At 41.2% G+C, this 109,993-nt stretch overlaps 1 protein-coding gene across 1 annotated transcript; it reads left to right on the top strand.

Moving 5' to 3' along the window:
* Positions 1-35,067: 35,067 nt before the first annotated feature.
* LOC141116703 (Fc receptor-like protein 5) lies at positions 35,068-107,703 on the top strand. Its single transcript, XM_073609094.1, has 13 exons — positions 35,068-35,141; positions 35,271-35,299; positions 42,682-42,948; positions 43,032-43,205; positions 49,842-50,132; positions 67,392-67,412; positions 76,998-77,264; positions 77,348-77,617; positions 94,604-94,743; positions 101,824-101,843; positions 103,675-103,748; positions 105,208-105,224; positions 107,656-107,703. The coding sequence occupies exons 1-13, from the start codon at positions 35,068-35,070 to the stop codon at positions 107,701-107,703; spliced, it is 1,692 nt and encodes a 563-aa protein (XP_073465195.1).
* Positions 107,704-109,993: the final 2,290 nt, after the last annotated feature.

The following is a 109,993-nucleotide window of genomic DNA, read 5'->3' as shown; positions in this document are numbered from 1 at the left end:
GCCCAAATTTCTGCTGAGTATATAGGGCAGGCCCCTACTTTCAAACATCCAACTTACAAATGACTCCTACTTGCAAACGGAAGGAGACAACAGGAAGTGAGATGAAATCTACCCTTAGGAAGGGAAATTCTCTCCTGGAAGAGTTAATATGGGAAAAACGTTTCTCCTTTCCACTGATGCTTTATCACCAATCCTTGTTTCACAAAAAAACCCAAATTTTCAAAAAACATTTGTCATTGGGACAAAAAATGAGGTGAAATCTTCTGAAGAGGAGCACAGACAGCAAAATAAATGTAACAGGGGTGATAACCCTTCCCTATGTTTTCCAAAAAGCTTAAAATAGATTTTTTGGCTGGAGCTAAACACGTTAAAAATGTACCAGTTCAAAATTACAAACAGATTCTACTTAACAACAAACCTACAGTCCCTGTCTTGTTTACATCGCCTGTATACTGCTGTTCAGAGTATATAGGGCCTGGTGGCCCCACGCCTTTCCTTTTTTTAATTTAGGTGCGGGGTTCCCCTTAATATCCATACAAGACCCAAAGGGCCTGGTAATGGACTGGGGGGTACCCATGCTGTTTGTCTCACTGATTTTCATCCATATTGCCAGGACCGGACATTACATTAAAGTCGCAAGCAGTTTAAATTACTTTTTTTCCTTTAAAATGACATTTTGTGCAGGGACTGTTCTAAGCACGGGAAACATGCGCCACTTTACAGGCATACTATAGACACCCCTCAGGTACGATATTTAAAGGAATATTTAACTTTTTTTTTTAAACTTTAAGCATCATTAAAATCACTGCTCCCGAAAAAACGGCCGTTTTTAAAAGTTTTTTTTTGCATTGATACATGTCCCCTGGGGCAGGACCTGGGTCCCCAAACCCTTTTTAGGACAATACCATGCAAATTAACCTTTAAAATGAGCACTTTTGATTTTGAACGTTCGAGTCCCATAGACGTCAATGGGGTTCTAACATTCGTGCAAATTTTTGGTCCGCTCGCAGGTTCTGGTGCGAACCGAACCGGGGGGTGTTCAGCTCATCCCTATTGATAAGTAAGGTTGATAGAAGTAACCACTTCGGACAGATTAGGGGTGAAGTCTTTCTTACAGTATCTGGTTATTTTACTTCTGGATGCTAACAATATATGGGCGACTATTAAGCGAAAATGCAGTGGAAAATTTTCCATTTCTAAATTTAGAATGACCAAAGGCGGGTTAGGTGGAGTTAGGATACATGTAACAGAGGAGATTAGACCAAACATTTGGTATCAGAGGCTTGTTAGACTCTTTCAAGACCAGAGAATATGATAGTGGTTGCCTACATGACCACAGTTGCGCCAACATAGAGGCGTTTGGGAGGGGTAAAATTGGGCTACTCAGTAGGGTTTAAGGTAACAGCGAGAAATTATATTTTTGGTAGAGTTCCTAGTGCTTAGTACAGTGGGAAATACCATGTGTAAATTTAAAAGCCTGGAGCCATTGTGCTGGTGTATAAGTATTCTGTAGATCTTCCTCCCATTTTAGGAGAGGACTAGATTTGCAGAGTTTTGCACTAAAGGGTTCTGTAAAAGAAAGAGTTGCCTTTTAGACAAATGTGGGAGATCCATAGTAAGTTTGTATCAAGGGAGGGAGCTTTATCATTGGGATGGGATAGTTGCCCATAAATATAGTTATCTGAATATATGAATAAAGTTCAGTGGGGGGAATATCATTTTGACCAATTATCTCTGGGAAAGGCTTGAGTAAGCTGTTATTAACAATGTTCTCTACCCACTGAATGCCCCGATCTCACCACTTCTTAATTGATAAATATGGGATAAGAATATCCAACACCGTAAACGGCATCTGTAGTTGCTAAGCCTTGGAGGGGTCTCATCTTATTTTTACTTTTATACCTCACTGTATTTATTGCAAAATGTTTCCATTTCAAAATCAAATTCATTTTTATTTCAACTTAACAAATACAATGAAACAAAATTTTTTTTAACTTAACAAACAAATCTGAAATGAAACAAAATACATTTTTCCGTCCTGCACATTTCTAAAGTGTAGCATGTGTTGAAGATCTGGTGGAAGAAAATCAATTCATAATGCTATTTCCCTCAAAAAATCTTTGTAGTTAGTGCAGGGACCAGTGTCACTGGCTGGAGGAAAGACGTTATCCCTCCGGTGTGGGGCCTGGTGTAGTACTTAGACCTCCGACCACTTGGGGCGCTGTCTCACTCATTGATTGCATGTAATTCCCCACCTCCACCAACAATCATATGCAATTACCTCATCATTGGTTATGTCAATTCACAACTTTATACATTTATACTCTTTTTACGTTTTCATCCATTCATTGACATCTTACCGACCAATCATTGTCATAATCTCCTTTTCCAGAGCTCTTCTCTCCTCCAGAAATAAAAGTGACCCCGTCCAGGGTAATAGGAGGAGATAACATGACGATGAGATGTGACACCAGACTGGATCCGCTCAGAGGCGGCACAGAGCTGCACTTTGCCTTCTACAGAGATGGACGGACTGTGCGGGGATACAATGCATCTGATACATACAGAGTGTGGTCATCTCAGCAGGAGGATTCTGGGAATTATACCTGTGAAGGGAGGACGGCATCTCAGACTGTGAGGAAGATGAGTGATGGACTCTATATCCAGATAATGCAGATACACGGTGAGCTTGAAGAACTGAATTAGCCTCTGATCTGTAAATGTTCTGCCTCAAATATCACTTTATCGAAAATAAATACCTCCTGAGACCCAGTCTGTATAGATAGTTTGACAACTTGCTGATTTAGAAGATCCACAGGCACTGTTAGCCCACCAGGACAATGCTGAAGAGAGTCCATTGTAGTTTATTCCAGACTGGCAAATACAATGGATGTTTTGGGGGGGTTTGCATGTGGAAATACATTTTGATCTAAAAGCCTCCAGCTTCCTTAAAAGTTCCTTCATTTAACAGTAAAAAAGAAACAAATACAGTACACAGGGAAGAAGGGAGTTCCTAGCTGAAAAAAGGCTGTGCTTACTATAAGGTCCCTTTCACACTGGAGCAGGGGCAGCATCGGTGGTAAAGCGTAACCGTCGGTATTTGGCCGCTGGCGGGGCAGTTTTACCCCCGCTAGCGGCCGAGAAATCTGCAGAGGTGCTTTGCCAGCTGTATAGCCGCACTGTCCCATTGATTTCAATTGGCAGAAGTGGTGAAGGAGCGGTGTATACACCGCTCCTTCACTGTTCCGAAGATGCTGCTAGCAGGACTTTTTTTCCAGTCCTGCTAGCGCACCGCCCCAGTGTGAAAGCCCTCGGGGCTTTCACATTGGAGAGACAGCAGCGGCTGTTTCGGGTCGGTTTGCAGGCGCTATTTTTAGCGCAATAGCGCCTGCAAACTGCCCCAGTGTGAAAGGGGCCCTAGTTTTTTTTATTCCTTTCCCTTATTTACTTTCCCTTAGTCTTCCTTCCCTTATTCAATTTACATTAGTATTCCCTTAGGCTTTTTCCCTTTCCAATATTCTCTTTCCCTTAGTCGTTATTCCCTTATTCTCTTTCCCTTTGTCATTCTTCCCTCCCTTATTCTCTTTCCCTAAATCTTTATTAACTTCTCTTATTTTCTTTCCCTTACTCTTTATTCCCTTCCATTATTCTCTTTCCCTTAGTCATTATTCCCTTTCGTTATTCTCTTTCCTGTAGTCATTCTTCCCTTATTCTCTTTCTCTTTGTCGTTTTTCCATTCCATTATTCTCTTTCCCTTAGTCATTCTATCCTTCCCTTATTCTCTTTCCCTTAGTTTCTCTTCCCTTCCTTTATTCTCTTCCCTTAATCTTTATTCTTTTGCCTTATTCTCTTTCTCTTTGTCCTTATTCCCTTCCCTTATTCTCTTTCCCTTAGTCTTTCTTTCCTTCCCGTATTCTCCTTTCCTCTCCATCTTCTAGCTTTCTCTAGAGATCTGTGTCTACCTTCAGTCATAGAACTGTTGGAGAGAGGGGGTGTGGGGAAGTTTAGAGAAATCAAAAGGAATCTTCACAAGTCTGGGAACACAAAGAATCTCTCTTCTCTTTTAATTGGTGGAATCTAAAGCTGAAAATCAATTGAGAATATAAAGCAGACACCATGCTGCCTTCATTAGTACATTCTAGCATTGGCTCTAGGAATGAGGCCCAAGTTCACTATTGCCATGGGTCTGTGGCAAAGCTATGGGATTTGCAAAGTTTGTGAATCACAAGCCAAAAAGTTTGCAGGTTCACCCCCAAATATAAAGAACAATAAGAACCAATTATTTAAAATAATATATTACATAGTCCTCTGTCTATGGGCTCACAACAGCAGCCATATTGTCTATTTATATTGGAGTTGTTAGAGAGAGATGATAATTCTGTGTGGGCAGAGATACTTTTTTCAAATTAAATATTATTATTTATTTTTGCCATTGGTACATGACCCCATGGTAGTGCCCAGCTTCCTATAACTTCTGTTTAAGAATAGCTTGCTAAAAAGCCCTACAAATGGCCAGAATAATAAGATTTCCCTCCCATCTATAGACTTTAATAGTGTTTGCTTTCAAGTTTGTGAACTTCGAGCAAGATTCATGAATTGTTTGAGAACTGAACCCAAGCTGATTTGCTCATCACTAATTAGTTCATACTGAAATAATCACAATTCAAGGGGTAGGGTTTGGTAAAGGGATGTCATGACAATAAAGGCCTTCTTCTCCGCCATCATTCAAATGGATTTACAACAGCATTGTGTCCAAATAGGGCCCTGATGTTGGGGATTTGTATCTTCTCTCTTCGTTAACAAACAGTTATATTTAACCACTGAGCCCAGCCCAGTAATAGTTTAGGCTCTAATAATTGTTAGGAAAAAACACAAGGGGGAAGGCACCTCTGGGTGTAGTATAAAACCAATTTATTAAAAGACAATGTGCAAACAACTCACATTTAGAAGATTAAAAAATAGCATGTAGTGGATTGAGGAGATGATCCATCATGAGAACAGTCCGTCAGGTCGGTCACAAAAAACTCCTGCTATCTTGCCGAGCGTGTGGCTTGCTGTACACCGCTGAAGCCGTCCGCGGTGGTGGTAAAATTCAAAGTGGGGCCAGGAGCGCAGATGGAAGGCAGGCACGGGGTTCTGACATCGCTGGAAAGCAACGCGTTTCCTGAGCGTACGGGCTACGATGTCACGGTAGCCGCGCTCCTTTATCAAGCTACAGATGGATTGTAATGCTGGCTTTAAAGCACTGGGAGAGAGGAGGTGGCCAAAGTAAAAACTGCCATAGCTTGTCAAATTCAGTATATATACATCTGGAATATTATATGTTTGGGAAATGGTAAAAGCTATAGACACACGGGTATAAACAAGTGGAAGATATATATATATATATATATATATATATATATATATATATATATATATGTGTGTGTGTGTGTGTGTGTGTGTATCTCTCTAAAGTATATTTACACATGCATATATTTCAATAGATCATAATCAATAAATAATTAATAAAATTTAGTGATTAAAACAGCAATAATAAAAAAACTCAGCAGTGAGATCAGGGTCAATAATATGGGAAGAACACATGCACATATACATACATAATGAGTTGTCTCCATGTACAACCTATGCAAATACACAGGAGATGTGGAGGCGCTCATTATTAGATATCCAGTATGTATCACATATAGATTGTAATCAAACTCATATGGGCAATATGGTAGAGGGGAAAGATTTTTTAACACAAGGACAATTAAGACTGTAGGGGGGAGTATATAATCTATACTTACACCAATCAAAGAGAGGATCAACGTGTAATATAGATTAGATAGTAAAAAGATTTTTTGGGGGGCAGGGCTAAAGGACAAGATTCAAGATGAACAGCACTAGGTGATATATTTATAAAATAGTAGCAATCTCAATGCTCTCGTTTATACCCCCTGGAGAGAGTACATCCAAAGTGTAGATCCAGTAGGTCTCACGCGCGCAGAGCTTCTTGAATCTCTCGGCGGCCGGGAGAGACCTAGGGATCTGTTCAATGACCCAAACTCTCAGGCCCACCGTAGAGCTCTGGTGGGCCATGGCAAAATGTTTTGGGACACTGTGGGGGTCCGTACCTCCCTCAACAATTCTTCTGTGTTCGCCAAACCTCTGTCTCAGTGCCCTAATTGTCCGGCCCACATAGATTAGGCCACAGGGACAACTTAGGCCGTAGACAACGAAGTCGAACGAACAATTAAAGAATTCTTTCAGTGTATAAGTCTTACCCTTGGTGGTAAAGGATTTTTGTCCATGTTGAACAAATTTACAGGTTTTGCATAAAGCCTTTCAGCATTGATACATGCCCACCAGGGAGATCAGTGTGGGTACAGGCGGTATAGTTGAAGCAGATTTAAATTTACTGGGTGCAATCTTGTTTTTCAAATTGGGAGCCCTACGGTAAGTGACTTTTGGACGGGCGGGAAGTAATGTTTTTAGATGTGGATCTTGGTGTAAGATACCCCAGTGTCTTTCTAAAATCTTCTCCATATTTTTATGCTTGTTATGGAAAGTGGTTATAAACCTACTGGAACAATCGTGTGGAGGTTGGTTTGTTTTTGGAGGTTTTCCATGCAGATAATGTTTATAAGCTACTTCAACTAAGGTTTCTGGATACTTTTTGTCGAAAATGTCTTTTTAGGGTTTGCTCAGTTCTACATAGTCAGAATCCTTGATACAGTTCTGCCGAAGATGGCAAAACTATCCTTTAGGGATATTCGTGAACCACTTGGGAAGATGACAACTCTCAAAGTGTAAGTAGGAATTGCCTGCTGTAGGCTTAGTATAGTTTTTTGAGGTGATAGTATGGCCATCATGTCCCAACTCTAAGTCCAGAAAGGCGATGGTGGCTGGGTCAGTAACTGACGTGAGTGCTAGCCCATAGGGGTTGTTATTACAGTGTTGGACGAAGGTGGTTATCAGATCAGTATCGCCATCCCAAATGATGATCAAATCATCAATATATCTCCCAAAGAATATTTTATATTGGCCGCAAAGGGATTATGTTGATAGATGAAGTTGTTTTCCCATAGGTCCATGGCCAGGTTAGCATACGAGGGTGCGAAGTTGGCCCCCATTGCTGTACCTTGTGTTTGCTGGTAGTATTCACCGTTGAAGGAGAAATAATTGTGTGTCAGGCAAAATCTTGTGGCCTCCACAATAAACCTTGCCTGGCGCATGTTGATCAAAGGGTCTGAGGACAAAAATTGTTCTAAAGCCATGAGTCCAAAATCGTGTGGGATGGAGGTATATAATGAACACACGTCAAGTGAGAGCCAAACATAAGTGGGCTCCCACTTGTACGGTGACAATAGTTCCAAGAGGTGGATGCCGTCGCAAATATAGGATTGTAGTTGGGAAACTATGGGTTGCAAGAACTGATCTTTATATAAACTAAAGCCAGTGGTAACGCTATCCATGGCTGCCACAATAGGTCTGCCCGGAGGATCCTGTAGACTTTTGTGGATCTTCGGCAGGTGGTAAAAATAAGGAATTTGATAGAAAGTCTTTTGCAAAAAAGAACTCTCTATTTTATTGATGATACCTTCTTGTAGGGCAGTGGAAATCAGAAGGTCAGCCTCAATGGCGTAATCAGCAGTAGGGTCCCTAGTGAGTTTGACATATGTCGTATTATCAGAAAGTAGTCGATATGATTCTCTCAAATAATCAGATTTATTTTGTAATACTATGCCACCTCCTTTGTCTGCTGATTTGATTACCAAATCTTCTGTATGTATAAGTTGATCGAGTGCTTTGATCTCAGGAGGTGACAAGTTATTGAGTTTAGTGGCAGAAGTAGATTCACATAATTTCTTAAGGTCCGCAAAAACAACTCTATAAAAGGCTTCTATATATGGGCCTTTTGACTGTGTGGGGAAAAAAGATTGATTTGGGTTTTAGTGTGGTATGGACAATGGGAGGGGATGATGCAAGATGCTGCATAAGTATACGGAGCAGCATGTCATCATTGTTCGATATGTCAAGGTCATCAATATCTAGAGAAGAATCATAACTAGATACAGGTGAAGCTGTAGTGGGATGGGTAGGGGGAGTGATGTTGAAATCTCTGGAAATGTTTTTTTCTTTCTCTGATTGAATGTGAAAATGCCTTTTTAGGGTAAGATTCCGTATATAGCTGTTAAGATCTTTGAAGAGGACAAAAGGATTGGGTTTGTTTGTGGGTGCAAAATTGAGTCCATGGATGAGAAGGGATAGATCTGCATGAGATAGGGTACGAGAAGATAGATTAAATAATTTTATAGTTTGGGGTATTTCAGCATGTTTTTGTGTTTTTTTTGCTTCGTCCTCCTCTGCAGCCTCTTCTGTAAGCTTTCTTTTTCGGGAGGCTAGAGCCAGAGGAGGACTGAGCACTAAAAAAGGAGAGTCTGTAGAACAACCTGCAATAGATGGTATATTACTGAGGGAGGACGTGGGTGAAGGAACACAGAGGGACAATTTGTTCTGAACAGGAGGTATCCTGGTTTGCAGAAGTGTAGGCTCACTGGGAGTGGGTTGATCAACTGGGTTAGAATTATTACAAGGGACAGTGGCAGGGTTAGGGACATCAGTGGAGGTAGCAGTAGCTGAGGAACCTTTAGCTGAAAGGATAGGTCACACAGTAGATGATGAACTGGAGGGCCTATTGTAGAACTGATGAAGAGCACGAATGAGTTCATCCTTTTTGTTGTTGTTATTAACGTAAGTATTGTTGTTGGGAAATGGTCTAGAGGCAGTATGGTTTCTCTGAGGATGTGTTACATGAGAATAGAAATTACTTCGCTGGTGACTGGTATGGACTTTATTATTATGTAGTTTGATACTCATGAGAGGTACGGGAGGGTGACTGGGTGGTATGGAATCATATCTGTTATGACTGGGAGGGTAAGGACTGAGAGATGAGGGGGCTGTGTAGGGAGCAAACTTTTTGTTCCATAAAAAGACTCTATTTAGGTTGTAGTCATCCAAGTCACGCCTGAATTTACCCATTTTTTTATTAATGAGGTTATCCTCATCTTTTTTTGTATTTTCTTTCAATATGTCTAAGGATGGGATGTGGACTGAAAATCTAGAAATCTCTTCTATAATGGCATTAACTTGCTGACTGACTGTATTAAATCTGTCTGTTCGATGGGAAATAAGTGTTCCCATCCACTTAGTGGTGCAAAATTCTGCAATACTAGCCTATTCTTTCTTCATCCATGAAGAGGGGACAGTCTTTCATCACTCTCAGGCCTCTGGGTGAGACTTTTAGGTCAATATACTGCTGTAAAAAGAATTTATCCCACCATTGGGAATTGGTGGTACGGATCAGTCTCTCTAATTGTTTGAATTTACCACAGAGATTCTGGCGTATTTTGTCCTGAAGTTTAGCTGTATCAGAAAAATGGATGGTAGGGGATAGTGTGGCAAAGAATGAGTCAAGGGTCATGTATTTGTGGCCAGCTATGCTAGAGATAATATCCATGATGAATGCAGAGTATAATTATAAATCTAAAGGAAAACTGGGGGGGAGAAAAGGAGTCACAGATGGTCTGTGAACAGAAAATGCGGATGGTATATTAACAAAGAACCAGTATGCAGCACAAGAGGTTTCAAAATATCACAATACACGTAAACCGCTATAGCGTTTTTTACTTTGGCCACCTCCTCTCCCCCAGTCTTTTTAAGCCAGCATTACGATCCATCTGTAGCTTGATGAAGGAGCGCGGCTACCGTGACATCGTAGCCCATACGCTCAGGAAACGCATCTCTTTCCAGTGACGTCACAACCCCGCGCCTGCCTTTCATCTGCGTTCCTGGCCTCGCTTTGAATTTCATCACCACCGCGGCCGGCTTCAGTGGTATACAGCAAGCCACACGCTCGGCAAGATAGCAGGAGTTTTTTGTGACCGACCTGACAAACTGTTCTCACGATCGATCATTGCCTCAATCCACTACATGCTATTTTTTAATCTTCTAAATGTGAATTGTTTGCACATTGTCTTTTAATAAATTGGTTTTATACTACACCCAGAGGCGCCTTTCCCCTTGTGTTTTTTCCTTCAGATTCTGGAGCCCGGTTTCAGTTCTTCTGGAAGGCAGCCCTGGTTGTGGATCCCATACTATTATCCCATTCCCCCATGCTTTTTACATGGGCTGTCATGGACTAACATATCATTCCCCTCCCCTTCAATATAGTATCATATATACCGATTGTATTTATGTTTAAATAGCTGCCCATGGTGATGTTTTTTGTAACTTCCCAGTTTTTGCGCCCTTACTTGTGTATTCTAATAATTGTTACCTCCATAAGGTGAAGACACTGAGCAGGGAAATTATTGCAAAAGCTCTACATAGTAAAAACGCTGCCATAAAGAAGTCAGTACTGGCCAAGTGTCAATGGCCAGAGTCCCTAATGAATGCTAATTGGAACTCTAATTGGGGCACTAATTCCACATGGAATAACCCGCATGGAGTAGAATTAGCACTCCCACAAGAACTCCATCTACATGGACTAACCCTAATTGGGGCACTAATTCCACATGGAACCCGAATTGAAGCTCTCCCAATTCAATTTCCCTTTATGTCATGGCGGAGTCAATAATGAGTCATAAAGGAGAGGCCCATAATGTGAAGATACTGGGCAGAGAAATTATTGCAAAAGCTTTTCATAGTAAAAAATTCAGTTAAATATAAAGTTGAAATGTATCTTTTTAATGGTTTGCCAACAAATGGATTTGTAAGATTGGTCAGCAAGTCTTGTAATTTATGCTCCTCTTGAGCAAGTGACACACTTATCTCCCAGTTCAGCTTCATTGCTTCCTGTGTCACCTGTCCTCCTATTATTGGAATAAGTTGGAACATATTACTGGGAAATTAAACAGCATCATTGCTTCTGTCCAATCAGAAAGAAGCTAATCCAGATCCTTCATGCACATTCAGAATTTTTAATAGTTAAAAATTGCACAAATAAGGTTTTTTTCTTATTTAAAAATCACATGACTTCCATCACTGGTTCCCTCTTCAGATTACATGATGCAGAATATTATACGCCTGGTGATCTCTGGATTTGTATTATCTGCTGCCGTATGTGTTACCTACTTTCACAACAAGTGGTAGAGAAGAAGAACATCTAGGAATCTGAGGACCGCAATGAAACATCTAAGTGAACATGGAAAAGGTCTTGGCTGAATTCCAAGGAACTTCATCTTTTTAAAATAAACTTATATTGACAAAAAACTTGATCTGATTAATCTGAAAAAACTATGAGTAATTAAACTAATGTGCTTATAAACTGAATACAGTGAGCCTTGGAAGTAGAAGTGGTCACTGAGTTCACACATTGAGGAGAGAATAACAGGAAGGAAATAAAGTGTTTTTCTTAAAATAAAAACTGAGAAAAGACTAAAAAACATATGTCATACTTTACTGATCACGTTGTTTATTCTAAGTTCTGAAAACTAAAGAAGATGTGAAGTGGGTTTTGTATGTATTAGTGCAGATTTTCTAAAACTTGGGAGTACAAAATCTGGTGCAGTTGTGCATAGTAGCCAATCAGCTTCTAACTTCAGCTTGTTCAATTAAACTTTGTAAAAATAAAAGGGAAGATGCTCCAGATTCTGAACTTTCTACTTTTAGTAAATCAGCCCTATTGCCTTGTTTTATTAATGGTCAGGTAATGTAGAATTATTATATGTTAACATTTTATATTCTTATTTTTAGCCAGCAGAAAACATTGTAGGCTAATTTTCATGTTTCTTACCTCGTTTTGTAAAAAGCTTGTAGACATGTACCTACATTATACTGTATTATGTTATGCCTGTTACTGTATTTTGCTTTTTTAAGTTTCTGGTTGGCGCATGCAAGGGTTAATGTATGACATGTCTTCCCCTCTATGTGTGTGGCACCTCCCTTCTTCAGGGTCTATATATAAAAGGGTAACTGGCCTGGTGGTGCAGTTTGGTGTGGAAGACCAGAATCATACAGTAAGGATCTGTGCATTATGTAAACCATTCTACCGGCAGCATCACACTTTAATGTGACCTGTTTTTGGGCACCCATGTTAATGGATTTTATATATCAGAAGTTTCCTAATTTTAAGGTATAGGAAGCACCACTATAGAAACAGCACAGCCAAATCAATGTGCGGTTGAATGTAGTGTAAATGGAAATCATTTATGTAAAGGAACTATTCTGTAATAATGTGCAACCTTAACTGTATTCTGTAAATCAATCCAGTAAACTGAGTTCTTGTTCAAAGAAGAATTTGCCTCCTGTTGTTTACTTGAGGTGGGGAGAAGGACATTAAAGTGATGTATAGTCATGCAGGACTGTCTTTAAGGCGAGCAAAAGGGGCAGCTGCCCTGGGCCCAGTCACTGTTGTGGGGCCTGAATCAGCTGCCCAATACTTTCCAATTCCCCTGGTTAACATTCCCTTGTCCTGTGAAGTCTTAATCCCCTGCTGTGGATTTCTCAGTGTGAAGTGCTGTCACTTATGCTGCCCAGCTCTGCCCTATTGCAGTGTACAGAGGACTCATGTGCAGACAATATCAGCATTCACATTTAAATAACAGGCGTTAATATGTAAATCGAGAAGGCATTGATATGGAAATAGTGGTGGTATTCATATGTATATGACACCCCCCTGAGGTCCCATCCACCATCACCTCTGCTGAATGCTGCCCAGTGCCCACTGCCCACAACTGTGGTCATCACTGAGTCATCAGCTTGTTCTGTAAAGGTAAGCAAAGTGGAGGGGGGTTGGTGTAGGGTGTGCAGAGGTAGGCAGAAAAGGAATTACAGTTTGGGGTGCACAGGTGAGCAAGGAGGGGATGTACAGAGGTAAGGACGGTGGGTGCAAAGAAGAGCTAGGGAAGCTTGTAGAGCTAAGGTGGGGGGGGGGGTGAAGTAGAGAGGATGGGGGAGATTTGGGGTCTAGGAGTTATCAGGGGGATTTAGGATGCAAAGTTGTACTGATGGGGTGGATAAAAATGGGCGTTGCGTGTAGGACAGACTATTTTTTCAAGGGGTTGCTCTATGCTCTTCGGATGCAGAAAACATTGGTTGTCAGTTTAAATTCTTCATTACTGTGGTGGTCAGTGTAAATTCTTCATTACATTGGTGGTCAGTGCAAATTCCCCATTACATTGGTGGTCAATGTAAATCTTTCCATTACATTGAGGCTTGGTATAGAATCCTTTCATTCACGCTAGTGTTCAGTGTGAATGCCCCCCTTACATTAGTGGCCAGTGTAATACCCTACTTGCATTGGGATAAAATCTTAGGAACAGAGAACATCAAGGAGAGATGGGTTCACTTTAAGAGTATATTAAATAAGGGCATTAGCCAGTACATCCCATTGGGTAATAAAATTAAAAGAGCAAACAAAAGTCCTGGATGGCTTAACGGCAATGTAAAAATGCATATAAAAGCAAAAGAGAAGGCCTTCAGAAAATCAAGGTTGAGGGGTCATCATCAGCATTCAAACTTTATAAAGAATGCAACAAGAAATTTAACGTTGCAATTAGGGCAGCTAAGATAGAACACGAAAGACACATAGCGGAGGAGAGCAAACAAAATCCCAAGAAATTCTTTAAGTATGTAAACAGTAAAAAAGGGAGGACAGACCATATTGGCCCCATAAAGAATGAGGAAGGACATCTGGTTACAAAGGATGGGGAGATGACAAAGGTATTGAATTCATTCTTCTCCTCAGTCTTCACGAGGGAATCTGGGCGCTTCAGTAACCAAAACTGCAGTGTTTATCCTCATGACACATCACAGGAAGCACCCTCATGGCTAACAGAGGACAGAATTAGAATTAGACTTTGGAAACTTAACATTATTAAATCACCAGGACCGGATGGCTTGCACTCAAGGGTACTTAGGGAACTCAGTCAAGTAATTGCCAGACAATTGCTCCTAATTTTTACTGACAGTCAACTGACTGGAATGGTACCAGTGGATTGGAGAAACGCCAATGTAGCACCAATATTTAAAAAGGGCCCAAAATACATCCCTGGGAATTATAGACCAGTTAGCCTAACATCAATAGTATGCAAGCTCTTGGAGGGGATGACAAGGGACTATATACAAGTTTTTAGTCATGAAAACTGTATCATTGGCAGTAATCAGCATGAAAGCATCAAATCAGCTTGCCAAACCAATCTATTAACCTTCTATGAGGGGGTGAGTTGCCATCCAGATAAAGGAAGGCCCGTAGACGTGGTGTATCTGGATTTTGAAAAAGCAGTTGACACAGTTCCCCATAAACGTTTACTGTACAAAACAAGGTTCATTGGCATGGTGAGTACATGGATTGAAAACTAGCTACAAGGGTGAGTTCAAGGGGTGGTGATAAATAGGGAATACTCTGAATGGTCAGGGGTGGGTAGTGGGGTCCCACAGGGTTCTGTGCTGGGACCAATCCTCTTTAATTTGTTCATCAATGACCTGGAGGATGGGGTAAACAGTTCAATCTCTGTATTTGCAAATGATATTAAGCTAAGCAGGGCAATAACTTCTCTGCAGGATGTGGATACCTTGCAAGAAGATTTGAACAAATGAATGGAGTGGGCAACTACATGGCAAAAGGTTTAATGTAGAAAAATTTAAAATAATGCACTTGGGTGGCAAAAATATGAATGCAATATATACACTAGGGGGAGAACCTCTGGGGGAATCTAGGATGGAAAAGGACCTGGGGGTCCTAGTAAATGAAAGGCTCAGCAATGGCATGCAATGCCAAGCTGCTGCTAACAAAGCAAACAGAATATTGGCATGCATTAAAAAAGGGATTGACTCCAGAGATTAAACGATAATTCTCCCACTCTACAAGACTTTGGTCCAACCGCACTTGGAGTATGCTGTCCAGTTCCGGGCACCAGTCCTCAGGAAGGATGTACTGGAAATAGAGTGAGTACAAAGAAGGGCAACAAAGCTAATAAGGGGTCTGGAGGACATTCGTTATAAAGAAAGGTTGCCAGCACTGAACTTATTCTTTCTGGAGAAGAGAGGCTTGAGAGGGGATATTATTTCAATTTACAAATACCATACTGGTGACCCCACAATAGGGATAAAACTTTTTCCTGGAACGGAGTTTAACAAGCCACGTGGTCACTCATTAAAATGAGAAGAAAAGAGGTTTAACCTTAAACTACATAGAGGGATCTTTACTGTAAGAGAAGTAAGGATGTGGAATTCCCTTCCACAGGCAGTGGTCTCAGCGGGGGGGGGGGGGGGGGGGGCATCGATAGTTTCAAAAAACATACAGGGATATACAATGTAATACTGACATATAATTAAACACACATAGGTTGGACTTGATGTACTTGTGTCTCTTTTGAACCTCACCTACTATGTAACTATGTAACATTGGTGGTCACTATCAATGCCTCTATTACATTAGTGGTAAGTGTAAATCCCCTCTACATTGGTGGCCAGTGTAAAAAACTCCTTTTTATATTAGTAGTTGGTAAAAAATCCTAACTTGCATTTGTGGTCAATGTCAAATCCTCCTTTACTTTGGTGGGCCATGTAGAAGCCCCCCTTGAATTAGTGTAAATTTCCAATTACATGTGGTGAGTGTAAATCCCCTTTACATTGGTGGTCAGTGTATTGGTCAGTAATATCTTTATTACATTAGTGGTCAGTCAAATTCCCCATTACATTGGTGGTCAGTGCAAGTTTCCCATTACATTGGTGGTCTGTGCAAATGTCCCATTACATTGGTGGGCAGTGTTAATTTCCCTTTGCAGTTTTCTGTCTATTGGTGGGTCCCCTCACCTTTGCAGTCCATGGTTTGCAGGCAGAGAGGAGATGATGTTCTGTGACCTTCAGCAACCAACCAGTGTGCCGTAAGGATTTGCTGTAACTTCTAGCAACCAATCAGTGAGCTGTAATGATTTGCTGTAACCACTAGCAAACAACAAGTATGTGATAATGATGCACAGTAACCTATAGCATCCAATCAGTGAGCAGTAATGATGTGCAATAACCTCTAGCAACCAATCAGTAAATAGTAGTGATCTGCTGTATTCTCTAACAACCAATCTGTGAGCAATAATGATGTGCAGTAACTGCTAGCAACCAATCAGTGAGTAGTAATGGTGTGCAGTAATCTCTTGTAACCAATCAGGAAGCAGAAATAATGTGCTGTTACCTTTAGCAACTAATCAGTGAGCCGTAATGTGTGCTGTAACCTCTAGCAACCAGTCAGTGAGCAGTAATACTACACTGTAACCTTTGACAACCAATCACAATCACTGCCTGATCTGATGCAGTAAACTGATTTGGAGTCTTGCTGCCTCAGAGCAGGTAGAGAGCGAAATTTCATGGGGAGTGGGGGACCCAAGAAAATGTTTACCCAGGGTCCAATCAATATTAAAGTATAACTAAAGGCAAAACTTTTTTTTTCATTTTGGATGAAGTAGAGATAGATTAGGACAACTGTTAGTTTTTATTGCTGTCTGTGTCCCCATTAGGAAAATTGTGCTGTTTACCATTGTCATTGAAAGTGAAAGTAAAAGAAAATCCCCACATTTTGGGTTGTCCCCAGAAAAGTAATAGAGGGGAAATCTTCCACTGAGGACACTAGTTTTGGTGGCCTGGGGGTCCCCAAGAAGGAAAAGCAACCTGCTGGCAGAGGGAGTGGTGACAGTGGCTGGTGATGATGGTTCTGGCAGTGAGAGGTAGCTTAGTACTTTATATATGTCACTTATTGGCAGTGGAAGTGATAGAGAAGAGTGCCAACTTCAATAAAACTTTGTGAATCTAAAAAACATAATGGTTGAACTAAGGGATTAAAAGCTAGAAGCCAATATTAATCTTAGCCAGACAAAAAAAAAGAAAAAAAAGCAATACATAAAAATGTAACCATGTAAATCTGTCACGGGGACCCTTCTTCCCCTGATTGTCCTACTGTTCCCCAGCAGCAGCCCTACAAGTGTTTGCGCCAAATGTCACTGTGACAGGAGACACTTTGGGTGTGGTTGTATTCCATTGTTCTGTTGTGTCTGTCGACCTTGGGAGAAAAGTATATTATGGGATGTATGTCTAGGTGGAGGGGGGGAATTACTTCAGCAGCCCCTCCCTGCTGATAAGACGTTTTACTGATGAGAAGTTTGAATACACCTGACCTATGTGTCTATTATTATTGGACAGTTTACCCCACCCTAAATCCAAGGGAGGGAGGGAGTGTCCCTGAGTTGTATATCTGTTGTTACATACTGTTATGGCTAGTGACTGGGTGGTCTAAAGGGTCTTGGATCGTGTGGTAAAGGACAGAGGAAGCATTTATTTGTACTTGCAATATATTTGCCTTATATAAATTATGTTTTATTCACTTGCTTGGTGCCTTTGAATTTGCTAAAAAATGTGACTACACCAGAAGAGCCAATAGCCTAGCTCAGCCCCCTCCCTCATTGCACAACCTAGCCCTCTCTCTTCTGGGAGTGTCAGTTACTGTCCATGCTGGCCCAGCTCCTCCAACCTTCACCTCTCTAGAAAACCTTTTAAGTAGCAGCTGGGAGATGTGTGAAGGGAAATAGTATTAAGTATTTATTTATTCTCATCAGTATATCTCCCCCAAAAGGGTGCTTGTTCCTATTCCTATCGGTGCATCTACCCCATAGGAGTTCCTGTGGGTTGTAACCTAAGTTTACAATTCTTACAGGTATATCTACCCCAAGGATTGCACCTATTTCTATTCTTATCGGTACATCTACCCCAGTAATCTAAGTTTACAATTCTTATCAGTACATCTACCCCAAAGGATTGCCTATAGGTTGTATCCTAAATGTATAATTTTTATTGGTAAATCTCCCCCAAAACAGCACCTGTTTCTATTCTTATTGTTACATCATCACTAATAGATTGCCCCTTGGGTGCGACCTGAGTTTACATATCTTATTGGTACATTTACCCCAGAGAAGTGCCTAATGGTGTCACCTGAGTCTACTATTCAGTAAGATAGGAATGGAATCCATACCTTGCCATAATGACAACACTGTACTCCAAACAAGTGTCCTTACCATCATGTAATCCAGCTAGACCATTAAACCTGTTTACAAGGCCAGCAGTACCCACCCTAAAATGTCATATGAGTTTTGTTTAGCAGATCATATCAGATAAGGCAGAACTGAGATCTTATTGGCTATCACAGATTATTTGTCTTTCTACATTCTCACAACATTGGTGTTAAGTCTGGTGAAATGTCCATAAATAACACCCATGAAGTGAGAAGACACTTATAACTTTTGCTTCTCAGGAAGACCGTCACAATTTTCAAGTCTCAACTACCATGTCTGTCTTTCTCGCCATTGTGTTTCTATGTAAGTAGAATGTTTTTTTTCTTTTTTTTTAATACTTAGTATTCTATTATTTTATTGTTAGTATCAAAGTATTGGTGTCTTTACTTTGAGATTGTGTGCAACATAAAATAACTCATTACTATGTACCTGTTAGAGGCTTGATGTAAAGCACATTTATTATAGTTTCATCTGTTGTGGACAAAGTATGATGACCCCTCTTCTTCTTCTTCTTCTTCTGCATCTTCCATCGTGTTCACCATCCAATGAGAAATACTTTACATCATGTTACAGTTGTTAATTAGTATCCATTCTCAGTAATGGTGGATTTCACATTATAGAAAGGAGCTACAGAAGGCATCTAAGCAGAGCATTTCTTGACTTGTGCTGTTATTATCATTGATTGTAAGCTGTGTTCCTGGTCTTGTCATGCAGGCTGGAAGGTTCACATTTAATCTAGATAAATCAGAACCAGGAATGTGATTTTCAGAAGAGCTTTGTTTTAGTTGTAAGAGTCAATGATGAAGATAGCTGGATGTCATCTCTTAGGAGAAAAGGGTAATGCTAGGGTTGGGTACCGGGGTACATGTCCTGGTTCTACTGCTGAGTGCCCCTTGTCTCATGTGATTCAAATATTGTCTTAAGTTATATCCTCTATCCAATTAGATCCCAGATTTGTATCTACCCGGGGTGGGTAGAGGGTCTGATCACTCCACTAGGGAGATAAATCAAGGTATTTAGTTTAGTAAAGAGGGATCTGGTGGATACATATTTCAGTTATGATGGCTGGTTGACTAAACCTGCAGAAGCAGGAATGGGAACGGTCTGGTTACTGATTGAAATTAGTTAATAAAAATGGTGGTGTTGGGGGTGCCTTGAGGCGACATAAGGCATAAAAGAAATGTTTTGATAAGGTGGTTATAATGGATGCATAAAAGAATCTGATTAGTAAATTAACTTGGGAAAATCTGGTGAGTCCAGAACTGACATTGAATAATATACCATAAACACATGAATACTACAAAAAAAAATATATATTTTTTTTACCTTTTTTTTACAATTTTGGTCTTTTTTCTGAGAATGCCAAGGGGAATATTAAAAAACGGAGAAAATGTCTTACATCAGCTACGAATAAGGAATATGATATCAAGCAACTAATCACGTGTAACACTGTAGGGGTTGTCTATATGCTGGAGTGTGGCTGTGGGCTCCAGTATATCGGTAGAACATCCAGACCCCTACTGTACATGTTAGACTTGCTGAGCATGTAAATAATATTAAAAAAGTCCTTAAATCCCACAATGTATCCAGACATTTCAAACTATTCCATCAACAGAATCTGAAAAGTTTGAGATTCTGGGGTATCGAAAAGGTTACTAAGCACTGGAGGGGAGGAAATTTTATCAGACAACTTAGTAAAAGGGAATCGTACTGGATATTTGAAACCAGAGTTCTTTGCCCTGAAGGGTTAAACGTGGATTTCGATACCAATTGTTTTATTTCTGATCGTTGAAATATGTATACTTGGGAGAACACTATGGCTGCGGATGACTTGCATTTGATATTTATATGGATTTTAGATTTAATTTCTTTGCTGAATAAAGTTTCGTATTTGCACATATCCTATGTGGAATGATGCACCTGATAGAGGAGATATTTGTTGTTATGTTTATTTTATAAATGTTAATGGTGCACATTGACCAGTTTCCATTTTGTCTACTTTGCATGGCAAGGGGACACCTCCGGAATTCACTTCCTGGTTCCTGTGATGCCGGCCATGGTGTGTTTATCATCTCCATGGTTACTTACCTAGGATAAAGCGTGGGTGCCCACGTCGTTTCCTCATCTGCTGATGAAGTCCCCGCCCATTGGGACGCAACGCGTCCAGAACGAGGATACGTCGTGACGTATCATCGCGCATCCTCTATGCATCGTTTTTACCGTTCGAGTTTGTAATCTTGCACTGGTTGAGTGCCATTTATGTGAGTGTTGATTTTATCCTCTTTTACAATAAATGGTTATCCATACGGAGAGCACTATTTTTTGCCATTTCTATTTTTATATGCACTGCACTGTCCGAGTATCCTGACCCAGTGTTCAGATGGTAGACTTTGTATGCTGAAACAAAGTCTCTGCATGCTGTATCACATCTATATGATCCTAAGGGAATGCCTATATTTGACCCTCTGTAATTAAAGGGTCCATTTCATCAGGTGAGAGGCCAGTCTGAATATTGGTGGTGGGCTCGTCTTTTCGGCACCCTTTCTCAGCGTGCTGGTTGATCATACACGTTTATTGGATTATCTATGGACTTTTATATGCTTTTATGAACTTTGAGATATCCGATCAATATTGAGCTTTGTATATACTGATCATTAGCGCTGCACCACCTGTTTGTATTGTCGTTTTAGGGATTTGATTTTTGACCCTGGTGTCCAGCTGCTGAATAATATTTATCATCATCGCGCTGATTTTACTTTATCTAAAGAAGGGGTTTGTATCATTAATTATAATTCTGTTAATAGATTTGCATTGCAATGGTAGAAGACTATTCAAAAACAGTGCGGGTTAGCTACAATTGCACACAACCGAGATTAAATTGCCATTACATTTACTTAAATGTTTCACACAAATGCTTGCTGGAAAGACCCGTAGTGCTTGGTTTTTAATTCGGGTCAAACTTAAATTGATCTGAAACCTCCAAAGTTCAAATTTGAGTACATTTTTAGGAATATATTTTTTTAAGTGCATTGAATGGAATGTGAGATGGTTTTTGATGGTTGCACTTGGAGAACTTCTAAATGAACTACTGTCACCCAAATGGAGGGAATACAGGAACAGTTGGGGGAGATCTTTGCAAGTTACATAACCTGATTAGATTGGCAGAAGAACTACTCTTAAATAATTTCTTTTTTTTTGATGGACAAGATTTTTTTTCTTTTACAAAGATATCTCCCTGTTGCTCATGTCTTTGTAATGGGGTCTGTTAGTTTTGTCAGAAAACTGTGGTGCCACTAGTTAATGTCAAGGTCCATACCTGAGGGCTTTTGCTCTAATGTTTAGATGACTTCCTGTGGCTTGTGTGTTCACATATAGGTCTGTTGGTGTTTAATGCCAATGCATCTATCTCCTGTCAAAGACAAGAAAAGAGAAGCCCCTTTCTATCAATAAACACATTTAAGTATTTTGGGGCTACATCTTCTTCAGTTCAAACAGATTGATGAAAACTTCATAATTGCCAAATCTATAAAAAAATTGTTTTGACTGAAGTTAAAGTAGATTTTTCCAGTGCTGATGTTGTCTGTAAGCAAAAAAAAAGTGCAGCCAAAAATGCACTGCCAGAAGTAAATTGTCACCAAGACCCTTCCAGGAAACTGTGGTGGCTCTGTAATACCACGTACAGCTTTAAAGCAGAAACTAAACACACCAATTTACAGTTTCCCCCGGCTTGAATAACTCTAATGCCCTGTACACACGGTCGGATTTTCCGACGGAAAATGTGTGATAGGACCTTGTTGTCGGAAATTCCGACCGTGTGTAGGCTCCATCACACATTTTCCATCGGATTTTCCGACACACAAAGTTTGAGAGCAGGCTATAACATTTTCAGAAAACAAAGTCCGTTGTCGGAAATTCTGATCATGTGTACACAAATCCGACGAACAAAAGTGCCACGCATGCTCAGAATAAATTAAGAGACGAAAGCTATTGGCTACTGCCCCGTTCATAGTCCCGACGTATGTGTTTTACGTCACCGCGTTCAGAATGATCAGATTTTCCGACAACTTTGTGTGACCGTGTGTATGCAAGACAAGTTTGAGCCAACATCCGTCGGAAAAAATCCTAGGATTTTGTCGTCGGAATTTCCGATCAATGTCCGACCGTGTGTACGGGGCATTACAGTTACTAGTCTGCACTGAATTGAACTGTCAAGCCATTAAATGACCAGGATCATAGCTGCATAGCTGGTAACCACAGATCGAGCAGAGACCAAGCTTGGCAGCATTGTAGTGGGTGGGAATTGACAATAATGTGCAAGGGGCTGCTTTATTGATGCAATGTCTATAATCTCCCTTGTTGCTTAAAGGAGTTGTATAGGTTTGGTTTTGTTTAAAAAAAAATAACAAACATGTCATACTTACCTCCACTGTGCAGTTCGTTTTGCACAGAGTGGCCCCGATCCTTGTCTTCTGGGGTCCCTCGGCGGCTGTCTGGGCTCCTCCCTGCAAGAGCTAATCCCCCTCGGGGAAGCGCTCCCAGGGGGGTTAGCTTGCGGGTGCTCCCATGTGATATCCCTTGGCCCCACCCTCCGGCGCGCCGCGTCATTGATTTGATTGACAGCCAATGAAGAGCCCACAGGAGCTGGGGGAAAGCAACGTGGGATCACGCCCACGGAGATTCGAGGCTCGGGTAAGTAAAGTGGGGGCACTGGGGGCCGGAGAGTGCAAGGTGTTTTTTCACCTTAATGCATAGGAAACTCCTTTAATTGCCACAGCTGTTATCTACACCTGGTTGTCTTTAGGTTTGGATAACTTGGTAGTCTGACTTGGGTTGATACTCATTTGCACACAAGTTACTGCATCCTGGCACTGAGGCATGCCAAAAATATACACTGAGCTGAGCATGTGCGTCTCATCATATCAGATGAAAATCTCTATCAGAACCTTATATGGAAGAAAGACACACGGGTGGTGGGTGTTACGAAAACTGGAGCATTCAGAATCTGGTGCAGCTGTGCATGGTAGTCAATCAGCTTTTAACTTCAGCTTGTTCAATTAACCATTTGCCGACAACGCTTTAGCCGAATGATGGCTACAGGGTGGCCGCCCAGTTCTGAGAAAGCGCATGTGATGTCCTCCTATGATCGTGCCCACCGAGCGGCTGCTGCGGCACATGGGTGGCACGCTCTGTGTTTGCAGTGTCCTCTGAACACTGCTGATCACAGATTAAGGTAAAGATCCAATCAGCGGCTCTTTACCATCCAATCAGCTGTGTCTAATCACAGAAACTGGTTATCGGAATTCCTTTCCTCATGCTGGCAGCATGAGGAGAAGAGAGCAGATCACCAGCTTGTGTAAAAAGGGGCGATACACTGATAATCAGGGAACTGATTATCAGTGTCCTGATTATCAGTGCAGTGCCAACAGTACCCACCAGTGCTGCCAATCTCTGCCCACCAGTGCTGCCAATCATTGTCAATCAGTGCCTCCTCATCAGTGTCACCTATCTATGCCACCGACCAGTGACCATCAGTGCCACCTATCAGTACCCACCAGTGCCACTCATTAGTGCCACCCATCAGTGTCGCCTATAAGTGCCCATCAGTGCAGTATCATCATTGCCCATGTTTGGCAATCATCAATGCCACCCATCATTGTCACCTATCAGTGCCACCCATCAGTGCCACCCATCAGTGTCACCTATCAGTGCCCATCAGTGCCTCCTCATCAATGCCCACCAGTGCCACCTCATCAGTGCCTATCAGTGCCCATCAATGCCAATCAGTGCCCATCAGTGCAGCCTATTAGTGGCCATCAGTGCAGCCTCATTAGCGTACATCAATGAAGAAGAAAAATTACCTGTCTGCAAAATTTTATAACAGACTATGAAAACTTTTTTTGTGCAAATTTTTGGTCTTCTTTTTGTTTATTTAGCAAAAAATAAAAACCTCAGTGGTGATTAAATACCACCAAAAGAAAGCTCTATTTGTGTGAAAAAATGATGAAAATTTCATGAGTAAAGTGTTGTATGACCGTTCAATTCTCATTCAAAGTGTGACAGAGCTGAAAGCTGAAAATTGGCCTGGACAGGGGGTAAAAGTGCTCGGTAGACAAGTCAATTAAGCTTTGACAATAAAACTTGTAAGCTTATTGGTTTCTATGCAGAGTTGTGCCAGATTTTGCACTGTCCAGTTTTAGCAAATTACCATCTAAGTCTATTTTACTATAAAAAAGCTTTTATGTTAGAAGATGGGGAAACAACACTTAGTTCTATTTTAAAAGAAAGAAACTTGTCAACTTTCAGCTATGTGTAAGCAAGACCAAAAATAAAAGTCCAAAAAAGACAAAAATATTATTGATACATCCAGTTTCTTTAATATGAAAAGTCTAGTTTTTAATGTGGAATTTTATAAAGAAAACAACACATTAAGTAAATCGGAAGTAACTTTTTTGTTTTGTATAGGGTAGGGAACCCTTCTTTGCCATCTGTGTCTCTTGGTGCTTTTGCCTCTGCTAAAAAAAAACGTGACTACTCCAGGAGAGCCAATAGACTAGCTCAACACTCTCCTTCATTGCACAACCTAGCCCTCTCTCTCCTGGATGTGTCGGTTACTGTCCATGCTGGCTCAGCTCCTTCAACCTTCATCTCTCTAGAAAACCTTTTATGTAGCAGCTGGTAGAGGAATGAAGGGAAATACTAATAAGTTTTTACTATGCTTATCAGTATATCTCCCCCGGAAGTATTCTTGTTTCCATACCTATCAGTACATCTACCCCATAGGAGTTCCTGTAGGTTGTAAACTAAGTTTACAATTCTTAGGGGTATAGCTACCCCAAATGTGCACCTGTTTATATTCTTATCGGTACATCTACCCCAAAGAATTGCCTATAGGTTGTATCCTAAATTTACAAATCCTATTGGCACATTTACCCCAAAACAGCACCTGTTTCTATTCTCATTGGTACGTTATCGCCAAAAGATTGCCCGTTGGGTGCAGCCTGAGTTTATTTTAGGTACTTATATAGCGCCGTCAATTTACGCAGCGCTTTACATATACATTGTATATTCACATCAGTCCCTACCCTCAAAGAGCTTACAATCTAAGGTCCCTATCTCACATTCATACATACTAGGGACAATTTAGACAGGATCCAATTAACCTTCCAGCATGTCTTTGGAGTGTGGGAGAAAACCCACGCAGGCACAGGGAGAACATACAAACTCCAGGCAGGTAGTGCCGTGGTTGGGATTTGAACCAACAACTCTTCTTACTGCTAGGCGAAAGGTCTACCCACTACACCCCTGTGCCGCTCGTAGTTTACAATTCTTATTGGTACATTTACCCCAGAGAAGTGCCTAATGGTGTCACCTGAGTCTACTATTCAGTGAGATAGGAATGGAATCCATAACTTGCCATAATGACAACACTGGACTCCGAGCAAGGTCCTTACTACCATGTAATCCAGCTACACCAGTAAATCTGGGTACAAGACCAGCAGTATCCATCCTAAAATATCATATGAGTTTTGTCTAGCATATCATATCAGATAAGGCAGAACTGAGATCTGGCTATCACAGATTATTTCTCTTTCTACATTCTCATGAGATTGGCTCTGACCCTGGTGAAATGTCTATAAATATCACTCTGGAAGTGAGAAGACGCTCATAACTTCTGCTTCTCAGAAAGACCGTCACAACTTCCAGGTGCCGCCTACTATGACTGTGATTCTTGCCATCGTGTTTCTATGTAAGTAGAATGGGTTTAACTCTTTTTTCATTCTTAGTTTTCTATTCTTTTATTCTGAGTATCAAAGTATCGCTGCCTTTCCTTTGATATCGTGTATAACATAAAACAACTCATTATTAATATGAACCTGTTAGAGGCTCGATGTAAAGCACACTCATTATATTTGCATCTGTTGTGGACAAAGTATGATGACCCCTTCTCTTCTTCTTCTTCCATCATATTTGCCATCCAATGGGCACTGTATGAGCTGTCTAGTTCCATGAGAAATCCTGTACATCATGTTACAGTTGTTAATGAGTATCCATTCTCAGTGATGGTGGATTGCACATTATAGAATGGAGCTACAGAAGGCATCTAAGCAGAGCATTTCTTGACTGGCGATGTTATTGTCATTGATTGTAAGCTGTGTTCATGGTCTTGTCACACAGGCTGGAAGGGTCACATTAATCTAGATAAGTCAAAACCAGGAATTTGATGTTCAGAAGAGCTTTGTTTTAATTGCAAGATTCAATGATGGATGTCATCTCTAAGGAGAAAAATTTAGTCAAAGGCTGGGGAAATGCTAGGGTTGGGTACCGGGGTATATATCCTGATTCTACTGCTGAGTGCTCCTTGTCTCATGTGATTAGGATATTTTCTTAAGTTATATCCTCTATCCAATTAGATCCCAGAACTGTATTTCCACCCGACTTATACAGCTCAGGGTGGGTAGAGTCTGATCACTTCATGAGGGAGTTAAATAAAGGTGTATAGTTTAGTAAAGGGGGATCTGGTGGATACATAATTCAGTTCTGATGGCTGGTTGGAATGGGAACGTTCTGGTTACTGATTAAAATAACATAAAAGTGGGGATGGGGGTGGCTACATAAGGCTTAATAGAAGTGTCTTGGTAAGGTGGTTATGATGGATGCATAGAAGGATCTGATGGATAAATGAACTTGTCCATTCATTGTGTAAGGGGGCTTATGGGGTGAATATAAGGACAATTGATGGCTACACATTGGAGGAGTGGTAACGTTAAGTCTGGTTGCCTAACCCGACCTCTCCAAACCATAGCTTGTCACATAAGTGAGAGAGTCAGTTCCAATCATCTTCTGGTGATCTGAAAATGTATAATTTCTACCTCAAAATGAAAGGAAGAAAAATGATTGGAATGCATTAGATATGCATTAATGACATGTATTGTACATAACATTTTCTAAAAAGTTAATTGTCTATTTTCAGCTTCGAACGTGGGCAAATTTGGTGAGTACAGAGCTGACATTGAATAATATACCATAAACACATGAACACTACAAAAAAAATGTTCTAGCTTTTTCTTTTTTTACAATTTTGGGGATTGGATCTTTGATTATAATTCTGTTAATAGCTTTGCATTAATGCAATGGTAGAAGACTATTCAAAAACAGTGCAGGCTAGCTACATTTAAACACAACCAAGATTAAATAATCATTACATTTATTCAAATTCGAATATTTCAAATTAAAATTTGAACTCGGGTCAAACTTAAATTGTTCGGAAACATCCAAAGTTCAAATTTGAGTACATTTTTAAGAATTTTTTTTTAATGCATTGAAGTGAATGTGAGATGGTTTCTGATGGTTGCACTTGGCCCTTTGGAGAACTTCTAAATGAACTACTGTCACCCAAATGGAGGGAATACGGGAACAGTTGGGGGAGATCTTTGCAAAGTACATGACCTGATTAGTCCGACAGAACTAGCCTTAAATAATTCCTTTTTTTTTTTTTTTGATGGACAAGAATTTTTTTTTTCCTTTTACAATGATATCTCCCTGTGGCTCGTGTCTTTGTATTTGGGCCTGTTAGTGTTGTTATAAAACTGTGGTGCCACTGTTGTAATGTTTAGAAGCCTTCTTGTGGCTTGTGTGGTCACATTTAGATCTGTTGATGTTTAATGGCAGTGCATCAATCTCATGTCAAAGACAAGAAAAAAGCCCCTTTCTATCAATAAACACATTAAAGTATTTTGGGGCTACAACTTCTTCAGGTCAAAGCAGATTGATGAAAACACATCATTGCCAAATCTATAAAAAATTAGTTTTGACTGAAATTAACCTCCCTAGCGGTATTCCTGAATGTGGTTCGGGGTTCATTTTCACTACCAAAAGCGGTAACCCCCCGAGCCACACTCGGGATTACAGCTCATGATCCATGTACAGGTACTTACCTTGTCCCAAGGATCCTGCAATGTCCTTCAGCTATATCCTCCGGCTGTGTACTCCGCCCAATGTATTACTGTTCCGGCTCCGTTCCCTGCAAGCGTTGCAAAGCTTTGAGGTCGGAGCCCAGCAGCAAATTAAAAAAAGTACAAAATACATAACACACAGAATACACTGTATTTTGTAGATTCAATTACTGTATCAAATCATTTCATCTCCCTTTTTTCCCTAATGCTTTGTCCAATGCCCTGCCTGCACTTTTATATCATATATACTATTCTTTCTGCGTGGAAACTTGAAAATGTCCGCAGCAACCAAAAAGCATTACTTTACGTCAAAAGTGGTTTTAGACCAGCTAGAAAACAGTGATAGTAAATAAGAATCACTTGCAGAATTGAGCGATAGTGATCCGTGGGGAAATTTGTCATGAGACACTGAAAGTGTCTTTCAGTGTTTTTGATTTGATTAAATTATTGAATACAATTTATTATTATTATATTATTATTTTTATAATTATTTATAGTTATTTATTTTATTATAATTTATGATGTTGTGTTTCAAACTTTATCATACCTGGGATGTCTACTAGACTTTTGTTTAGACAGAATTAAGTGAGTTATTCCTAAGAATTACAGGTCTACAATATTAAACGCCAAATTTCCATGCAAAACAATGTACCGCTTGTACATTAAAAAAATCAGACATAATCAGACTGCCAGGGAGATTAAAGTAGATTTTTCTAGTGCTGATGCAGTCAAACATACACTGCGAGAAGTACATTGTCACCAAGACAGTTCCAGGAAATTGGTGGCTCTGTGACATCATGTACAGCTTTAAAGCAGAACTAACCCCACCAATTTACAGTTTCCGATGGCTTGAATAATAACTCTTATGCCCTGTACACACGATCGGACATTGATTGGACATTCCGACAACAAAATCCTCTGGATTTATTTCCCACGGATGTTGGCTCAAACTTGTCTTGCATACACACGGTCACACAAAGTTGGTCGGAAATTCCGAACGTCAGGAACGCGGTGACAAACAGCACGTACGGCAAGCCGAGAAAAATGAACTTCAATAGCCAGTGTGGCTCTTCTGCTTGATTCTGAGCATGCTTGGCACTTTGTGCGTCGGAATTTTCTACACACGATCGGAGTTTACGCTATCGTAGCTTGTTGTCGGAAAATTTTAGATCCAGCTCCCAAACTTTGTGTGTTAGAAATTCCGATGGAAAAAGTCCGATGGAGCCTACACACGGTCAGGATTTCCGACAACTAGCTCCGATCGCACATTTTCGGTCGGAAAGTCAGATCGTGTGTACAGGGCATTACAGTTACTAGTCTGATTATGTTTGCTCTCAGCAGAACTGTCAAGCCATCAAATGATCAGAATCATAGCTGCATAGCTGGTAACTGCAGATCAAGCAGAGATCAAAATAGCAGCTGTAAAGAATAGGAGAGTTTAGTTCCTCTTTATAGCTTCCCCCAAACCTGTAACTGATTTACAATTCTTCAGTGAACTGACATTTAACCCATTATGTAAAGACATGGCTGGTGTCAATGTAAAGTGGACCCACATTGTGGTGGTTGGGAATTGATCATAATGTGCAAGGGGCTGCTTTATCTATGCAATGTCCATAATCTCCCTTGTCACTCCATTGCCACAGCTGTCATCTACACCTGGTTGTCATCAGGTTTGGCTAACTTGGTAGGCTGACTTGGGTTGATACTCACGTGCACACGAGTTACTGCACCCTGGCACTGAGGCATGCCAAGAATATACACCGAGCTGAGCATGTGCGTCTCATCTTCCAATCAGAAGACAATTTCTATCAGAACCTTATATGGAAGAAAAGACACAAGGTGGAGGGGACGTGATTTCCAAAAACTGGAGCACTTAGAATCTGGTGCAGCTGTGCATTGTAGCCAATCAGCTTCTAACTTCAGCTTGTTCATTTAACCATTTGCCGACCATGCTATAGCTGAACGATGGCTACAGCGTGGCCGGACAGTTCTGGGAGGGCATCATATGATGTCCTCCCATGATCACGCTTGCTATGCACCCACACTGCTTTTCACAGATTGAGGTAAAGGGCCAATCAGTGGCTCTTTACCACGTGATCAGCTGTGTCCAATCACAGCTGATCACAACGTAAACAGAAGCCGGATATTGGCACTCCTTTCCCTCATGGTGACAGCATGAGGAGAGGAGAGCCGATAACCAGGTTGTGTAAAAGGGATATCTACACTGATTATCAGTGTCCTGATTATCAGTGCAGTCCCAACAGTGCCCATCAGTGCTGCCTGCCAATGCCCATCAGTGCTGCCTGCCAGTGCCCATCAGTGTCGTCTACCAGTGTCCATCAGTGCTATCTATCAGTGCCGCCTATCAGTGGTCATGAGTGCTGCCTATCATTGCCTATCAGTGCCTTTCAGTGCTGCCTATCAGTGCCCATCAGTGCCACATATCAGTGCCCATCAGTACCACCCATCAGTGCCCATAAATGCCACCTCACAGTGAAGCCTCATCAATGCCTCCTCATCAGTGTCCAACAGTACAACCTATCAGTGTCCATCAATGCCGATCAGTGCCGCCTCATCAGTGCAGGAGAAAATTACAAACTATAAAACTTTTTTTTTTCAAAATGTTCAGTCTTTTTTCTTTTATTTAGCAAAAAATAAAAAACCCAGTGGTGATTAAATACCACTAAAAGGAAACTCTATTTGTGTGGAAAAAATAACAATTTCATATGGGTACAGTGTTACATGACATCGCAATTGTCATTCAAAGTGCGACAGCTGAAAATTGGCCTAGGCAGGAAGGGTGTAAAAGTGCCCAGTAGGCAAGTGGTTAAGCTTTGACAATAAAAGCGGAAAGCTGATTGATTTCTATGCAGAGCTGCACCAGATTTCACACACTCCAGTTTTAGTAAATTAGCACTAAGTTGATTTTGCTATAAAAAGCCTTTCTGTAAGACAATTGGTATACAACATTTTATTTTTTAATACTTTAAAAGAAAGAAACTTGTCAAATTTCAGCTATGTGTAAGCAAGACAAAAATAAACATCCAAAAAAGACAAAAACATTAATGAAACATCCAGTTTTTATAATGAAACGTCTAGTTTTTCATGTGGAATTTTATAAAGAAAACAACACAATAAAGAAAATCGGAAGTAACTTTTATGTTTTGTATAGGGCTGGGAACCCCCAATATTTTTTTTATAAGTTAGGGAACCCCTTTCTTTTTTTTTTTTATTCGGTAGGGAACCCCTATCTTTTTTGTTTTGTATAGGCCAGGGAACTCCTATCTTTTTTGTTTTGTATAGGACAGGGAACTTCTATCTTTTTTGTTTTGTATAGGGCAGGGAGCCCCTATCTTTTTTGTTTTGTATAGGACAGGGAACTCCTATCTTTTTTGTTTTCTATAGGGCAGGGAACCTCAATCTTTTTTGTTTTTGCCATCTGTGTCTCTTTGGAAAGATTTCACTTTCCTTCCTGTAGACATATCTGGCAGTTCGCTTATCTTCCCTTCCTAGTAAGAACCTGGAAGAAATGTGTAAAATGTCACTTCCAGTTTTTTTTTTTTCACATTCAAGTTACTGATATGATGATCTGCACTGCATTAGCTGTAATGGAGGGCAATTTAGACATCAGGAGGTCTAATAAACTCCTAATGTCCCAAGAAAGAGAGCCTGTTGCCCCACAATAATATCACATAGGGGCCTTTTGTCCTCTATGTGATAAAAAATAAAGTTTAGTGTAAATAAATAGATACACCCAAGCACTTAACACCCCCAAAATTGTAACCACCACATACACACAATTATATGTAAATCTGTTGGTTGCGCCAATGCACATAAATGTTGATTGCACTACACATGTTACATATCAAAAGTGCATGCTGGAGTGAGACTCTAAACCAGGCTTGTCCAACCTTCGGCCTACGGGCCACATGTGGCCCAAGACGGCTATGAGTGCAGCCCAACACAAAATTGTAAACTTAGTTAAAAATGTTGATTTTTTTGGTATTGTTTGTAAAAATGCATTTACACCGAGGGAACACATACAGGAAAAGAAAAAATTGAATGTCTCTTTACTGGACTTTTATAAGTTTTATCTTCCCAAAGAAAAATCTCACACTTTTCACAATCTCGCCTTATTCTTATCATCAAGTTTTTGCAGCAATGATTTTTGTGAGCGACTATTTTCAAAGATGAAGCACATGAAGGGAAAAATTAGAACCAAAATATCTGATGAGTACTTTGAGATTTCACTGAGAATTTCTACTCCATCCATCCAACCAGATATTGATGCGTTAGTTTATCAAAAACAGTGTCAAATATTGCACTCGTGTTATGTTGCCCTCTTACTTTTATAATAAAAAAAAAAAATACTTGCTGCATGGCAACCCTTGATAAAGACCACCTTAGTATATTTGAGAATTTATGGAGACCATGGATTGATTGTCTGCCGCCAGGCTTTGAAGAACGGGTACTTCTGCCATGGTAGAAGGAACAAAAACCAGTGCCCTATTCAGAACCCCAATGGGGGGGGTAGCTCTACATCCGGGGACTCCTCTCTCTTTCCCTATATTTCTAGCGATGTTACCAGGCCTTAATTCAGTAGATGGATAACTAGGATACCCTACTCATGAGGGACTGTTGAATGTTTATTTTTGTTCAGATTGACTATATGTACCTAAACTGTTCTTCTCTCTAAGATGGGGAAAAAATCATAGTCATATTGCTTTGAATTTTGTAACACAGATTCTCAACAGATGGGCCATGAACAGTATTTTCTCCCTACACCTGATATATACAGTACTCACAAAAGTGAGTACACCCCTCACATTTTTGTAAATATTTTACTATATAATTTCATGTGACAACACTGAAGAAATGACACTTTGCTACAATGTAAAGTAGTGAGTGTACAGCTTGTATAACAGTGTAAATTTGCTGTCCCCTCAAAATAACTCAACACACGGCCATTAATGTCTAAACCGCTGGCAACAAAAGTGAGTACACCCCTAAGGGAAAATGTCCAAATTGGGCCCAACTAGCCATTTTCCTTCCCCAGTGTCATGTGACTCATTAGTGTCACAATGTCTCAGGTGTGAATGGGGAGCAGGTGTGTTAAATTTGGTGTTATCGCTCTCACTCTCTCATATTGGTCACTGGAGGTTCAACATGGCACCTCATGGCAAATAACTATCTGAGGATCTGAAAAAAGAATTGTTGCTCTACATAAAGATAGCCTAGGCTATAAGAAGATTGCCAAGACCCTGAAACTGAGCTGCAGCACGGTGGCCAAGACCATATAGTGGTTCAACAGGACAGGTTCCACTCAGAAAAGGCCTCGCTATGGTCGACCCAAGAAGTTGAGTGCACGTGATCAGCGTCATATCCAGAGGTTGTCTTTGGGAAATAGACGTATGAGTGCTGCCAGCATTGCTGCAGAGGTTGAAGGGGTGGGGGGGGGGTCAGCCTGTCAGTGCTCAGACCATAAGCCGCACACTGCATCAAATTGGTCTGCATGACTGTCATCCCAGAAGGAAGCCTCTTCTAAAGATGATGCACAAGAAAACCCGCAAAAAGTTTGCTGAAGACAAGCAGACTAAGAACATGGATTACTGGAACCATGTCCTGTGGTCTGATGAGACCAAGATAAACTTATTTGGCTCAGATGGTGTCAAGCATGTGTGGCGGCAACCAGGTGAGGAGTTCAAAGACAAGTGTGTCTTGCCTACAGTTAAGCATGGTGGTGGGAGTGTCATGGTCTGGGGCTGCATGAGTGCTGTTGGCATTGGGGAGCTACAGATCATTGAGGGAACCATGAATGCCAACATGTACTGTGACAAACTGAAGCAGAGAATGATCCCCTCCCTTCGGAGACTGGGCCGCAGGGCAGTATTCCAACATGATAACGACCCCAAACACACTTTCAAGACGACCGCTGCCTTGCTAAAGAAGCTGAGGGTAAAGGTGATGGACTGGCCAAGCATGTCTCCAGACCCAAACCCTATTGAGCATCTGTGGGGCATCCTCAAATGGAAGGTGGAGGAGAGCAAAGGTCTTCAACATCTGCCAGCTCTGTGATGTCGTCATGGAGGAGTGGAAAAGGACTCCAGTGGCAACCTGTGAAGCTCTAGTGAACTCCATGCCCAAGAGGGTTAAGGCAGTGTTGGAAAATAATGGTGGCCACCCAAAATATTGACACTTTGGGCCCAATTTGGACATTTTCACTTAGGGGTGTACTCACTTTTGTTACCAGCGGTTTAGACATTAATGGCTGTGTGTTGAGTTATTTTGAGGGGACAGAAAATTTACACTGTTATACAAGCTGTACACTCACTACTTTACATTGTAGCAAAGTGTCATTTCTTCAGTGTTGTCACATGAAAAGATATAATAAAATATTTACAAAAATGTGAGGGGTGTGCTCACTTTTGTAAGATACTGTACCTATCTTAACACAATGGTCTTCCTTTATATAATGTATGTTATGCTATTTGTTATGTGTTACTCTCACGCTATCACTCTATGTGTGGGGTAAAAAATGTATAGCAAGCCTGCCGCCTTCACTTAAATAGGTTATCCTTGACTATTCATAAATACCGTAAATTGTTAGAGACTGAGTAGTGAGGCGCTGACAGTTAACTCAATCTAACCAATATGTGACATGAACTCTTGTGGTAGGTAAAACCTAGTTAATCACTCCTAATAGATAACCATCAAAATAAATATAAATATAAAGTGACTTCAGTGCATAAACCAATTGAACATTACTGGGTGTGACCTCAAGGCTAAAAGCAATCACTCTGTGATGCCCCTGATCATCCAGCGATCGCCACACTCTTCACACTGTGTTAAATTAGCAGCAATAGAAAATAGGTGTATAAACATGCAATATAAATAATGATCCAAAACATGTAATAAAGGTGATCCTGGTGCATAAATAATAACTTGTGTCTCAAGGCTGGACACCTAACACACAAATCGAAACAACAAATTAATGGTGCATGTCTATTGATACAAGTCCTTATATAAAAAATCCTTTTTGTGAGGTAGTGCACAATATCCCTACACCCTTAATGGTGATTATTAATAATATAGGTGACAGTCTTGCTCCCACATCACCTCCGTGCTCTCTAGCCTCTTACCTCAGGTAAGTATTAAATCAGCATAGCCTTTGGTTCCTTGAACAGTGTACTGGTGTGTAGTCACCTCTTGGGGTACTCTATAGTTGTTTCCAATGATCTGCTCTCACATATGTTGTGTCTCTGTTTTCTCCCAGGGGGTTCCCTCTAATGTCCTCTCAAAGAGGTACATGCAGTGGGGACGGAAAATATTCAGACCCCCTTAAATTTTTCACTCTTTGTTATATTGTAACCATTTGCTAAAAACATTTAAGTTAATTATTTTCCTCATTAATGTACACACAGCACCCCATATTGACAGAAAAACACAGAATTGTTGACTTTTTGCAGATTTATTAAAAAAGAAAAACTGAAATATCACATGGTCCTAAGTATTCGAACCCTTTGCTGTGACACTCAAATATTTAACTCAGGTGCTGTCCATTTCTTCTGGTCCTCCTTGAGATAGTTCTACACCTTCATTTGAGTCCAACTGTGTTTGATTATACTGATTGGACTTGATTAGGAAAGCCACACACCTGTCTATATAAGACATTACAGCTCACAGTGCATGTCAGAGCAAATGAGAATCATGAGGTCAAAGGAACTGCCTGAAGAGCTCAGAGACAGAATTGTGGCAAGGCACAGATCTGGCCAAGGTTACAAAAAAATTCTGCTGCACTTAAGGTTCCTAAGAGCACAGTGGCCTCCATAATCCTTAAATGTAAGACATTTGGGACAACCAGAACCCTTCCTAGAACTGGCCGTCCGGCCAAACTGAGCTATCGGGGGAGAAGAGCCTTGGTGAAAGAGGTAAAGAAGAACCCAAAGATCACAGTGGCTAAGCCCCAGAGATGCAGTCGGGAGATGGGAGAAAGTTGTAGAAAGTCAACCATCACTGCAGCCCTCCACCAGTCGGGGCCTTATGGCAGAGTGGCCCGATGGAATCCTCTCCTCAGTGCAAGACACATGAAAACCTGTATGGAGTTTGCTAAAAAACACCCGAAGGACTCCAAGATGGTGAGAAATAAGATTCTCTAGTCTCATGAGACCAAGATAGAACTTTTTGGCCTTAATTCTAAGCGGTATGTGTGGAGAAAATAAGGCGCTGCTCATCACCTGTCCAATACAGTCCCAACAGTGAAGCATGGTGGTGGCAGCATCATGCTGTGGGGGTGTTTTTCAGCTGCAGGGACAGGACGACTGCTTGCAATTGAGGGAAAGATAAATGCGGCCAAGAACAGGGATATCCTGGACGAAAACCTTCTCCAGAGTGCTCAGGACCTTAGACTGGGCCAAAGGTTTACCTTCCAACAAAACAATGACCCTAAGCACACAGCTAAAATAACGAAGGAGTGGCTTCACAACAACTCCGTGACTGTTCTTGAATGGCCCAGCCAGAGCCCTGACTTAAACCAATTGAGCATCTCTGGAGAGACCTAAAAATTGCTGTTCACCAACGTTTACCATCCAACCTGACAAAACTGGAGAGGATCTGCAAGGAGGAATGGCAGAGGATCCCCAAATCCAGATGTGAAAAACTTGTTGCATCTTTCCCAAAAAGACTCATGGCTGTATTAGATCAAAAGGAGCTTCTACTAAATACTAAGCAAAGGGTCTGAATACTTAGGACCATGTGAGATTTCAATTTTTCTTTTTTAATAAATCTGCAAAAATGTAAACAATTCTGTGTTTTTCTGTCAATATGGGGTGCTGTGTGTACATTAATGAGGAAAAAAATGAACTTAAATGATTTTAGCAAATGGCTGCAATATAACAAAGAGTGAAAATTTTAAGGGGGTCTGAATACTTTCCGTCCCCACTGTTTAAAGGAAGAAGAGCACTCTCGTAGTGTAGTAACTTAGAATGAATTTATTAAAATCTTAACATAATACAGTGCACTCACATTAAAAAGCTGACTAACAGCGTATATACACGATCTCTGAGCTTGTTCCACAATCGCGTCACTTCCGGTATGCCTCCAATCATGCCCTACATGTTACATCACGGTCACGTGGCTTCATAATGACTTGAACCCCTGATGAGAGATTTTTCTCCTTGTCTCATAGACATACCAGGAAGTGAGAGGAAATCTCCCCAAGTAGGGGAATAATTGTTTAGATGGTTGTCACCAGAAAGTAGCCTTATTAAAAAAAAATCCTCTCTTTCCTCTCAAATTTTAGGTATCCCCTCACTTGCTATCTCAGTGACAATCTTTTCAAAATTACACCGGGCACCTACAATCCCTCCAAAAAAAACCTACCACCACAAACACACACACATGCAAACATAAAGGTATATATTGGGGGACACCTACACATGGAAATGTAAATTGCACTACAATCATTACATATCGCCATGCACACTGGGGTGAGATCAATATTTTTCGGCACATTATTCATGGGTAGAGTGAATCGGTAAAGTAAGGAACTAATCCCTTTAAGGCCAAAAAAATCATAACATTTTCAATATTTGTGCTAAACATCTACTTTAGTTGGATCAACCAAATGTAAAATAATATAAATTTTCTCCAACAACATGAAATGTTAAACACACAGAATTACTAGAAATGCCCAAAACACTTCAATCCCTGTGTCCATGTTGTAACAATTTTCATGCTGAAAAAAAAAATCCTTTTTTTTTTAATAATAAAAATGAAAATAAGTGAAGTAAAAAAAAACACATAAAGTTCTTCTGTGCAATCCTTGTGTTACTCCAATGAGTCACTTAATCCCATCCACCGCAGAGTGTGTATCCACTCTCAAACAAACGGTGCTCCACCACGTGTAGTAATAGAGATCACTAGATCCCTATGGCCATAAAGACCAATACAGCCAATCATGCCCACGGGAACAAATAGGACAAATACTCCATCTAGTACAATCTCCACACGCACTTTCACACATCCAATATGTATTGCCAAATACCACAAAAAACAAATTATAAAATGATTGTGCAGTACATTTATTAAAAATGTTTCCATTAAAAACATATCCAGTTTAACCACCTACGGACCTCCCGCCACAGTTCTACGTCGGTACTTTGAAGAGGAATATCGTTGTTATGGCAGCAGCTAGCTACCATAACCCCGGTATCCTCTTCTTCAGCGGGCAGTCCACTTTCAGATAAAAGTGGCCTCTGTGGCAGTGGCGAGAGAGGGCCCCCCCGCCACGCTCCGGTGCCCTCCCTTGGTAGTGGTAGAAGCGATCGCATCCTTCTCCTGGCTTGGTATGGAGATGAGTGAGGGGAAGATGGCCCCCACCCATCTCCATATCATTGCAGGGCGGAGGCGACGTCAAAATGTCACTTCCACCTACAGCTCTTAAAGGACCATTTTTTATTTTCATTGCATTTTAGTGTAAATATGAGATCTGAGGTCTTTTTGATCCCAGATCTCATATTTAAGAGGTCCTGTCATGTTTTTTTTCTATTACAACAGATATTTACATTACTTGTAATAGGAATAAAAGTGACACAATTTTTTTTAAAGAACAGTGGAAAAATAAGAAATAAAAGGTAAAATAAATAATAAAAAAAATAATTTAAACAAGCCCAGTCCCACCGAGCTCGCGTGCAGAAGCGAACGCATACGGGAGTAGCGCCTGCATATGAAAACGGTGTTCAAACCACACATGTGAGGTATCGCCGCGATCATTAGAGTGAGAGCAATAATTCTATCCCTAGATCTCCTCTGTAACGCAAAACATGCAACCTGCAGAATCTTTTAAACATCACCTATGGAGATTTTTAAGGGTAAAAGTTTGTTGCCATTCCACGAGCGGGCACAATTTTGAAGCGTGACATGTTGGGTATCAATTTACTTGGCGTAACATTATCTTTTACAATTTAAAAAAAATTGGGCTACCTTTACTGTTATAGAAGATATGTGTACTTTGTGCCAAACTAAATTTATATAATAAATGTGAGACTACTGAAAATAATATAAAATGGCTGCTCCCCTAATTGAGTAGATATGCTACTCTAAAACCTGGTGAGATTGGGAGTAGGGGGCGCCCAAAAACAAAATACAATTAAACTGTGCAAAATTAGGTGCTCAAATACCTAAAAAAACACATTGAAAACAAGATAAAGTGCAAAGCGCCACACATAAAGATGCATACACAGTGATTGAAGTAAAACAAACAATGGAACGATATATAAAAATTGCAATGTTGATAATCAATCAAAGTCCCAAACACAAATATCTCTTCTGTGTTGAAATCTTCTACAATGGAAATAGTGGATAATCCTTTTACCAGCTGAGAGAAAAGCACCCAAAGTGCTCCATGTGTGGTACACCCAATGTGCTCCATTTACTTCATCAGGAAGTGCTTCCGGATGACGTAAATACTACAAAACATATGCCAAGGCGAGTCTTGGTCACATTACTTCTGGTCCCTTTGGTTGTTCCGTGCTGGTCGGTAGAACACACGCCAGCTACGAGGGTGAGCCGCGAGGCACCATTCGATTACCCGAAACGTTAACAGCTCCAGTGCCGGGCTAAGGCACCATCCATGTAAGCAGCCATTCGGCATTGTATGTTATTACCTTTTAAATAAACAGGATTACACTATTGGTTCCTTCTATATATTTTTTTTACATATCCCATCTAAGATCTTCGAGGAGGAGGGTTTTTTTTGCATCTACAGTCTCCACCATTGCAGCAAGCAGTATCTTGCTAAAGCGCATTTGACCTGCTTTTTAATTAAAGGGGTCACCACCATCTGGTAAGCACAATCCACATATGGAGCACTTTGGATGTATTTCTCTCAGTTGGTGAAGGATGTGTTTGTGTTGTTTTAGGTATTTGAGCACCTCATTTTGCACAGTTTAATTGTATTTTGTTATTGGAGTGCCCCCTACACCCAATTTTGCCGCGTACACATGACTGGACTTTACGGCATACTTGGTCCGGCGGACCGGAGTCCGTCGGACAATTCAATCATGTGTGGGCTCCAGCGGACTTTTTTTCCCCAAAAGTTCGACGGACCTAGAAATGACACATGTTTCAAATCTTTCCGACGGACTAGAGTCGGGTCGAAAAGTCCGCTCGTCTGTATGCTAGTCCGACGGACAAAAACTGATGCTAGGGCAGCTATTGGCTACTGGCTATGAACTTCCTTGTTTTGTCCGGTCGTACGTCATCACGTACGAATCTGTCGGACTTTGGTTGATCGTGTGTAGGCAAGTGCGTTCATTCGGAAAGTCCGTCGTAAAGTCCGTCGTAAAGTCCGCTCATGTGTACGCAGCATTTCACTAACTTTACTGTTGTCCTTTTTTTAATTCAAAAAAGTGTATTTATTCCAATGAACGCTGCGCAAATACGGTGTGACAAAACGTTTTGCAATGACCGCCATTTTATTCTCTAGGGTGTTAGAAAAAAAAAAAAAATATATATATATATATATATATATATTTATATATATATATATATATATGTATATATATATAAAGTTTGGGGGTTCTAAGTAATTTTCTAGCAAAAAAAATGTTTTTAACTTGTAAACAACAAATCTCAGAAAAAGGCTCGGTCCTTAAGTGGTTAATGCGCTTACATTTAAAAGTGCCCAGACCAGCATCAGCTTGATCAGCCTGTATGCATCCACAGTCAACTCAACTGGTCCAATCATCCTCTATGTGTGTAAAGAAACCGCTCCGCTGTCCTCTCCAGAGGCTTTTCATGTGTTCAACCGGATGTGACGTCACCTCCTAACCCAGAGCAGGCTGAGTTTCCAGCAGTGGTGGCCCATCCATACAAGGTACAGGGGTGCTGCCCCTCTAATCCATGTGCCCAGTCCCCAATCTACATGCAGGGCGGCGGACGCATGGATTCCAATCGGGTTTTTTTTTTTAGAATTATATGATTAGATCCTGAGGCTCTAATAGGTTTCAAAAAAGGATGGGCTCGGGGGCAGAGCACTGTGCCCCGAGCCCACCCAGTTGTGTGACATTTGCAAATTAATATTCATTATTGTCTTCCTGATTCACCTCCCGGCCAATCAGAAAACGGGTCCTGAGACCTGTTACCCAATTGGCTGAGAAAAAAGGCGATCCTATTAGCCACCTATTAGGAGGAGGAGGAGGAGATGCAGTGGAAGTCACCGCCTGTCACCCAAAGGAAGGGCTGTCTGCGACCTAGATGGGGTAAGGGCTGAATGACCGACCGACCGGGGGGGTAGCTGTGAATGCATGGTTTGCGCCGCCCCCCCAAAAAAATATACCAATATATACAACCAACTGCCACTGGTTCCCAGTACGGCTAGGGTACTGACCATGCTGTGCTCTCCTGTTTAGTCTGGCCAGTTTGTTATAGGAAATTAGAGGGACTGGTAGGATCACCAGGGATTTCACATAAGGAAAGCAGTACAAAGGGAACAGGAGACTTTCTCATACAAGTACATGGTACAGCAGACACATATCAGGAATATGAAATGTTAGGGTAATCTATTCTTTAAAGTGGTTGTAAAGTCTAAATATTTTTTACCTTAAAGCATTCCTTGCATTAAGGTAAAAAAATGTTTAGGTGTCAGCCTCCCCCCCCCCAATTTTACTTACCTGACCTCATTTGAGGGCCATTGCACAGAGCATGTAAGTATAGAGATGTTTGTTTTTAAAAAAAAAAAAATTACATTTACAATCATTTTAAGGTTTGATAGGTTGGGTATCTATCTTCATTCGAAGCAACCTCATCTTTTGTATTTTACCAAAAACTGGGTAATATATTGCTTATGCTAAGATTGCGTGACATAAAAAATGAAACTACCACCATTTTATTCTTCAGGATCTCTGCTTTCAGAAATGATGTCATGTTTCGGGGCTTTTAAAAAATTTTCAGGCCTTTTTTTTTTTTTTAAATGGCTCAGGCAGGGAAAGGGTTTTTTACCTTAATGCCTTCTAAGCATGAACTTTAAAAACCTTCAGCATGCAGCAGCCCCCCTCCCCCACCAGACCTACAATACTTACTCTATTCTGATCCAGCGATGTACATGAGAGCAGCTGCTGTCCCAGGTCTCTTCCTTCCCATTGGCTCCTGTTACTGTCAGTCATAGCCAATGAGCCAATGAGGAGAGAGTGGGGGTGGGGTAGAGCTGCACTACGTGTGTGAATGGACACAGGACAGCGGCTTGGGAACGGGCCTGCTTGGATGCCTCCATAGCAAGCTGCTTACTATGAGGCATTTGGCAGGAGGATTTGGGCTGCTCTGTGCAAGACCATTACACAGAGCAAGTAAGTATATTTTATATATATTATATATTATATATTATATATATATGTATATATATATATATATATATATATATATATATATATATATATGTATATATATATATATATATATATATATATATATATATATATAATTTTAAAAATATCACTTTAAGGGGAGTAGTTTTTATTCTTTAAAATAAAGATTTACCAACGTGTGGGAAAATCTCTGTGCCCAGACCTATAAACATTCCCATTTCTATAGAGAATGTTTTTTTCCTCATACAAGATGTGTTCACCTCTCTGTGTTTTGCTGCACACTGTGCTCTCTATGTGTTCTGTGTGATCTCTTTTCTTCTATAGGAGGGGCCATCAAACCTGTGGTGACCTTCACACCCAACTGGAGGAATGTACTACAAGATGACTCTGTGACTCTAACATTTGATGTGCCGTCTACTGTACCAGAGGAGCCCCGGACCTATCACTGGTACAAAGACAACCAACCAATACCTGGAGATCAACAGAAACTTCGTATCATTAGATCATCGGTAGTGGAGGACAGAGGAGATTACCAGTGCCAGACCATCGGTGGTGATATCAGTGATCCCGTCTTCCTAAATGTTACATATCGTGAATCATCCATCTCATCTCCATCATTACAGATTGTTGGGTGTGAATAGAACAACCTAAAGTATCATTTTATTACATTTCAGATGATCTCATCCTGCAGAGACCTCCATCTGCCTTATATGAAGGAGACCCCCTGACTCTGAGATGTCATCATTGGAGATTTTATGATAAAATAAACACAACATTCTACAAGGATGATCAGGAGATAAAATCATCAAAATCTGACTCCACATTCCATATTCCTAATATAATGATGAGTCAGTCTGGACTGTACAAATGTACTAAACAAATACAACCTTATGATCGCACATATGAGATCATCCTTTATCTCTGTGAAAGGTAAATTAATGTCCTATTTAAAGTGGAGGTCCACCCTGAAAAAAAAAATTGCACAAAAAAAATACCTAAAAAACCGGAGGAAAAAAAAATTTTTTTACTTACGTGAAATGGCTGTTGCTAGGCAGTCTTCCTAATCTGCCTCTTCCTACACCGCGGTGATCTTCAGTCTTCTGGGGAATGGGGCGCGGTGTGTTATGGGAACTGTGTGTGTCCCACAACACATCGCGTCCCATTCACAAAGCACCGTGCCACTCGCGCGTGCGCAGTAGGAAACTGGCAGTGAAGCCGCAAGGCTCCACTGCCTGTTTCCCTTACTTAGGATGGCGGTGCCAGGACCCGAGAGCTGAGGGACGGGTCGGCCTCGGGGGGCCTACATCGCGGGCACCCAGGACAGGTAAGTCTACTTATTTAAAGTCAGCAGCCACAGTGTTTGTAGATGCTGACTTTAAAAAAAAATGTAGCTGGCCGGAATCACGCTTTAAACTGTATTCTTAGAAATATTAGTAGATCCAGAGGAAGGTGAACTCCCATAAAAAATATGATCTTTGAAGTGACTCTGTTGCAGAAATTAAAAGAAGAAAAGTGGTTGTAAAGACTAAAGATTTTCATTCTCGACATTAAGGTAAAAGAACGTTCCCTTCTGTGCTTCCCCCAAACACTTACCTGTCACCTCTCTCTATCCAGCACTGACCCCACCAGCAGTCCTCTCTCCTCTCTTCCTCCAATCGCAGGGCACAGAGGCAGCCATTGGCTCCTGCTGCAGCCAATCAAATTCTGTGAGGAGTGAGTGGGGTGTGTGTCTATGGACAGTGGGGGTGTAATCACATGAACCCCTCCATAGCACACAGCTTGTTATGGGGGTACTCAGAAGGGAGGAGGAGCCGAGAACACCAGCAGGGGACCCCAGAAGAGGAGGAAAGAGATTATTACAGATCAGGTAAGTATAACATGTGTATTATTTAATAAAAAAAATGAAGCTTTGGAATCACTTTAATTATCACCCATATCACCCCCCATTTCTTGAATCGTAACCCCTCCATGTGTTATTCTTCCATCCACTGGCCTGGATTTATATCTCAGGAGCCTATAGGCAGAGAATTCTGAAGTGCCCCCCCCCCAAAAAAAAACCAGCACTAATCAACATGCTCACCCCAAACATAAATTCCTTCTGCAAGTTAAAATGCTCCCCAAACAAAGATGCAAAAATTCCCCAATCCAAATCCCCCTCCTAGCACAAATCCTCTCCCACAAATCCCCCCTCCTAGCACAAATCCTCTCCCACAAATCCCCCCTCACCAAATCCCCACTACTAGTGTAAATCCTTCCCACAAATCCCCTTCCTAGCTTAAGTTCTCTCCCCAAATCCCCACTCCTAGCACAAATCCTATACCCAAAATACCCCCTCCTAGTATAACCCCCCCAAATCCCCCTCCTGTTGTAAGTTCTTCCCCCAAATTCCCCTCCTAGCTCAAATCTTCTGCCCCAATCCCCCTCCTAGTGTAAACCCCCTCCAAATTCCCCTCCTAGTACAAATTCTCTTCACAAATACCCACACAGAAATTCCCTTAAATCTGTCCTCTTAGCACAACCCCCTCCAAATTACCCTTTCCAGCACAAATCCCTGCTCCCCAAATCTCCCCTCCTAGCACAAATCTTCCCCAATTCTGCCCCCTAATACATACGCCCCCCCATTGCTCCTCCTAGCACAAATCCCCCCCATTACCCTTCCCCATTACCCTTCCCAGCACAAACAGCCCCCCTCCAATCTTACAGAAGTAGTAAGGAGTTGGAAGGCTCTCTGTGCCCCCCAGGCCTCCCCCCATGAACATTGTACCCACACCCGATACAAGTCCAGACAGGAGAAGTGTCAGTGAGGAGAGAGCTGGGATAACAGCGCTCCTCCATACAGCAGATAACAGAGGATACTCTTAGATTGGACGCTACACGGCTTGATTCCCCCGCCCCCTATCTCCTCCAATGACTGCTCCTCTCCCGGAAATGTGTGTAGGGGGCGGGGAATCAAGTCGTGTACTGTGTGATCTAAGAGGATCTGTGTAACCACTGTATGGAGGAGCGATCCACTGACAAGAGCGGGGGAGCACAAAAAGTCCGCACCTCCCCCCAGCTCTCTCTTCGCTGACAATTCCCCTGTCCTGACTTGGAGTGGGCGTGGGTACAATATTCACTGGGGCAGCCTGGGGGGGCACAACTGAAATCTGGGGGGCTCAGCCCACCCCAGCACCCCCTAGATCCGGCTATGTACAGATGGGTGCCCCTCTAGGAAAGGTGCTTGCAGACACATGTCTACAGTGGCTAATGGGAAATCCAGCCCAACTTACCACACTACAGTACCTTACTACATAGAAACATTATTTTCTTTAGTGCTCACCATAAAAAAGACAATTCAGTATGTAAAAAAATACATTTCTTTTGATTTCCTTAGTCTATCCTCATAATCATGGTCCTTCCTACTCCTTATTAGTTATTTTGTTTGTTAATTCATTAATTTATTTATTTTCAAATCCAAAACTATGTCAGTGCTGATGTGATCATTATGGCTTAGGACAACCATTCCTGTTATCAGAGGCCAGTGTAAGGAAGTCTAAAGAAGTACCAGAGCAGCCTTTTCACCAGCCGGGGACGGCTGGTGAATAAGTGGGAAAGCTTCAGCAAGTGCTAAGCCAGGGACCCAGTGGGTTAGCAGGGGTGAGGCTTGAGGAGTATACAGCGGGTTAGCTGGGGAAGAGCTCAGGGGATCCAGTGATGACTGAGATCTTGAAGGCTAGTGAGAGACCAGCAGCTCAGTGAGGGAAGATCTACAGTAGGATACTGTGAGATGTGAGAGAAGATCTGTAATGGGTTACTGTGAATTACGTTTATAGATTTCTATTGACTGTTGAAAGTTCAGTTGCCATAGGAGACAGCAGTTCTACAAATACAGTTGCTGCATCCAGCTTAAAGACCCTCCTTCTGTATGGCTGTCTGCCTATTATTTTTGCCTCAGAGTCTGCCAATTACTATTGGATCTGCCTAAGGGTGTTCTGGCCCTGACCCTCTCTCCATCAGTTCTGTTTAGGAGACCATACATTTTTCAATAAGACAATAAGATTTTTCTTGCATTCAAAAAAGTGACTGGCGCCCATGTTTCCAACCTGGATTACACCCACCATGCCTAATAACCCACACTTCGAGGAAGAATGTCAGCTCTCCCTGACTCTGGAGGTCACCATTAGGCCTTTAGGGGTCGAGGACACCACTACATATTAATGATGTACTGTATGTATATGTTGCTGGTATTGTGGGGGTGATTGATGTGGTGTGTCTGTCATTCAGCCTGTTGCAGTTCCTGTACCCGGGGTATTTATATTTAGGGGGGTGGGGTCTTGTAGGGCCTTCCTTTGAAGTTGGTCTTGGAATAGAGAGGGAACAACACAGAGCAATGTAGTGCTATACTGAAGCAGGTCACCCTCTGGCAGAACCATGAATGAGAGACTCACCATTAGATGGGAACTATTACAAGCAAAGATATGAGATACCACAGCATGGTCCTAAAGGCTCTACCATATGTTATAGAGAAACTCTGTACTTCATCAACCTCTTGCACTGCCAGGTGACTGCTGGAAATGTCTGTACAAAGGGAAGATGTAATGTCAGTAAACTGAGTTGCTGGTTTAGTGAATGGACCGGTCTGATCATTGGGATTGACAAGTAAGTGAAATCCAGCAGTGTATGGGAATGTGGAGTTTGTTTCGTTATGAATTGAAATTCGGGTGACATTTTCGTTATTCAGAGATTTGGATGCACTACTGTATATACTCGAGTATAAGCCGAGTTTTTCAGCACATTTTTTGTGCTGAAAATGCCCCCCTCGGCTTATACTCGAGTCAAGCACTTTTCTGCAGCAGAGGATGACATTTTCTGAACCGAACTTAGGGCCCCGTATCTCGGGCCACTTGGTGCTAGGAACCCCAAATTTGGTGTGAAAACCCAGTGGAATTAGCACTACAACATATCCAAAGCTGGGGTTCCTAGCACCAAGTGGCCCCAAGATACAGGGCCCCACATTTGGTTCAGAAAATGTCATTCTCTGCTGCATAAAAGTACTTGACATTTTCTGAACCGACTTTGGGGCCCGTATCTCAGGGATATGTTATAGTACTAGTTCCACTGGGTTTGCACACCAAATTTGGGGTTCCTAGCACCAAGTGGCCCTGAGATATGGGCCCCAAAGTTGGTCAACTGTGTCCTTCTGCAGCAATGTCATTTCGGGACTTTTCGGGTCCAGAGACCCCAAATTTTGGCTGCAGCTAGGGGGAATCTAGGAACCCTTAACTACCAAGTTTGAAGTTCGGGGGACCTATGGCTGCAAATGGGCACAGTGAGGCATGCAAATGGGCACAGTGAGGCTGCAAATGGGCATTGTTGACCATCTTTTCCACTTACAGTAGCTGCGCATCTCTCACCCTAGGCTTATACTCGAGTCAATAAGTTTTCCCAGTTTTTGTGGTAAAATTACGTGCCTTGGCTTATATTCGGGTTGGCTTATACTCGAGTACATACGGTATATCTAATTGTGATTACCGAATCACAATATATTATCAATAAATTATATTGAAACAAATTATCCATATTTGAAAATGAATTTGTATTTGAAAAAGAATTTGAAATAAAAAATTGATTCATTTGAAAATGATTAATTTACCAAATGAATCAGAAATGAAACAAAATTAATTTTTCCATCATGCATCTCTAAAGTGTAACATATGTTGAAGATCTGGTGGAGGAAAATCAATGTGGTTTCCCTCATAAAATCTTTGTACTCAGTGCTGGGACCGGTGTCACTGTCTGGTGGAAAGACATTATTCTTCCACATGGAGCCTGGTCTAGCACTTAGGCCTTGGGCCACTTGCATTTGTTTTAGTAATTTTTATTAGGTTTTTATACATACATACAAGTGAGGCGATGATGAACAATGTATCAAGAAAAAAAAAAGAAGAAAACATGAAATAGGACAGTATGTAAAATACATCAGGTACAGCAACAGTTTGGATAAATCATGAAATATCTGAGGTCTAAGCAATATAGTACTAAGCTCTGTGAAAGTCAATGCCAATAACAATATCTACATAGCTGGGTATTTGATCCAAGAGGACCATGATTTCCATGAACGATCAAATTTATTTATACAGGCAGCTCACAATGCTAAAAAATTTCATATTCATAAGTAAGGTTGATAGAAGCAATCACTTCGGACAGATTAGGGATGAAGTCTTTCTTCCAGTATCTTTTTATTTTACTGGATGCTAACAGTATATGGGTGACTATTAAGCAAAAATGAGGTGGAAAGTTTTAAATTTCTAAATTTAAAATGGCTAAAGCCAGGTTAGGTGGAGTTAGGATACATGTAACAGAGGAGATTAGACCAAACATTTGGTTCCAGAAGCTTGTGAGACTCTTGCAAGACCAGAGAATTTGATAGCATTTGCCTACATGACCACAGTTGTGCCAACATAGAGGCGATTGGGAGGGGAAAAATTGGGCTACTCAGTAGGGTGTAAGGTAACAGCGAGAAACTATTTTTTTGGGAGAGTTCCCAGTGGTTAGTACAGTGGGAAATAACATGTGTAAATTTAAAAGCCTGGAACCATTGTGCTGGTGTATAAGTATTCTGTAGATCTTCCTCCCATTTTAGGAGAGGACTCGATTTGCAGAACGTAGTTTTGCACTGAAGGGTATTGTAAAAGAGAGAGAAATGCTTTTTAGACAAGATGTGGGAGATCCATATTAAGTTTGTATCAAGGGAGAGAGCTTTATCATTGGGATGGGATAGTTGCCCAGAAATATGGTTATCCGAATATATGAATAAAGTTCAGTGGGGGAATATCATATTGATCATTTATCTCTGGGAAAGGCTTTGGTAAGCTGTTATTAAGGATGTCCTCTACCCATTGAATACCCCGATCTCACAACTTCTGAATTGATAAATACGGGATAACAATTTGGAGGGGTCTCCTATTATTTCACTTTTATACCTTACTGTATTTATTGCAATATGTTTCCATTTCAAAATCAAATTAATTTTCATTTCAACATAACAAATACAATGAAACAAAGATATTAACTTAACCAACGAATCCGAAAGTAAACAAAATAAATTTTTTCATCCTGCACATTTCTAAAGTTTAACATGTGTTGAAGATCTGCTGGAAGAAAATCAATGAATAATGCAATTTCCCTCAAAAAATCTTTGTAGTTAGTGTGGGGATCAGTGTCACTGGCTGGTGGAAAGACGTTATCCCTCTGATGTGGGGCCTGGTGTAGTACTCCGACCACTTGGGGAGCTATCTCACACATGAAAGCAAGTCTTCATACAAACACTTGGCTAAATAGTGAGTGAGAACTGATTGCATGTAATTCCCCACCTCCACCAACAAGCATATGAAATTACCTGATCATTAGTCCATTCACAACTTTATACATTTATACTCTTTTTACTTTTTCATCCATTCATTGACATCTTACCAACCAATCATTGTCATAATCTTCATTTCCAGAGTTCTTCTCTCCTCCAGAAATAAAAGTGACCCCGTCCAGGGTAATAGGAGGAGATAACATGACGATGAGATGTGACACCAGACTGGATCCTCTCATAGGCGGCACAGAGCTGCACTTTGCCTTCTACAGAGATGGACGGACTGTGCGGGGATACAATGTATCTGATACATACAGAGTGTGGTCAGCTCAGCTGGAGAATTCAGGGAATTATACCTGTGAAGGGAGGACAGCATCTCAGACTGTGAGGAAGTTGAGTGATGGACTCTATATCCAGATAATGCAGATACACGGTGAGCTTGAAGAACTGAATTAGCCTCTGATCTGTAAATGTTCTGTCTCAAATATCACTTTGTCGAAAATAAATGCCTCCTGAGACCCAGTCTGTATACATAGTTTGACAACTTGCTGACTTTAGAAAATCCACAGGCACTATTAGCCCACCAAGACAATGCTAAAGAGAGTCCACTGTAGTTTGTTCCAGACTGGCAAAATACAATGGATGTTTTTTTTTTTGGGGGGGGGTTTGCATGTGGAAATACATTTTGATCTTAAAGCCCCCACTTCCTTAAAAGTTCCTTCACTTAACAGAAAAAAAGAAACTAAAACAGTACACAGGGAAGAAGGGAGTTCCTACAGTACCTTAGGACTGAAAAAAAGGCTGAGCTTACTATTATGGTACTTGTGGGCCAGAGCCTAGGGTGGCAGGCTAAGATGAGCAGCACCAAGACTCAATATTTACACATTGTGATACATTATTATCTTTACTTTTTTATTCCTTTCCCTTGTTTACTTTCCCTTAGTCTTCCTTCCCTTATTCAATTTACATTAGTATTCCCTTAGGCTTTTTTCCTTTACAATATTCTCTTTCCCTTAGTCATTCTTTCCCTTACTCGTTATTCCCTTCCCTTGTTCTCTTTCCCTTTGTCATTCTTCTTTCCCTTATTCTCTTTCCCTAAGTCTTTATTCCCTTCCCTTAATTTCTTTCCCTTACTCTGTGTTCCCTTCCCTTATTCTCTTTCCCTTAGTTATTATTCCCTTTCGTTATTCTCTTTCCTGTAGTCATTCTTCCTTTATTCTCTTTCTCTTTGTCTTTTTTTCCCTTCCATTATTCTCTTTCCCTTAGTCTTTATTCCCTTCCATTATTCTCTTTCTCTTTGTCCTTTTTCCATTCCCTTATTCTCTTTCCCTTAGTCATTCTACCCTTCCCTTATTCACCTTTCCTCTCCATCTTCTAGCTTTCTCTGGAGATATGTGTCTACCTTCAGTCAGAGAACAGTTGGAGAGAGGGGGTGTGGGGAAGTTTAGAGAAATCAAAAGACTCTTCACAAGTCCGGTAACACAAAGATTCTCTCTTCTCTCTTTTGATTGGTGGAATCTAAAGCTGAAAATCAGTTGAGAATGTAAAGCAGACCCTGTTCTGCCTTCATTAGTACATTCTAGCATTGGCTCTAGGAATGAGGCCCGAGTTCACCATTGCCATGGGTTTGTGGCAAAGCCGTGGGATTGAACAGAAAAATGTATCAAAGCACAGAGTGGTACTGTGGATACATAATTGATAGTTAAGTGCCACGTCCTAGAAATAATGCATATACATATTGAAAAAAGGGAGGGACTTTGGACTTTTTAGGCACAGTAATACAAAGTAGTTTACAAAAAAAGGGGTATTTTATTTATTGAAAAAAGACATATAAATACAATTATTAAAAAACCACAAAGCAATCTAAGTACATTAAAATTCAATGTTTCAATATATTTTTCCCACTGTGTAAAGCCATACATATATATACAAAACCCAGAAGTCTGGAGATCATTCCAAAAATAGATAGAAATCCGAGGGTGTGGCTGGACAGTGGGCATACAATGATTCGTTCAACTACAGATTATGCTCAACAAAGTTACGCGTGCCTTCACGCTTCTTCAGGAGCTAAGATTATTGTGGCTAAATGAAGACAGATAGGAGACAATATAAACAAATATAAACAGACAATATATAAAGTACAATAGACACAAGGGTTTGCATAAATTAACAGAACACTCAAAGACCCACAAATGTCAGACTGCACCAACAGGGAATAAGCTTAGAGAGGCGGAAATATAACGGTCATTACGGGGGCGTACAAAACATTAACAAATAATGTAGAATGATAAAATACCTTAAATGGTTACAGTACGTTACTATCCCATAGAGATAGCACTATAGATTATATACTATTGTGATAGATACACTTGATCAATGGTAATAACTCCAAAGAGGGGGATTGTCAATGTGAGCCAAATGGTACTTACTGTATAATGTAGCTTGAGACAGCAAGGTTATTAAAATACTTATTATTAGAACAGGGACGGCCTGAGATTGTAATGAAAAGTATGCAGAGTCCAGGGTTCATAAGGGTATAATTATCTGCCCATAGAGAAATAAGAAAATTAAATAGTGATAAAGGGGAAAAGAAGGGAAGAGGAAAAAGGGATGTAAGGGAAGGGGGAGGGGAAAAGAGGGAAAAGGGGAAGAAAGGGAAGGGGGAGTAAGAAAGAAAAGGGGGGGTGGGGGGGCGAGAAAAGGGGGCTATAATGGTGCAAGTAATTTAAAGGGTAATATATGTAAAAACTCACCAATTGAAAAGTAGGATTGCAAAAAAGTGGAGTATGGAAGGTCTAAGGCAGTTAAAGGTAAATTAAATCTTGATTGGAGTATTAATATGTAACAAAGATGCATCATGCGGACATCCGGTAGGATGGTTAATACGTCCATGTGTATGCACAGAGCCTTCCAAAAACATAGGCCAGAATATGAGAGGATTGAAAAAACAATTATCCTATAAAATAAGCAAGCATAGGACAACATAAGAGGTTGAAGATTCGTTTTGCAAAAAGAGCAAGAATAAATGATGAGATAAGCCCATATGGTGAATAAAGCATACCTGAAGGTGATAGAGGGAATGGATTGGACATGATGAGCGGCCGTCACTGATGTCTCCCATAGGAGACTACCTGGCTCTGTCTCTCTTTTGAATGCACGTCCCATCTGTCATCATCAATCAGCGTCGCCGATGTAACGTCATCCAGACTGGCCGGCAGTGTTAACTGCGCATGCGCCCGAACAGCGGGCACGTCATCCGAGCATGATGACAGAGCCCGGCGAATGGGAGCACACGTGAAGTGAACAGACAATGGTTATCAGTTGGGAGAGCAGAGAGCTCCCCCTGTTGACCAGAGTATGCGCCACAGCAAGATGGGAATTTACTGTGACGCTGGGTGGCCGCGTAATGACCGGATTCCACCTCTAGATGGGGCCTATCCGAGTAGTGCAAGCTGAAGAACAGACTGCTAGTTATTACAACGACCAATAGTATTAAAATTATACAAAATATAGAAAGATATGTAAATATATGTAAATAAATAATTAACTATATATATCAATAGTTCTAAATGGTCAATTTAATGAATGGTGCTTAGTTGGGAATTTATGGGGGAACCCAATATGCAGCATGTTCAAATTAAACATAGTACATGTTACAGTTCATTTTGAGCAGGATGGTAAGATCACAGCAAAGGATTATAAGCAAACATGTCAGAGAAAGATTAAATGTATTTTGTGGGATCTAGTTTATGTGGATAGAAAGAAAAAATAGGGGGGGGGGGGGAAGGGGGAGAAGGGGGGGGAGAGGGGACAGTGGGAAGGGACGAATCTGAAAATATAAATGGGATCCATTAATTGGGAGGGAGCATTATAGAAATGGCTTGTAAGACTGAGCCTCATTTATACCAGGAGCGTGAGTGGCATCCAGGCGCTCTATCCATAATGTTTCCCTTCTCAGGATCTGTTTGTCCCAATTCCCCCCCCCCCTGGATCTTTTGGGACAACTGCAAGGGCAATGAAAGAGACCACTGAGGTATCGAATTTGTGGTATAAATCAAGATGCCTACTTACTGAGGTTTTTTCCACCCGCAGAATAGTAGATATGGTCCTTTATGTGAGAGCGAAAATGTCTAATGGTTTTACCCACATAAAAGGCTTTACATCTACATGTCATTAGATAGATAACTCCTTGAGTTTCACAATCTACATAGAAGGCAGGGGTGAAGATTTCACCATTTGGAAGTAGAAAACGAGTGCTTGTATGGATCCAGGGGCAAAAGCTGCAGTTGCCACATCTCCCGATCCCATTGGGACGATGATGGAGCGATTGAGTCGTCAGATAATGGCTAGAGGTTAGTCTGTCCCGTAGAGACCTAGATCTACGAAACGTAATGTCTGGAGTGGGGCCAATATATTTAGCAAGAATAGAGTCATTTCGTAGTATAGACCAGTGTGCTGTCAGAACGTCACGTAATTCAGCGTGATGTTCTGAGTATCTAGTTATATATCTCAAAAAATTTAACCTAAAACAATAATTTGTAACTTTCAATTTGTGATAAATTGTTTAGTGATAAAATAAACCAAGTGCAACGTGCATAGAATATTAGAAATCCAAGTGCAAACTCAGGCTTGAAAGAGTATTCACTCCTTCAATAAAGTGATAAATAAAGTTCATAAATGATAAATGCAAAGTGCACAAATACAGTGTCCATCAACAGTGATATCCATCATGCTCATCCAAGAAGTTTAAAAAATACAACATGCTTCAGTGCTCTCCGGTGACCCCTAAAAGCATATGCGCTCACCTCAGAGCGTGTGACACAGTATCCAAACTATGTCAAAACACGCTTGGGAGCCACTCCTGGGCTCTAAAGGTATGCAGGTGTTGACTTCCAACTTGCTCAATTAATAGCGTTCTGATTCATAAATAAAAGAGAAGAAACTCCATAGTGTAACATTGTAAAGGAATTTATTCTAAAGAAAAACACTCCCTTCCTAGGGGTACTCACATTGTGTGGGTGCGTGAGTGCACCATCCTATTCAGGGCTTTGCATAAGAGAAACAGATCGCTGGTATGGCGTGCGGTATGGTGTACTCGTCTCGCCTCTTCCTCCGTGCTGACAGCTCCGTCCTGGCCCCTCTCCTACACGTGTTCGGCACAGGGATCACGTGCCTTCATCAGGGAGATCTGATTCCCCTCCGATCTCCAGATCTCTGTACCCCGCGGCCACCTCAGCTCACGTGCACAGCCTCAAAGCAACTGGGCAGACCCATTAATGATGGTTTTGTTCCCGTAGGAAGGTACGTACTGTCCTGATGCCCTGTTCGTGAGGGATGCTATAGTAAAGAGCCTCAACATCCAGAGTCACGAGCAGGGCATCAGGAGGTACGACCATACCCTCAATGTGTTTGAGAAGATCTAGTGTGTCTCTAGTGTATGATGGTAATGCTAGGACATGCGGCATGAGTATAGAGTCCACCAGACGACTCGCATTTTCTGTGAGGGAACCAATGCCTGATACAATGGGTCTACCAGGGGGTTTCGTTGGATGTTTATGTATTTTTGGTAAAGCGTAAAATGTGGCCAGTCTGGGGTTTCATATATTCAAAGCTGTGGGATTTCCAAAGTTGTGGAATCACAAGCCAAAAAGTTTGCAGGTTCACCCCCCAAAAAAGGAACAATAAGAACCAATTATTTAAAATAATAGATTACTCAGTCCTTTGTCTATAAAAGAGTGGGCTCACAACGGCAGCCATATTGTCTATTTATGTTGGAGCTGTTAGAGAGAGATGATAATTTTGTGTGGGCAGAGATACTCTTTTCAAATTAAATATTATTATTTTATTTATTTTTGCCATTGGTACATGACCCCATGGCAGTGCCCAGCTTCCTATACCTTCTGTTTAAGAATAGCTTGCTAAAAAGCCCTACAAATGGCCAGAATAATAAGATTTGCCTCCCATCCATAGACTTTGATAGTGTTTGCTTCCAAGTTTGTGAACTTCGAGCAAGATTCATGAACTGTTTGAGAACTGAACCCAAGCTGATTTGCTCATCACTTATTAGTTCATACTGAAATAATCAAAATACAAGGGGTAGGGTTTGGTAAAGGGATGTCATGACAATAAAGGCCTTCTTCTCCGCCATCATTCAGATGGACTTACAGCAGCATTGTGTCCAAATAGGGCCCTGATGTTGGGGACTTGTATCCTCTCTCTTCCTTAACCATCAGTTATATTTAACCACTGATCCCAGCCCAGTAATAGTTCAGGCTCTAATAATTGTTACCTCCATAAGGTGAAGACACTGGGCAGAGAAATTATTGCAAAACCTCTTCATAGTAAAAAGGCTGCCATAAAGGAGTCAATGACCGCTAATTGGAATCCTAATTAGGGCACTAATTCCACATGGAATAACCCGCATGGAATAGAATTAGCACTCCCACAAGAACTCCATTTACATGGACTAACCCTAATTGGGGCACTGATTCCACATGGAACCCTAATTGAAGCTCTCCCAATTCAATTTCCCTTCATGTCATGGTGGAGTCAATATTGAGTCATAAAAGAGAGGTCCATAATGTGAAGATACTGGGAAGAGAAATTATTACAAAAGCTTTTCATAGTAAAAAATTCAGTCAAATATAAAGTTGAAATTCATCTTTTTAATGGTTTGCTAACAAATGGATTTGTAAGATTGGTCAGCAAGTCTTGAGCAAGTGACACATTTATCTCCCAGTTCAGCTTCATTGCTTCCTGTGTCACCTGTCCTCCTATTATTGGAATAAGTTAGAACATATTACTGGAAAATTAAACAACAACATTGCTTCTGTCCAATGAGAAGGAAGCTAATCCAGATCCTTCATATACATTCAGAATTTTTAATCGTTCATAATTGCATAAATAACATTTTTTTCTTATCTAAAAAGCACATGACTTTCATCACTGGTTCCCTCTTCAGATTACATTATACGCCTGGTGATCTCTGGATTTGTATTATCTGCTACCGTATGTTTCACCTACTTTCACAAAAAGTGGTAGAGAAGAAGAACATCTAGGAATCTGCGGACCTCAATAAAACATCTGAGTGAAAATGGAAAAGGTCTTGACTGAATTCCAAGGAACTTCATCTTTTAAAAATAAACTTATATTGACAAAAAACTTAATCTGATTAATCTGAAAAAAATTATGAGTGATTAAACTAACTTGCTTATAAACTGAATACAGTGAGCCTTGGAAGTAGAAGTGGTCACTGAGTTCACACATGGAGGAGAGAATAATAGGAAGGAAATAAATTGTTTTTCTTAAAATAAAAACTGAGAAAAGACTCAAAACACAAATGTCACACTTTACTGATCACGTTGTTTATTCTAAGTTCTGAAAACTAAAGAAGATGTGAAGTGGGTTTTGTATATATTAGTGCAGATTCAGGGCTTTTTTTCAGTGAGAATGCGCGGGGGGGGGGATGCAGTTCCGGCACCTCCAGCACAGAATGTATGTAATAGCATGGGGTGTGGGGCGTGTTGGAGGGTCTATTGATGTTGGCTGCTGGGGGATCTATTGTCACTGGTGGAGATCTGATTTTGTGTGAGGGTCTATTGTTGCTGATGGGGAATCTATTGTTGCTGGGGGGGGTCTTATGTTGCTGGAAAGGATCTACTGTTGAGGGAGAGGTCTATTTTTACTGGATGCTGGAGGATCTATAGATGCTGGCTGCTGGGAGATCTGTTGTTGCTGCTGGGGGGGGTAATGTTGCTTGGGTGGATATTTTGTTACTGGGTGTGATATTTTGTTGTGGGTGGTTCACTGTTGCTGCAGGGAATCTATTGTTGTTGGGGTGGAGTCCATTGTTGCTGGGGGAGTCTATTGTTGTGTGGGGATCTATTGCTGGGGTTCTATTGTTCCTGGCTGCAGGGGATCTATTTTACTGTTTTTCTTTTTATCATTCACATGTTCCATACAAATGATTTAGCACCACAAAATGATACTTGGTTCTGTATTCTCTAAAAGGGGCAGTACTAGTAGGTGGGTAGGGGGTGGAATCAAGGGCCGGTGGTCAGAGGTAGGTAAGGGCAGAGACAAGGGGTGACTCAGATGGGGGGAGTTCCTGCACCCATTTTCCGAGAAAAAAAGCCCTGTGCAGATTTACTAAAACTGGGGAGTACAAAATCTGGTGCAGTTGTGCATGGTAGCCAATCAGCTTCTAACTTCAGCTTGTTCAATTAAACGGGAAGCTGCTCCATATTTTGCACTTTCTAATTTTAGTAAATCAACCCTATTGCCTTGTTTTATTAATGGTCAGGTAATGTAGAATTATTATATGTTAACATTTTATATTCTTATTTTTAGCCAGCAGAAAACATTGTAGGCTAATTTTCATGTTTCTCCAATCTTCTTACCTCTTTTTGTAAAAAGCTTGTAGCCTTGTACCTACATTATATTATGTCTGTTACTGTATTATGCTTTTTTAAGTTTCTGGTTGGCGCATGCAAGGGTTAATGTAATTGTATGACATGTCTTCCCCTCAATGTGTGTGGCATCTCCCTTCTTCTTCTACAAGAAGAGCCGGCCTGGTGGTGCTGTTAGGTGTGGAAGAACAGAATCATACAGTGAGGATCTGTGTATTATGTAAACCGTTCTACCGGGCAGCATCACACTTTAATGTGACCTGTTTTTGGGCACCCATATAAATGGATGTTATATATCAGAAGTTTCCTAATTTTTAGGTATGGGCAGCACCACTATAAAAACAGCACAGCCAAATCAAAGTACAGTCGAATGTAGTGTAAAGGGAAATCATTTATGTAAAGGAATTATTCTGTAATAATGTGCAACCTTAACTGTGTTCTGTAAATCAATCCAGTAAACTGAGTTCTTGTTCAAAGAAGAAGTTGCCTCCTGTTGTTTACTTGAGGTGCGGAGAAGGACATTAAAGTGATGTATAGTCATGCAAGGCTGTCTTTAAGGCAGGCAAAAGGGGCAGCTGCCCTGGGCCCAGTCATTGTTGTGGGGCCTGAATCAGTCCCCCATACTTTCCAACTGCCCTGGTTTACATTCCCTTGTCCTGTGAAGTCTTAATCCCATGCTGTGTCTGATATCTCAGTGTGAAGTGCTGTCACTTATGCTGCCCAGCTCTGCCCTATTGCAGTGTACAGATGACTCATGTGCAGACAATATCAGCATTCACATTTAAATAACAGGCATTAATATGTAAATCGAGGAGGCATTGATATGTAAATAGTGACGGTATTCATATGTATATGATGCCCCCCTGAGGTCCCATCCACCATCACCTCTGCTGAATGCTGCGCAGTGCCCACTGCCCGCAACTGTGGTTATCACTTGAGTTATCAGCTTGTTCTCCGAAGGTAAGCAAAGTGGAGGGGGGTTGGTGTAGGGTGTGCAGAGGTAGGCAGAAAAGGAATTATGCCCCGTACACACGGTCGGACATGGATCGGACATTCCGACAACAAAATCCTAGGATTTTTTCAGATTGAAGTTGGCTCAAACTTGTCTTGCATACACACGGTCCCACAAAGTTGTCGGAAAATCTGATCATTCTGAAAGCGGTGACGTAAAACACGTACGTCGGGACTATAAACAGGGCAGTAGCCAATAGCTTTCATCTCTTTATTTTTTCTGAGCATGTGTGGCACTTTGTGCGTCGGGTTTGTGTACACACGATCGGAAATTCCGACAACGGATTTTGTTGTCGGAAAATTTTATAGCCTGCTCTCAAACTTTGTGTGTCGGAAAATCCGATGGAAAATGTGTGATGGAGCCCACACACAGTCGGAATTTCCGACAACAAGGTCCTATTACACATTTTCCGTCGGAAAATCCAACCGTGTGTACGGGGCATAACAGTTTGGGGTGCACAGGTGAGCAAGGAGGGGATGTACAGAGGTAAGGACGGTGGGTGCAAAGAAGAGCTAAGAAAGCTTGTAGAGCTAAAGTGGGGGGAGGTGGAGTGGAATGGATGGGGGAGGTTTGGGATCCAGGGGTTATCAGGGGGAATTAGGATGCAAATGTGTACTGATAGGGTGGATAAAGATGAGCATTGCATGTAGGACAGACTGTTTTTTTAATGGGCTGCTCTATGCGCTTCAGATGTGGAAAACATTGATTGTCGGTTTAAATTCTTCATTACTTTGGTGGTCAGTGCAAATTCCCCATTACATTGGTTGTCAGTGCAAATTCCCCATTACATTGGTGGTCAGTGTAAATCTTCCCATTACATTGAGGTTTGGTGTATAATCCTTTCATTCACGCTAGTGGTCAGTGTGAATGCTCCCCTTACATTAGTGGCCAGTTTAATACCCTACTTACATTGGAATAAAATCTTAGGAACAAAGAACATGGAGGAGAGATGGGTTCGCTTTAAGAGCATATTAAATAAGGGCATTAGCCAGTGCATCCCATTAGGTAAAAATTTTTAAAGAGCGAACAAAAGTCCTGGATGGCTTAACGCCAATGAAAAAATGCATATACAAGCAAAAGAGAAGGCCTTCAGAAAATACAAGGTTGAGGGATCATCATCAGCATTCAAACGTTATAAAGAATGCAACAGGAAATGTAAGGGTGCAATTAAGGCGGCTAAGATAGAACACGAAAGACACATAGCGGAGGAGAGAAAAAAAAATCCCAAGAAATTCTTTAAGTATGTAAAAAGTAAAAAAGGGAGATCATATTGGCCCCATAAAGAATGAGGAGGGGCATCTGGTTACAAAGGATGGGAAGATGGCGAAGGTATTGAACTTAATCTTCTCCTCAGTCTTCACAAGGGAATCGGGGCACTTCAGTAACTAAAACTGCAGTGTTTTTCCTCTTGACACATCACAGGAAGCACCCTCATGGCTAACAGAGGACAGAATTAGGATTAGACTTTGTAAATTTAACATGAATAAAACACCAGGACCAGACGGCTTGCACCCAAAGGTACTTAGGGAACTCAATCATGTAATTGAGAGACCATTGTTCCTAATTTCTACTGACAGTCTACTGACTGGAATGATACCAGCGGATTGGAGAAAAGCCAATGTAGCACCAATATTTAAAAAGGGCCCAAAATACATCCCTGGGAATTACAGACCAATTAGCCTAACATCAATAGTATGCAAGCTCTTTGAGGGGATGATAAGGGACTATATACAAGATTTTAATAATGAAAACTGTATCATTAGCAGTAATCAGCATGGAATCATGAAGAATCGGTCTTGCCAAACCAATCTATTAACCTTCTATGAGGAGGTGAGTTGCTATCTAGATAAAGGAAGGCCCATAGACGTGATGTATCTGGATTTTACAAAAGCAATTGACACAGTTCCCCATAAAAGTTTACTGTACAAAATAAGGTCCGTTGGCATGGTGAGTACATGGATTGAAAACTGGCTACAAGGGCGAGTTCAGAGGGTGGTGATAAATGGGGAATACTCTGAATGGTCAGGGGTGGGTAGTGGGGTCCCACAGGGTTCTGTGCTGGGACCAATCCTCTTTAATTTGTTCATAAATGACCTGGAGGATGGATTAAAAAGTTCAATCTCTGTATTTGCGGATGGTACTAAGCTAAGCAGGGCAATAACTTCTCCACAGAATGTGGATACCTTGCAAGAAGATCTGAACAAATTAATGGGGTGGGCAACTACATGGCAAATGAGGTTTAATGTAGAAAAATGTAAAATAATGCACTTGGGTGGCAAAAATATGAATGCAATATATACACTAGGGGGAGAACCTCTGGGGGAATCTAGGATGGAAAAGGACCTGGGGGTCCTAGTAAATGATAGGCTCAGCAGTGGCATGCAATGCCAAGCTGCTGCTAACAAAGCAAACAGAATATTGACATGCATTAAAAAGGGATTAACTACAGATATAAAGCAATAATTCTCCCACTCTACAAGACTCTGGTCCAACGGCACCTGGAGCAGTTCCGGGCACCAGTCCTCAGGCAGGATGTACTGGAAATGGAGCGAGTACAAAGAAGGGCAACAAAGCTAATAAAGGGTCTGGAGGATATTAGTTATGAAGAAAGGTTGCGAGCACTGAACTTATTCTCTCTGGAGAAGCTTGAGAGGGGATATGATTTCAATTTACAAATATCGTACTGGTGACCCCACAAAAGGGATAAAACTTTTTGCAGAAGGGAGTTTAACAAGACACATGGCCACTCATTAAAATGAGTGGAAAAGAGGTTTAACCTTAAACTATGTAGAGGGTTCTTTGCTGTAAGAGTGGCAAGGATGTGTTCCCTTCCACAGGCGGTGGTCTCAGCGGGGGGCATCAATAGTTTCAAAAAACATACAGGGATATACAATGTAATACTGACATATAATTAAACACATATAGATTGGACTTGTGTCTTTTCAACCTCACCTACTATGTAACTATGTAACATTGGTGGTCACTATCAATCCCCCCATTACATTAGTGGTAAGTGTAAATCCCCTCTACATTGGTGGCCAGTGTAAAAATTCCTTTTTATAATAGTAGTTGGTAAAAAATCCTAACTTGCATTTGTGGTCAGTGTCAAATCCTCCTTAACTTTGGTGGGCCATGTAGAAGCCCCCATGAATTGGTGGTCAGTGTAAATTTCCAATTACACGTGGTGAGTGTAAATCCCCCTTATATTGGTGGTCAGTGTATTGTTCAGTAATATCTTTATTACATTGGTGGTCAGTGCAAATTCCCCATTACATTGGTGGTCAGTGCAAATTCCCCATTACATTGGTGGTCAGTGTAAATTTCTCTTCGCAGAGTTTTCTGTGTATTGGTGGGTCCCCTCACCTTCGTAGTCCATGGTTTGCAGGCAGCAAGGTGATGGTGTGCTGTAACCTTCAGCAACCAATCAGTGAGCCATACGGATTTGCTGTAACATCTAGCAACCAATCAGTGAGCTGTAATGATTTGCTGTAGCCTCTAGCAACCAATAAGTAAGTGATAATGATGCACAGTAACCTATAGCAGCCAGTCAGTGAGCAGTAATGATGTGCAATAACCTCTAGCAACCAATCAGTAAATAGCAGTGATCTGTTGTATTCTATAATAACCAATCTGTGAGCAGTAATGATGTGTAGTAACTGCTAGCAACCAACCAGTGAGCAGTAATGATGTGCAGTAATCTCTTGCAACCAATCAGGAAGTGGAAATAATGTACTGTTACCTTAAGCAACTAATCAGTGACCCGTAATGTGTTCTGTAACCTCTAGCAACCAGTCAGTGAGCAGTAATAATACACTGTAACCTCTGACAACCAATCACAATCACTGCCTGATCTGATTCAGTAAACTAATTTGGAGTCTAGCTACCTCAGAGCAGGTAGAGAGTGAAATTTCATGGGGAGTGGGGGGCCCAAGAAAATGTTTACCCAGCATCCAATCAATATTAAAGTATAACTAAAGGCAAAACTTGTGAAAGTAAAAGAAAATCCCCACATTTTGGGTTGTCCCCTGAAAAGTAATAGAGGGGAAATCTTCCACTGAGGACACTAGTTCTGGTGGCCTGAGGGTCCCGAGGGTGGCTAACTTCAATGAAACTTTGTGAATCTGAAAAACGTACTGGTTGAACAAAGGGATAATAATCTAGAAGCGAATATTAATCTTAGCCAGACATCTGAAAAAAAGCAATACATAAAAATGTAACCTTTTAAATCTGCCACGAGGACCCTACTTCCCCTGATTGCCTGACTGTTCCCCAGCACCAACCCTACAAGTGTTTGTGCCAAGTGTCACTGTGACAGGAGTCACTTTGGGTGTGGTTGTATTCCATTGTTCTGTTGTGTCTGTTGACCTTGGAAGAAAAGTATATTATGGGATGTATGTCTAGGTGGGGGGGGATTACTCCAGCAGCCCCTCCCTGCTGATAAGACTGTTTACTGATGAGAAGTTTGAATACACCTGACCTGTGTGTCTATTGTTATTGGACAGTTTACCCCACCCTAAATCCAAGGTGGGGGGGGGGTGTCCTTGAGTTGTATATCTGTTGTTACATGTGTTTGAATAAAGAGTCTGATGTTTTTCACTCTACACTGTTACGCTAGTGACTGGGTGGGCTAAAGGGTCTTGGATCGTGTTGTACCGGACAGAGGAAGCATTTATGGCAGACATAGTCCTGTTCAGGACGGAGGTCCGTTACAAAATCATACACCAAATATGATGATCCATTGACAAAACATAAGTGATCTCTGAGCTCACACATTTAGGAAATAAAGTGATGTTCATGAGAAAATCGAAGATGAGATCAAGATGGGTTTTGTTTATGTTTCCTAATATTTGCTGATGTTCTGAAAATCACAGTAAAAAATGAGCGTGGTAAATCTCGATACTGAATGGAGAGAAATACAAATCCTTTGGCAGGAAAAACAGCTCCCATATACAGTATGTATCCCATCTGTGTATTCAGCCATTTACCTGGAGGTCAGCTTTAATGTGCAGATCAGTACAATGCAGTAAATAGAAAAGGTGGTGGAAATGATTTCCTCCCAGGACCCGTCTCCTGAATTTCACTCATCCACTCTTGCATTACACTTAATTACATTGTTCAATGAAACATGTACAATTAAAGAGGCCCTGTCACCAACTCAATTGCAGGTAAAGCACAGACAAATCAAGTATTTCAAATTTGTACTTGTAATGTATTCGCCTTATATAAATTATGTTTTATTCACTCGCTTGGTGCCTTTGAATTTGCTAAAAAATGTGACTACCCCAGAAGAGCCAATAGCCTAGCTCAGCCCCCTCCCTCATTGCACAACCTAGCCATCTCTCTTCTGGAAGTGTCAGTTACTGTCCATGCTGGCCCAGCTCCTCCAACCTTCACCTCTCTAGAAAACCTTTTAAGTAGCAGCTGGGAGATGTGTAAAGGGAAATACTATTAAGTATTTATTCATTCTCATCAGTATATCTCCCCCAAAAGAGTGCTTGTTCCTATTCCTATCGGTACGTCTACCCCATAGGAGTTCCTGTGGGTTGTAACCTAAGTTTATAATTGTTACGGGTACATCTATACCAAGGATTGCACCTATTTCTATTCTTATCAGTACATCTACCCCAAAGGATTGCCTATAGGTTGTATCCTAAATGTATAATTTTTATTGGTAAATCTACCCCAAAACAGAACCTGCTTCAATTCTTATTGTTACATCATCACCAATAGATTGCCCCTTGGGTGTAACCTGAGTTTACAATTCTTATTGATACATTTACCACAGAGAAGTGCATAATGGTGTCACCTGAGTCTACTATTCAGTGAGATAGGAATGGAATCCATACCTTGCCATAATGACAACACTGGACTCCAAACAAGTGTCCTTACCATCATATAATCCAGCTAGATCAGTAAACCTGGTTACAAGCCCAGCAGTAGCCACCCTAAAAGGTCATATGAGTTTTGTTTAGCAGATCATATCAGATAAGGTAGAACTGAGATCTTATTGGCTAGCACAGATTATTCCTCTTTCTACATTCTCACAACATTGGTGTTAAGTCTGGTGAAATGTCCATAAATAATACTCATGAAGTGAGAAGACAATCCTAACTTCTGCTTCTCAGGAAGACCGTCACAACTTTCAGGTCTCGGCTACCATGTCTGTCTTTCTCGCCATTGTGATTCTATGTAAGTAGAATTTTTTTTTATTTTTTTTAATACTTAGTATTCTATTATTTTATTGTAAGTATCAAAGTATCAGTGTCTTTACTTTGAGATTGTGTGCAACATAAAATAACTTATTACTATGAAACTGTTAGAGGCTCGATGTAAAGCACACTTAATATAGTTAGAATGTTGCATTCTATTAAGGGCACATTAATGCATGAAAATTTACTTTGCACAAGAGCACTTTAATGCACCATATTTATCTGTGTAATATTTAAGCACTTTAATACTGTTTACATATCTAATGTGCATGCACTTTATATAGATGTATGTACATTTTTTCACATGTTTCACAAGATATAATCGCATAGGGTTGCAATATATTTATGAGGTATAATCGCATATGATTGCAATATATCCAAATGTTTTTGATGTCTTTTTATTTATCAGAGTTAACAATAATACTATTGCATGTGCTGGTTACATGACAGTTTTTGGATAGTGCAGCATTTTAATAGATTATACACTTATTATAGTTGCCTCTGTTGTGGACAAGTATGATGACCCCTCTTCTTCTTCTTCTGCATCTGTACTGCATCTGCACTGTATGAGCTGTCTAGTTCCATGACAAATACTGTACATCATGTTACAGTTGTTAATTAGTATCCATTCTCAATGATGGTGGATTGCACATTATAGAAAGGAGCTACAGAAGGCATCTAAGCAGAACATTTCTTGACTTGTGCTGTTATTATCATTGATTGTAAGCTGTGTTCATGGTCTTGTCATGCAGATTGGAAGGGTCACATTAATCTAGATAAGCCAGAACCAGGAATTTGATTTTCAAAAGAGGTTTGTTTTACTTGCAAGAGTCAATGATGAAGATAGCTGGATGTCATCTCTAAGGAGAAAAATGCTGTCAAAGGTTGGGGCAATGCTAGGGTTGGGTACCGGGGAACATGTCCTGGTTTTACTGCTGAGTGCTCTTTGTCTCATGTGATTAAAATATTGTCTTAAAGAGGAGTTCCCATTTAAAAAAATAAAAATAAAAGTCAGCAGCTACAAATACTGCAGCTGCTGACTTTAAATAATCAGACATTTACCTGTCCCACGGTCCAGCGATGCGGGGGTTAGAAGCCCCGCTCGTCTCCCCCTCTGTTCGGCGGTGCCGGCATTGCAACTGTGGGCGCCGGGCTGTGGCTTCACAGCAAGGCACCCAATGCGCATGCGCGAGTGGCGCCGCGCACCCTGATTGGCCGCTCAGTCACCTGGGACCTGTAATGTGTCCCAGATGATTGACAAGAGGGAGGGAGCAGAGCTGAGCCCTTCCTATGCCGAGGGGAAGTGATGTCACCAGCCCAGGCACTGAAAGAGGCAGACTACGAGGAACCCCCTAGCAACAGGCATTTAGAGGTAATTTAAAAAAAAAATGTTTTATTTATTTTTTTTAGGCACATTCATGCATTTTTTTTTGGGGTGGAAAACCACTTTAAGGTATATCCTCTATCCAATTAGATCTCATAATTGTATCTCCACCCGACTTATACAGCTCAGGGTGGGTAGGGGGTCTGATCACTTCATGAGGAAGTTAAATGAAGGTGTATAGTTTAGTAAAGGGGGATCTGGTGGATACATAGTTCAGTTCTGATGGCTGATTAACTGAACCTGCAGAAGGAGGAATGGGATTGGTCTGGTTGCTGATTAAAATAAGTTCATAAAAGTGGTGGTGTTGGGGGGTGGCTGGAGGCTACATAAGGCATAAAAGAAGTGTCTTGGTTAGGGGGGTTATGATAGATGCATAGAAGGATCTGATTGGTTAATTAACTTGTCCAATCATTGTGTAAGGGGGTGATGAGGTGAATATAAGGGCACTTGATGTCTATGGTTACTTAACTCTCCAAACCATAGCTTGTCACAGAGAGCGTCAGTTCTGATCTTCTGGTGATCTAAGAAAATTGTGATTCTTACAGTTTTGTTATAAAGAAAATGTATAATTTCTAACTCTCTAAATGAAAGGATGAAAAAGGATTAGAAGACATTAGATATTCTTGAATGACATGTACTGTACATAACATTTTCTAAAACATGCATTTTGGCTTTTCAGCCTTGAAGGTGGGGAAATCTGGTGAGTACAGAACTGACATTGAATAATATATCATAAACACATGAATACTAATATATATATATATATATATATATATATATTTTTTTTTTTTTTTTTTTACCTTTTATACAATTTCGGTCTTTTTTCTGAAAAAGAAGGGGTTTGTATCATTGATTATAATTCTGTTAATAGCTTTGCATTAATGCAATAGTAGAAGACTATTCAAAAACAGTGCAGGTTAGCTACAATTGCACACAACCGAGATTAAATTGTCATTACATTTACTTAAATATAACTTCTAAATGAACTACTGTCACCCAAATGGAGGGAATACGGAAACAGTTGGGGGAGATCTTTGCAAGGTACATGCCCTGATTAGACTGGCAGAAGAACTACTCTTAAATAATTTTTTTTTTTTTTGATGGACAAGATATTTTTTCTTTTACAAAGATATCTCCCTGTGTCTCCTATCTTTGTATTGGGGCCTGTTAGTTTTGTCAGAAAACTGTGGTGCCACTAGTTAATGTTAAGGTCCATGCCTGAGGGCTTTTGCTCTAATGTTTGGATGCCTTCCTGTGGCTTGTCTGTTCACATAAAGGGTTGGTGTTTAATGCCAATGCGTCTCATGTCAAAGACAAGAAAAGAAAAGACCCTTTCTATCAATAAACACATTTAAGTATTTTGGGGCTACAACTTCGTTAGTTCAAGCAGACTGATAAAAACACATAATTGCCAAATATATAAAAAAATAGTTTTGACTGAAGTTAACCACTTCAGCCCCAGAAGAATTTACCCCCTTCCTGACCAGAGCACTTTTTGCGATTCGGCACTGCATCGCTTTAACTGACAATTGCGCGGTCATGCAACGTGGCTCCCAAACAAAATTGACGTCCTTTTTTCCCACAAATAGAGCTTTCTTTTGGCGGTATTTGATTGCCTCTGCGGTTTTTATTTTTTGCGCTATAAACAAAAAAATAGCAACAATTTTGAAAAAACACATTATTTTTTTTACTTTTTGCTATAATAAATATCCCCCAAAAATATTAAAAAAACATTTTTTTCCTCAGTTTAGGCCGATACGTATTCTTCTACATATTTTTGGTAACAAAAAAATAGCAATAAGCGTTTATTGATTGGTTAGCACAAAAGTTATAGTGTTTACAAAATAGGGGATAGTTTTATGGCATTTTTATTATTATTTTTTTTTTATTAGTAATGGCGGCGATCAGTGATTTTTATCATGACTGCGACATTATGGCGGACACATCGGACATTTTTGACACATTTTTGGCACCATTGTCATTTATACAGCAATCAGTGCTATACAAATGCACTGATTCCTGTGTAAATGACACTGGCAGTGAAGGGGTTAACCACTAGGGGGCTAGGGAGGGGTTAAGTTTTTCCTGGGGAGTGATTCTAACTGTGGGGGGGCATGGCTATGTGTGACATGTCACTGATCTCTGCTCCTGATCACAGGGAGCAGAGATCAGTGTCCTGTCACTAGGCAGAACGGGGAGATGCTTGTTTACATTAGCATCTCCCCGTTCGTCCTCTCCGCAAGGTGATCGTGGGTATCCCCGCGGCGATCGAGTTCGCGGGACCCGACTCATGGAGCTCCCGGCCAGCGCACACGCAATAGCATGGTGGCAAATTTAAAGGGACGTACGAGTACGCCCATTTGCCCAGCCGTGCCATTCTGCCAACGTACATCGGCCTGCGATGGTCGGGAACCGGTTAAAGTAGATCCTTCCAGTGCTCATGTGGTCTGTAAGCAAAAAAAGTGCAGCCAAAAATGCACTGCCAGAAGTAAATTGTCACCAAGACCCTTCCAGGAAACTGTGGTGGCTCTGTAATACCACATACAGCTTTAAAGCAGAAACTAAACACACCCATTTACATTTTCCCATGGTTTGAATAACTCTTACAGTTACTAGTCTACACTCAATTGGACTGTCAAGCCATCAAATGACCAGAATCATAGCTGCATAGCTGGTAACCGCAGATCAAGCAGAGACCAAGATGGCAGCATTGTAGTGGGTGGGAATTGGCTATAATGTGCAAGGGGCTGCTTTATCGATGCAATGTCTATAATCTCCCTTGTCGCTTAATTGCCACAGCTGTCATCTACACCTGGTTGTCTTCAGGTTTGGCTAACTTGGCAGGCTGACTTGGGTTGATACTCATGTGCACACGAGTTACTGCATACTGGTACTGAGGCATGCCAAGAATATACACTGAGCTGAGCATGTGCATCTCATCGTATCAGATGAAAATCTCTATCAGAACCTTATATGGAAGAAGGACACACGGGGAGGGGGGTTAAGAAAACTGGAGCACTCAGAATCTGGTGCAGCTGTGCATGGTAGTCAATCAGTTTCTAACTTCAGCTTGTTCAATTAACCATTTGCTGACTACGCTATAGCCGAATGACGGCTACAGGGTGGCCGGCCAGTTCTGAGAGAGCGGCATGTGATGTCCTCCTGTGATCATACCCACTGTGCAGCCGCTGCAGCAGGTGGGTGGCACGCTCTGTGTTTGCAGTGTCCTCCGAACACTGCTGATCACAGATTAAGGTAAAGATCTAATCAGCGGCTCTTTACCATCCAATCAGCTGTGTCTAATCACAGAAACTGGTTATCGGCATTCCTTTCCTCATGCTGGTAGCATGAGGAGAAGAGGGCAGATCACTGGCTTGTAAAAAAAGGACAATACACTGATAATCAGGGCATTGATTATCAGTGTCCTGATTATCAGTGCAGTGCCACCAGTGCCCACCAGTGCTGCCAATCTGCGCCCACCAGTGCTGTCAATCAGTGTCCATCAGTGCCTCCTCATCAGTGTCACCTATCTATGCCACCGACCAGTGCCCATCAGTGCTACCTATCAGTACCCACCAGTGCCACCTACTAGTGCCAATCAGTGCCACCTATCAGTGCCCATCAGTGCCACTCATCAGTGCCACCCATCAGTGTCGCCTATTAGTGCCACCCATCAGTGTCGCCAATCAGTGCCCATCAGTGCAGCCTCATCAATGCCCACCAGTGGCAATCATCAATGCCATTCATCAGTGTCACCTATTAGTGGCTCCTCATTAATGCCCACCAGTGTCACCTCATCAGTGTCTATCAGTGCCCATCAATGCCAATCAGTGCCGCCTCATCAGTGCAGCCTCATTAGCAAGATATTATAACAGACTATGAAAAAAATTTTTTTGCAAATTTTTGGTCTTTTTTTTTTGTTTATTTAGCAAAAAATAAAAACCCCAGTGATGATTAAATACCACCAAAGAAAGCTCTATTTGTGTGAAAAAAAATGATGAAAATTTCATATGGGTACAGTGTTGCATGGCCGTTCAATTCTCATTCAAACTGTGACAGCGCTGAAAGCTGAAAATTGGCCTGGGCAGGTAGGGGGTAAAAGTCATTAAGCTTTGACAATACAACTTGGAAGCTTATTGGTTTCTATGCAGAGTTGTGCCAGATTTTGCACTGTCCAGTTTTAGCAAATTGCCATCTAAGTCTATTTTACTATAAAAAGCCTTTATGTTAGAAGATGGGGAAACAACATTTTAGTTCTACTTTAAAAGAAAGAAGCTTGTCAATTTTCAGCTGTAAGCAAGACCAAAAATAAAAGTTCAAAAAAGACAAAAATATTATTGATACATTCAGTGTTTATAACGAAACGTCTAGTTTTTCATGTGGAATTTTATAAAGAAAACAACACATTAAGTAAATCGGAAGTAACTTTTTCGCTTTGTATAGGGTAGGGGAACCCCGATCTTTTTTACCATCTGTGTCTCTTGGTACTTTTGAATTTTCTAAAAAAAATGTGACTACTTTAGGAGAGCAAATAGCCTAGCTCAACACTCTCCCTCATTAAGCAATATGTGATGTAAAGAGGGCGCTCGTGATACTTTATATAATAAATGGATCTAAACAGAAATGATCAAAATAAAAATAAATAAACATGCATAAAATAGTGCTAAAAGAAAGCTTAATGTAATGACAATAAAGCCAACCGTAGTTGAATAAATAAATCAATAAAAATTCCAAACACAAAGTTCATTGTGATCTAAAACAGATTCTTCTGTGTAGAAATTCTTCCAAAGAGATAGTGAGTGATCCTTCACCAAACACTGTAATGACACCCAATGTGTGCTAGATAAGTGATCTTCTTACCAGAAGGATTTGACTTCTTTATTTAAAAAGAAGGTAAAAAAACGCTTTGGCAGGATAATGCCTGCTCGCATATGATAAGGCTGGACATGTAAAGGGACCTTCCTCCTCAAATTAATACATGGATATGTGGAAAAAATAGTACACATCCATAGCGTAATACTGTTTATTAAAAAAGATAAAAAAAGGCAATAGCCAAATGGCCGCTTACATATACAGGTGCCTTGTCCCGGCACAGGGGCTGCTGGCTTGTTTCTAGTAGATGGCTGTGTATGGCTCCTTGCTTCCACTTCCGTGGATGGCGTGCGTTCCAACAACTGGAAAGACAGCCACAGGGACTGGAAGTGGCGTGGAATAGCGTGACCAGGTACCACCTCGAAGTACGTTTCATGATTACGTCTTCAGGAAGCGTGTCTGGTCACTAAAGAGCATGAGATTTATAGTCTGGTGGCAGATAGAGACACACTAATTGAAAGGGAAATTATAAAGCCGCAGTGCCGCTTTACATTGCTAGCAAGCAATAGAACAATGTTATTGTGATAACGCACATATGTAGCAATGAAAATACTAAGCCCTACAAAAGTACTAAAGGACAATAGAAGTATTTAGTACTAAATTAAAAATATACAATTAAAAAAATTCAATTAAAACATGGGATTAATAGTACATCTGAAGAAGTGCCAAATGGGAGGAGAAATCCTAGTAACTATAACGTGATAGCACCATATGGCCACCAAGGAAAAATTACATGGTGGTCGCATGGTGCAACTAGTCATTTGACAAAAAACAATTTAAATCTAGTTCTATGTTCATACCATAAGGCTTTATGCTTGGCAATTTGTACAGCCACTGGGTTTCATTTTGTGAGATTGCTCTCTTCATATGTGTACCCATCCAATGCTTGGATACTTTATCAATTTCGTAGAATGTCAAAAGGGTCGGGTCACTGTTATGAAAGAGTTTGAAATGTTTTGACACACTGTGGTTTAAAAAAACTTTTTTTATATTGGCAAGGTACTCATTGATTCTGACCCTTAGTTGTCGTGTGGTTCTACACACGTATTGGAGGGTACATGGACACTCCAACACGTAGGTGACATGGTCTGAATGGCATGTGATTAAAGGTTTGATACTAAATATTTGTTTTGTCACTAGTGACTGAAAGTGAGAGATTTTTTTGCTTATGCTTAGTCTTTTGGTTGTCTTACAGGCTTTGCATCTAGTGCAGTAGTGGAAGTCTGAACCATCCAAAAACGTAGAAGGTTTTTTTGGGGGGTTTGGAACATTCCGAGCAATTCGATTCCTTAATCCTGGGGCCCTCCTATATATGAATTTAGGCTTTGAGGGTATTGTAGATTGTAAATCCTTGTCTTTTAAAAGAATGGGCCAAAATTTCCTGAAAATTGTCTCGACTTGTTTGTATTGTCTATGGAACCCTGATATAAATGCCACTTCACCTTTATATTCAGTTTTTGGCTTGGTGTGACTCTCCCTCATTGCACAACCTAGCCCTCTCTCTCCTGGAAGTGTCAGTCCAGCTCCTCTAACCTTCATCTCTCTAGAAAACCTTTCATGTAGCAGCTGGGAGAAGAATGAAGGGAAATACTATTACGTTTTTACTATTCTTATCAGTATATCTCCCCCAGAAGGATTTTTGTTTCCATACCTATCGGTACATCTACCCCATTGAATTGCCTATAGGTTGTATCCTAAATTTACAAATCCTATTGGCACATCTACCCAAAAAGAGCACCTGTTTCTATTCATATTGGTACGTCATCACCAATAGATTGCCTGTTGGGTGTAACCTGAGTTTACAATCTTATTGGTACATCTACCCCAGATAAGTGCCTATATGGTGTCACATGAGTCTACCATTCAGTGAGAGAGCAATGGGATCCATACCTTGCCATAATGACAACACTGGGCTCTGAACAAGGTCCTTACTACCATGTATTCCAGCTAGACCAGTAAATCTGGGTACAAGACCAGCATCCTAAAATATCATATGAGTTTTGTCTAGCATATCATATCAGATAAGGCAGAAATGAGATCTGATTGGCTATCACAGATTATTCCTCTTTCTACATTCTCATGAGATTTGCTTTGACCCTGGTGAAATGTCTAGAAATAAAACTTCTTGCACCTGTGTTTCTATGTAAGTAGAATTCTTCTTCTTCTTCTTCTTCTTCTTCTTCTTCTTCGTCTTCTTCTTCTTCTTCTTCTTCTTCTTTACATGCATTGTAAATATTACACAGTGGTTGACAGAAGTGGTAAAATCCTACTACATAAATGGAAACCATCCAAACAGATGACCAAAGATGGTAAGTAGTGGAAAAGTCCAACGCATTTCGAAAAGTGCATAAAATATAATCTTCATCAGGGACTGTTACCACCTCTGAAAATGTAAAATACAGTATAAATGCATTGGCTACAAAATTACATTAAATACAAGATTAACTTCAGCGTATACTAAACACCTATCAATACAATCAATAAACTTACATGTCAAATAAATTAGTTTGGAGAAAATATTCCCTCAACACCAAAGATCATCCTGGAAGTTTGTGTAAGCCTTTCATCACACAAAGGGGCCATAGGGTATGAATCCCAACAAGGGCGTCAAAGAAGGAGATCCCAAAGTAGTCCCAGTCAATAAACAGGGAAAACCTACAATCAGAGTTTTTGGTTAAATTGGAAAGTGCACTTGAACAGGTTATATCAGTTTCTCAAGGGGACAGACCCAGTACCCCAAGTGAGGACACCACCAGGGAGAATGCAGCCAACACACCAAGGAGGAGGCTGCATCCCCGGGAGCACCAAAAGAAGAACACAAGCCAAATAAAAATTAATTAAGTTAGGCCACACTTACAAACTGTGGTTTAGCAATTCCTAAGTCCAAGAAAGGAACTTGATTTGTAGTGGAGCATTTCTTGACTGGCGATGTTATTATCATTGATTGTAATGAAGAAAGTGGGGCGTTGGCGCCAAAATTAAATTACCTAATATGTCTGATGCTGCACCTAGAATTAGTAATAACTAATAATCATGAAAAAAGAAAATAAAGGGTGCAACAAACAATTGTAGTATATATGAAGTGATGATAAATGAGGACTATATCAATAATTCAATTAACCGCTTGCCGCCCGCCGGCTGTCATATGACGGCCAGGCGGCGCGGCTCTCGTTCTGGGAGGGCATCATATGACGACCTCGCCTTCCCGGCCCACCAAGGGGCACGCCGGCAATCGCGCGCACCCGCCGTGTCACTGGGCACCCGATGCGCGTGCCTGGCGGCCGCGATGTCCGTCGGGCATCCGCGATTGCCCGGTAACATGGCAGGACTGTGGATCTGTGTGTGTAAACACACAGATCCACATCGTGTCAGAGAGGAGAGGAGACCGATGTGTGTTCTTAGTATAGAACAACACCGATCGGTCTCCTCCCCTTTTGAGTCCCCTCCCCCTTCACTTAGAAACACTCCCTAGCAACATGATTAACCCCTCGATCCCCCCTAGTGTTAACCCCTTCCCTGCCAGTCACATTTATACAGTAATCAGTGCATTTTTATAGCACGGATCGCTGTATAAATGTAAATGGTCCCAAAAATTTGCCAAAAGTGTCCGATATGTCTGCCACAATATTGCAGTCACGATAAAAATCGCAGATCGCTGGCATTACTAGTAAAAAAAAAAAAATAATAAAAATGCTATAAATCTATTCCCTATTTTGTAGACGCTATAACTTTTGCGCAAACCAATCAATATAAGCTTATTTCAATTTTTTTTCCCAAAAATATGTAGAAGAATACATATCGGCCTAAACTGAGGAAAAAATTTGTTAAAAAAAATGGATATTTATTGTAGCAAAAAGTAAAAAAAAATAAAAATAAAAATTTCATTTGAGTACAGTGTTGCATGACCGCGCAATTGTCATTCAAAGTGTGACAGCGCTGAAAGCTGAAAAATGGCTTGGGCAGGAAGGGGTTGAAAGTGCACTGTATTGAGATGGTTAATATAGATGTGGCAATAAATAAAAAGATTCAAATAACGCAACCAATGTACTCTTAATACAACAAAAAGTCCATATAATCAACAGAGTTATTGTGAATAGAAAAATTCTTCTGTATTCATTCCAATCACCGTGAAAAAAGTGCTACAATTAGAGTGCTTCACCCAAAGTGGTAAATCTTTCCTTATGTAGAGCTCATATCCCAATGTCTGCAAAATTTAGCTCCTCCATACAGAGCCACAGAAAGGCATAGATGGTGTAGTAACGTTTTTTTTATTTTTTTTTAAATGCAACACTTACATATCAAAAGTTCAGTGTAAGATACAGCAGGAATACGAATGCAGCTTGAAGGAGAGTAGAAGTTGGTCCGTCACCATTGAATAGCTCCATGGTGTTCGACGTGCGTCTCAGCTGTGGGGCGGAAGCGGAGGTCTCGTGTAATGCGTATTGAGCCTCGATTTCAATGCATTCCACGCTCAAACGCACGTCATTCCCTGATGATGCACACTTGAGCATGGAATGCATTGAAATCGAGGCTACCTGTTTACTTCGTGCAACCCCATCATTTGAATTTCCCCCAAAATTGGGTAATATATTGCATTTGCTAAGATTGTGTGCCATAAAAATTGGAACTGACAATATTTTATTCTCCAGGGACTTTTTCAGAAAATAAATCAAGTTTCGGGGGTTTTAAATAATCTTCAGGCTTAAAATGATTTTTTTAGACAAAAACACACAAAAAGCTCTGACAGTGAAAGAGTTAAAGCGTTTTTTTTTACCCCAACATTTCCTTTTCCTGATATGTGTCTGCTGTACCATGTACTTGTATGAGAAAGTCTCCTGTTCTCTTTGTATTGCTTCCTTTGTGTGAAATCCCTGGCGATCCTGCCAGTCCCTCTGCTTTCCTAATAAAAACTGACCACACTAAGTAGGGCAGCACACAGTGGTCAGTTCTCTAGCTATGTTGGGAACTCAGTGTACTCTCCCCCAATGATCAGACTTGTCCTGACACGACTCACCTGCACAGTAAATTACTGGGAAGATCAGTGTGCTGCTGCTTCTCCCCTCCCCCCAGCTGTTATGCAGCTGAGAACAGAGGGAATGCGATCACTTATAGAAAAGGGAAGGTATTTATAATGTTTTTTTATATCTATACACAAATGTTTTGCATTTCATTTCTATTTCAAACTGAATGGGTTGTTTCACAGGGTGATTGTTTACAATCACTTTAAGGGGAGTAGTTTTCATTGTTGCAAACAGAGATTTACCAACTTGTTGGTAAATCTTTGTGCCCAGGACTATAAACATTCCCATTTCTATAGAATTTTTTTTTTATCATACAAGATGTGTTCACCTCTCTGTGTTTTTCTGCACACTGTGCTCTCTATGTGTTCTGTGTGATCTCTTTTCTTCTATAGGAGGGGCCATCAAACCTGTGGTGACCTTCACACCCAACTGGGGGAATATACTATACTATGATGATGTGACTCTAACATGTGATGTTCCATCTACTGTACCAGAGGAGCCCCGGACCTATCAGTGGTACAAAGACAAGAGACCAATACCTGGAGATCAACAGAGACTTCGTATCATTAGATATTCAGTAGAGGAGGACAGAGGAGATTACCAGTGCCAGACCATCGGTGGTGATATCAGTGATCCCGTCTTCCTAGATGTTACCAGAAGTGAGTCATCCATCTCATCTCCATCATTACAGATTGTTGGGTGTGAATAGAACAACCTAAAGTATCATTTTATTACATTTCAGGTTATGTCATCCTGCAGAGACCTCCATCTGTCATATATGAAGGAGACCCCCTGACTCTGAGATGTCATCATGTCAAAGATTTTAATTCAACAAACACAAAATTCTACAAGGATGATCAGGAGATAAAATCATCAGAATCTGACTCCACATTCCATATTCCTAATATAATGATCAATCAGTCTGGACTGTACAAATGTACTAAACAAATATACAGCAATGATAGTTCAAAAGTTCATGAGAACTCAGATGTATCCTTTATCTCTGTGAAAGGTAAATTAAAGTCCTGTTTATAACTGTATCCTTAGAAAGTTTGGTCAATCAAGAGGAAGGTGAACCCCCTAAAAATGCATTTTAAAGTAAATCTGCTGCAGAAATAAAAAGAAGAGACTTAAAGCGGAGTACCACCCTGAAAATATTTTTTCTATATTCTGAGTCCTTTTAACCTATAAAGAAACATTTGGAGGAAAACATTTTTTTATACTTACCAGAAAAGCCCTGTTGCTATGTAGTCCCCTAATCTGCCACCTCCTGGTCCGTGGTGCTTCTCGTCACCTCCTCCCTCGCCTGTGCTCCTGGGAAATGACGTGTCATCATTTCCCAGGAGTCTGTGGGCAGCACTGTGATCAAAAATTGCGTTATTTCTTGACAGGAAATGACGAGATTTAGGGCGGATCACAGCGCTGAGATGTGTTTATCTATGTTGCCATACCAACGGGGCGGGACCTTCCTCCGTCACCGCCCGTTGTTATGGCAACTTTAAAAACAGTTGGCGCTATGGTGAATCGCGCATGTGCGAGACCGAGAGGTGCATGCTGGTTACCCAGCTTGCACCTCTCCTAAGCTCATCCAGGAAGAGGTATCGACTGGGCTTCACATGCCCACAATCATGATGGCAACGGCCACACCAGGAGGAAGAAAATAGTAAGTATGAAATTTTTATTTTTGCAACATGCAAAATGAACCGTGTATACTTTTTTTTTATTTAATTATTCATAATGCTAGGATCAAAAAATAAAAAAATAAAAAATTTTGGCCGGAACTGCACTTTAACATTCATCCATATCATCGCACATTCCTTCAATCCTCGCTCTATTGCAGAGCAAAGCAGTTCTAAAAATCTTCCCATCCAGCATCCTCCCAGGTGTGTTGGATGTCCGAGTCTTCTCCCAGGCATTGTGATTCCATCCACTGCCCCCCCTATGCCTGAGTATAATAACCAAATAAACACCATGTAATGAAACTATACATTATTGCTTTACATTCACACAGTCTGTTCTCATAACCAAGATCCTCTCGGCTCCTTCTTAGTCTATTGATGTTCTCTGCACTCCTCCTACTTCCAGGAGATCCTTATTTTGGATCGGTACCCAAAAATCACCCCCCATAGATCACAATGCTTTGTATATGGACACCATTCTGTGTCTTCTGCAGGTTACAGCTCAAATCTGGAATATTGGCTGGTAGAGATGTGTATGGTGGAAACAATTGTTTTGTTTTGGATTTGTTCGCTAAGTTAATGATTTTGTGTCATCATATTTGTTATGTTAGAATGATTTGTTTTTTGGAATTTGTTTCGTAGATTCGTTATTTTCAAACTGATTTGAATTCTAAAATGAATTCAAATAAAAAAAAGGAATATATTGCAATTAATACTGTAAGGTATACAAATAAAATAAGATGACGATTCCAACTTAGACTGCTGAATAAAATAGAAAATAAAATAAAAGGACAGAATAGAATAAAACCGAATAGAAAGTAAAGCAATAGAAGAGAATAGAAAATAATAGAATAAAACAAAATAGAATAGAAAACAATAGACTAGAGTACAATAGAATAGAAAAAAATAAATTAGACTAGAATAGAACGAATATAGCTGTCTTCCGAAATTCAAATTTCAAAATACAAATTTTGGAAGATGGCTACATGTATTTTATTTTATTTATTTCTATTCTATTCTATTCTATTCTGTTATGTTCTATTCTATTCCTTTATTTTCTATTCTATTTTTTATTTTGTATTCTATTCCATTCTGTTTTATTCTATTCTTCCATTTTCTATTTCAATCTATTTTATTTTGTTTTATTCTATTCTATTCTAATCCTTTATTTTCTATTCATTTCTATTCTATTCTATTCTATTCTTTTATTTTCTATTCTATTCCTATATTTTCTATTCTGTTCTATTCTATTATATTTCTTTATTTTCTATTCTATTCTGGTTTATTCTATTATATTCAATTTCATTCTATACTTTTATATTCTATTATATTCTTTCTATTCTATTCTAGTTTAGGCTGTTATTTTCTGTCCTATTTTACTCAATCCTTTTCTATTCTATTTTATTGTATGTTATTCATCCTTTATTTTCTATTCTTTTATAGTCTATTGTTTTATTTTCTATTCTTTTATATTCCTTTATTTTCTATTCTTTTCTATTCTATTCTATTTCTTTATTTCTTATTCTAGTCTATCCTTTTATCTATTATACAGAATCAATCTATTCTGTGTTATTCTATTATTTATATTTCTCTATTCTAGTTTAGTCTACTTTTTTCTATTCTATTTTATTCTATCCTTTTTTATTTTATTTTATTTTATTCTATTTTATTCTATGCAATGCTATTCTATTATATTCTGTTCTGTTCTATTCTATTCTGTTCTGTTTTGTTCTATTCTGTTCTATAAAGCAGCCTAAGTAGGGATCATTGTTTTATTTCACTTTTGCACCTTACTGAATTAATTGCAATATGTATCCATTTGATTGTTATTTCGTTTGAATATGAATTCATTTTTGAATTTGGATAATTAATTTTGTTAGAATTTATTTTGGATTAGATTAGAATCACTATTGTGATTCGGAAATTCGGACACATCCATGTTTCTAAAATTATAAAAATTTAGATTTGCAACTAAATGAATCACACGTGTCTATTGGCCGGTTAGGTATGTAACCCTGAATGAATGTCTTTGGTCCAACCATACATTATCCTTATATAGACATGTTGAGGTAATAGGAATCATACTGACCAATCATTGTCATCCTTTCCTCTTCCAGAGATCTCTCCCCCAAAAATAAAAGTGACTCCATCCAGGATAATAGAAGGAGATGAGATGACGGTGAGATGTGACACCAGACTGGATCCACTCAGAGGCGGCACAGAGCTGCACTTTGCCTTCTACAGAGATGGACGGACTGTGCGGGGATACAATGTATCTGATACATACAGAGTGCGGTCATCTCAGCTGGAGGATTCTGGGAAATATACCTGTGCAGTGAAGAAGAGATCTAGCTCTGTGAGCACGATGAGTGATGGGCTCTATATCCAGATACATGGTGAGGATGTAAAAGTGAAGACAAAACAATCCCCAGATATTGGCAGATAGAAACACTTGCAGCTTCCTTAATATCCAATAATGGTTCCACCAGATTAGATGCATCAATAGAGCATGAGTGCACAGTTGACTGCTTTCTAGAGTCTTAGGGCAGATTTAGGTGAAGAAGTGTCCCCAGCACGCCAAGGATTCCTCAAAATGGGTCCAAAGCTTTATTTTTGTGGACACTTGGTAAAACAAGGTGTGCTGGTGACATTTCTTCACTTGGATTGTCTATGGTTCCCAGCCTGTGGTCACTACAGCACCCAGCAAAACCGAATAGACATTTTCAGGAACGTATGTTTGGGGAATATTGCGTAAGGGAAGATTTAGGGAACATATGCTTGGGTTTTTGGAGGGAACCTGAGTCCTATCTGTTGCTATTGCTGTTTCTAGAGTGCAATGTACAGCATCCAAATAGGTAAAGCACTGTGTTTGCTGGCTTTGCTGAGAGCAGCCAAGGTCGGATAGGGTTTGGGTATCTGTTGAAAATCCATCACTCTTATTTTAAAGTTGACTCCAGCTTTGTTAAAAAAAATCCTGTGGATCAACTATATGTACAATATATTACTCGTTTTTTTTTTTTTTTGCAAAAATGTTGCAGAATTTTGCCTGTTTTTATTCTGCATATGAAGACATAAACTTGGAAAAAAGGAATGCTAAGTGAAAGTGAGAAAGATAAACTTTGTATTGAGATCATGTGATCCATCCCATAATTTGAAAAATTTGAAAAACTGCACCCCAAACATCTATCTCAATATGAGCGCACTGGGCAAAAGTTTGTGAACACTTGTTACCTGCTGTGTCCACCTGACACAGCCCATAACAGATCACTATACTGGCCCGCTGCTGGTACCATTTGATCGCTGTGACCACTTACAGCAGATCACATGACAATTGTAAAGAATGGATGGCTTCATTTCATGCCATCTTTTGTGCACAATTGTGTTGCTAGCTGTGATTTGTTACAGTGATCACATAGTCCAGACAGGGCCAATCACACCCCATCTGTACCATGTGATTAGCTGTGGCCAATCATAGCTAATCACAGCAACACCCGGCGCTGAATGAATCGGTTTCATTCAGTAAAAATGGCTGCTTATACCAATGAAACTCATTGGTATATGAGATCTGAACGTGTAAAAAAAATTCTGATCACTTCCCCAGAGTAGTACTATGGTAACACTGTATTGCTCTGGTCACAGTGTGTAAAAAAAAAAAAAAATTGTAAAAAGAAAAAAAAATACTATCACCAGTCAGTGTCCCTGATAACCACCATCATATGATAATGCTGTACTGCATTGGTGAAGGTATTTTAAAAAAAAATATATATATATATATACATATATATAATAAAAACAATTTCTTCATTTTCCCCCAAAATTTTACAAAAAATGTAAATTCAAAAAACTCTTCATGCCTCTTACTAAATACCTTGGGCTGTCTACTTTTCAAAAAATGGTCATTTGGGGATATTTTCACAGTCCTAGCATTTTTGGGCCTCAAGAAATAAGATCAGTACATCAGGACTGATTGTTTTTAAGATATACAGTATATACCATAGTTTGTGGACTTTCCTACAGACCAAATAATATACACTGATGTGAGCTATTTTCACCAAAGAAATGTAGCAGAATACACTTTGGCATAAATATATGAAGAACGATTATTTATTTGCAAAAATGTTTAACAGATACAAAGAAAAATTTTTTTTTTAAATTGTTGGTCTTTTTTCATTTATTTAACAAAAAATAAAAAACCCAGCAGTGATTAAATACCACCAAAAGAAAACTCTATTTGTGTAAAAAAATGATAAAAATTTCATATGGGTACAGTGTTGTATGAGAAATAAAAAGAGAGAGGGGCGCACCGGCCATGTGCATTATTTTTTGTAAAATTATTGATTGAATAAAATAATAAAAGAAATTACTCACAAGCAGTTGCGGGAACAAGGTGCAATGTGAATCAAGCACTGACTAGCAGCAAACAGTTCTATGATGAGCAAAACCTTCCAGAGGTCTTGGAGGAACATACAAGCATCACTAACGGCTTACGCGTTTCGAAGGGAACGTCTCTTCTTCATCAGAGCTCAGCAGTGAACCCGCCTTCAGTAGTCCCTGTATATATAGTGCCAAAAAGGCACAATCAGTGGATTAGGGAGGGCACATGGGGCCCCTCCCCCTCAATGGATCCCTCCCTCCCAGGCTCCTCAATTATATAAGCAGAAAGGTACAAAAATAGATCTCAAGATAAATAAATGGAGGACTAAATAAATGAATATAAATAAATATGTATGAATATCAATGTGATTGAATGCTACCAAAAACAGGGGCTGCCCGTGAAGGAGACATAACACACACTTAGTGATAGATAATGGCGTACTGAGCACATGAGGTGCAGAGTGACATGGTTATGTGAACCTGTTTGATAGGGGGACACCCCACATAGCTAGCAGACAGTCGTATAAAAGTGGACACTGTACCTTCAGTATCCGATCTGATCCCTGTACATGTGAGCAGCCCGCCGATCATTTCCAGGTAGTAAACCCGTCCTGAAACGCATGCCAATGCATTGGCGTTCCAGGCAGGAGGAAGAGGCGGGGTGCGCGTCACTTCCTCTGTGTCAGTCGTCGCCCGCCAGTGATGTAGGCGGCGTAGGACTGCACAGCGCCATGCTGCTGGGGGCAGACTTCTGAGGGGTCATGGCTGATGTAGCATAGGAGCTACCCGACGTCAGCCTGACCATACAGCAGCCTTGCAGATATTGACTGTGCCAAACCAGGGGCCCCACCGAAGGATATGAAAAGTAAAAACAAAGGGGCCTCTGCACAATAGTAAATGGTAGATGGTACTGTATAAGCCAGATGTTACATACAAAGGAAGGAATAATCAGTAGATGATGGATGATATATAGAGAGTAGTAATGAAAAATAAAGAATCATTGATAAAATAAAATAAAATAAATGATAAAATAATATCTAACGCCAGCATAAGGTGCACACCACGCATGCCAATCTGCACGGCGCGTAAGCGCCCATACTACTGGTATGCCATGAATCGACCTCAGGTATATGAGGAGATTATATGTAGAAAGGGACAATCCAGGCCGAAAAAAATATATATACTACACAGGGATGGTACTGAAGGAGTGAACACATGTGGCACAAAACAGTAACTTGAATAATGACTACTAAATAGTGCTAAGCATAATAATAATGTACCTGAAAAAAAGGGGGGAAGCGGGGCAAGAGAAACATACAATATATAAAAAAAGGGGGAAATAATGTACCCCAAAAGAGGGGGGGAGCGGGGCAAGAGAAACATACAATAGATAAAAAAGGGGGGGAAATACAGGTGGTCCCTCCCCGTTACTGTGTGCGACATATGTAGAGTGACAAACTTGTCACTAACAAAAAGATACATATATTTTATAAATACAGAAAATGTCACTGAAGGTAACACAATAATAGTATTGATTAGGAATGAGCTTCGAGTTCGAGTCGAACTCATGTTCGACTCGAACATTGGCTGTTCGCAAGTTCGCCGAACAGCGAACAATTTGGGGTGTTCGCGGAAAATTTGAATGCCGCGGAACACCCTTTAAAAGTCTATGGGAGAAATCAAAAGTGCTAATTTTAAAGGCTTATATGCAAGTTATTGTCATAAAAAGTGTTTGGGGACCTGGGTCCTGCCCCAGGGGACATGGATCAATGCAAAAAAAAGTTTTAAAAACGGCCGTTTTTTCAAGAGCAGTGATTTTAATAATGCTTAAAGTCAAACAATAAAAGTGTAATATCCCTTTAAATTTCGTAGCTGGGGGGTGTCTATAGTATGCCTATAAAGGGGCGCATGTTTCCTGTGTTTAGAACAGTCTGACAGTAAAATGACATTTCGAAGGAAAAAAACCCATTTAAAACTACTCACGGCTATTGCATTGCCGTCCGACAATACACATAGAAGTTCATTGATAAAAACGGCATGGGAATTCCCCAAAGGGGAACCCCGAACCAAAATTAAAAAAAAAAATGACGTGGGGGTCCCCCTAAATTCCATACCAGGCCCTTCAGGTCTGGTATGGATATTAAGGGCAACCCCGGCTAAAATTAAAAAAAAAATGATGTGGGGGTCCCCCTAAATTCCATACCAGACCCTTCAGGTCTGGTATGGATTTTAAGGGGAACCCCGTGCCAAAAAAAAAAAACGGCATGGGGTCCCCCCAAAAATCCATACCAGACCCTTATCCGAGCACGCAACCTGGCAGGCCACAGGAAAAGAGGGGGGGACGAGAGTGCGCCCCTCCCCTCCTGAACTGTACCAGGCCACATGCCCTCAACATTGGGAGGGTGCTTTGGGGTAGCCCCCCAAAACACCTTGTCCCCATGTTGATGAGGACAAGGGCCTCATCCCCACAACCCTGGCCGATGGTTGTGGGGGTCTGCGGGTGGGGGGGCTTAAAGCGAGGCTACATCTAGGGAAAGCCATCTATACCTAGGCTGCCACACATAATGGGACAATATTTCCAGAATATGGCTCGAGTCCCTAACGAAGGATGGGACTTGTGCAGCCGCACCACCGCCTCCTACCATTAGGCCTGGGGTCACCCCTTCAGCTATCGATTGTGGGATAGTTTTTGATCCTTCCATAGCAACCCACAATCCCTTTACCATTCTAGAGAATCTAGAATCTGATCTCAGCAATGGTAGTATAGCAAATGTCACACCCCCGTTGACTTTTTTAGAAATAGAAGTTGCAAGAATAGAGGGGATTGCAACGGAGAAGGAGACATTGAACCCTCTGTCATACACTCTGTCAACAAAGAAGTCAAGGAAACGGGAGGAGGAATAAGAAGAGGTAGAAGAGGAGGAAAGAGACACAAAAAAAGGCAGAGTGTGAATCACACTCATGCCACTATCAAAATCTATAATCTGTCTAGTTCTGTGTTCACGGATGCTGAGTTAGATCTGCTTAGGAAAGGTCTTAACTATGCTCCTCCTAGCGCCCCTAATTTATTTGAACTATTTGTCGATCTCAATAAGTATATACGTAAACTTACCCTTCAACGGTATTACTTATTGAAGGACACCGGAAAGTCCCCTGCTAACAATAATAATGCTGAGTCATTACCCTGTTCCCCTGTGAACATGAGTACAGAAAATGACTCTGCTCTAAACATTTTAGAGGAACTATACGCAGAGGCAGAGCATAGTGATTTACCACCATCCTTCTACAAGCATCCTAGTGACATAGCTACAGTCCACACCTCCTTCGCACCTAAATCCTCCTTCTTCCCACATAAAAGGGCAAATATATATCGACTTTCTATGATGTGGTTTTTGAATCCTTTAGAACGAGATTTCATCATGCTAATACTAAAGGAAACAAATTTAACAAACACCTTGATCCGCTGGGGCTATCTGTCAATAGTCTCAGACAGAATCAGGACGTCATCATTCGGAAAGCTGATAAGTGCTGTAGTTTGGTCATTCAAAATAGAGAGGACTACACTGCCGAAGCAATGAGGTTGTTGGGGGATACAGACACCTATATCAGACTGAAAGGAGACCCCCATTATAGAGTACACAAAAGATCTGAAATCACTCCTAGATCAAGCCCTATTGGATGGGGTCCTTACGAAAAACAAGCATCACTTTCTCTTATAATAGACATGCACTGACGCCACATTTTTACCATATTCCTAAGGTGCACAAGAGTGAGGTTGATCCTCCGAGTAGACCTATAATTGCAGGCATTGATAGCATCACAAGCAATGTGGGTTGTTACATAGATCATTTTCTGCAGGGAATAGTGACCAACCTTCCATCCTTCATTACAACAACAAAGCCTTTGAAATACAAAGCATCCTACGGAAAAACTGGAGTATTCTGAAGCACAATCCAGTGCTAAGTAAGCACCTTTCGGATGGACCGAATATAGTGTACAGAAAACCACGAGACTTGAGAGGTCTTATAGCTCCTAGTATGGTGAGGGAGCCCTCAAGTAGGTCCACCAATGCATGGTCAACCATCTTTGACCAGAAAGGTAGCTACAAATGTAGTGTCAGGAACTGTGGCACATGTCAATATATGTGGCACAGAAAAAAGACAGTCACTGGCAAGGACGGTAGGATCCACCGTCTGAAGCAGTTCATCAACTGTGGGACGGACCACGTGGTATATGGTATTATTTTCCCGTGTGGGCGCCTCTATGTTGGCCGCACCTCTTGTCCCATGAGAGTGCGTATTGGCGAACATAAATGCGACATCACGAACACACGGGTCAAATATCCAGTCCCTCTGCATTTTCAGGAAGTCCACCATGGTGATCCATCAGGCATGAGAGTGTTTGGGATCGAGTCTATTGGAGGCAGTCTTGATAAGGGCAGAAGACACCAAAAGCTTTGCAAACGCGAAGCCTATTGGATCCTTACCCTCGGGAGTATGACCCCCGGGGGATTGAATGAGGACCCTGAGGTTCACAAAATCACGTGACTCTGCAGAGCCCATCTATGGTGCTCCCATGTTTTATTCCTCCCCTTCTTTCTACCTTGCTATATTTCTCTGTAATCAGGTCGGCTCTGTTTTTTGTATTAAATTAGGCTTTTTAGTTCAATTAGTTTATCATGTATTTTTCATTGTCTACAAATTTATTTTTAATTCTTTATTAATATCAATACTATTATTGTGTTACCATCAGTGACATTTTCTGTATTTATAAAATATAAGTATCTTTCTGTTAGTGACAAGTTTGTCACTCTACATATGTCGAAAACAGTAACGGGGGAGGGACCACCTGTATTTCCCCACCTTTTTTATCTATTGTATGTTTCTCTTGCCCCGCTCCCCCCCTTTTTTTGGGGTACATTATTTCACCCCCCTTTTTTATCTATTGTATGTTTCTCTTGCCCTGCTTCCCCCCCCTTTTTTTGGGGTACATTATTATTATGCTTAGCACTATTTAGTAGTCATTATTCAAGTTACTGTTTTGTGCCACATGTGTTCACTCCTTCAGTACCCTCCCTGTGTAGTATATATATTTTTTTCGGCCTGGATTGTCCCTTTCTACATATAATCTTCTCATATACCTGAGGTCGATTCATGGCATACCAGTAGTATGGGCGCTTACGTGCCGTGCAGATTGGCATGCATGGTGTGCACCTTATGCTGGCGTTAGATATTATTTTATCATTTATTTTATTTTATTTTATCAATGATTCTTTATTTTTCATTACTACTCTATATATCATCCATCATCTACTGATTATTCCTTCCTTTGTATGTAACATCTGGCTTATACAGTACCATCTACCATTTACTATTGTGCAGAGGCCCCTCTGTTTTTACTTTTCATATCCTTCGGTGGGGCCCCTGGTTTGGCGCAGTCAATATCTGCAAGGCTGCTGTATGGTCAGGCTGACGTCGGGTAGCTCCTATGCTACATCAGCCATGACCCCTCAGAAGTCTGCCCCCAGCAGCATGGCGCCGTGCAGTCCTTCGCCGCCTACGTCACTGGCGGGCGACGACTGATGCAGAGGAAGTGACGCGCATCCTGCCTCTTCCTCCTGCCTGGAACGCAAATGCATTGGCGTGCGTTTCAGGATGGGTTTACTACCCGGAAACGATCGGCGGGCTGCTCACATGTACAGGGATCGGATACTGAAGGTACAGTGTCCACTTTTATACGACTGTCTACTAGCTATGTGGGGTGTCCCCCTATCAAACAGGTTCACACAACCCATGTCACTCTGCACCTCATATGCTCAGTATGCCATTATCTATCACTAAGTGTGTGTTATGTCTCCTTCACGGGCAGCCCCTGTTTTTGGTAGCATTCAATCACATTGATATTCATACATATTTATTTATATTCATTTATTTAGTCCTCCATTTATTTATCTTGAGTTATCTATTTTTGTACCTTTCTGCTTATATAATTGAGGAGCCTGGGAGGGAGGGATTAATTTAGGGGAAGGGGCCCCATGTGCCCTCCCTAATCCACTGATTGTGCCTTTTTGGCACTATATATACAGGGACTACTGAAGGAGGGTTCACTGCTGAGCTCTGATGAAGAAGGGACGTTCCCTTCGAAACGTGTAAGCCGTTAGTGATGCTTGTATGTTCCTCCAAGACCTCTGGAAGGTTTCGCTCATCATAGAACTGTTTGCTGCTAGTCAGTGCTTGATTCAAATTGCACCTTGTTCCACAACTGCTTGTGAGTAATTTCTTTTATCATTTTATTCAATCAATAATTTTACAAAAGATAATGCACATGGCCGGTGCGCCCCTCTCTCTTTTTATTTCTTTGTCTGCTAGGATTCCCCATCCTTGAGGGCAGCAAGGCCTGTGTTGTTGTACCATCTGTCTGGTTGCTCACTTGTGCACAGGAGTCATTTCTTTTTCTGTTATCGGCTTACAGTGTTGTATGACCTGGGCAAATGTCATTCAAAGTGTGACAGCGCCGGAAGCTGAAAACTGTTCTGGGCAGGAAGGGGGTGAAAGTGCCCAGTATTAAAGTGGCTAACCAATTCCTGCTGACCATACGCACTTATGTGGCCTCTTGGCGCATGGGTTTAATGCTGAGCAGTTGCTTATACAGTATGTGTGTATAACTACTGTGCTGAGAGTGCACTCCCTGTGAGCTTCCAGCTCAGTAACCTTCCGGTACTGGAAAGCTCCCAATACATACTTGTTAACGGGAGCTTTCTGACCATGTGACCGCTGTGACTGCCAATCACAGGGGTCACATGATCGGAATGCCCGTCTCCCAGTATTTAGAACCTTTTACAGGGCTGGGAAGTGGCGGCGGGAAAGAGTTAATCATTTGGAAAGGTGTCACCATACTTTAGGCCATATAAGTAGGTATGACGGTCAGATGTCAACAAACATTTGGCCATAAAGTGTATTTCATTATGCTTTACATACCACAGTTTGTACGGGTTGACCCTTGTTTTCTGAAATATTCCTCTGGCCAATGCCATGTCAGCACCATGGTCTTTGGTTTGAAATTTTATTGGTCCTATGTGATAGTCTGAACTGTTTAGTCTGGGTTCCTCTCATCTCATAGTCCAAGAATATACTGAAAAATTAACTGGTTTCTGATCATAATTTGCCCTCGTATGTCTATGTGACAATACCATACAGTGTGAGCACCACCAGGGTAGGGACTCCTGTGACTGGTTCTCTGTACTTTGTAAAGTTCTGTGTTGGTGATCTATAAATGTAGCAAATGAATAAAACTATGGGTTACAGCTAGGATGTAACATCCTAATTCCAGTGAATTGCAATTGTCATCCTTTCCTCTTCCAGAGCTCTTCTCTCCTCCGGAAATAAAATTGACCCCGTCCAGGGTAATAGAAGGAGATGAGATGATGGTGAGATGTGACACCAGACTGGATCCGCTCAGAGGCAGCACAGAGCTGCACTTTGCATTCTACAGAGATGGACGGACTGTGCGGGGATACAATGTATCTGATACATACAGAGTGCGGTCATCTCAGCTGGAGGATTCTGGGAATTATACCTGTGAAGTGAGGACGGGTCTGGCTCTGTGAGGAAGATGAGTGATGAGCTCTATATCCAGATAACGCAGATACACAGTAAGCTTGAAGAATCAAACAAGCCTCTGATCTGTACATATTCTTCTTTTTTTTAAATTGAATTATTTTTTCGCACTCTCCCCATCATCACCAATTCTGTCTCAAATGTAATTTTATGAAAAAGACATTCCTCCTGAGATCCAGTCTGTAGAGATAGTTTGGCAACTTGCTGACTTGACAAGATCCACAGGCAGTGTTAACCCACCAAGATGATACAGATGTGAAATCCATTGTAGATTATTCCAGGCTGGCACAAAGATTTTTTTTTTCTTGCAGGTGAAAAGACATTTTGATCTAAAAGCCTCCTGATTCTCCAGAAAGAGAGACTAACATGACACACAGAGAAGAAGGGAGTTCCTATCAAAGGGCTGATTTATCTAACACTATAGAGAAGTAGGGTATACAGGAACATACCAAAACTCAACAAATTACTGTAAAAAGACTGCTGTGACATCACAGTACAGTCACATTTTGGTAATATTAAATTACACCAGGGACGTGCAGTCAGGGGAGATAGGTGAGGCAGTGCCATGAACATAAAAAAATTATTGACTTCGAGAGTCGTAGCTCAGCTATCCGAGGTCACTAGACCCCAAATTGGTATCTGAAGTTCTACCCCAACACTGGTCAATATTTGGGGCTCCTATGACCTATGGTACCAGAGATATGGGCCTCCATGTGCAGCCTGTCAAGCTACATACAGAGCCGCCAGTTTAAATACAAGCTGGCACACTCTGTTTGAAGCAGACTGAGAGGATGAGCTCACAGTGCCTCTCCTCACTTATTGTCAGAGGCACTGAGCTCAATGGACAGATGGGGGCCTTGGACCAATGGTAAAGTACCATTAGCCCCAGCTGTCAAATAAAAATGCTGCAGTGGAGGCACGCCTCTCACTGCAGTGTCATAGAAGGGGTGTGTCCAAAAGTCAAATACTCCCTTCCAGCCCAGTCCTCTTATCTACAAGGAAAAAACATGTGTTTATGTGTATAAGATTTACCCATAATCCCATGTTTTTCTCAGTTAAGAGGGAGAATGAGAATCTGCTGCTGCTGAAAAGGTACAAGCTAAATCATATATCATTATGCTATATGTTATAAGATAATAATTTATTTTTTATCTATTTACTGTGAAATTACTTCTAACTTCAAACATCATTAATTTGTCCATTATGCCACCTGCTTGAGTACAGTTTTTGAAAATATAGTTAATTACCTTAATCATATCACCACACGCTGATATACGTCCTAACTTTGAAGAGGGATATCTTTGTTATGGCAGCAGCTAGCTGCCATAACCCCAGTATCCTCTTCTTCGACAGGGAGGTTCAGTTTCCAATAATAGTAGTCTCTGCAGCATATTCGCTGGGGCCCTCCTCCCACCGCTCTCCAGTGCCCCCACGCTGCTTACCGGAGCCGTCGGTAGTGGCAGAGGCGATCGGATGCTTGTCCTTCCTGGGTATGGAGATGAGTAGGGGGAAGATGGCCCCCACCTGTCTCCATACCATTGCAGAGCGGAAGCAATGTCAAAACGTCACTTCCGCCCATAGCTCTTAAAGGGAAAATACCTTGTGGGAAAGGGAAAATGTCTGTGAAAGACAGGTATACTGTCCCCCCTCCCCCTGGAAAGGTGCCAAATGTGGCATTGGATGGGGGGAGGAGTACAATGAGTGAAAGTTTCACTTTTGGGTAGAACTCCGCTTTAATGTCACAATGAGAGCTGTACACCTGTACAATCACACATTGGTTCTTGAATGTATGCTTTATTATATCCGTAAGTGAAATAAAAAAAAAATAAGCGCAAAATGGTAAATATATAATGCAGCAGCTGAACACTAGGGTCAAAATTCTAATCCCTTAACAAAAATCAAAAAAGCAGATAGTGCAGCTCTAAAACCAAACATGTACACCACAATATAAAATATACCACAATATAAGATCAATTAGTCCATAAGAGTAGTCCATGTATCATCCTTATGTGCGAGCAAACAGCATGCTTGTGGGAGAGTGATTCAGGTAGCCCACCACCAAGGTAGAGATTGGCCTCTCACCTGATGGAATGGACCCTTTAGTTATAGAGGGTCACACAGTGCTTTCTTATAAAAACATGTAGGGTGCAGCATACACAGGCATCCGTCAGGGACCCGGAACAGGACACTCCGATATGGCCGTAATATGAAATCAAGATGGCAGAAAATAGTGCTCTCTGTATGTACAACCGTTTATTAAAATGCTAAAAAATAACACTCACATGAAAAGCACTCGACTAGTGCAAGTAAAACAGGCTCGAGCAGAGAAAATTCGAACAGCAGTGCGGATGCGCAGTGGCCGCGGGTGACGTCACGGTGTATCCTCGTTCTGATTATATATCCGTGCATTAATGTTTTTGTACTTGCTAAAATATGTTAATAAAGAACCTTTGTAAACAAAACAAAAAAAAGAGTTAAAGCTTCACTTTGCAAAGAATACCCAATCATGTGCATGGAAAATAAAGAAAACAGCATTTTTGCTTGCACATGATTGGATGATGGAAGTCAACAAAGCTTTTGCTAATTTACTAAGCTCTGGAGCAATTGCACTTGCAGCGTACAACTGCACTTTGCAAGGGGCAGGGTCTATTTGCCTTTAGTAAATCAACCCCATAGAGTCTATGGACACTATGGCTCTTTCAGGAGTTTACAGGCATATGCTCTTACAGGCAGAAGACCCTCCCCCACCAAACTCACATTTTTGACAGGAGCTTTCGAGCAGAAAAGATGCCTAAGTGCCCAAAAACATGCAAAGAAGCACGAAAAAGCATGATGAAGCACGAAAAAGCTCAAAGAAGCTTGAAAACGCACAAAAAAAATGGAAGAAATTAGCTGAGGGGAGGGTTTGTGAAGAAAAAACACTTATGCTCAAAGAAGCTCAATAAAAACATGTATAAGAGCACAAGCTTCTTCAAGAGAAATTAAAGCTCAACTGCCTTTAACCACTTCCCGCCCGGCCTATAGCAGAATGATGGCCGGGCGGTGGTTCAGTTATCCTGACTGGGCGTCATATGATGTCCAGCAGGATAACAGCCGCCGCATGCCTGTGGGGGTACGCAGTGCAGTGATCGGTGGTACAGTGTGTCAGTCTGACACACCCCTACACCGATCTCGGTAAAGAGGCTCTGTCAGAGCCTCTTTACTATGTGATCAGCCGTGTCCACGCGAGTAGAGGAGAGCCGATCGGCTGCTCTCCTGACAGGGGGGTTCTGCGCTGATTGTTTATCAGCGCAGCCCCCCTTGGATGCCCACCCAGGACCACCAGGATGCTGCCAGGACCACCAAGGATGTCCACCATACTGGAACACCAGGTATGCCACCCTAGACCACCAGGAATATGCCAATCAGTGCACAGGCAGCTGCCAATCAGTTCCCAGGCAGCTGCCAATCAGTGGCAATTAAAAATGCCTGCCAGTGCCTCCAGCGATGCCTATCGGTGCAGTCTATCAGTGCCAGCCATCAGTGCCTATCAGTGCCGCCTTTCAGTGCCCATCAGTGTTGCATATCAGTGCCCATCAGTGCTGCATATCAGTGTCACCCACCAGTGCTGCCTATCAGTGCCCATCATCAGTGCCCATCGGTGCCATCTCATTGGTGCCTCCTCATTGGTGCCGCCTTATCGGTGCCTATCAGTGCAGCTTATCAGTGCCCATCAGTGAAGGAGAAAACTTACTTATTTACTAAATTTTATAACAGAAACAAAGAAAAACTTTTTTTTTCAAAATTTTCAGTCTCTTTTTATTTGTTTAGCAAAAATGAAAAACTGCAGAGGTGATCAAATACCACCAAAAGAAAGCTCTATTTGTGGGAACAAAATGATACAAAATTAGTTTGGGTACAGTGTAGCATGACTGCGCAATTGTCATTTAAAAAGTGACAGTGCTGAAAGCTTAAAATTGGTCTGGGCAGGAAGGGGGTGTAAGTGCCCGGTATTGAAGTGGTTAAAAGACACTTTTTTTGATCTGCAGTGTTCATGAGCCCTAAAGGTGGCATTTGCGTTTTGGACACTTTCTACCAAATCAACCATTGGTTTGTTACATTTTACAGATCTGCTTATGTGTTAAAGTTATTACAATGTATATTTTTGCATTAAAGGTTAACTCCACTTTGTCAAAAAAGAAAAAAAAATATAGCAAATAGAAAAAATATATAGTATATACAATTGCTACACAAACCATATTGCAATTTAATGTTTTTAAAATACCCCTTTCCTTTATATTCTGCAGAGCTGTAATATTCTGTAAAGTTAATGCATCATGTTTCTTACAGATAATGATTTACCTGTGGCAGTAATCGCTGCAGCCGTAATTGGGAGTCTTGTGGTCATTGTTGTCTCCGCTGTTCTTATCTGGAAATGTAAAACAAGAAAAAGGTTTTCACATCAAGACCCTCATCAAGCAATACCTACAGCAGGTAATTAGAATTCGTTTATAGCGCAGGATTTTTTTTTACTAGTAAGAATCTTTCAAAATGAACTGAAGGTTCAGGCACCATCACATTTCTACAAGCGGCCTTATTCAATAAAGAGATCCTTGGTCATTTTTAACCACTTCAGCCCCGGACCATTTGGCTGCCCAAAGACCAGAGCACTTTTTGCGATTCGGCACTGCGTTGCTTTGAATGACAATTGCGCGGTCGTGTGACGTGACTACCAAACAAAATTGACTTCCTTTTTTTCCCACAAGTACAGCTTTCTTTTGATGGTATTTGATCACCTCTGTGGTTTTTATTTTTTGCGCTATAAACAAAAAAATAGTGACAATTTTTTAAAAAAAAATATTTTTTACTTTTTGCTATAATAATAATCCCCCCCAAAATTTTTTTTTTCTCAGTTTAGGCCGATACGTATTCTTCTACATATTTTTGGCAAAAAAATTCGCAATAAGCATTGATTGATTGGTTTGCGCAAAAGTTATTGCGTCTACAAAATAGGGGATCGTTTTATGGCATTTTTATTAATAATTTTTTTTTTTACTAGTAATGGCGGCGATCTGCGATTTTTATTGTGACTGCGACATTATGGCGGACACATCGGACAATTTTGACACATTTTTGGGACCATTGTCATTTTTACAGCGATCAGTGCTATAAAATTGAACTGATTACTGTAAAAATGACACTAGCAGTGAAGGGGTTAACCACTAGCTGGCTAGGAAGGGGTTAAGTGTGTCCTAGGGAGTGATTCTAACTGTGGGGGTGCATGGCTGCGCGTGACATGTCACTGATCACCGCTCCCGATCACAGGGAGCTTTGATTAGTGACAGCGTCACTAGTAGGGATGAGCTTCGTGTTCGAGTCGAACCCATGTTCGACTCGAACATCGGCTGTTCGCCCGTTCGCCGAATTCCGAACTTTATGGGCCGCTCGCGCTAAATTCGTGTGGCGCGTCACGGCCCATAATTCACTGCGGCATCGCAGTGCATTGCTGGCTGATGATTGGCCAAGCATGCACTATGACCCGCATGCTTGGCCAATCACAGCGCCGTCAGTAGAGAGAGCTGTAATTGGCCAAAGCCAGGGTGGCTTTGGCCAATTATGGCTCAGGGGATTTAGTACACACCCCACACTATATAAGGCCGCCTACACGGCGGCCCTGTGTAGTGTGTGTTCCGGTGTGCTGAGAGATAGAGAGAGAGAGAGACAGTGTCATTTGATTTGAGTTAGATAGATTAGGCAGAACAGTCAGTCAGTTAGCTGCACTTACAGTGTATTGTCTATATATATGCATCCCAGGTGTTGCATATATATATATACACTGTATTCAGTTTAGCTAGATCCGTTCCTGTTATCTTCTATCTAGACTATTTACATTTAATGCAGTGCGTCCTGCTCACAGTGTTCAGCTAGATCCGTTCCTGCTATTTACATTTAGTGCAGTGCGTCCTGCTCACAGTGTTCAGCTAGATCCGTTCCTGCTATTTACATTTAGTGCAGTGCGTCCTGCTCACAGTGTTCATCTAGATCCGTTCCTGTTATTTACATTTAGTGCAGTGCGTCCTGCTCACAGTGTTCAGCTAGAGCCGTTCCTGCTATTTACATTTAGTGCAGTGCGTCCTGCTCACAGTGTTCAGCTAGATCCGTTCCTGCTATTTACATTTAGTGCAGTGCGTCCTGCTCACAGTGTTCAGCTAGATCCGTTCCTGCTATTTACATTTAGTGCAGTGCGTCCTGCTCACAGTGTTCAGCTAGATCCGTTCCTGTTATCTTCTAGACTATTTACATTTAGTGCAGTGCGTCCTGCTCACAGTGTTCAGCTAGATCCGTTCCTGTTATCTTCCTACTGACAGGCAGGCTTGTCTGGTTACAGTATATAAAGCTACCTGAAGAAAATTACAGGTGTTCTATTGGATCCTATTAGTACCACGGTCAGGCAGCTAGACTATTTACATTTAGTACAGTGCGTCCTGCTCACAGTGTTCAGCTAGATCCGTTCCTGCTATTTACATTTAGTGTAGTGCGTCCTGCTCACAGTGTTCAGCTAGATCCGTTCCTGCTATTTACATTTAGTGCAGTGCGTCCTGCTCACAGTGTTCAGCTAGATCCGTTCCTGCAATTTACATTTAGTGCAGTGCGTCCTGCTCACAGTGTTCAGCTAGATCCGTTCCTGCTATTTACATTTAGTGCAGTGCGTCCTGCTCACAGTGTTCAGCTAGATCCGTTCCTGTTATCTTCCTACTGACAGGCAGGCTTGTCTGGTTACAGTATATAAAGCTACCTGAAGAAAATTACAGGTGTTCTATTTGATCCTATTAGTACCACGGTCAGGCAGCTAGACTATTTACATTTAGTACAGTGCGTCCTGCTCACAGTGTTCAGCTAGATCCGTTCCTGTTATCTTCCTACTGACAGGCAGGCTTGTCTGGTTACAGTATATAAAGCTACCTGAAGAAAATTACAGGTGTTCTATTTGATCCTATTAGTACCACGGTCAGGCAGCTAGACTATTTACATTTAGTACAGTGCGTCCTGCTCACAGTGTTCAGCTAGATCCGTTCCTGTTATCTTCCTACTGACAGGCAGGCTTGTCTGGTTACAGTATATAAAGCTACCTGAAGAAAATTACAGGTGTTCTATTTGATCCTATTAGTACCACGGTCAGGCAGCTAGACTATTTACATTTAGTACAGTGCGTCCTGCTCACAGTGTTCAGCTAGATCCGTTCCTGTTATCTTCCTACTGACAGGCAGGCTTGTCTGGTTACAGTATATAAAGCTACCTGAAGAAAATTACAGGTGTTCTATCCCAGCTTAGTGCAGCTACAGGCCATTAGTATGTCTGGAAGGCCAAGAAGGAGAGGCAGACAGTCACAAGCCAATAAGAGAGGGCAAGCAGGCTCTGTGTCTAGTGCTGGTCGTGGAGACGGTGCATCCTCATCAGCACGTGGCCATGGGACACGCTTGGCCTTTTTTTCGGCAGCTGGCCGTGTTGAGCCGCAACATGCGGAAGACTTGGTCGAGTGGATGACCAAGCCGTCCTCATCCTCCTCATCCTCTCTCACCCATGCCCAGGGTGCTTTGTCTGGCAAAGCAGCGGCCTCTTCCCTCAGCTCAATGTCATCAGTGACTCCTTCCCTAGCTCCACCATGTCCTCATGAGGATTCCCTCGAACTGTTTGACCACAGTGTTGGGTACATGCTCCAGGAGGATGCCCAGCGTTTGGAAGGCTCTGATGACGATACTGAGCTCGATGAAGGCAGTAACATGAGCACGGACAGAGGGGGTGCCCAAGAAGGACAGCAATCTGGCAGTCATGCTCTCCCTGCTGCAGCATACTGCCAGGTTTGCTCCAGTGATGAGGAGGGAGGGGATGATGAGGTCACTGACTCAACGTGGGTGCCTGATAGGAGAGAGGAGGAGGAGGAGGAGGAGGAGGCGGCGGCACATCACCAACGAGGCAGGATGCCCTCCAGGGGCCAGCCTAAGGGCAGCACATTGACTGCATCACACCCCAAAGCTCCACATGTGCAGGGCGCTGCAGTCTCTGCGCGTTATTCAAAAAGTTCTTTGGTGTGGGCCTTTTTTGAGACAAGTGCATCAGATCGCACCGCTGCTATTTGCAACATATGTCTCAAGCGTATCTCGCGTGGCCAAAACATCTCCCGCTTGGGTACCACATGCTTGACCAGACATATGTTGACCTGCCATGCAGTTCGTTGGCAAGCGTATCTAAAAGACCCACACCAAAGAACAAAGAGGATCTCTCCTTGCTCCTCATCAGCTGAGATTTTCAACCCCACTAGACCTTCAGTCCTCTCTGAGACCTGCAGTGAGAGGAATGAAGGTGTAGAATTAGGTGTGTCACAGCCAAGTACTTGTGGGCAATCTGCTTTTGGTACACCAACGTCAGATTGTACCAGGCAAATTTCCCTGCCCCAGCTGCTGCACCGCCGAAAGAAGTTTGCTCCCAGCCATCCACATGCCCAGCGGTTGAATGCTAGCTTGGCAAAATTGCTAGCACTTCAACTGCTGCCTTTTCAGTTGGTAGACTCTGCCCCCTTCCGTGAGTTTGTGGAATGTGCGGTTCCTCAGTGGCAGGTACCCAAACGCCACTTTTTCTCACGGAAGGCGATTCCGGCTCTCTACCGGCATGTGGAAGGCAATGTCCATGCCTCGCTGGACAGGGCGGTCAGCGGTAAGGTGCATATTACCGCTGACTCATGGTCCAGCAGGCATGGACAGGGACGTTACCTAAGTTTCACGGCGCATTGGGTGACTCTGCTGGCAGCTGGGAAGGATGCAGGACAAGGTGCAGTAGTGTTGGAGGTTGTTCCGCCACCACGCCTCCAAAATGCTGATTGTGACACACCTCTCTCCTCCACCCCCTCCTCTTCTTCTTCCTCCATGGCCTCTTCCTCGGAACTAGCGGTGCTCCGTAGGCGTTCAAGGGGCTACGCAAGTACGCAGGCCAAAAGATGCCATGCGGTGCTTGAGCTGGTGTGCTTGGGGGACAGGAGCCACACTGGGGCAGAGGTTCTGTCAGCTCTGCAGGGGCAGGTTCAGAGGTGGTTGACGCCACGCCAACTTAAGGCAGGAATGGTGGTTTGCGTCAATGGCACCAACCTCCTCTCTGCCCTCCGACAGGGACAAATGACCCATGTGCCCTTTTTGGCTCACGTCCTTAACTTGGTGGTGCAGCGGTTCTTGGGCAGGTACCCGGGCTTACAGGATGTCCTGAGGCAGGCCAGGAAAGTCTGTGTGCATTTCCGCCGGTCATATAATGCCAGTGCTCGGCTGACGGACCTCCAAAAGGAGTTTAACCTGCCCAAGAACCGCCTAATCTGTGACATGCCCACCAGGTGGAACTCAACGTTGGCCATGCTGCAGCGGCTGCACACGCAGCAGAGGGCCATCAATGAGTACCTGTGCGACTATGGCACCAGGACAGGGTCAGGGGAGCTTGTTTTTTTTTCCCCACGCCAGTGGGCCATGATCAGGGATGCATGCACTGTCCTGTCACCATTCGAGGAGGCCACGAGGATGGTGAGCAGTGACAGTGCATGCATCAGTGACACTGTCCCCCTTGTCCACCTGTTGGAGCACACGCTGCGTGGAATAATGGACAGGGCACTTGAGGCAGAACAGAGGCAGGAAGAGGAGGACTTCCTTAGCTCTCAAGGCCCCCTTTATCCAGACAGTGTTCCTGCATGCCCGCCGATCACACAGGAAGAGGACGAGGAGGAAGAGGAGGAGGAGCAGGAGGAAGATTGTGTCAGTATGGAGGTGGAGCCTGGCACTCAGCATCAGCAGCAGTCTTTAAGGGATCAGTCCCAAGAAACACATGGACTTGTACGTGGCTGGGAGGAGGTGGCTGCGGACCATGTCGTTCTTAGTGACCCAGAGGACTCCGGACCGAATGCCTCAGCAAACCTACGCTGCATGGCCTCCCTGATCCTGCAAAGCCTGCGTAAGGATCCTCGTATTCGTGGTATCAAGGAGAAGGACCAATACTGGCTGGCAACCCTCCTTGATCCACGTTACAAGGGTAAGGTTGCGGACCTTATCTTGCCATCGCAGAGGGAGCAGAGGATGAAACATCTTCGGGAGGCCTTGCAGAAAGGTCTGTGCAACGCGTTCCCAGAGACTGGGAGGTTACAAACTCCTGTTTCTGGACAACGTGTTGCTGAGGCTTCGGTCAGTCAAAGAAGGAGCGGTGGAGAAGGTGGCCGTCTGACCGATGCGTTCAGACAATTTTTTGGTCCGCAGCCCCAAGGTATGATCGGTTCCAGCAACCATCGCCAGCGTCTGTTTTACATGGTGCAGGAATACCTAGGGGCAAGATCAGACTTGGACACCTTTCCCACCGAAAATCCTCTGGGTTACTGGGTCTTGAGGATGGATCACTGGCCAGAGCTTGCACAGTATGCAATTGAGCTACTGGCCTGTCCTGCATCCAGCGTTCTTTCGGAACGCACATTCAGTGCTGCTGGAGGCGTGGTAACCGATCACAGGGTGCGTCTGTCCACCGACTCGGTCGATCGGCTGACCTTCATAAAAATGAATGAGTCTTGGATCACCACCAGCTACCAAGCACCTGATGCTGATGTAACCGAATAATTTTTTTTGAAATCTCAGATCCCTTCAAAGACTGCCTATGCTGATGCTGAGTGACTATCCCTGAGTAATTATCCTCTTCCTCCTCAATCATCACGCTGATAGCTTGTAAGAACATTTTTGGTTCTGGGCGCCACCACCAGTGCCTAAGGCACAATTTTTCAGCCCCTGTTTAACAGGGGCGTGTAATTACAATTTTTGATGTAATACTTTGCAGCAGGGCTCGTTCCTGCATTCCAACTAGAGTGTCTGTGAGGGGTTGCAGTGTTGTGGCACCAGCACCAGTGCCTAAGGCCCAATTTTTCTGCCCCTGTCTAACAGGGGCGTGTAATTACAATTTTTGAAGCAATACTTTGCAGCAGGGCTCGTTCCTGCGTTCCAACTAGAGTGTCTGTGAGGGGTTGCAGTGTTGTTGCACCAGCACCAGTGCCTAAGGCCTAATTTTTCAGCTCCTGTTCAACAGGGGCATGTAATTACAATTCTTGATCTAATATTTCACAGCAGGGCCCTGTGAGGGCTTACAGTGTTGTGGCCACAGCAACACCTAAGGCCCAAATTTCTGCTGAGTATATAGGGCAGGACCCTACTTTCAAACATCTAACTTACAAACGACTCCTACTTGCAAACGGAAGGAGACAACAGGAAGTGAGATGAAATCTACCCCTAGGAAGGGAAATTCTCTCCTGTAAGAGTTAATATGGGAAAACAATTTCTCCTTTCCACTGATGCTTTCCAATCCTTGTTCCACAAAAAAACCCAAATTTTCAAAAAACATTTTTCATTGGGACAAAAAAGTGAGGTGAAATCTTCTGAAGAGGAGGAAAGACAGCAAAACAAATGTCACAGGGGTGATAACCCTTCCCTATGTTTTCCAAAAAGCTTAGAAAAGATTTTTTGGCTGGAGCTAAACACGTTAAAAATGTTCAAAATTACAAACAGATTCTACTTAACAACAAACCTACAGTCCCTGTCTTGTTTGCACCGCCTGTATACTGCTGTTCAGAGTATATAGGGCCTGGTGGCCCCACACCTTTCCTTATTTTAATTTGGGTGCGGGGTTCCCCTTAATATCCATACAAGACCCAAAGGGCCTGGTAATGGACTGGGGGGTACCCATGCCGTTTGTCTCACTGATTTTCATCCATATTGCCATGACCCGACATGACATTAAACCCGCAAGCAGTTTTAAATGAGATTTTTTCCTTTAAAAATGACATTTGGTGCAGGGACTGTTCTAAACATGGGAAACACGCGTCACTTTACAGGCATACTATAGACACCCCCCAGGTACGATATTTAAAGGAATATTTCACTTTTTTTTTTTACTTTAAGCATCATTAAAATCACTGCTCCCGAAAAAACGGCCGTTTTTAAAAGTTTTTTTTGCATTGATACATGTCCCCTGGGGTAGGACCCGGGTCCCCAAACCCTTTTTAGGACAATACCATGCAAATTAGCCTTTAAAATGAGCACTTTTGATTTCGAACGTTCGAGTCCCATAGACGTCAATGGGGTTCTAACGTTCGTGCGAACTTTCGGTCCGTTCGCAGGTTCTGGTGCGAACCGAACCGGGGGGTGTTCGGCTCATCCCTAGTCACTAGACAGAATGGGGAGATGCTTGTTCATATTGGCATCTCCCCGTTCTTCCTTTCCATGAGACGATCGCAGGTATCCCCTCAGACATCGAGTCCGCGGGACCCGCGATCCTACTCACGGAGCTCGCGGTTGTGTGCGCGCGATGGCACGGTGGCAAATTCAATGGGACGTACAGGTACACCCATTTGCGCAGCCGTGCCATTCTGCGGAAGTAAATTTACAGGCGGCGGTCAGCAAGCGGTTAAGCCAAGTACACCTAATAATAAGACCTCTTTGTTGAAAAAAGGCATTATCCCATCCCAACCTATAAGAATATTTTGGTACCGGTTGGATTTGCACAGTTAATTTTAGTTGGTTACCATGGGCTTACTGTATTAAGAATACAAACATTTTATTTAATTGCTTAAAAAAGTCTAGTTGACAAATACAATAAAGTATATAAAAAATAAGGTAATAAAATACAGATTAAGCAGGACAATGCAAAACTCAATTATAATGTTTAGAGTGCATTTGCTCAAGGAACCAATCCCATGACACTTATCATCAGTGCAGAAGGATCATTATAATTAAAGATATCAACTGATTGTCTTTGTTAATTTAATTTTGGATATTGCCCTTTGCCTTGTGAAATAGGCAAAACAGGTATAAATAGTCAATATGCTTTGCCTGTATATTAGTTTGCTGCACATGTATCTTGTTTTGAGTTTAGTATTAACTTTGTCTAAGTAATTATATTGATTGACCAAATTCCTGTCTTTAGTTAAACGCTGTTGCTATTTATTGGGGGGGCTCATCCGGGATGCGCACTTTACCGATCTGGTATTGTGTGTGTATATTTATTTATTTTTTCATAAAAAACTTCTATTGAAAATATGTATACATACACTAAAACTTTTTTTTTTTTTTTTTTTTTATGAAATAGAGAATATCAATAAGCAATAGTCAGAAAAACTTCAGTCAGGGTGGTTTTTACCAAAATTACTACAAATCAGAATGTAATTTAAAAAAATTGTACACAGCCATGGAAAGTTTTGTTTTATTTTTAAATCTTGATGGTCCTGTGACAAAAAGCTGTGTTACATATTGCAAATGTATAATTTGAAGGACATAAGCACATTGACCAGGGAAGGATTACTTTGATTACATTGTAATGTCTATTTAATAACTATGAACTCACCTGCATGTCATTTTTTATCCAGAAAATAACACGGACCCCGATCTACAAGATGTCTGCTACACCTACCTAGATATAAGTCAGCTTTCCAAAGGTTAGTTGTCATAGTAGGTGACTGTATTTGTCAAAACTTTTAAATTAAATAGAAAAAGTATGCTTCTGTAGAAAAGAGGGTACATTTCAAAATTACAGGTAAAAAGTGGGGTAAGTGGGGCTACCCTGTTAGATAAGGGGATATTAAGTGTATGCCCTACCTCCAAATGGAGATGGGAACCTGTCCTAATAGGGCTAGGTGTATATATATAGATGCCCATCAATATTGAATATACAAAAATGTGCTGGTGCACATATAACTTAAGTGAAACCGAATGAATGTTATAAGTAGTCAAACAAAACTAATCGTGTATCTAGCTATACACATACTGCAAAGTATACAAATATGTCCAGTAAACACTGTGTAGTAAATACTGTGAACTTAAAAAGCCATAATAACAGTGTTGCATAAATGAAATATCCAAAAATGTCCAAACATGTAATTAAAAGTGAAATAAAAAAACGTTGCTTGGTTGTGAAGTCCCACACAGATATATGTATAAAGAAAAATATATAAAAATATATATAGTCCCACACACAATGTGTATATAAAAATTCAACTTATGAGTCCCAAAAGGTGATATATTTAAAACATGAGTATATTAACGAAGAATATAATTCCAGAATAGCTAATTCCAACTCTTTCGGGTGACTTCGGTGCTCAGCAAATCAGGTGACTCGTAGTGCTTCCCCCATTGGGTCCCCACTTACCAAAAGTTGTTGCCCCTGCAGGGGTAATAGGCATATGTGGGTACCGTGGATAGACTTTCTCCTCAGCTGTGTCCCTTCTGTTGGTCCAACGGGCTGCTACAGCTGTTTCCACACAATCAGGGGTGGTGTGCACCGATCATCACCTCCTAGGAGTCACTCCACAATTTCTCAGGTCTGGGTCCTTGAGCACAGAGCCACACGTCCCGACAGAGCCACACGTCCCGACATCCAGCAAGTTATTGAACATAAACCCAAGGTAAGTATAGTAGCAAGTCCTAGTTGCAATCTTGCTGGATGTCGGGATGTGCGGCTGGTCTTTGAAAAAGCTCCCATAGTGCCCCCCCCCCAGTCTGCTGCACAGCCTCTGGCCAACTCACCAACAGTGTCCCACACTGTCCCTCAGCTTTCTCCAAAAACCTCACCCCTACAGGGCCACCAAGTCTGTTGCAGAGTCCTCGAACCCCCTAAGTAACCTCCATCTTCCTCCATAGGGACACCAACCTCATCCAGAGTCTTCCAACATTTCAATACATGTTTTGTATTCCCGTACTTTTATTGTTTGAGTATGAACTTTAATCTTTACTGTTGGGGCATGGAAGGTTTAGGAAAAATTTTCCATACCCTGATCTCAAAAAGTTTGAGAACCACTGCTCTAATCACACCATCTTTGGCAACAAGAATATATAAAAGTGTTAAATTTTTCTTTAATATAACAATTAGTGTTCATTGTCTTCTCATTCCCTTTATAGGTAAAAGAATTAAACATGTAAGTATCCATCATATTCATTGGGATATCAAAATTCAACGCGTTTCTCGGGTCGGCGCCCGCTTCGTAACAATATACATTCATTTTTTTTTGTAGAATGATGGACTAACTGAAAGAGTTATGTTTAATACCTAAAACAATTAAATGATAAAACAGATTTTCTGAAGTGTAATATAAAGTACAAATATACAAGTATGCAGATTAATTTAAAATAATGCAGATTCAATTTATATGTTTTAATGCTTGAAGCTAACATGACTTTATTTTAGCTCACTTCACACTTAAAGTGGCTGTGAAGTCAGAAGCCTTTTTTATCTTAATGTATTCTATGCATTAAGGTAAAAAACCTTCAGTGTGCAGCTCCCCCATTAACCCCCTTCATACTTACTTGAGTCCCATCTCTGTCCAGCACTGTGCACAATAGCAGCGGCTCTCCCGGCTCTCTCCCTCCTAATTGGCGGAGACAGAGCAGCTGGTTCTATTGGCTCCTGCTGCTGTCAATCACAGCCAGTGGTGTGGGGAGGGAGCAGGGGGGCAGGGCCAAGCCACACTTTGAGGGTCTACAGATGCACAGATTTTGGCTTTGGAGCGAGCATGCACGCGTGCCCCCATAGCAAGTGGCTTGCTATGGGGGCACTTGGTGGGGGGAGGAGCTAGGAGTGCCAGTGGAAGACCTGAGAACAATAGGATCGGGGCTGCTCTGTGCAAAACAATTAAAAAGAGCAGGTGAATATGACATTTTTGCTTCTTTTTTTTATTTGAATGTTTAAAATCAGTGTAAAAAGGATGCTTTTTGGATCTTCCGTCTAGGTACATGGAAACCTGTAGGGCTCAACCATGATTCGGGTGTGTCACATTTTTTATGAATTAATAAAGTAGCAAAACATAAAAAAAAGTATAACTATAAGTGACCCCGATAGACATTTTTTAAAATTTTTCAAATTTTTCAAATTTTAACTAACTTTTTTCTAAATTGTGGGTTTTGATTTTTAAATTTTTTCTATTTTTTTTATTCAGTCTGTTCTTCATATGATTCTTGATGATGTTTTATATCTGTTATATATGTTAGAGTTTCTGCATTTGCATCCCTAAACAAGGGCGGTCATCTGCCAATTATTGGCAGCCGCAAACCAATTGTTTCACACAGATTGTTCCAATCACAAGTAATTGCTGCATATATGTATATATATATATCCCTGTAATAGACATTTGTATGTGATCAATGACTAAGCTCTAAAGAAAAGTGAAACGCGTTAGCTGGTGATGCTGTTCCCTTCTATTTGTGTTTTTGGATATGTTTTTATGCACTTGCTGAAATAAAGGTGATTTTATTGGATGTGCGGCCAACTAGAATTCTTTTTGCTCAAAAGACAACATCCCTGGTTATAGATATACACAACCATTCAGTATTTTACCACAGAGGAGGGGCCTCATCTCCCAGCCTAGAAAGAGCAAACAGATTTTAAAGCGGAGGTCCGCCCACCACTGCAAAAATTAAAAGTCATCAGCTACATATACTGCAGCTGCTGGCTTTTAATAATCGGACACTTATCTGTCCTGGAGTCCAGCGATGTCGGCACCACAGCTGATGTTTCCATCAGCAGTCGGGTGCTGCCGAAACCATTGCAGGTAAGGGAACCCAGCAGTGTAACCTTACGGCTTCACGCCGGGAACCCTACTGTGCATTCCTGAGACTCCTCTCCTCTCTTCTACTGGCCCGGCGGCAGGGGAAGGAGAAGGAGGGAGCCAAGCTGTGATGTCAAGGGCCGTGGCTCCCAGAAGTGGGGACAGCTCCACCCCCCCATCGAAAGTTGCTAAATGTGGCACCGGAGGGGGAGAGGAGACAAATGAGCAGAAGTTCCACTTTTGGGGGGAACTTCAGGTTGAAATGGCCATATTTAACACTCCCGATTGCATCTATAAAGATGGCTCCTCAGATAACAAATGTCAACAAAGGCACCAAATCAGTGTGCACCGGGGAAGTCACCTTGTTTTTAAAATGTATATAACTGTGGCTGTATATTATTGCAGCCATGGGATAATTACAACCCCCCCCCCCCCCCATTTTTTATGTTACAAATAAAAGTATTTTATTTTATAAAGATTTGTTGCTGGTACCTCAAAATTCTTTATTTTTCTCTGTTAAGATTATTGTATATGTTGTCCTTGTAATTACCTTTGAATTTAACTTAAATCTCAAACAATTTTGTTATCTTTACAGTTCTCTCCTATGAACCCTGACGAGCCTTTAATAAACATTGTAGCGATAGATAGATAGATAGATAGATAGATAGATAGATAGATAGATAGATAGATAGATAGATAGATAGATAGATAAAAATATACTGGTAGATGATAGAATTGTAAAAACATGATAGCAGTGCTCCTATAGCACTAATCCAGTTATATTATCTGTTTTAATTATTTCCAGGAGGATCTGACTGTTACATACGCTACTGTGAATAATGTGAATATCTAAGAAAGGATACCAGACTCGGAATGGATGATACCAAACTCTACACTTTTCCATGGATGATACTGATGATTCCAGTCGGCACTTTCTGAAGACCAACAATGATCAAAAAGAAGAAATAATACCGCTAAAACTATGACTGTGTCAGCTAACTATATTACCACTCTTTAAGGACCGGGTCTATTTTTCAGGCTCAGTGTTTAGAAGTTGAAATCAGGTTTTTTTGCTACAAAATGACTTAGAACCCCCATAAATTGTATATTTTTTTTCTAACACCCTAGAGAATAAAATGGCGGTCGTTTCAACACTTTTTGTCACACCGTTTTTGCGCAGCGGTCTTACAAGCGCACTTTTTTTTTTAAAAATACACTTTTTTTGAATTAAAAAATAAGACAACAGTAAAGTTAGCCCAATTTTTTTGTGAAAGATAATGTTATGCCGAGTAAATTGATACTTCAAAATTGCGCCCGCTCGTGGAATGGCAACAAACTTTTACCCTTAAACATCTCCATAGGCAATGTTTAAAAATTCCTACAGGTTAACAGTTTTGAGTTACAGAGGAGGTCTAGGGCTAGAATTATTTCTCTCGCTCTAACGATAGTGGCGATACCTCACATGTGTGGTTTGAACATCATTTTCATATGCGGGCGCTACTCACATATGCGTTCACTTCTGCGCTTGAGCTTGTCGGGGCGTTTTAATTATTTTTTTTTTTTTTATTTATTTTTTTTATTTATTGTTTATTTTTTGACACTGTAAACATCCCTTGTAATGGAAAAAATGCATATATGTTGTAATATGTTAGCCAATTTATGTATAATATTGTATTGGAGTGCCATGTTGACCAGAAATTCAGCTGAATTGTCCACGTCAACTGATTTTTAACATAGCAAGGGGAAAGCTGAAGACCCTTTGATGTGTTAATCTTATGCAAGTCTATTTGAACATCTCAAAGGGTGTTCAGGTAGTATCTGTTAATCTAATCTAATTACACATATCTAAGGGGACTTGTTGATGTTGATATGCGGGAGTGCAAGTTCAAAAGAAGTCAAATGAGCAGGCTGTCAAAATTGATTTAGCCACATTGTTTAGGACAAATACTGAACATAAAGATCAGAAGATAATATCCTATGATAACACCCAGAGAGGACACATCGGGTCAAACATAGGTGATATTAATATGAAAAACAGAGCTGAACAAAATAATAATAAGAAAAGGTCCAAGACTTGGATACCGTTCTCTCAGTTAAAACAGAAATATGACCACCTGAAGATTGAGTATGACAAGATGAGAGGGGAACGTGATAAATTATTAGAGCAGTTGAAGGGGGTACAAGATGTACATTCTCCAGATCTGTTTTTGAATGCAGATGACACTTCTCTAGCAGTGGGGGTGAATTAGCTTTAAACTGTATATGTGTAAATAGTGTTTTGTTTTAACTTCAAACAACGTTTAAGGACCTCGCTAATGAGTTTTGTTGGAGAGTTTTTTTTGTCTTTCAGATATTGACATTTAAATGATGGTGAATAGCAGAAGCACAGTCTGAAATTGCTGGCTAGTGGGGGAGAATTATGGAAGAAATGCTGAATAGACAACAAGGAATTATAAAGAATTTATCAAGCAATGGGCCTTTTTCCCTTTTTCTTCAACACGCTAATTTTTAATTTTTCTCCCTTTTTTTTTGCTTTTCATTTTTTTATTTTGTTTGTTTTATTTCTTGAACTTTATCTTAAAACCAAAGAGAAGCATTTAAACCTAAAATAATTTTCATAACATCTGTACATATTACATAATGCGTATTGATCAATATATTTGACATCTAAGGTGAGATGCAGCACAATGGCTTGGCATAGCATAAATTATAGTATGTTGGGTGGTTTTCCTAAATTTATAAGAGGGGTGAGTGAAATTCATCACTCTAGTCATGATTTGAAACTTTGTTGATTCAGTTGTTTATAATATGCTAAAGGCTATGACATATATGGAAGAAAAAGACCTTTCTACCTTTCATGGTGAAGATACTGGCAAGAATTTCCACTGCCGCTTTGTGTGGATAGAAGATCTGATAAACACTGATGTCAAACTGACTCTATCTGAACCATCGTGTGGGGGTATATGTATATGTTGGTATACCATTCAGGTGTAATTGTGGACTGAATGATCCAAGTAACTGCTCTATTGAAGGCAATGAGGGGTCGGCCTACAGCAAATTACAAAAGCAAATTGTGGCTGGCAATCAACAAAGATGGACTCATGAATGTCAGGTGCAAGGAAATAGTTTGCAGCACAGTTTTT

This window comes from Aquarana catesbeiana, linkage group LG13 (assembly GCF_042186555.1).
Source record: "Aquarana catesbeiana isolate 2022-GZ linkage group LG13, ASM4218655v1, whole genome shotgun sequence".
NCBI classification, from domain to species: Eukaryota; Metazoa; Chordata; class Amphibia; order Anura; family Ranidae; genus Aquarana; species Aquarana catesbeiana.
This window is presented reverse-complemented; position numbering and strand designations above follow the sequence as displayed.

What these genes read in the sequence shown, in the direction of transcription:
- LOC141116703 (XM_073609094.1), top strand. Translation starts at nt 35,068, where the DNA reads ATGGTGATTATTAATAATATAGGTGACAGTCTTGCTCCCACATCACCT. An exon ending in TCTAATGTCCTCTCAAAGAG is followed by an intron (nt 35,300 to 42,681) that starts GTACATGCAGTG and finishes TTTCTTCTATAG; the next exon opens with GAGGGGCCATCAAACCTGTG. An exon ending in CTTGAAGGTGGGGAAATCTG is followed by an intron (nt 67,413 to 76,997) that starts GTGAGTACAGAA and finishes TTTCTTCTATAG; the next exon opens with GAGGGGCCATCAAACCTGTG.